At 40.1% G+C, this 144,179-nt stretch overlaps 4 protein-coding genes across 10 annotated transcripts in view; 1 reads left to right on the top strand and 3 right to left on the bottom strand.

Annotated features, from left to right (window-relative positions):
• The window catches only part of insra (insulin receptor a), a 54,787-nt gene extending 6,698 nt beyond the window's left edge, over nucleotides 1-48,089 (bottom strand). Inside the window, exons 1-13 of the mRNA XM_085139514.1 lie at nucleotides 46,784-48,089; nucleotides 35,983-36,531; nucleotides 15,459-15,795; nucleotides 12,312-12,451; nucleotides 11,624-11,768; nucleotides 11,064-11,278; nucleotides 9,645-9,771; nucleotides 8,769-9,022; nucleotides 5,711-5,878; nucleotides 3,930-4,128; nucleotides 3,473-3,753; nucleotides 2,781-2,920; nucleotides 2,099-2,258 (exon numbers count right to left, since the gene is read on the bottom strand). Of these exons, the coding sequence (XP_084995640.1) occupies nucleotides 2,099-2,258; nucleotides 2,781-2,920; nucleotides 3,473-3,753; nucleotides 3,930-4,128; nucleotides 5,711-5,878; nucleotides 8,769-9,022; nucleotides 9,645-9,771; nucleotides 11,064-11,278; nucleotides 11,624-11,768; nucleotides 12,312-12,451; nucleotides 15,459-15,795; nucleotides 35,983-36,531; nucleotides 46,784-46,877 (2,809 nt within the window). The 5' untranslated portion in view covers nucleotides 46,878-48,089. The remainder of the gene's footprint in view (nucleotides 1-2,098; nucleotides 2,259-2,780; nucleotides 2,921-3,472; nucleotides 3,754-3,929; nucleotides 4,129-5,710; nucleotides 5,879-8,768; nucleotides 9,023-9,644; nucleotides 9,772-11,063; nucleotides 11,279-11,623; nucleotides 11,769-12,311; nucleotides 12,452-15,458; nucleotides 15,796-35,982; nucleotides 36,532-46,783) is intronic.
• Nucleotides 48,090-59,423: 11,334 nt separating this feature from the next.
• slc71a1-2 (solute carrier family 71 member 1-2) lies at nucleotides 59,424-79,829 on the bottom strand. The gene is made up of 12 exons (XM_085140373.1): nucleotides 79,564-79,829; nucleotides 76,671-76,766; nucleotides 72,830-72,892; nucleotides 70,804-70,931; nucleotides 70,555-70,669; nucleotides 70,250-70,468; nucleotides 67,614-67,727; nucleotides 66,652-66,723; nucleotides 65,695-65,807; nucleotides 63,870-63,967; nucleotides 62,611-62,768; nucleotides 59,424-62,502 (listed from the first exon to the last, which is right to left on the bottom strand). The coding sequence occupies exons 1-12, from the start codon at nucleotides 79,648-79,650 to the stop codon at nucleotides 62,290-62,292; spliced, it is 1,476 nt and encodes a 491-aa protein (XP_084996499.1). The 5' UTR covers nucleotides 79,651-79,829; the 3' UTR covers nucleotides 59,424-62,289.
• A 1,057-nt stretch (nucleotides 79,830-80,886) lies between these two features.
• Nucleotides 80,887-113,727, bottom strand: myo9b (myosin IXb). 5 transcript variants are annotated; one of them, XM_085140368.1, is made up of 41 exons: nucleotides 113,206-113,725; nucleotides 112,192-113,032; nucleotides 104,355-104,449; nucleotides 104,129-104,191; nucleotides 103,848-103,947; nucleotides 101,227-101,327; nucleotides 100,200-100,323; nucleotides 99,890-99,979; nucleotides 98,926-99,042; nucleotides 98,538-98,672; nucleotides 98,031-98,152; nucleotides 96,127-96,268; nucleotides 95,709-95,898; nucleotides 95,434-95,503; nucleotides 95,096-95,218; nucleotides 94,979-95,018; nucleotides 94,748-94,870; nucleotides 94,490-94,570; nucleotides 94,278-94,388; nucleotides 94,037-94,159; nucleotides 93,635-93,784; nucleotides 93,378-93,508; nucleotides 92,540-92,863; nucleotides 90,513-90,591; nucleotides 90,111-90,302; nucleotides 88,171-88,256; nucleotides 87,982-88,061; nucleotides 87,068-87,252; nucleotides 86,618-86,722; nucleotides 86,285-86,455; nucleotides 86,161-86,193; nucleotides 85,963-86,074; nucleotides 85,802-85,875; nucleotides 85,507-85,699; nucleotides 85,205-85,333; nucleotides 84,247-84,352; nucleotides 84,042-84,173; nucleotides 83,816-83,939; nucleotides 83,165-83,262; nucleotides 82,955-83,076; nucleotides 80,889-82,378 (listed from the first exon to the last, which is right to left on the bottom strand). In XM_085140368.1, exons 2-41 carry the CDS (start codon nucleotides 112,969-112,971, stop codon nucleotides 82,110-82,112), a joined length of 5,625 nt encoding a protein of 1,874 aa, XP_084996494.1. In that variant the 5' UTR covers nucleotides 112,972-113,032; nucleotides 113,206-113,725; the 3' UTR covers nucleotides 80,889-82,109. The 5 variants fall into 5 exon arrangements, with proteins under 5 accessions (XP_084996497.1, XP_084996494.1, XP_084996498.1 ...); XM_085140370.1 differs by having other exon boundaries at nucleotides 82,252-82,378; nucleotides 82,943-83,076; nucleotides 113,206-113,724; XM_085140371.1 differs by lacking the exon at nucleotides 92,540-92,863 and having other exon boundaries at nucleotides 80,887-82,378; nucleotides 113,206-113,727.
• Nucleotides 113,728-141,596: 27,869 nt separating this feature from the next.
• LOC146497472 (uncharacterized) overlaps nucleotides 141,597-144,179 on the top strand; it is a 9,416-nt gene continuing 6,833 nt past the window's right edge. For 2 of the 3 annotated variants that reach the window (XR_014870939.1, XM_085141868.1), the window contains exon 1: nucleotides 141,597-143,502. Coding sequence is in view for 1 of the 3 variants with exons in the window: in XM_085141868.1 (XP_084997994.1) it covers nucleotides 142,513-143,502 (990 nt within the window). In the remaining 2 variants the exon portion in view is untranslated. The remainder of the gene's footprint in view (nucleotides 143,503-144,179) is intronic. The other variant, XR_014870938.1, reaches the window with a different exon arrangement.

Raw genomic sequence — 144,179 nt, 5'->3', positions numbered from 1 at the left:
AAGGTTTTATAATTTTGTGTGCACAGCAGGCCAATTAGATTATTTTTGTGTGTCTAAAATAGACAACTGATTTAGCAGGATTTGGTCAGACAAAGTCACCATGCTGAAACTTATATTTACTTATATTTGTAAATTAATATCCAAACACTCCATAAAGCTAAGTTCAAAATCTTTGTTTTAATTTTGCTGGCACATTAGAGTGCCAAGGTTTATAGAAGAGAGATTACTTTTTTTCTTATTAGCGCATAAATCAAAATATACTGATAGCCGAGAAGAAAACATACATTTCATCATATTTTACAAAGAACGTGATATAGATCAGACTGTAATAAATGGACAAACCCGTCTACACACGCCTTCAGAAAACAGAAGGTGTCCGTAGACAGACTTTACATCCTGTTGTTGTATAAACAGACTTTAAATCCTGAAAAAGTAATCCTTGATTACTTAAAAGACGACTATTTCACAAGTTTTCCGATGTTAGATATTTAAATATATAAAACTGAAGTATTAAGTGTCAGTTATGCAGTAGTTTGAGTAAAATTTCATTATAAAAAGGTCAAGAAATAGTGAACAGTGACTAAAGATGCTCACACTAAAAAACAACTACAACAAAAGAAAAAAAAAAGAGGTTAGAGATAGTTTGGTTAAAAGTATGCAATCACGCAAAAATGATTCTCAAATTTCAACAAATATACCATAGGTGGAACGAAAACTAATTTTATTCTCTGCTGTCATGATTTGTGTCAAACATTTTCTTATGAGAATATGTATAAATTTTTTATAAAGCGTGGAAGAATAAGAGCCTAAAATAAACAAAAGCATGACCATAAACAGGTTTTTATTTCTGTATAATAAGCTGTTAGATGGTGGCTAGTAGGGATGGGTATCGAAAACCGGTTCTTGTTGAGAACCGGTTCCCACTGTTTCAATTCCTTGGAATTGTTTGCCATTTTTGCAAACGATTCCCTTATCGATTCCAGTCGCCCCGAATGACGTCACCACGTTGCGGAGCGTCATTTACCTGGCAGGAAACATGGCGGCTCAAAGGCTAAAAAGTTTGGTTATACTTTACGAGAATGGATGACAACAGGGCAACTTGCAATACTTGCAAAGTAGATATTTCATCAAAGGGAGGAAACACTACGAATATGCAAAAGCATTTGCTCACAAAACACGTGATGACCTTAAATGAATGTCGTGTTTTTAATTCCGCTCCGGACTCGTGAATCTCAACCCAGCAGCAGCGGTAACGTTTGCACGTCCTCTCCCGTTAATGCGGCAGGTAAATAATCAACTAACAGTGCATATTATGTTAGCGCGATCTGCCTTATTACAAAACCTGCCATTACTGTGCATTTAGGTGACCATGATGAGAGAGACAGTCTGGCTCAGATGCTGGCAGTTCTCGCTGCAGTCTACCGGTAGCGTCTCCTTTCAGGCCAGGATAGATGAATGTCACCGAGCAGTGACTAAGTTTGCGGTCAAAGGCTTGCACCCATTTGCCACAGCAGATGGTAAGTGAAGGGGGTTAGTGTTTAATTGTAGGCAGGAACATTACTGGATATTCTTGTGTAATTGCTACAGAATAATTTATGTTATACTTTGTTATTGCTACAGAAGAATATTTATTTTATTATTTTACATTTACAATTTTTTTCCCCGGGGACCTTGTGACACCCCATTGAAGAGCCGTAGGCTGTGGATCTCTTAAGATCTCACTGTTGGGTTTGTAAGGCCATGTTACTCCTAAATTTCTATCTCGTTCAAAGAGAAGATATAAAACAAAGTTCTAAGCTATTCGACCTGTGTGTTCTCCTTTTTTTAAAAAAAGAATCGATAAGAGAATCGAAAATGGAATCGGAATCGTGAAAATCTTATCAATACCCATCCCTAGTGGCTAGTGTAAAATGAATGAATGTATTGAGTAAATGGCCAAGAATGAAAATTAATGGATTTATCTTTCCTTTAAAAGCAGATTTTAAACTAATGTAATTTAGTACCAACACTGTTCAACAACATTTTGAAAATCAGTTTTTACTACAAATTACTATTAAAAAACCCTAAAACCATGTCTGAACTCATTCTGTCTACTTACTTGGATCCTCGACGTAGAAGTACGTGGGCTCGGTCCATGATCCGTTCCCAGCCAGTGAGGTGGCCCGGATTCTCACCGTGTAATTCCCAGGATGCATCACTTTCAGTCTGCAGCCGCGGCTCGCTTTGTACATGTTCCTCGACACGCAGTAGTGCAACTCCTGCGGAGGAACAACGCGGCCGTTCAGGTTTGGAAAGTTTAAAACTTAATTTAGACTCATTTTGTTTCATATCTGTGCGTTAAAAACAAGTTTGTTATTCTTTTGGTTTGTTTTGCACTACAAATAAAATCACCAGCATCAACAAGATGTTCTGACTAACTGATCTCTATAGCAACTAAAACATGGTGCACCGTTAAAATTACTCCTCCATTAAGGTTATCTCCCAAATGACATTAGTGAGACCAACAGACCAAATAATAAGCATTGCTTTTAGCCGTCTGTGCTGCGTGGTGAGCTTTAAGATCAACAATTTGTTTCTTCTATATTGTTTTCCATTGAAAGCCAAAGTCATTATGTTTAATGAGAAAGAGGAATATAAAAATTGCTTGGTCTAAGAACCATTTGCATTGGCATGAACTTGCAATGAACTCTGCCATCCAAGATTCAAACTATTACATATACTAAGGCAATAAAGCCATGACAAATGTGCATGCAGATGTGGAAGCCTGTGGACATGTTCACCTCAGAGTCACCCAGCTTCTTGTAGTTGATCTCATACAGGATGATCATCCCATTCGGGGCTTGCGGTTCCATCCAGGTGATGTGTACTGTTTTCTCTGTCACCTCACATTTGATGAGACCCAAGATGTCATCGGCTTTGTCTGTGGCGAACAAAACGACATGAGTCATATTTGTGTGAAGAGTTGGGCGTGTTTGGAGTAAATAAAAGATGGGCTGCAGGGGCGTCCTTGCTTTGATAGAGGCTGCAGACATTTACTGCACGTCAGTATCTCCCTTTATCCTGCTGTTCAAGAAATGATCAGTTTGGAAAAGACAGACAGGTTTTTTGTGACTTTATTGTTCAAGTGACCAATTTATGGGGTCTCTAAACCAACAGGGGACCTACTATACTTTTCTGTCATATACACACACAGATTATTACAACATGTATGCTCATATTAAAAACTGTTTCCTGTGAGCCAAAAGCTCAGGGGTTCATTCTGTGCTAAACACTCTGTTATACACAGGTTTTTACTACTTTTGGCTCCGTATGAGGTCCCAGAGAGGGGAAATACCAAATATGGTCATTTCTTTTCAAACTTTCTGTTTGCAACAAGGAGCGAGTCAGAAGAAGGTTAGCTAAAAGAGATCTGGGTTTATTACACAGACCGACATAACCAAGCTCCTTGGTAACGTTAGCAATGCCTCTTTACCTTCAGGCATTGTGCGGGCGCTGACATACGCCGCCATGCTGCAGCGCGCCGGGTCGGTTGGGTGGTTACAGGCATGGACCTCGATCTGGTAGCTGGTGAAGTGGCGCAGGCCGGAGATAATGGTGGACTCCTTGGCATGGACGGTGACCACGGTCTTGGTGCTTTCAAAGGCTTCCTCATCCTCGGGGATGCTCGTACCCGCGCGAGGGCTTGGTGCAGTGGTTAGGAAGGAAAATGTTCGGTTGGCGATGCCATTCAGATCACGCCGGTCTCTCGAGCGTCTAGATGACAGAGGTCAAATTTAAAGTTATTCAAACACAGAAACCACATTACTTGTTATCTGCATTTAAAAAATTATTTAAAAAATTCAGGCCAATAAAACAAACAAACAAACAAACACAGAACATTTTTAGTGACTGTTATTGTTCTTGTGCAGGTTTGTTGTCAGGAGTCTTACTTGATCTCAAAGACTTCATTGTGTAGGTAATTCTCAAAGGTTTTGCGGTACTCTGAGTCCTCTTTTTCCTTCTTGAGCTCCTTTTCGGTTTTGGGGCAGGCGCAACATCGTGTCCCCTGGCCCTGCTCCTCTGTCTGGTTCCACTTCTGTTCCTCGTCACTGTCCACCTGAGTGGGCAGTCGTGATGGCACCTTCATCCCTAGTGACACGTAGTCAGGAGAGAATAAAAATGCATTTCAGCCAGGCAGTTTGGGATGACAGGTGCGATAAACACAGATACACAACACAGTCTTATGCACACACCCCCGCACCCCCCATGCCCCGGTGGCATGTCTGTCACTGTCATCCCCAGGTCCTCATTCTCTCTGCTGGAGATAAATTACGAGTGACATGACCTCCCCGCAGACTCCCATCTCTGTATGAGCGAGCGTTATGGGAGTTTAAAAAAGGAGCGATTGCGTTGACACAGACGGGCAGTGATGGAAAGGCACACACGCAGGCTGGGCTACGACCAAAATAAATCAACTAAGATATGAAGTCTTCCTGAATTGGAGTTAAAGTGGATGAAGAATATGGCTGTTTTAGTACCACGTTTCATTTAGTTTCAGTTATGCACTGCAGCCCTAACAAAAGACACAACTTTACTCAATTTCATTTCCTTGTTTAGTGACTTTTAGAAAAAAACAGGCCAGTGTTTTGGTTTGGGTGACTCATTTCCTTTGGGAACATCATTTAAAATATATTTTAAGCAGTGGGTTTTCTTTTTGATTGATTTAGTTTGTCTTCCATCCACTGGTCCCTTCCATCCTTTGCCTTCACCACAGGAGGTCCAAAGGTGCCGATGGAGGAAGCAGTGGCTTCCTGAGATAATGAACCCGTGGAGAGGGAATGAGTCCCAAGTCATCAGCTAACAAACAGCTCTGGTGCATAGAGCCTGCACTGGACTGAGGGAGAGACCCCAAGTGTCAGACACAAATGAAAGGGTAGTACAACAACCATTAATGATGTTTATACAGGTTCACCTACGGAAACCTGTTAAGACTCCCTCACACGGCTGTAAAGACAAAAGCTGGATTTTCAATACCAGAACAGCAATGACGTAGTAGCTCATCTGGGTCAGAGTGCATTCAAATTCAGAGGTTATTGGCTTTGAACCTATCGTGGAGACCTATTATTATGTGCAAGTCTTATCAAATTCTTACCAAAACTGTAGGGGAATTAGTGATTCTAGTGAAATGTGGATATACGTTTCACCATGACCCAAGGTCACTGGTCCTTTGGCTAATGAGACAAAACAAGAGCATTATTCTGAAAATAGATTCAGCAAATCTATTAGTTATTTGTTTTCAGGTCCTGAAAGTGAAGCCATTGTGTTCTCACTGGTCGGGCTACTTGCACAGGAGTTATCTGTAGAGACCGGCACAATAAAACAGAGAGGTACCTGCCAGTTAAGATGGTGACAAGATAGATGTCTGTTTTCAAATTAACTGAAAAGCAGAACAACAACTATAGATAAAATTCAGTTAATTGCCCTGTCATGATAAATACACTTTAGGTTAAATAAAACTATCAGAGCACTTTCCTTTCTTCAAGGTAACAAAAGCCATCAAGAAGAATTACATCACAAAATATTTACTGTGTCATACGAGTAGACTGCAGCAGCTTGTAGTAGTCAAGAGCCTTAAACTGAGACGAGCTCCCGAGCTAATGAAAAGCATTCAGCGTGTCGGACACAGAAGCAGACGCACAAACACAAAATGACCACAAACAATGTGGCTAACCCTTCTGGCAGTAGTCAAACTTGTAAAGCTCGCTGGCCTCGGGCTGACGCTGGCAAAAGACCAGGTAGTGAGTGATGTTGCCGTTGGGGTCATTGGGAGGTTTCCACTTGAGGATGATCTGGGAGGAGGAGTTGGAGGAAGAAATGGGGTCCAGCGGTACCGACGGTTCTGGGGGGAAAATCACAGAAGTAGCCGATTAAAATGAAGCAACACGTATATTAAGCACACCGAGTAATAAATCGCCTTATTTATCCCAAGAGTGCAGTTCAGAAATACACAGAAGACTTAATAAATACTTAAATTATGACTTTACATTAAAAGAACAATCCTGAGATTGTTACTCATTGTTAGTGATGTGTTCAATTAGTCATTCATGATCTCCCTAGATAGTCAGACTCCCAAATTTGGGAAATCTTTGGTTTTTGCCCAGAGTGTTTTATCAACACATGGATGGCTGTTTGCGGGACGTGAATACTCTGACCTGTTACCAGAATTGCTGCCAAAAAAAATTACTTTTCTATATTTACTTTCTTCCAGTATTTGTGAATTCTCTGAAATTTTCTAGGAGGAAATTAGTCTTTCCACTATTTTAGCATCACATAGATGCATAATAGAATGAATAAATAAGACAGACAACATACAACATGTTCTTCCATATATTGGTGCATAGATTAAAGAGCTGGATCCAGGCCGTGTCACCACCTAGCACTGCTATCTGCAGGACCATAACTCAGCTGCGTTTAAGCTCCTGAGACCCTGCATACTTATGGGGACATTACATTTGGCTTTTCTGCACCCTGTACTTCACTCTGCTCAACACAGGCCTGCTGCATCCCAAACAGCAGCTCCCGTTTCAGCAGATTAAAACACAGTTTCGAAGTTATTGAAGATTGTGGTTATCTGCTGCAAAGGACTGTTTGGTTAATGTCTAAACTCAGTTTTGACTATTTTCACTGTAATTTTCTACTGATTATTCATTTGTTTTCCCCTCACTCACATTTAATGAACTAGGAACATCTCGCTTCAATGTACACATATTAAAAGCACCAGGAATCTGAATTTACATAAAATAGACTCTCTACGAGTCTATATTGAGACTCTCTAGTCTCTTTGAGATGAAAACTTGCACTGTTCCACAGATCGGGCTGCGGTTTGATCATCTGCATTTGTTGTTATTGCAGGACGAGAAGTCCTCTTTCTATCCAATTTGCATTTCATACTGAAACACGCTTACTGACACAGTTTGGCTCTGTGACCAGCAGCTGCCTGCTCAGGGTATTCCCCGTCAGTTTTGTTATTTGTTATTACAGTTTGATGCTTGTAATGTGCTTTACAGAGCCTCTCACAGAGCCCAGCGTTTCAGGTTACGGGGAATGAAGATCGAACTTTTCATGGGTGCTTTAGGCAGTAGCTTTTACTTTTTCATTCAGCTGCAATTTGATGACAGTTTTACTGAAACAACCAGCTATTGCTTTGCTTCTAGTTTACTGTAATTACCCCGGTGATTATTTTGTGGTGTCACATGCACTGATGTTGACACTGAGTTAACTGCTGGGGGTGTGTAATTTATACAAGTGTGTGTTGTTGGTGAGGTTTAGTAAATATGTGGGGGGGGAAAATCTGACAGCTTTGCAAGTTTGTTTTTCTTTAAAATCTGGTTTCATGATCTTGAATCTGTATCAGTTGTGGTCAGCTGATAACAAAAAGCCCTGCAGATCAGAAAAAATAGGTTGCTAGCTTGTGGGTTGATCAGTGACTGGCATCGCCCTGTATTTGATCGCTGACACATGGCCTTCTTTCTGAGTGTGACGTAGATTTTTCGAGTAGGAGGAAGAACAAGAGACACTTCAGATCTCAAAAGTGTTCTGGCCTGAGATGGAGTATCGTTCTGACGCTGCCGAGCTTCCAGTGTTTGATCAGGAGAGTGTACGTGAGAAAAGTGGGGTGCCAGACTGAACCCTTGGGAGCTGCAGAGACCTGAGCTTTGTTGTCACACTGTGATTATGTTGTCCTTGTTTCTTGCCACACACTGGTCAGACCACATTGTCTGACAAAGATTCACCAGCAACAGCTTATTTGTAATGACAGCTTTGCCCTGTTGGTTAGATCTGACACAGGCCAGGAACCCGGAGCGCCTGCCAGACGGGTAAAAAAACAAAACAAAAAACAAAACAAAACCCTGCTTGACATGGCTGTCTGTGTGAGTGATGCGCCTCTGCTGGAAGCCTATTTCATGTGAGTGAGAGATGTCATGTTTCATGCGGTTCATCTGGAAGGAAACGTATATTGTCTAAAAGGAAGCTAGCTAGACAGGCCATCACCATGGTGCACACAGCGAGATCTGTGGGTGGCAAGGTACAATTAAGCAGTGGGGAAGAGCACGGCGATTGCTGCTTGAGTGACTGATACGGACACCTTGCACGCGGTAAGGCCCTGCAGGTCTGTGGCACCGTAAGCAAATCGTGCCGTCTGTCTTCCTCCTCCTTGTTCTTGTGCCAAGGACATTTTGGCAACAGCAACACACACAACACTGACTCCACCAGTCAATGATAGTAACACCGCGGGATGAGCCTAAAAATAGCTGAATTCTAGTACAGGACAAGATATTGACCTTTTCCACTGTGAGAATTTCACAGCCGATGACCTGCTTTTGAAGAAGCTGATACATATTTAGCTTTAGGTTTGCAGTGGTTTCCATGTTTAGATTACACGGAGCAATTTTTATGCCTGGTTTGGTAGGACAGTCCTGAGATTCAGGTCCAGAACAGGCTTGACGATGCAACATCATTGATGTCTGAGTAGTGCTGTGGTTGGTAGTAATACCTTGACAAGTTGCTTCTGTCATAAAGTTAAGGTAGAGTCACAAAAAAAATTTTGGTATTAAAAAAACAAAACAAAAACAAACTAGTGGAAAACAGTCGCAGGTAGTAAAGTTCCTGCATGAGGACAAATTCTCCTAAATCAACTCCAAAGTCTTCAATCAAAATATACTTCACAATTCAACTACATCAAAGCAATACTCAGGTGGAAGAAGCCGCGATCGACTCATCACACTTACTTGTGGCATTGGTGCGGACGTAGATGATCTCACTCTTGGCTCCGTGGACCTGGTTCTCGTCAGAGGCCGAGAGCTGGGTTTTCACCATAATGGCGTATTGCGTCCACGGCTTTAGGGGGAAGATTAGATGACCCGGTTCGATCTGTTCTTTTTCTCCGTCTGTGGCTCGGCGTGGAGGGTCCACGTCAGCGATCACCCAGCTGTTGGAGCCGCAAGCGTCCTGCCCATCAAACTCTGTTACGTTCTGAAACGGTCTGTTTTAGGAAAAATAATTTATCGATTTATTTCAACAGCCTACAGAGGAAAATCTGCTCATAAAAGATTACTGAGGGTAGAGTGACGCTCACAGCGCTTCTGGTTAGAAAGGAGGGTCTTCCAGGATGTTATCTTGAGATTTTATCGGTCTATAGGGATGTAAATTATGTTCTATCCATTTTCTGCTGCTTATCCAGGTTCAGGTCATGGGTCACTCCCTCTGGAGTAGTAACTCTGAACTTTCTATAATTTCTAAAGTTAAAAAATGTCTATTTTACTTTTTAGTCTATGGTGTCTAATGAAGAAACTGTTTAAGGAAAATTACACCCAAAACACTTTGGGTGTAATTTGGGTGTAAAATTACACCCAAAACACTTTGGGTGTAATTTGGGCCAGTAAACACTGGTGAGCATGTATCTGATGTGTGAGTACAGACAAACAATAACGTTCTTTAAAACTAATCTGGTCGCTTTAAAACATACTTTTCAGAAGTTACTGTATCTCTGCTGTCCTCTGCAGAGTATCTGAGCAGCTTAGAACAATATTGGTTTGGCAGAGAGCCGAGTCAGATTCTGAGTCTGTTTGTGAGTGTGGCTGACTATTGACTCGAGATGAACTCACGCTTCTTTGTACAGCACCATGAAGCCCAGCAGGTCTCTGAAGTCTTTCGGCCAGAAAGGTTGCCACTTGATCATTATCTTATCGCTCATGGTTCGAATCTGGGTAAAATTGAGCACGTGGTTCTCACCTGAGAGCACATAAGACAGAAATAGTGAAGGTTAAAGATAATGAGTAATTATGCAGGTTTTTAAATCTCTGTTGACTGGAGAAGACTAAGGAATCATATCTGCTTTTGTTCATTTGTGAGAACATCTTCATGTACTCCACTTGTTCAGCCAATTGTACTTTTCACTCTAAACTTAAATTCTTCTTCAGCTTACAAACTAAATCCTTTTTCATTTGCTTTGCTGAACATGTGTAAAAGCACATCTCTTGCTTACAAAGAACTAACAAAGCTGGGTTAACAATTCAAAAGCACAGCAGACATACAATTAAAGTCTTCCAGCACACAACAAAAAGGTCTCCTCAGCGCTGCTGTCTGCAGCCTCACTCCTACATGTTTACCAAATTTATCAAGGTCTTCGATAAAGAAAAAATCGGGCTTTTAACATGTCAGTAAAGAAAGATGACCATGGCCTTGTGCATCTCTGTGGCTCAATTTACGAAGACGCACTGCTCTGGCATTCAAATGTTTTCTGTGGCCTTTGCAGCAGAAGTAAAACACGGATGACAGAAAATCTACCTGAACTCAAAGAGTTATCAAAAACCCTGATGGCCGCCAGTCTTACCCCATCACCCTCCTATTAGATCCACCTATGACATCAATTTGAAAGTCTCACATTGTCTATTTGTAGAGATATTCTATTCACAAAGTGAGGGTGACACAACACTCCATCAGCCTTTTACAGCTGAGGGGTAAAAAAGAGACTCAGGGCCAATCAGAAGCTGATCATCAAGATCCCAACTATATAAACACAAGTCCAAGTTACACAGATCTGTGGGTACAGAATGGACCCCATTTAGGAAATGTAAAACTTGAAAACTGACTATGGAGATTTTTATTTATTTTTTTGACGAAACTGAGATAAAATTCCCAGGTTGATGAGAAATCATGAATTTCTTCAGTCAAACCTTTGGTCCAGCAATGTCGAGGTACCATGCTGGTGCCAGGTTTCATAACATCCTGTTAACCAGCTCATACACATATGAATTAGGATGGAAAGGACACAATCAGAGCAACGCCTAGATCACCAAGTTATCATGCATAGCGGTTATGAGTGCTTTGCTTTGTTGGTTGTTCCTACACAAGTTACACAATGTCGGTAAAAGGTCTGCAGGAAGACTTCTGCAAACACAGGACAGGAAATGACCATCATAACAATAACTAAGAGTATGTTTGCATGTACCAAGCCCGACTCGGTGTTTTTCGTTGCTATAATAACATCCTGCAAAAGCCGACTCGAGGGCCGAGGGTCTTACATGAAGCCTGGTCTCCGTTGGTCTTGGAGGCGATGTCGTTCTTGACCTGCCGATCTTTGGTTCCCGTCACCTCCTCCATTTTGCGGATCTCAGACATGCAGAGTTTGGAGTTGTAGTGGAAAAACATGCGCCCTTGCTGGATGGTCAGCTTGTGTTTGGACCAGTCCCAGAGCTGCCGCAGGTTCTGGTTGTCCAGTGCATAGAAGGAATAATTCCTGGAAAAGAAGAGTGAAGACAGCATGAACATACTTTAATGATACATGACATTTGGCTGAGGGTACAAAAAGCTCCTGTGAGTAACATGAGCAGGAGGTTATCTGAGCATGGCTAGTCTTCAATTTATATCATGTCTGTCCTTTGCTATTTCTTCTGTAAGTGCAGCTCATTGTGCTGCAGGCGTCTTCCACTTCGTCTCAACGAAGCCTCATGTATGATTTGGGAAAGTCTAACCAGAAACGGCTACCACAAAAAGACATTTTGAAAAGGTCAGTCCTTCCGCTTTTAACTCATAATTACAGGACATGGCAAGGATGAGAACAGCTAAGAAGAAAGAGTCTCACCCGATTTCCTGCTCCTCTCCACGAATAACACGGAGTTTACGGAAAAACGAAAGGGACACGAGGGCGTAGGAACGTCGCACTGTCAGGTAGCCAGTGATCTCCTCCAGCTGGCCCAGACTGGCCTCCAGTTCAGCAGCTATGTTGTCTACAGAAATCCCCCAAAAAACAAAAAAACCATGAGCTTTAAAAACTGACTACCGATTCTGCAGCATGACTCATAAAAGACACACAACAAACTGTCCTCATTCATTTGTGTTTCCCATTTTCTTTTCATCTTTTTTCCATTAAATCGCAGGCTTACTTTGTAAATAATATAACTGGATTGATTTCAGCACAGCTTTTATATTTTAATGACTGCATTAAATATTCACATCCATTAACTTTCAAATGAAGAGGAACTTATGCACCACTGTACATCAAATCTAAATGAAACTATGAGCTTGCTGTTTGTTCCTATTAAAATTTATTTTAGCTTTTAAAATGTTCAAAAATCATCACACATCTATGTTTTCCAGAGTTCCCATAGCTTTTATTTTCTCATTAATTAACTTTGCTGGTTGTTTGATTGTACATTCTGTAGTATCTTTCTGGTTTCGTGCAATGTCAACATCTCTGTGTTTGTTGTTCTGCTGTGCTGATCTGCTGCACGATGTAATCTGATTCAGCCAAACAAACCGCACACACTCACTTCCTCCACGCAGGTTGATGACCAGGCTCCCGTTGAGGATGGTGCAGCCTCTTAACTCCTGGGCAGCAGTGACTGAGTCCACGACTTTCAGACCCAGACACACCTTGGGGCACAGCCCTGCGCAGGGAGTGCAGTTGAGCCTAAAGAACAGGAAGGAACAAGATGAGTTTTGAATTATATTCTGCTCTCTCTCACACACACACACATGCAAATACTAAAACCTTAAACCTGCGATGAGTGATTTTTGGACAGCAGATAAGTGATATGACAACCCTGCAAGTAAACATGTCTATTTACACATCCAGTAGAGGAGGAGTGGCATTGACAAGGGTTTCTCCTGGCTCAAAATCAGCCTTTTGTTGTGAGGCTATGCACGTAAGCATGACTGATCCAAATATAGTCAATGCACAGAATCTGTTACCATACCGTTTTTCTGTCCCTCTTTCTTTCTTCAGTGGAAAAAGGCCAAAACATCTTTCATAGGTAAACACAAACAGAGTACATCTGTGCACGTTTTTCTCTCCCTCTCAGCTTACTGAACAGACATCCTACAGCCGACACACATTTGCTGTGGAAAATGTTTTTGAATGTTTCAAATTGAAGGGATTAAAGTGGAGGATTAGAAGATGGCGGTCTGTTTGCTCCAGGTCATTGTCCTGGTTTATGAGGTGAGAATGGCCTTTGTTTAGTAACAGCTGATTAAGCAGGCAGGACAATTAGAGAAAAATGGCAAATAATGGATTCTTCTGGTACGCTTTTAATGGTAATCGCTCATTTACAGACTATAAATACTTAATATTTCAAAAATGAAGTACGCACTGTGAGCTTTGGCACTGATATAGTTGTATATGAAATTAACAACAGCTTTCAACAAAACAAACCCGGCCACATGACAACAGTTTAAAAGCCAGAATGACTAAAAAATAAATAAAATAGAAGTTTACTCATGCCGGTGAGTAAAGGAAGGTTTGTTCTCTTTTACTATCTAATCTGGCTCAAAACCCGCCTTGAACTACCCTTGACCCTTTTCCCTCCCGAGTGCCACATCTGCACTTTCAGCCCAGACACTCATCACACCTTTGAGTACACTGCTTATCCTTCAAAGCACTTTCATTTCCACAGCTTAGTTTAAAGCCAACAACAGCAGGAGGACGCCATTGAGAAGGAGGAACCAAAAAAGGGAACAGAAAGGAAGTCAAAGTGAAAAGGATTAAATGGGAGTTCAGCTGAATCGCCACAGGTCAGCTGCAGCTGGAAAATGCGCCATCTCTTTAAAACCTTTATACACAAAACTAAAGGTATATTAAATATTATATTCAGTATTTTTGCTAAAGGTTTTTGGTGATAATAATATAAATTATCATCCACATACTTACACACTCACCCTTTTTCTGACTTCAAGGGGACCTATTATTCGTATTTCCAGCTCCAAGTTTTTAATCCCTAGATTTTAGGGTGTCTTTGCATGATTTGCAAATCAAAATAATCTCTGCTTATCTTGTGATGAGTGCCTCGGTTCCTTTTCCGTCTGGAAGAAGCTGCTTAGCTCCTCTGCATTTAAGGTAGACCACCAATTAAGCCCACTTTCATTTGATTGGCATGACCTTTGAACAGCATGTAGATCTGGCTTCTGTGCTTAGAGCCAAAGATGGGATGATGTGTGTCTGAGATGACACTAACTCACATAATATAAAGCAGAATAGAAAACTGCCTGAAAATGAAAGCTTAAAGCTGTCTGAAGCCCGAGGCTGTAACACTGGTGTTTTCAAACAAAGCACCTCATCTGCTCCACTAGAGATGGATCTGCTTTCAGATGACCTGTCAGGTGTGAATGTACCGCATGCAACTCCATGAATGTGAAAGCATTCATGGAGTTGCAAGCACAAGATTATGTGCTTGGCAAATCCTCTGTGGATTAATAAAGGTGAAATACACGTAACGCCGTACACCCGGCAGCAGTGGCACTGCCACCTTTCCTGTCATCACTGACAGACTGCATGGACTTTGTTGCTGCGTGTTGCTTGCCAGACATGCCCTCTATCTCTCCGCAGCCAGCCAGAGGAGTCAAGGCCAAGCACCCCGGGGTGCTGACAGCCTGTCCCCTGATGTTTCACCACTGGCCAGTGGTTCTGTAACAGACGACTACGTGTCCTGAAAGACCGAGCTGCATTTTCAGCCTTTGCCCAAGCAGAAAGACTTCGGCTGTCTGGAGTGTTTGTGCTTACAGGCACACCCACCCTTGTGGACAGCCCAGTCACAGTAAGCGGAGGTGTCACAGGGACACAGCGAAGGTCACTGGCAGGTCAGCACAAGCACAACACCTATTTGAGGTAACTGCAGAGCTAGAGATAAGGGAAAACACAGTTCACTCACAAGTGTCTGCATTTACATAAAGATCACACGCTGCAGTGCAGACACAAGCGTCTGGCTGGTACACAGCGAGCGAGTGAGCAACACAGAAATGAAGGATACTGAGTCAAATTCAGAAATGCAGACGTGCCCGGCTCCCTGCTGTGCCGTACCACTTTGACCTAGCTGTCTGCGGTGTCTGACAAACACACAAATACACACACAGAAAGAAAAAGAGGTCTCTGTGTCTGTGTGTGCGCACACACAGACACAGAGCAACGTCTGAGCTCAGCAAGAAGACCAATTCCTGCACCGTCATGGTGTGCTACAAACACACACAGTGGCAGCAACACGACCGACTATTTTTAATTCCACATTGAATTTGTTGAATATTTTCTGTTTTTGTTTTTTCATGTTACTGCAGGATGAAGGATCTTTCTGATTGATTGCCTCTAACTAAAAAGAAAAAAAAAGCTCCCTGAAGCAATCTCGCATTTTGTGCCAAAAAAAACCATCATAACAAAATTCCTGCGATGTCTGCTCACTAACAATAGTCAGCCTGCAGTTATTATAAATGCACTGGTAAATGAAAGTATCGCAGCATTTTTAGCAACATGCAACCCAATTTAGACTAATTTAGACGTGTTTGTAGGGAAAATTATGCATCGTGTAACAAAACCATTGAGTAGGTAAATGTATATCGTTGGGGTCTGTGTGTTTATGTTTGCAGCCTCATTGATCCAGTGGCTCTTCTATGGGCCATTAAGAGCCTCTCAGCCTGACGGCGTGTGCACTTACGAGGAGGAGTTGACGGTCGTGTAACCAGAGGGACACTCGGGGATGCAGGCGCCGTTGTGGATGACGTATTCGCGGCAGTCCGTGCTCTTGCTGTGCTCCTTCTCCCGCTTGCATGTGTTGTGCAGATTCTGACAGAATTCGAATGAGACACAGCGCCAGCCCTTGTAGGTGAAGTGGTTTTCTGGGCAGCGCTGCACGCAGGTACCTTCGTGCTGGAGGCCGCGGCAGGCCACGCAGTGACTGGCTGAGTTGGGCTCCAGGCAGCCGCCCAGGCACTGGCTGTGGCAGCACTGGTCATCTTTGGTGCAGGCCCGATGTTTGCACTGAACAGGACACACTGAGGATTGGAGAAAAAGGATGAGGTTAGAAAGAGTGTGCTGCAGGTGAAACGAAGATGACACGAGTTAAAGAAAGGACAGGAAAAGGAGCTTATCAAAAATCAAACACCTACATGTTTTGATTAGTCCCCACTGACACTGAACTTTTACCTCTTGGAGAAACCTCATGTGATCAGATCTCTCTGTCAGAAGGAGTGAAATCCCTCCCTATTCCACAAGCCAGCAGCCCCGAGGACCATCTGCCATTGGCCAAGGAGCATACTAAATACAAATAGCAGGGATCCAATACCAAGTCGACCAAAGAAAAATACTTCTCCAGAAGGCTTGGTGAAAGTGAGACAAAGGGTAGAAACTGGCATTTAAAGTATGCAAGTATTTTGCACGTGAGGGCTGGTTAAAATGAGTTTATTTGCAATCCCTTTTATTGTCATTTAAGCTTTGCAGTATCCAAGCTCATGACGTTAAGTAAGAAAACAATGACTAAGCAACTGAAGTGCTTGGGAGACATGATATGATAATCTCCACAAGTAACCAGGGATACTTGTACACTGGGTGGTACTTATCCGTTTTCCAAGCAGTACATGGAAAGATTAAGTTAATCAGTCAAGGAAAAATTTCATGTTTTTTGTGAACTTTTATGTTTGCTCTCTGATTAAATCTAATCTTTCACTGTTCTGCTTATGCCTGTAGGTTAAAAGGACCGTTTTTAAAGGTGCTATATAAAAAAAAATGTTTATTATGTAACTGTAATAGTTGTTATAATGAAAAGGGCAGCGGTGGCCAATGAAAACTAATTAGCAAACAGCTGAGAAGATTAAATAGTCTTTAAGTTACTGGAAAATAACAAAGAAGCTGAAAATGATGGATTAAAGGGTTAAAAAGATTTGTTTTTTTTACTAATTAATACATTTTAATAGCAATATTTGCTATTTATTTGCAATACAATTATGCTTAAAAATACTTACATATTTAGTTAAATAGATTAAATGTCCACCTCATATAGTTAGTATGAATTTAAGATTTACCAAACAGACCTAAATGCTGACTTCACGTGTTTAAAATTTATCTGAACAGCTTGCAAGGCAGTAAAATCAAATGAAACCTGCTGTTGATTAAGAAGTACTGGAGCTCGTCTGACAAAGACTGGAAATCAGTGATAGAGCTCCAAACTTCTGTCCAAATGTTTTAAAATCTCAGCAGCCCTTTATGAAGATTTCTTTAATCGCACCCCTCCATTGTATATCCCACATGTCTGATCTCAGTGTTACAGACCAGTGTGTGTCATAATTTTGTGCACCTGCAAAACGGTTTTAAAAGAAAATATAAAATGCAGACAATCCATCTTTAAGATGTGGCAAATAATAAATCAAACCGTCTGGCTCATTAGAACATACAAAAGTGTCTTTTTAATTAATGCTGGGAGAATTATTTCAGAGTTTATTTATGAGGGTTAATAAGTAATTTATGTTTTAATCTAAATGTCAGTTACTAGTTTAGCTCGTCATTCGGGTCCTGGATGTTTTGTAAAGGCATTTTTATGCTTGTGTTGCTGCAGCTTTATCCTCCTCAGGCTGTGAGAAACCTTGTCCTGTTTCAATGAAAATAATATTTAGCTGAAGCCTTAATGTTGATAAAACTGCCACACACCACAAAGTGTTGGAATGTATGATATGATATAACCTAAAAACATATTAATTATGGCCTGTGTTTAATATCCATGTATTTCTAAGCTCTTGGCCGAAACAGCTACGGAATAAACAAATGATCTAAAGCGGCTGCAGAAAATGTATCCACGGGCCTCTCTTTGGGAGAATAGAGAGCTCTGCAAGAGAAATGAAAACACTGAAAGATCGCAGTGTCCTGACGGTTACAAAAAATATGCGACTAAATGTCTCCTGGGCGTAAACAAGCTCAACTAAAGACTCAAGTCTGCAGATCAGCTGTTTACACATATGTTTGCTTGTGTGCATGCGTGTAAATCAGTCATTACGTAACAGGAGGCTGTGTGGATTGGCAGGTGTGTGAATGTGCCACACTGTGTTGTCGATGAGTCCAAGGGGAGATGTAGGACTCTCAGAGGTAAATACAGCAGACTGACCTGCCCGCTGAGATTAGCTCCTCATCCACGATAGTCAGATTAAAACCGCTCAGCAGCAGGGCTGATAATGAGGGTACGTTACAGGTGAGGCCATATAGATGTGAGCATGTGCGTCTTTATGAGGCTGAACTGACATTAAATGCAAGGGGAATGTGTGCGAAAGGAAACAATGAATCTGAGTAACGTGCAGCAGTTGTTGTAGCAGTTTCCTCTGCTGGGCAGCGATCGCCGAGCACCATTCGAATTCAGTGTGCATGTGTTGAAACGGCTTGTCTTCATTAGTGTCACGAGGTCTGCCATTAAATGAACAAAACAACATGTACCCCCCTGTCCTCTTTTATTAACAGAGGTAAGCTGCTGAGGTGCACGAGGAGTGTGTTTGGCGAGGGCAGCAGCAATATGAGAATGTGAGAGGGAAGCTAAAGGGGGGCACCGAGCTAGAAAAACAAATGATATAATCGCCCCTTATCAACGTCAGTCAGTCAGGATTTACAGACAGTAGAAAAATAAAATAAACTGCTTCTTGCTTTGACCTTTTGCCTCCATCGCCAAAGTTCATTTAAAAGCTGAATTTCTGCTTTTTCTCCCCACTCACATACAAACACAAAGAGACACACATACACAAAAGCTTTACTGTGTGTACTGACTGACTCCTGATCCTCCAGTGTGCTCCATGTCGCAGCACAGACCCAACAGATCCACCCTCAGCCTTAGCCAATGTGTTGGCTGGCTGTAGAAGCTAGCCATTCAAGTAGCCTCTCCCCTTTCCAAGGAAGACAAGCAGACGGTTTAACCCTTTGTGTCCCACTCAAACAGTCATACGCGAACCGACACGAGAGCCACACAGAAACAGGCTGAAGCTGAGGGAAAGCAAGGAGCATGGCTCCACTCTTTCCATCTCCTCACTGCTATGAATCAGCTGCCTTTACGCTGATCTAAACCACAAGCTGCTCCCATTAAGAGCGCCTGGAGTATATTTTAGCATGCATATGGATCTCTGGCATTCAAAAGAAAAGTGCCAGTTGAGAAGAACATGGTTTCCTTCTGCAACAAACTCATGCTAAGACAATCTTGATTGTGCACTGAACAGCTCGGCGCCGCAGGACGATGATCGTGCCTCATCATGTCTACAACCCGTTACAAGTTCTTACAGATTTCAACAGCTTTGGAAACTTTTCCACCCAGACTGAAATATCGCTTTCAGCAACTGACAGCTCCTCCCTCAGTTGCAACTGCAGTTAGTTAAATGTTAAAGTCCAAGGAAATCCATAAACATGGTGAAAGATGGCGATGATGTTTTTCCTTCCTTATGCTTTCAGTGAGAATTTTTAAATGCTGAACCATTATAATTAAAGAGCCGATTACAACCTCCTATGCAGCAAAACCACACAGATGTGCTAAGATTTTAAACTGAGCAACAAACAAAGCTGAAGTAACACTTTACAGAAAGTTAAAAAAAAAAAAAAATTTAGTCAGTTTTGCCATTAACTCCCAATAAAGTCTTTTCATTTAAGGTTTGGACTGCTGGTCTAAGAAATACTTAAAAGATTCATTTTGTCCACTCGGAACATCATGTAGGCCTTTTTCACATACAATAATAAATAACACAAATTAAATTTTAGTTGATGCCATACACTGCTACTTATTGCAATACAAATTAAAAGTTACGTTTAGCTGCTCCCTTTCTTACAAGCGGTCACTACTGTGGAAACGGATACACTTCCTGACACTATCCCAAAGGGATTTCTCACCCCCTCAGGATTAAACCGCAGCTCTCTAATTTGTTTGATGAAGGTGTAAACCACTACAATATAAAGCTACTATCTCAATATAAATGAGAGATTTTGAAAATGCGAAAAACTGCCACTTTTTGCAGGGTAGCCTCATATAATTACAGTTTGAAAGTTATCAGAAAGGAAATAAATTACACTGTCCAGACAATCAAGCAAAAAGACGGGACTTTAAATTGTGCTGGATGTCTAGGTTTTACGGTGATAAATAAAGAAGAAAAAGAAGAAGAAGAAGTAGAAGTGTTATATATATATATATATATATACATATTCTGTGACACATAAGCTTGGTGAAACGATCCTGAGGCAAATACCTACTAATCAAAGGGCCCAATATACATGCCACATAAATGTCACCAGCAATGTCACCATTTATACTCATGCTCAGGCTCGCTAAAGTATTTTCCTGAATGACAGCCTCAGACAAATCCGTCGTATCACCGTTGGTACAGAAGTAAAAGTCCAAAGACGAAACAAAACGATCGATGAGTACTGCACTGATACAATGAGGGGAGTATTTGATCCCCGTTGAATATGTAAGTTTACTCACAAAGTAATGAACATTTTCTAATTTTTATGGTAGTTTCATTTTAATGGAGACAGAATATTAACCAAAAATCCAGAAACCAAACACTTTACATGAAAGTTCTAAATTGATTTGCACAAATAGTGAAATAACTATTTTATCCCGTTAACCATCCAGATTGTGGCTCCCATAGATTGGCTGTTTACCCATGTGGCACAGATTACAATCAATCAATTACAGATACTCCTTATCTCAACTCTTTATATGTTTAAAGCACAGCTGACAAAAGATTCAATTTCTTCCATTTCAACCTCTACCAAAGAGCTGTCAAAGGACAGGACATCAAGAAACATGAGCAAGAAGCTGACAAAGAAGATGACACTGTTGGTGTGATTATTGGGTCATGGATGGGTCTTCCAGTATGACAATGACCTAAAATATATTGCCAAGGCAACAAAGGAGTGGCTAAAGAAGAAGCACATTAAGGTCATGGAGTGGTCTAGCCAGCCTCCAGACCTTAATCTGTGGAGTGAGCTGAAGGTTTGAGTTTCCAAGCAAACTTGGCAACAAGGGTTCCTCCACCAAGTAACAATTCAATGCTTGTGGAATGAACACTTGTATCACTCAACGATGTGCAAATCAATTTATAACTTTTGTTTTTTGATATTCTGTCTCTCTCCATTAACATGAAACTACCATAAAAGTGAGACGGTCCATTTCTTTGTAAGTGAGCAAACTTACAAATCAAAAGTCACTTGTTCACTGTCCAAATGACTTACACCGCACTCTGCCATATCTGCGAAGCTGCTCAATGATCCTAAATGACTCATTATCACAAGTATCCCCTATCACAATCCATGCAGGCTTAAATAATAATAACGAACGACCACACTGAAGGAGATAGACTCATTTCTTGTGCGGTTGTCAGAAATGTTTCATCGAGACCCTGATGACCTGTGAGAGCGACGCCACACCAAGCTACCTTTGATCTTCCAGAGCGGGGAGGGATCCCGAGGAGGCTGTTTGGAGGGGTTTGCTATTCTTTCCTTAAATACATGCAAATCCCTAAATACATGGCTGCTTTCTTTCTTCTTCTTTTTGTTGTCAACACCGACGCTGGCAGTTTTTGACGAGCAGAGGTTCCTTCTCAGTTTGATCTGTACCAATTAGACACACTGAGCTTGAGTTCTCCATCTCTAATCTTCTGTTTGTACAATCACCTGGTCACATTATATCGATATATTAACACTTCACTTTCCCTCTCTGTCTTTTCTCTTTACAGATGCATGCAAAAATAAAAAAAAGTCTCCTGGTTCTTATTGCTTTATTCCACTGGCACGTTGGTCAATTTCTGTCTTTTCCGTGCAAAGTACAGCAGGATTGCATGAAGGCTGGGGAATAAGCCTGCAGAAATGTCTGGCACGTTATCTCATAAGCTGAGGTTTCATTTGGATGAGGCGGCAGCGCTGCACAATAAGGCGCTCAATCTCCCGCGGCCCAAAAGGGACAGCAACAACCAACACCGCATCAGGTCTCCGTCAGCCTATCAAGTCAGTGCCAACTTGGAAAAAGGGGGTGAAGAAAAAAAAGATTTGCATTGTCCAGCTGCAGCAATGTGGGGTGTCAGAAAGACAGAAAAAGTGACGCACTCAAGTTTTCAACAGGTCCACTGTTCTGGACCGCTGAGCAATTAAAACACAAACTGCATAAAGAGGTTCTTATTGTGTTGTTTCAAGCAGTTAAAGCGCTATAAACTGTAAAGAGTTTCTACATGTTTTCATTAACCACAATCCTCCCTGAAATAATTTAGTGATATATATATATTTTTTTTTAGCTTTTTCCTCTTTTGGCGGTGATGAAACAACGACCTATTCAAACCTTTTTTGCATTGAGATCACATGAGAGTTGAGAAAATGCCAAACAGGAACGTGGTGGTGCAGTGGCTGGCAATTAAAATTCCACAGCTATGACAAGGGTAGTATTTAGTTTCTATGAAAGAAGGTTTTTGCTGAAGGCCCAGAAGAAGAAAAAAATGAAGAAAAAATACATTTCTGTTTGTAGATGCTAAACTCAAGGACCGTGCTGAAAAAAAAGCTAGCAGAGAAAGACCTAGAGTATAGAATAATCTGCCCTAATGTAACAGATTAAAGACAGATTGAACTTTAATGTGGGAGTACGAGTTTGGGTGTATTTGCTTTGCACAACAACCGTGGGAAGGTGGACTCAAAGAAAGTGCAGCATCGTGTACGAAAGGTTGGGATATTTTTGCTAACAGTTTATTTTCTGTTACTCTTTCACAGCAGTATATCCAGTCTCTGACTCCAGTTTCTTCTAAACTCCAACTTGTTACTGGCTGATCTGATGTTACTCTGGACACTGCTGTTAATAACATCGGCTGTGTTGACAGAGAATCACATGTGAGCTGCCTGATATATGGCTCTGATGACTGATCTGACAGGTGTTCTTCAGTGAGACAGGTAAAAGTCCAAAGAACAATCTGCAAATTTCTTTCTGTACAGACTCTGCATTTGCCCTATAAACTTCTGTTTCTATGCATGCTTGAAATGCATCAATAAATCACTGCACCTATTTCCTGTTTTCCTGCAGCATATAAAAGAAATAAGGGGTGACTCAAGACTTATGCCTGTGTCTGACACAGGTGTTAGCTGTTTGCCACCCAGGGCTGGTGTTTCATTCTGACTGATAGTGTGTTGGTGACACACTCTGATCAAGACTTGGAGTTGATATACACTGGTCTGTTTTTTTTCTGCCAATATGCTGAAAGAGTAATTTTAGAAGACAGAGTGGCTGAGTCATTTTCTATAGAAGACATATGCAAGACATATGCAAGACATAATATTTACAGAGTTATCCAGGATTTTATCCTTTCCATCATTTTACTACCATAGCACTGCCTGTCGGAAACAGATGTGATATTAGTCCCTACCCCTCCCCTCTATACATGACAAATGAAAGTGGAAAGGTGGCAATTAATCAAGTGGGTGACATTTAAGACCTGATGCTGATTTGACCAAAGTCTTACAGAGAAAGGAAAATTCAAAAAACAATCCACTGGTGATGACCAGCGACACCACTGCTAATAACATCTCACATTTCTTCTTTTATGTGTATTTATTTATTTGAAACGTTGACATTTTGCTTAAAAATTATTTTGTCTGCACTAGTTAACTGAAAAGTTGAGGGGTAGATACATTTAAAAATATTTTAAATAAAATTTGTATCTGTCAGAGGGGAAAACTTCTGAAACAGGTGTTATATATTCAGACAGTGAACAAATATAAACTCAAGTGTCATGAATGAGGCATCAGTTTGTGTTATTTTCTCTGGTCTTTGTTTTGGTGAAATCTGGTTATAAAAATGTCGACATTTTGAATGAAAAGGGTAGGTGCAATAAGGTGAACTCGTTTGTGTTTTCCCATTTAATTCAATAGGTTTTTTTTGTCAACATTCATTTTATTGTTAGGTGGCCATATTTGCTGCTTTTCTATAACCGTCAGACAGAGTAATGGTACTGTGAAATTAATGGTACTGTATTAAGAATAACCACGATCATTAAGAATGCTGATATGTTATTTATCATTTGTATTCATTTTTATTTTATGCTTTTGTGCACATATGGTTCCAAACTCTCTCACCACCTTCAAACACAGAGTTTAATTCACTTTTTCAATTTCCAAATAAAAGACAAAACATAGTAAACTAATTAGATGAGTGGTAGCTCTGATCAATAAACATTGTTCTAATAAACTTATTTCAAATTACTGTGGCCACTGTAATCATCTAGAAAGAGTCTGATATTGTGAAAGCTATACATTAGACCAAACCAAAACTCTGATGGGTTTGACATAATGTGTTGCTATAACGATCAAAGCATATGTATGCATGTATCGTATCTGGGCCAATCTCATCAAAACCTTACACAAACATCGTCAAGCATACGGCGATTTTTTTAATTTTTTTTAAACATTTATTACAAATTCCAACTTTTTCCATTTTCGTATTCATGTTCCTCCTACAAATGTCATGATCTCCAGCTTTAATTTGAGGATGTCATTTAAGTTAGGATCTGGATATTTTACACTCCAACATTACCGACGGGTGTTGTTGTTTTGCCCCGCCAAAAAATGTAAACGAAAAAAAAAACCCCAAACAAAAAAACACTATTAATAATTAAAAAATCCTAAAACAAAAACACAGCAGAATCTGAGTGTCAGCTATTCTGAACTTGAGTCTTCTTCTGAGCTTGAATTTATTTCAATGATTTTGCCGAACAGAAAGAACTCAAAGTAGTCAATAATGTGTCTTGAATTTATTAAAACTACCTGCATCCAATCTTATTCAAACTAAAGCCACTTATGCTACAGGAGACAAAAAAAAAAGAGCTGTTGTGTCATTGGGACTTTTCAAAGAGCAACGGTTAACGAGCCAGGTTTATTTGTCTCATTTAAAAACTTGTCAGCTGATCTGACTCAGCAGCAGCAGCAGCAGGGCTCGGTTAAGACGACTCTGAGAGCAACAGGAACCGTAAACAATTTCATTAACTGCCTCCGGCCTCAGTTAATAGAACAAAAACACATAAACAACATGGAAAAGCACTTTTTGTTTTTAATGTTGCTCCGCCATCTCTGTCATCTGAAGGCAGGATATCCACTCTGTCCGTGACTGGAATAGAAATGATAAACACAGCGCGCTCATTGATGGGTAATTGCGCTTCCTGCTGGACAGGCAAATGACGCACGCCACAGCCTTGAATCTTAATTTCCCGCCAGGGTTCAATGCCAGGGTCAAATAACGACTACCTGTTATGACATCAAAAGCATGTATGTTATTAATGCAACGTCACAACATCTTTAATAATCTTCTTACTGGTGATTAACGCTGTCAAAGGGCATCCAAACCGATCACCATCAGTTTTTTCCTTTTTTTGTTAAGCAGATAACATCTTATTTGACTTGTTTAGAAAGGAAACCAAGGTTACTGTTGCTGTTATATAAAATTCTTTTTTACTTATGATTCCTAAATCTTTGAAAGTGCATATGTTTTAGGTTTCCAGCAGAACCAAGAACAGACTTTGTGGAACGAGAAGAAAATCTCTGAAAACCATAAAGAGAGTTAGGGATTTTCTGAGCACGCAAATAATGAACATCTGCTTGGAAAAACACCCGATATCACAAAGGAAGATAAAACAAAACACCCACTTTAAGGAGTTCTTATTATTTCGCAAGGAGCAGCCATTATTCAAGCAAATGAGAAGCTTTACTTATTCACCACCTTTAAGGCACCAGGATTCCAAAATTAATTATAACCGAGCCTCTAAATCGGCTTCCTTTCACCGAAGACCGTTTTCAAGAGCACTCTTTACGTGGCATTTTGTTATTTTGTGATTTATTTGTAGCCCCGGGTACAAAACAAAACATAACAGGGCTCGGCTCTGACGCATCAGTGCCATTTTATGGAGTGAGGTGTTATGGATTTATACAACAGTGATACTTTTTGCTCCACCGCTCATTGAAGATCACACACATACCTCACACTCGGCTCAAGAACAAAAACAATCTGGCACAGGAACAAAATATCACCACGGCAACGCAAATGTTATCCACCCTGATCACGCGGCGCTTGAACGACAAGGAACTGCTAAAACATCTGGATCGAAGCTGCATGTAACTAGGAGATAAAAAGAAACATATTATTCAATAAGCTGTAAAACTGTGGCGAGTTGTTTCAAATCCACTATGGCGATGGTGAGCGTGCACACCGCTGAAGAAACGCCTGTCGGCCCTGCTTTAACAGATGCCTGAGATGTCTGGGATTCCATGGGAAAGGCTCCAGTAGCTGAACGGAGAGGGTTTGCAGGGTGCAGCTCCACAACACTGAGTGCCAGAGCACTTAAGTCAGCTCAAAGAAATAGACTTGTGGTGCGTGTATTGGGGGTTCTGAGGCTAGCTTTATGCTGGTGAAATAGTACTCTGCGACCATGAAGAGCATAGTTGTAGCTAAGGGGGGAAGAAAAAAAGAGGAACAAGTTTTAATGACTGGCGCATTTGTCCCATCTTTTCTGCCCTCCCTCCCCACTTCCTGCCCGATTACAAATTGAACTTCTGTGATACCAATAAGGTCAAAGGAGTCAGAATTTATACACAATTTATCAGCTAACTGGGGTTTAAGGTCCTCATACATCACTGCACAGCTCAACTACTGTATTGTGAACCGAGCTGGTGTTTGCCATGGCCAACTTAAATAAACAGCAACCTCAGCTCAGCAGCTTTGCTCACTTATTTTACTTCAAAGCAACTTTGAGCATTTTATCGATCCTTCCTCGGATAGATGTGCTCTCATTCTTGCATAACTTTTCCAAAATGCACCGCTTTGTTGCACTGGTTCTGGAAGGCGCTTCTTAAATGTAGTTTTGGTTATTTCTAAGTAAAAAGACAACTCCATCTGTGGTACGATAAAAAAGAAAGAAAGAAAGAAAACCAAATAGCTCACAGATGAGATGCACACTGGCAAAGAAGCACAGCGGAAACATAAATAAAAGAAAGGGAATTCAGACATAAAATTGGGGTTGTGCTGCTTCTTTTGGATGGAAAAAAAAACAGCTTCTGGTCCAAATTTGTGACGTCACTAAACAGCAGTTTCAATCCTTTAATAAAGCCACAGCAGCCTGTATTAAGGAGGTGTGATACATTGTGCACAGTGTAAGTGAGTCAGCTTGTGGTAGCTTGTGTTTAAAGGTAGAAAAGCTGTTTAGGCTCATCAAGGACACGCCGTCTTTCACACACATGGATCTGGATTTTCTACCTTTGTTTTAGTTTGAATACCATTTAATTTATGTCTTGCAGCTGGGGTGTGCAGAAAGCTACAGATTTAAGCTTTCAGGATTAATATTATATAAATCACAGGAAATCAGCGTGAACGAGTGCTGTGTGTGAGAAAAAATGATTCATGGGATGAGTGGAGGAAAAATACCAGTTTAGCTCTCAAGTTTCATGACAAAGATGGCAACACCTGCGGAGTCATAGTTTAAAATAAAAATATTAGCGATGAGTCATTTAAGACACTTTGATGAAGCTTTTTTTAAAAGATTTTCTCAGAGGTGACTCAATTTTCCCAATAATAAACTTGGTCAGAAAATCCTTCATTTCCCTACAAACAGCTTACGAGCAGCGAAGTTTGTCTTTTTTTTCTCCGAGCTAAACTCTCCACAGGTCAGCCTTCAGTATTTTGGTCTCATAAAAGTGTCTGCCGCTACCGAGGCGACACTCTAGGCCTCAACGTCCATTCATAACCTCGGAGAGGAAGCGGACCAACAAAGACAGGAACAATTGGGAAGACACTCCGTGAACTTCTACAACCACCATTGTTTAGAATGGAAAGGGATTATGGCGCCAGCGCTGACTGCTGCGTGATGGACCTGCGACAAGGTCGACACAGAGGACTGGCTTGAGGTCAACGGCGAGGTGGGGCCCATTCCCTTACCCCCATGGTGGCTTTGCTTTTCCTTCCGATACGGCCTGCATGAATAACTGATGCGTTCATATCCACGATTACACCACAATGTTACTCCCGTGTTTCCTAGCAGCAAGACTAAACAATGGCCGCCCGCTCTGTCTGCACATACACACTGGCAGAGGTTATGTCCCCGTGTGATTTATAGTCCGTCTGTTACACAGACACACTGACCCTGACAAATCTCCCAGTTCATCTCATGATTGGAGCGCAGATATACACGGCATGAGCCCAGGGTTATTTTGGGTGCTCCATTTCAAGCGAGGTCCGGCACACGATCGTCACCTGACCCGCTCGGGCTGTTTCGCAACAATTCCCCGATTGTCAGATGAATCAGCCTGCACACGCGCTTAGTTTGAGGCAGGCTGTGTCTCTGCAGAGAGCCGTACTCCACCTCATGGATGCTTATTAAATATGTAGCAGACACAGGTGAAAGTTGCTGTGGTGGCAGGGGAGGATGGTACCCGCTGAGTGTCTCATCTCTGGCAGAGACTAGAATTCAACATGTGTGTAAAAAACAAGCCACCTGGGGTCTCAAAGCACATTTAAAGTGCAATTAAAGTGAACTGGTGAAGGGCTTGCAACAGAGAGCTTTTCGGAGCAGATTTGATTACAGCAACAACAAAGCCACAGAAAAATCTGCTCGAATGATTGAGGAGTGATGCTTAAAAACCCCCACTTTACTTCAGCTGACACAGTCATAAATATATCGATCAGTTCCACCCATGAACTCCTAAAACATTGTTTCTCCAGCGTCCTTCAAGCAGTATTTAGCAGTCTAATATAAAGATCTTTGATACCAAACACAGCAATTTAATGCTCGCCTAAGTAGTGTATGATGGAAAGCTATATCACATTTCTGTTGAGACTTTGCAATAAGTCTGACAACTTTTTATGTAATCAATTAATTAAACAGGAACGGTTGGACCCAGATACCCTGTAGAACACAGATGGCTGGAATATCCAATGACAATTTAATGTTTGCCCTTTATGAGCCTCTGCAGGGAGCAGTGGTGACAGCGTTAGTTTCAAATCTCAAAGCTCTGAAACCGTCAACTGACTGGCAATCACACTTTCTGTTTGCGCCAAGCAGCCTGCGCAAGTATATTCACACATTTTTGTAGCCAGTGCGGCGAAAGACACACTTAAAGCCCGCCCAGCTCTGCTTCTCTTTTATATCACTGATAAAACAGTGGATGCTCATACTGAAGTCTGCACGTGAGCAAGAGTTGAGACAGCTTTTTTTCTACTCTCGGCTCTGTATGATGAGCTCAGCATTTTGTTTGTAAGAGCCAGCCAATCAGAAGGAAAAGACTGAGGCACTAAAACAGCTTGTTTCAGACAAAAGGCGCCGAGTCCAGTGTAAGAGAAATAAGGATTATTTTGAACTATGAAAAAAAATGCTAAATGAGCATTATAGGTCTACTTTTTATGACTTTTTAGCCTCTCAATGACAGATAATGCCTCAATACACCTTCATTTCAGTAAATGTGATTCTTCATATGTTCCTCAAATCAGAGCTAAACTGTTAGTTGTTAAGTGAAACACTGCGCACTAATCCAATTTGTTTGTTATTTCTTCTGGCACATTCGCCTTACAAATTAAAAGACTACTAGATAAGAAAGACTAGGGGACAGTGAAGAAGCAACGCTGCATTTAATTCCTCATCCCTCTCTCTCACGTATAAAAGGACAAATCTGACAGACACATTGGAGAAATGTCCGTCAGCAGAGTTAAACAGTGGAAAATATTAGGATCATCAGTGGAAGCCCTGGATTTCTGATTGAAGCACATCCAATATTTTCAGCTGCCAGCCCCTTTAAGGACTCAGGCTTAGCTGACTTCTTAACAGCCAAACGAGCCGTACCACATAACAGCCATTACCAAACCATAATCAAATGCCCATTATCTTCAGTTGAGCGTTGGCAAGAGACAGCACTTCATTAAAAAGAAAACAGACTCAAGTACAACATTCCCCCTCGTCCCAGCTCACAAGTTCAGTTTTTAAAAGGAAAATAAAGGCCTGGTTTGTTTTCGCCTCTCAGACAAAAAGCCAGAAGACTTCAGATATTAACAAAAATATGCACAGAAGAAGGAGTATTGTAACCATCGACTGTTAGTGGCGACCATGTCTTTCAAAGTAGGTGTCGATATTTTCTTTGGCATAAAGGCGCTGATTTGGTTTGCGCCACATTAGATGTCTCTTTAAAAAGACGTGCACGTATTCAGCTTGTGGAGACCATGTGGCCATAGAAGCACGTTCACACAGACCCTTGTGAGGTTCAGCTGATCTCAGTGTGCATGGATGGTTTAATTACAGGACAAAGCAGTTGCATTTAATAAGAAATTTTACAGCTAAATTACAGCCTACACACGAACTATACGTAGTGCCATTCACATAATCTACCAATGACACCAAACGATGAGGTGAGAGGACAGTACACTTATTGCACCATTATTCAACTGGCTTCATTTATTTCAGGGTCACTTGTTGCAGATTTGAAGGAAACTGTTCTGTAAATTACTTTCCTGGTCACAAAAAGAAAAATATGTGCGTCTGTGGATTATAACCGGCTGCTTTGATCAATTAACAATGATCACATTTTTAAAAATACATTCTATAAGCTTAATATTTGTCTATAATAGTGAATTAAGCCTGTCCCGTAGCCAAAACATGCCTTTTTAAAAAAGGCCTGCAAGTTTGTTTCTGAATGACCAGACTGGTTGGCTTGCCTGTTGAAGCGTCTGCTCCTGATTGGTTGTTTTGTAACAGCTTACTGTTTAAAACCTTGTAACTCTGGTGCTGATAGAAACTGACAGCATCATCATCATCATCTCGGTCCTGTCACTGGTCTCCAGACTCTTTCTATTCCTTCTATATTTGTCGAGTACGTTTCTTTTACTCCTCCTGTTCTGTGTGTATTCTAGAGAGTTATGGCCAGTACATGTCTTGTGTCTTGTTTGTTCACTTAGGGTTAGGCAGCATTCCTTTCTGCAACAACATCTCTGTTCTGTTTGTTCACTTTGGCTTTAATGCACCACGGAGTGCGCTGCTTTCGGTTTAATGTCATGTTTTCTCTTATATGAATAAATAAATCACTCTTCGCTGATAAACCTGTGGTTACCCTCGGTTACACTGCAACTCCCTTTATTCTTTTATACTAACCTACTTTACAGAAAAATGGGGAAAATACAAACAAGCACTTCATTTGACAGTACAGTTCTGTTGTACCGTGTCATGAATGATGCTGTAAGCAAGTCTAACAAGTGTCTAACGAGTGTCTAGCGGTGACGATACAGCTCCAGTGTCCTGGCACATTTCCCCGGGCTAATTTTAGGTGAATATTTGGTTACTGGTGTTGAATAGTGACGTGGCATGTCTTAACCTGTACAGAAGTGGAGCACCGATGGAGTTCGGCCTTAAACCTCCAAACAACATCCAGGCTACAAGAGAGTGGGATTTTAGTAAATGACTTAGTTAAAAAGAGCTAAAATAAAATACATATAATTGACTTTTCTTTAACATTATTTACCTTTTATGTTTATGTGTTATTATTCAGGTTATTTGATATAATAACTTCAAAGCATAGTCTGTTTTGGGCCTAAGTAAATACAGTTACTAATTAATCCACAACTTAGCTGTCTAATTGGGGGGTGAGTGTGTCATTTTCTGTAAAAATGAAAAAATAAACAAAAACAATCTTTGTATCTTGGAATGACTAAACTACAGAAACACCAGTGGACTGTACGTGGATTTTCTGTCTGGTTATTTAGTTTTAATGAAACTTCATAACAAACAGAATTGAAGCTGAAATTGGACATTTCAAAGAGCAAATTGTAAATATAAGAAGGGAGCAGGGCGGTGTCTCATTTTTGCCACTATTACGGCTGTTTACATGGTGTTTTTTGCGCGTCTGTAGCTAAATCTAATTCAAATTTGGTAATGAGCATCTCCGGTAACTGTGCTTTGCCACTATGCTGAACGGAAGCTTCCAATTTGGGGTAAAAAGGAGGGGGAATCTGCAGTGGCTGCTCGCCGAGAGGCTCAAATTACCCCTGATATAGAAGCAGGAAGAGAAATGGGTTGTTACTCCAAACATGGGAGCCAAGCCAAGCCTCGTGGTTGCGCAGCTTTGTTTCGTGCTGTTGTACAGACTGCAGAAAGAATGTGTGTGTGTGTGTGTGTGTTTAAGAGACCCACAGTCACCCCTGGCACTTAACCACTGTCTATCCAAAGCTTCCTTTAAAAATAACAGTATCACAGTATGATAAATTTTAGTTCTTCTTTTACAACAAAATAAAAAAGCAAAAAGCAGTAAAAGTGATTAATTATTATGCATTAGAAAGAGGTTACATTACATTTTTCTTTTATTATCAGGTGTATTCCTGTGTTTATATTTAACATGCATGCATGTTCCTTTGTGTAAATCATCATGGAAATAAATGCAGCAAGTTTTTGGAAAGCCTCTAACTTGAAGCGCTCCTGTAGGTCTATAAAAGCAGTGACAGGTTACATCAGAAGAGGACACCGAATGCAACACTGTGCCCTGTGGTTCTAGCTGGAGCTTAACGGGTCTTTTCATGCTTTAGTGAAAGTAGGCAAAAAAAACCCGCAAGTCACAGACCACAATACCGCAGGCCCATGACTGGAGATCAGTGCTTGCCAGCCAACATCTGGCCTTGATTCATTGTCTCGATTAGGAAATCATCGGTGAGACTTTTTATTTAAACACTTCCGGATTAGATTTACTTCACCGCCACCGCAAACTGACAACAGGTCTTCTGAGCCGATTCTGCAGATACTTCAGACGGACTTCAGATGACTGTGAACCGAGTGGCCACAAGCAAAAAAGTCATTAGTGGAAAAACTATAAACACACTTCTCAGTGGCAAAGGCGCTGCAGAGCGTAATAATGGGGTCCCGCTCAGCGCAACAGAAACTACCGCTGCTGCAAACAAACACTGGTTCAGTGGACTTGTTACACTAATCTAGGCAGTCCCAGTTTTTCAGTGGGAGCCGAAACTCACACCAGTGCCAAACAATCAGCCACAACCTTAGTTTCATGACTGTTAATATTCAAACTGTCACTGCCATTGATCAGTGGCCATGAGTATTATTCACTGGTGGAGGATCCACTCTTAAGGCACCTCCTCAGTTCAGCGTCACTACTCCCTGTCCAGGATATCCATCCTCATCACCGAAGGAGGGACCACTGGCATGTAGGTGTAAACAGACAGTATAGTAACGAGGTAGCTCTTCTGTGTTGTGCCATCAACTTAGCTAGAGGTTGTTTGGTTTTCCTGATACTCTTCATCCTCTCTGGTTGTTTATACACTACTACTGTATTTTGTGGTCTCTTCTCTTTCCCCTCTTTCCCAACCAGTCACAACAGATGGCTGCCCCTCCCCGAGCCCAGGTTTCTTCCTGTTAAGTGGGAATTTTTCCTTCCCAGTGTCGCCAAGTGCTTGCTTATGGAGATCAAGTGATTTGGGGGGGTTTCTTTTTAATATCGTAGGTTCTTTACTTACAATATGAAGCCCCTTGAGTTCAGTTTTTGGTGTAGTGTGTTATTTGGGGGTTGAAAGGCACAGAGATGCTGTGTTTGGAGCTGTTCCGATAATCTTGACACATATGGGATCTCCAGTGGCTTCAACTGAAACTTTACGGTTCATAAACCTGAGACTGAAGAAGACACTCAGATGAGTGATGAAACGTTTCTCCCACTGAAAGCGCCGCATGCAGATGAACAGAATCAACTTTCTGGGATTTCCTTACCTGGATTATTGAGCATGCATCAGGACATAATGTAGGCAGTGTTGTGTAATGATATGGGCTGAGGTGTTCAGGCGACACCCATGTGTAAAACTTTTCTCAGCACTTGAACTCTTTATGTGTAAATTGGTGGGCTTGTTGTTGTACAGTAAAAGGAACGATAAGTGCACTTACGAGGGTAATGAACAATGATGTCTAACGTCTTCTATACAACGTCCCCACAACATAAGAAATGACGACACTACAGTTTATTGAGAGTAAACATTCACAGACTAACTGGAAAGGTGTTGCATCACATTAGAGTACAGTTCAGGCAACATTGACACAGAGCTTGGCCTACTTAACTTACCCTAGCACATGACAGAGGGCTGACATTTCAACATCAAGAAGGAGCGACATGCCCATTTTTGTTTTGTTATGTTTCTGTATTTTATATTTATGAGATTTACTCTGACACAAAGACATGTTTTGTTTCTAACAAATACCCTCATCAGCTCTTATTTAAGTTGAACTGAACTCTGTAAAAGCTAGACGGGTTAGACGTGTGGCAAAAGCCAATGGAAATAATGATGTACCAATGAAAGAAGCTGAGAAGGGCTCTGCAAAGCTGCCACTAATCGCTGGCAGAAATCATAACAAACTAAAAGGCAAATCTAATTTTTAATGTTAGACACAGTTTCTTATATAATCATGGAGAAAAAAAAACAAAAAACATGATTTTTTTGACTGCTGCAAACACTAAATGGTGACATAAAGGGGAGAAAAACTAAGCCGAGTTTATCTCCAGATAAAAATGGTGGCTCGTAAATAGATCTCAACTTGAGATAGAGAAATCTGGACATTATTTAACAATAATCATTATAAAAAGATCTGAACATTTCAATAACTCCCTTGATTAAAATTGTTGAAGGAAACAAATGCATTGAAACCAAATAGCCCTCACTTGGTTTTATGTTTCGATGGAATTTCATTTTATTATGACTTTAAATCCTCAATTACACTGAAAAATCAAGCTATGAGGGAGATTTTGCTGCATTACATTTTGTACTGAAGCCCTTGTTTTGTGTTGTGCTATGTGTAATCCAGGGCACAATTTTCCTTTACATCGCTGACCTTTCAGCTGTCACTCCCCATTAGGCTCAGCTCGAGCCAAAAAGAGAGCCTTTGGTCAACAACAGAAGCAAAAGCGATTCACCTGTGTGGAAATAACAAATATCTTTCAACAAAATGAGCACAGCTTGGGCTCTGGCAGCCCACAAGTCAAGCTCGACCAGCAATCAGTGCCACAACACATCAGCCGATGCTTCAGCTGAGTTCCTTCTGCACATCCTATTGGCAAAGATCATATGCAATGCCAGTTAAGATGCTTTAGCCTGCATACAAAAACCTACTTTAACTGCTTTAAGCCATTTTACAATCAGTCTGCTGTCATTAATGCCTGCTATGTCACGAGGAGCTCCTGTGGTGCCCTCCATGCCCTTTCATGGTATCCACACGGCCATGCTATCCATACAGGTAGCCATGTTCTTTTGTTCATATTAATATCAATAAGGGTATAAGCAAAGAATCGAAACGGGTCAATGTCAAACTGCATCATTCAGAAATGATCACACAGCCGAATACACACAACCTCAAACATTGTTAGTGAAAACTGGACATTATCCTCCTCGTGAAGGCCAGATTTATTGCAGGACTGTTTTTTTGAGACCTTTTAAGTTTTATCTTTGTATATCTAGCGCTGCATTTGATACCGAGATACATCTTCTCAAAAGCCCTTTTTTCTATTTCATATGCTCCGCCTTGCTCATTTAAAAAACTTTTATTTATTATTATTTATTACTTATTATTTATTTTTGCGTTTCACTTATATGCAGATGATTTGAAGATTTACGTGCCACTCAAACATCAATTCTTCTGAAGGTCCTGCTGCACTGTTTCGGGAGATATTTGGACATGGATGGCTTTAAATGTTCTTAACTTAAATGAACAGAGAGCAGAGGTCAATGTGTTCGGTGCTCCTGACTTTGACCTCAGCCCTTTAAAAATGTTTTTAAAAAAATCCTTTGCAAGGAATCTAGAAGTGTGTAACAACAATCCAAGTTTTGACAAACCTTTGCAGTTGCTTCACCAAAACTGTGAATCAAACTGGCCAACATTGGTACTTCTCTGAAATTAGACACCTGAAAACCATTTTTAATGTTTGGCTTCTAAATGTTTGAGTTCAGAGTTCCTTTTATTTGTGTTGTTTCCTTTCTTAAAGGTTATCATTTTGTCCTTTGTTTTATGTTATTTGATTTTATTTATTTTTTGTTTTTAATACAGCACTTTAGTCAACAGGTGCTGATTTTTAAATGTGGTATATAAACAAACTTGACTTGACATGGATGAATGGATATGTTAATAGGTGATTGCATCACAGAAAGCACACGTTTTAGTTTTAGTAGATAATCTTAATAAAAAGCTGCTTACTTCTCTGACAGTGGTTGTGGGTCCAGCATCGTTCACTGAAGTGCCCATTGAGGGTGGTCGTCTGGCAGGTGGTCTTTCCGACTGCCGCCCCTGGACACACATCGCCACACTCTCTGTCATTCTTGTTGGCCACGATGTAGTTGTCCTCCACCGAGTCCAGGATCTTGGACCAGTCCAGGGTGGAGAGATAGCAGAGATCAGGGTTCTTCTCAATTCTCACAGCTCCTCTGGTGATGTTCATCAAACTATGAAGGCCGATCTCGCGCAACTGGAGCATCTCAAACACAACCAGGGCATAGTTGAAGAAGAGGTTGTTGCCTCTGATGACCGTCAGGTTGGGGAAGAGTTCGCTAAGGCTCTCTAGCCCGTAAACTCTGAAGAGCAACAGATAGTCGGTGATGACTGTCAGCTTGGGGAAACTTATGCCTCTGAAATCCTCAGGCCTGGTCCTGAACATGAGTAGGATCTTCAGGTGGCCTTCAATCACAGTACAATTCTCGAGCGTCCGCAGGTTGGTCACATTGTTGCGGATGTCCTTGCTTGGACAAACTGAAAAGAGAATCAGAAAGACAGAAACATATTCTTTAGAAACTAGTTCTAGTGTCACATACAGAATAATAAACGGTAAATTGGTGGAGAGGTTCAAATGTACAGTACGCCATTAAGAGTGACGAAACTGTGATGCATTTCAGAAAAATGTTTTGGCTCTTGGGTGTGAAGACAAAAAAATTTCTAAGGACAATTAATCTTATGTGTTGTCTGCTCTTCTCAGTGCCGAACGTGCATTACACAAGATGTCTGCTCTGTGCACAGGAAAAACAAGGTCGAAGAAGTAAGACGTGACAGATAGGGGGAAAAATAGATCTCTTGATAATTAGGAGATATTTCTTTCCTGAAGAAAATATGTGGCTATGTCCCTAACTTTGATAAAGACCAGACCATCTTCCTTGACATTTTGTTTAGCAACCACATATCTGTCTGTGAGCCTCTGTCAAATATGGAGCGCTGTCATCAACGTGAGGCTATGCTCATCCTTGGTTATGCCGAGTTGATTTGTGGAGTTGCTTCTGCAACTCAAGACCATAAAAAACATTAGCTAATGCATTAAAAATATTTGTCCTTGGTAATGGCCATGTATTGCACCAGTAGCAGATTTGTGGCTTTGTCAGTGCTCACCCAGACACATGATCCTGTTCGATGAGAAATTCCTCAACTATGCCACCCCGCAGACGGGTTACATGTTTTTCTGTCTACTGTATTGCTGTGACGCAACACGTGAGATTAATGTTAGCCAGAAACTATCATTCGTCTGTCAAGTGTTATTTTGACACCACTGCTTATGTTTAGTCCAAAACTCAACAATATTACAGCTAACCCTAAGAACCACAGCAGTTTCTGGGTATTTTTTTTTGAAATCCTGTCACATTTTTACTCACCCTGAACTAATTTTCCTGACCTGCATATTTATGTAAACAGAACATGCCCAGCTCGAAATAGAAAGAATTCAAAAATAAGGCACGAATTAAACATTTTTGGACTTTTGATGACTCTGCCAGATGTAAGAGTCATGCAGACATAAAATTACTTTTATTAATTGCAGCAGAAATTAATAAATATTAATAAATAAATTGATTTCTACAGCTTTAGATGAATGTCCAATGTGTTGTAAGAGCTACAAAGAAAAATACACACAGGGAGTTGAGTATAAAGAAAACTAAAGGAAATTTCCTAAAATGCCTTTTTTCAAATCAGCCAAACTCTTAACCTCATGGAAGTGCTATATGGGTCACCCCAGCCTTAGTCATGCTGGAGGTGTGCGGCCTGCTGAGAGTGGACTGCATTTGTTTACCAAAGGGCCAACCGCTGAGCCGGGGACATCAACCAGTCAACCGGTCAGCCGTGTGGAGACGAATGTAACCACTAGGTGTACTTGTCTTTATGGCCGCAGCTCATTTTACACCTTCTGTTGCATAACAGTACAAGACAAGCAGAGCACAAACACAGAGTCCAATCACCGGGAGACTGAACAACAAGCGTTTCACTTTGTAACCTTAACCAGGAAGCTAATTCTCCAGCACTTATCTGGAGTTGAGCTTACAACTCGGAGGCGTGTTTAAAACGGAGCGTAAAATGTTCAAATGTGGGTTTCAGCCGCTGCCCATTAAAAGCAGCTCAGTTTGTTAAAAGGCACATTTCTCTTTTTAAACTACACAAAGATCAGCAGCTCTCCTTGGAGGCACTGCTAAGTTGTAAGCACATATGACGGGCCACAATCCTTTTACTTTCAGCACATCTACTTCAAATTTAAACTTTTCTCATCAAACTGACTGACAAACTGCCAGCAGCCTACTGTAGATCCATTAGGAAACACATTTACAACTACAAGCTTCTCTCTGTATCATACAAGGCCCCACACACAGTCGAGCAACGCCATTAAAAAGAACAAACAACAGCCGAAGTTTACAATACGAAGGGTCAGTGGCTGTGTAGTCACAGCTAAGGCAGAAAGCAGAGGACTAAAATGAGAAGGGGAATAATCACAGGGCGGCGAGTGCAAGTTCCTATCAGTGTACACTTTCAGCCAGGCCAGTATTTTTAGCACCACATTCCCAATAGAGAATCTAATACACTCCAGTCCTACTGATAGTGGCTCACATTGGAAAGTGGAACATAGCAGCCCTGGTGTGTAAGTGAGGAATTTTGGAGCAGCGGCAGAGAAAGAAACTGTCCGAGCACTCTTCTCTACCTGCGAACAGCAAGTTCAAAAACAAAACTTTGGCAGACAAAAACTAAGGCGGCTTAAATTTAGCTCATGACAACATGTCATGACTGAAACAAGACAAACTGGGACCGCTGATGAATTTACATGCTCCCCGTATTGTGGAGAAACAGAGAAACTGGGAGATTTCACAAAGGTTTCTATTGTCAATAGGCCAGCTCCCACTCTCCATACATCCCTTACTCTGAACCAGAGACTGAAAAGACTGCTTTGAGTCATCAATTAGAGCCGTTAGAGGGGCACATTTCTATTCACCACAGCCATCATGTCTCTTGCTGCCTACACCTTTGAGAGAGATGAACTTTATAATTAATCGAATAGGAGCACTATGATAGACAAAAAAAAACAGGCATAAATGTATTAATAATAACTATAATAATCACAGTGTAAATGTTTTCCCTAAATGAAATTTATAATGAGCAACAAATCGCACGAAAAGACGAAATAGAATTCTTTTGAGCAACATATTCTTTTATTATGAAAAACTGGGTCTTTTAACACCATTTATCAGCAGGATAAATAGTTGGTTTTGGCCTCTTTGGGCATTTTATTAATTATCGCTCAAATAACCCAGCCTCCATTTACACGTCCACAATATAATACCGTGTCTGGATTATCTTATCTGGATGAGGGGAAAATGCAGATCATTAGCACTGAAACAACATTCTGATAAGCAGTTAGTTAAATAATCAGCTTCTCAGAGCTGGAGGAGATTTGCTGCTTTCAATGTAAATTATTCACTGTAAGGTGAATATGTCTGAGTTCTGAACATTTGGTACATCAAACGATGAAGAAATATAAAGAACGATTGGAGATTGCGGCTATGTTTCCTTTTTTTTTGCGCCACGGACCAGTTTATGTCCGACAATATTTTCACGGGCCGGCCTTTAAGGTGTCGTGGATAAATACAACAAAATAAAACCAGTACTGGTACCAAAAAAATACGATTTATTCATAACACATGGGAAAAGACCCAGGGAAACTGAGTTAACGATGAAAACGATTAAAAAAAGAAACTCTAAAAACCATACATTTCACACCCGACCCTTAACTCTTGTGGCCTGGTACCAAACGACTCACGGACCGGTACGTTGTCCGTGGCCCGCTGGTCAACGGTACTCTCTCCAATCCCAAAATGCAAAGAAAAGCTGGCGCCTGGAAGGGACTTAACTTACAGTGTACACTTAACAGTTAGGTTGGTTCGAGGTCTGAACACCTTCTCGTGATACATGAACGACTCTTGAGTTCATCTGGAAAAAAACGAGACCAGCTCCTCTAAAGGGTCCTGGTGCAGTTGTTTTGGGCTGCACCCAAATGCAATTACATCTTCAGAAATGAAGATGTAATTGCATTTGCATTTGCAATTGCATTTGCAATTGTTTTCCTGCTTGTTTTCACCAAGCAGGAAAACAACCCAGAGTTCGGTTTAAATGACTAAACAGTGCAGACATGAAATGATGTCTGTGAATTTCAGATGACCACAAGAGATGGTGTAAAATAGCCGTGTGTCCTTTACGTTGCATGCGCAGAGGTCGAGACACAATACCAATAAAGTCACACTTGTGACCTTGGCGACGCAAGCAACCTGACAAATGGACGTGGTGCCCAGCTGAAGTTTGGAAAGAAGATGAAAGTGAGATGCTTGCTGGGTGCCTGGCCCCTTTATTAAGAATGAAATACAAACACGCTTACATCCGGACGTCTGCTCGGGTCCGCATGAGGTCAATTTTATCATGGTGAGCACAAGGATCCGTGCCGATGTCCATGTGCTTGCATGTTATTTGTGACCATGTGGACTAGCGTACAGAAAACTTACATAACAATGCACAAATTACACATCTCCAGCTTCCTGTCTGTGTCTGCAACCATATATATACATGGCCCTAAGTGAGCGTGCTGCCTAGGATGAACACGTAGGTAGGAATGTCTATAACGATACCGGCAGAATTAAGCAATTCTCGATACCCAATTCAATACGTCCATTTCAGAATAACAAAAGAAACGTGATACTTTGGATGTTTTTGAAATTAACTCAACTTAAATATATTTTGGTTTTGGTGACATCCCTATATTTAGGAGGCAGCACATATAACTCACAACTCCAGTGACTAGCTGTGAATTAACTGGACTCCACTACTCTCGCACAAACCAGTGCAATCCGACGTCACAGACTTTGTACTAATGTCCAACACAACTTGTGCACCACCAGGTAGAAAATGGCTGCAGTGCATGTGTGAAGGGGGGCTATAGACCATATGATAAGTTGCAGCCCAACAATTATTTTCAAAGCTGATAATTAAGCAGATTATTATTTGTCATTGTTTAATAATTTTATACAAAAAAACTTTTTTTTTTAAAGCCAACTGGTCTGGAACTCTACCTTATATCAATATAACCCAGTTTTCCAGACATGGATTCATGCAGCGTTCCTTTTACCCCTTTTACCTCAGAATCTGGATATTGGAGCTGGGAGTGACGTCATTCCCAAGTTGACTGCATTCCAGTAGTAGCAGATGGAAAAGCAGCCTTTGTTGTGCTCCCTAGCAAGGTAAAGCCATTCATCCATCATTAGCAATACAGCACAATGCCTGGTTTTATTGCGCTTAAAAACATCGCTGCAGCACATCCGCGTGCGTGTGTATAGCTTATATAGGGAGTGCTGGATCGCTGCCTGCTAGTGAGTTGCAAATACACAGCAGCGGCAATACAAATGACAAGTTTTACAGTTTTACTTGTGTTTAAGAAGTCAGGGTTGGTGGGGCTTTTCTGACTTTCAAAGTGCGCAATCCAACTTAAGGGTTGGACAATGTGAAAGAAATCTCACATCAGAACACAAGCAGATTAATTCTCCTTTAACCAGCTCATCGACTAATCGCTCTAAAAGCTCTACGGCACATTATTGCACTCAGATTCATTGGGTGATGTTTGAAGGTGGTCTGCTTCACGATGTAATCAGTCTGTAATAAAAGTCAATCAGGCAAAAAGGAAATCCATAGAGGTTGATCACATTTGAGAGAAAAACAAAATCTACCCACAAGCTCCAACAGTGTGACCCAATTCTATATAATAATGAAGCCATAAAGCAAACAAGACCACACAATTAATTTCATGAGTAAGTGCAGACACAGTTATGATGTTACCGTCCTCATAATTAATCCACACAGTTAGCAGATTGTGAATGCCTCGTGTAAATCCCGCCTAGGTCACAAGTTGCACTTTAATTTGAATCAACATGCACTAATCTATAGCTCACTGAAGCTTTAATGCAGAACACAAATTGTGTGCATATGTGAACCAAAAGGAGTCAATGCTGCACAGTCTGAGCGCCACAATCTGTCCACTTTGTGCTCAGTGGCACTACGTACAAAACCGCAATCCTTTCACTACAGCTGCAAGCATCAACAGGCACAGACGGCTTCTGATGTAGAGAAGGAAGTGGATGGGGGGGTTCGGGCTGTTAGGCTGATGGTGTATATTATCACTGAGCCTCAATAAGCATGCAGGAGCGCAAGCACTCAGTGATTGCAACACTTCCCTTTTCTAAGTTTCACTGTTGTGTTGTTTTCTCAAACAGGGCTACAACTAACTGAAGATTCACAAACTGGCACGTGATGTGATCCTCTTTAAGATGGGTGTTAAAACCTCAAAGTGAAAATAAAAAAATTGTAAATTAATTGTAAAAATAAGGTTTCATTTATCTAACATCGTGCTCAAACTATTCTAAGAATTATTTCAACTAAATGTTGTATTTATTAAAAAAAAATCCAACTATCTGCTATGGAGAGCTCCTGAGCACCAATTACAGCTAAGAAGTTTATCATTTTTCTATTGTGCAAGGTCAGATATTACAACAGCCAGAAAGTGACATTACTACGACTCTGAAGAGATGCAACTTTCTTCAGAAATTGGTCAAGAGTCAAAATCATCCTTCGCAGTGTAGAATCTCTTACAAGAGTCCAGAAAGCAGGCGTGGGTTGAGAGTTTAATCATCAAATATGTCAGCAACTGGGAACCACAGCACATTAACAATACAGTGCCAAAAACAAGGAAAACGTTAAAAACCAAAGAAATCAGGCCTCAGTCTTTAAATAGAGTGAAACTGAGTAAAACAGAGAGCCCGACCACACCACAAAGTTCCCCCTTGGGATTGTGTGATTTGTATACTGTGGCTGTGGACCAAAGATCATTTAGTACCCACTCAGCTGCACTCAAACATTATTCTCTCTGCTGGTTAGCAATACAACCCCCTTTTTATGTAAAAATATAAATCACAACCCTATTATTTGTCCTTCATTTTAAATTTGGGGCGCCTGTTACTTTGCAAAACTGCTGACACAGTGCAGTAGCAGCCAAAACAGCTAATGTCACTACTGGCTTTAACCACCGGGATTCATAAGAGCCTTTAAAAAAAACAAAAAACACACAGAGTTCATACAAACAGCACGAGCACCAAGGTAATTATTACCTCTGAAGTGTGACAGCACGCTAACAAGCATATTTTCTTTAAACAAGGCCACAGTGTCAAGGGTAAAGATCAGAAACTACAAGGTTTCACCGTCAGCATGAGTGGATAAAACGAATGAGTGCAGGTGTGTCAGATCACCGTTTTCAAGCAGTGCATAAATTTCAAACCTGAACGTGCCAACAAGGATTAGAGAGCCATTGTTTCGGGTGACAAATGCAAAAATCACACTATTGTATACATGTCAACTGCACTTGTGACTTTGGTACTTGAGGGCACAGTGGCAGCTTGTGTGTAGTGTTTTTGAAGAGGTGGCGGGGGGAAGGGACAGTTTCATCGCCCTACAATTGCTCTTCTTGTCGGGTGGCGTAAATCAAGGGCGCCAGGTTGCTGGATCGCTGCCTGATTTTTTGACCAAAGTGATGCTTGACAACAGGGTGCTGGTGGCTTCATGGCGAGCCCCGGCTGTTTAACGCTCTTAAGGTGATATGTTATCATGGCACAACAATAACACGACTCGACCACCTGAGCCCTTGAAGCGCGACGTAAGGGGAAATAAGATAGAAGCAGCTCATGCTTTTATATATTTTATATTTAATAATATATTTTTAAATTTAACCCCATCTATTAGTTTGCTCTGATAAGACCTTGAATATTTATATAGTGATTTATTTGTACTCCAAGAGCTGGAACAGACTGATGTAAGGCCTTATTTTTTCGCACTCTTTTTTGTTCCCTTTGCTTTGATTGATGTCGTCTTTACTAAAACCAAAGTAGCGTCCAAATAACAGCAAAAAAACCCCATTTTTATTTGGTACAAACTGCGCAGTTGGCTCAGTGTTTGACATTTCCTCCATGATGTTTTCATGTCACAGACGGGGGAGTCACAGAACAGTCATGTGACAGCACACACAGTATATTTTAAAGGTGACAGTACATAATTTGGGGAAGTACTAACAGAATTTAACAACAGAGCAAGATTACACATATTAGAGGTTCTGAAAGTCGGTTGCTTTTTTAAATTAGAATTAACTAGTCTGTTTTTCCCCCTGACGTTAAAACAAATGTTAAGTTAGTCAGCAGGAACATCTCTAATCCCTCACAACCCCAAACTAAGCACCTGTTTCTGTTGCCCTCATTTGGAGAAAAAATTATTCAGTGAAGTAAACTATGTTAACAAACAATTTTGCATAAATTTCTACCTGCAGGCTTATTTTGTTTGAATTTGTGGGGTTTTTTCTACATTATTTGCTTTCGGAATCGTAAACTTCTGGCACTTCAAGTCATATTTCCAGTTTCTTGGATGTATGTACTGGCAATTACTCTTCTTGGTGACTTGCACTGTCACATCAGTAAAAAAGATGACACTTATAAATGACTTAAGCTGATGTTTATCACATCAGTTCTGCGGTCGCCAAATGTTCGAAGTGTGAATGTAAAAAAAAACCAAAAACAAAATCTTTCTAATCGATCTGTGGTACTTTTTACAGGGTCCAGCTAAAAGCATAAAATACACAATATTTACCAAAAATGGTGACGGCTTCAACATTTTCAATTGATGTTTAGTAAATGAAATCAATTCACGGTGAATATGAAGTTTCCATTATTAAGTGAATTTTTCCATCAAGCTGAGCTGGGCAGCGAAAAACAAGTAGCTCAAAAGATTTTCTGACTTCAACACTGGTCAGTGCAGCTTATGAAATCGAGCAGTGTGGGGCCCAGGTTCCACTCTTCCCGTCTGTGGTTCACCCTTAAGTCTGAGAGGAGCGAGAGGGGGGCTGCACGGCAATTACACAACTTGCTTCAGATTTATATCTTAAAATTCTCGCTCAGCCTGACTTGATGGCATCGCTCCAAACGCTCCTCATTTAAATCTGATGAAAGGCAAGAGACTGCGCTTTTTCTTTTTATCTGATTGCCTCTTACGTCAAACCAATGCCATACAGTGAAGCAGTATGAGTGTCAAAGCTACCTGGGGCTGTGCACACACTGTACAAATCTCATAATGTACATACACGGGAGGGGCTTCTGTTTATCTGTTCATCTGAAAATGTGTTTGTGTGCTTGTGTCACAGAACTGTACCAAAAAGCAGAGCATTTTCTCTTAGATATTACAGTAATTAAACAGGATTAAAAGCGATGAGTACAAAATCGTTTTTACTTTGCAACCGCGCACAAAATTGACCATCAAATGAACCTACAGGCAAACATTTTTGTAAACAAACAACTTGAGGAAAAATAGTTAGTTTACCAGTTTACATCGGACTTTTGAAGATCATATAAAAAAGGCATTTACACCACATTTAAAGTCTGATTTTAATATTAAAGTCATTTTAAAAATCCACACTTTGGGAGTAATTTCACAGTAATTTCGGGAGTAATTTCACTCACTAATTTCATAAAACTCAGAAAGTATTGACAGATGCACCAAACACGAGCCAATATTCTTCCACCAAAGGCTGTGACAAGCATTATTTCAACAAGTTATTCTGGCTGGAAAATAAGGAAACAACCCAAGAGTTATTTGCAGATTTAAAAAAAGGTTTTAAAATTTTTCTTCTGACCTATAAATCAAAGATAACCTGGAATGAATCATCTGCTCTGATAAAAACTGAACTTCCTGGTATATGGGGCAATGACTGATCTCTGCCATATCACTGATCTGCTGTGCAGACATCTTTAAAAATGTCCCACACCTTTTCTTAGTAATATTTCCCTTATAATAAAGATTCCCACAGTGGAAAACTGTCAGTTTGCAGAGTCACTGCAAATGCCGTTCATTCATTCTTATCACCAGGGTGTAGAAGGGATTGTGAGGGGCTTTAAAGAGGGCTTATTGTCACATTCCTGCACAGAGCAGAGCAACAAGCCAAGCTTAAGCATCTACAATAACAACCAATTAATTCTACTAAATTCTCAGACTACTTACTTAATTTGTTTACAGTTAGTGCAGACTCACACAGCCGATAACTGCTAACCTTTGTCCCTTCAATGCAGGGGCTGTCTACAGCACTGCTGCTGCAGCCTGCGTGCTTTTTATCAACTCACCATCACTAACAAAACAAGAGAAAAAAAACAGTATGGCAATATTGCAGCAGGGTATCCGACTAATCAGCGGGATGTTTGCTTCATTTAAGAGTAAAACCGTAATAATAATAATAGTGATTTACTGTTTTTTTGGATGTTCATATAATAACTACAGCAGCTACTACGTGGGTGTAAATATCTGTAGATAAAGAAAACCTGATAAGTCACTTATGAAATCGATCAACCATTATCTTGGCACTATTAAAATATGTGTAAAGATTTGTTTGATTGCTTTCGTTAACCCAATCACTGCAACTGAGGGGCATTTTCGCAACACTTGGCTGTCATTTTTTAATTTTTTAATCAAGCGTAATTTCAATCTGTGCGTTTTCCGCTCTTTTTTCGCAAAAAACTTCTGCTTTCTCTCAGGGTAGAAAACTGGCATCTGCACAGCACAAACAGCTACTTACTCTAAGTTTCACACAGTTTTTAAAAAGAGCTTAACAGGAAATGTGAAAATTGGTGTTACTTACTCTCTGCACTCGCTTGGTGACAGCTCATCATAAAGCAGACTGCGGTCAAAACAAACCCCAAACGCAAAGTCCGGAGCCACATATCTGACACCATGCAGCGCTTACTCCCGGTCGAAAATCAGAAAAATATAAAAAGAAAAACCTCCCGACGAGCAGGACAGCTCGGACTTGAGAGAGAGAGAAGTACCTTCAGGAAACTGGTTTTGTTTTGCGGCGTGGGCCAACAGGTAAACAAAAATAAATAAAAGACATCCCGGAAGATGGGCGGAGGAACGACTCCAACGTGTTCAGTCAAACACAAGCTAGCAGTACTGCTGCTGCTAAAGTTAGCCACCTCACTGTGGGGTGGGGGGCGCCACCATCAACAAACGCCAACACAGGGCGTGGGTGCTCTTTTATGGCTTTAAGTGCTTTTTGGTTGTTATTCTGGCCCAGCTGTGTGTCAGTGTCGGTGAAAAAAAAAGTGCAAAAACGGACTCGCTAGCCGAGAAGAAGCTGGTTAGCGCTGGTGCTACAGTTGAGCTAGCTAGCCTGGCTCCTGCTCCACTCCAGCTCAGGCCACAAGCGAAGTTTGCGCCGCTTTTCAGCAGCCCACTCAGTTAATTTTAACTTCACCAAATGCGACGCGTGGCCACTCGGCTGCAATGCATTTCATCCTCAAAAAATAGAAATGATGCATGCACGAAAATCTTAATAAAAGCGAGCTTTAGTGTGATTAAGAGGGATTTTTTTTTTTTTTAAAGGAGTCGTTTGCTGCTGACTCGATGGTTGTGGCATGCGTGGCGTAACGTTAGCGTGAAAAAAAGAGGGAGCGAGATAGAGAGACAGAAAAAAAGAAGAAAAATCCCATCAAGTCCCACAGCGAGCAAAAAACAGCCCAGTTTTCATGTTTGTGTTGTGAATTTTGTCGGCTTGGCTGGAAAACTTCCTCCACAGTCCGTGCAGATATTTCAGCAACACTCCGCTCTCCGAAAGGCTGACAGCGCAGACTTCGTCGCAGCTCAGAAGCAGAAGCACCACTCTCCTTTTTTGTTTTTGTTTGGGAATTTAAAAAAAGAAAAGAAATTCACATACACGCTCCAACTTGTGCTCCGTGCACTGCACGGCGGCCCGCTACGGTCAAAAGTGTGTATCTAAACGAGAGGAAACTAGGTTTATCGGAGTTTATAGTTGTTTTTTCCTTTTCTTCTTCTTCCACACACAGAGGTAGGTTGTAGAGTCTCCCTGGTCCTGTAGGATCCCCTTCTTCCCAGCCCCTCCGCCAGTAAACAAACCCTGCCAGTGAGCCAGATGGGCTTGAGGGGAAATACGGACTGGAGCTTATTGGATTACACAACAAACTGATCCTACTGTGAGCCGGTAACGCGTTAGAAAGTAACACAGTTACTCCTGCGATTAATTTGCAACAAGGAGAAGTTTACATCGAAGACTGCTTTAGATTTACTGCCGCGTCACTCGATTTGAAACGTACTTAGAACTTTAAATGTACGACTACAGACGAAATAATCGGTCAAATGATCGATATAAAATTCATCAAAAACTCCCAATTAATCTTTTTTTAAATTATTGTTTTTTGCATGTTTGTGGTTGTTGTGAATTTGAAAACAATAATCATTTACACTTTATGAAATTTAAAGACCTAAATATTAATGATTAGCTAAAAAAATAATCATTCAAGTTGCTGCCTAAATAAATTACTTTACCATTTTACCATTTAGAGTTATTCCTTAAATATCACTATTACTAACTCCTAATACTAATACTATTACTAATAATAATAACAGTAATAATACATATTTATATATTTAATTTAATAATACATTTTTCTTTTCAGGTTTAATTTAATTTTATTTGAGTAGACAGGGTAGTTTGTAATTCTAAAAAGAAATTATTATTATTATTATTATTATTATTAGAGCCTTGTGAAAATTAATTAAAGGAAAAACAACAGTTTTGCCAGTAAGCATAATCACTTTGCACTTTTATGTGCATCTCACAATTAAAAATATTTAAATAAGCAATATTTACTAGTTAACTATATTTATACATATTATTTATTTATATATATATTCATATATATGTATTCTGACTTGAAGGAATCCACATTTTATGGGTTTATTACACACACATAAAAAAAAGAAAGACAATAAACCAAAGAGCATTTGTTTTCCTTAACAGACGTCACACAGGAAACACCCAAATAAGGAACAGAGAGCTCCAAAAAAGGCCAGATAACCTCCGGAAGTAAACATTATTCAATTCACGAGGTTACTGATCACATACAGTGAAACATAAAGTTCTGAAATCTCCTGATTTGACTATATTAGGTGCACGCTGTGTGTACAGACCCACATTCTTTGTAAATTTATGAACCGAACAAGCAATATTGTTGTGTATTAGCAGACAAAGTGTTCCTTTAAAATGACACTGATGTGATTATGGGTTAGTGGTGAAATGAGATGGATATTTACTAAAGTTGTAAACACTGCTGCCAGTAAAAACCCAAAGAAGTCAGTCAAACGTGAGGCGAATTATCAGGTAGATAAAAGAGTAGTAATGTGATTATCATAAAACAAGGCAATGCCCATGAACTTTATCAAATGCATCATTTAGAATTTTTGTTTATTGTTTTTTAATCACTGTTTTTATCAGGTTATTTAAAACATTGAAGTGAACTCAAATTGTGCATTTTCCACCAACTTCAATCCTCTGTTAAAAAGAGGATATCTGGACTTCCTTTTCCCGTCATGAAGTTTAACTTGTTTAACTTGTTTTGCGCAATTTTACTGCTATAGTTATTAATTCAAACTGTAAACCACCGTTTACAAAAAGATCAGCTGACATGGGCGTATTCAGAATGAGCTGCAGAACCTTTTAAAATGATAATAAGCATTCCAACATCTTAAGGTGGGTGCATTTTCACAGCTGAGCCTGTGATTTGGGATGTTGGACTTTGTATGTAATCACAGATCCCCAGTTTGAGCCCGGAAGGACACACAACACCAGTCGGGCTCAAACCCAGATAAATGGGAGGGTTGCGTGAGGAAGAGCATCCGGCATTAAAAATAAATAAATAAATTTGCGCCTAATCATGAAGATCTATCGTCTGTGGCAGGTCACTGGGAAATAAGGAAGCAGCTGAAAGTACCTGTCATGTAATCACAGTGTGTTACGTTTAAAATGAATTGACGGGCACACAGTGGCTCCTCAATTAAAATATTTTCAGATAAAAAGTCGAGATTTCCACGTTCACATAATCTATACACGGGAGAAAAACTAATTTGGAGGATTTGTGCATTAATTAATTTAGTTGTTTCCTTCCCTCCAGTTTAATCCAGGATCACATGCTGTTAAGGAAAGAGCCAATCACAAAAAACCTTCTTTAATTTTCTTCCTGCTGGTAACTGTCTGGCACTTCTCGAAATAGACTAAGATTCTCTGTTATTTAGGAAACCGAGGGAGAAACAGTGAGGAAGGAAAATCTGTTTGCAATCCAGCCATTGTTTGAAAACAGAACTTGATTCTCCCTTTGATCCTGCGATGTTCTCACACTCGCAAAAACACCAGGATTACATATTTCACACCGTCTTCACAACTCAGCTCTCACGGGCTGAAAATATCCGAGACTGTTCTTCCTGAAAACTTTTTTTTTTTTTTTAAAAACCCACAATGCCATCTTAATCGTCACCGCCAATTCACTACCTGTTTACATCCTCCATCAAAGCTTGTTTGTTGCAAGATAATCATATCCTGTTGTTTGTCTAGCTAAAATAAACCTTACTGGAATAATCAGAGCTGCTCCTACAGGATTTCTGTTTGTCCCATGTCTCATGTCCCATACGCTGGGTTTACTCTGAAATACCCTCTGGTTGGCATTTATCTGTAAATCACTGCAGGCCGTAGGAATGACCACCAACACCATCTCCTGTTGATGTAGGCATTGATTCAGTGGGAAAGTGACCACTTATGGGAAAAACAGGAGGTATCTGCCACAGCGTGTAATGAAAGGTAAACTCAGAGTGTCTCATGTGCACAACAACATGCCTGAAATGGCGAAAGGAAAGCCGAAGCTGCGGGGTCAAGAGGTGATGGTCGCCGTCGCTTTCCCACAAGCACAAGTGAGAGAAAGCTTACCAGTAATTTGTCTGCTGGATTTTTATGCAATGCAGGGATGTGCAGGATTGCAAATGAAATAGAAGAGAATTGCAGCAGTGTGAATTTTATATCCTGAGCCTAATCCCATGTGGAGTGTGCAGCTCGTAAGAGTGAGATGTCCTGATGAGATTAGAAAGTATAGTAAGTGGTTGGATAAATCCATGTCCCACTTCCCATTCATGAGCTACCCTCTGGTTTATTTGCTTTATTTTCTCATAACGTAGGAAGAAAAGGTTAGATTTTCACTTTTCCTCATATATTGTGCTTCTAGTGGGGCAGAAGAAGACACATCCTAAACGTTTGTCAAATCAAGCAACATTAAAAAATACTTTTATCAATCTTTTAAAATTCTTTAAGGGTCTTACAGTAAAGCGTAGTGGTTAGATTATTAATGTTAGCATGAGTGGCTGTCTCCACGTGTTAGCCCAGCAACAGACTGAGAGCTGGGATAGTCTTCAGCCCCTCCGTGACCCTGGATTGGTTAAGCACCAGAAAAGAGATGGATGGATGAATAACAAAACAATAAAAGGAGATAATAATCGCAAATTAAAAGCAAAAAAAACAAACATATTATAAATGTTCTTATATCTTACTTGTGTTACTTATTGTTGAAAAGCTATCCACCTCCATCATTACTGAATGTCTCCTGAATTTCAATGTGATAAACTGCAAAGTTTAAAATACCTTCCTGATGAAGAACTAGAACCTGACTGATGTGAGATCTTTAAGACCAATATTTGATGAGCTGAAAATCCGATGTAGCAGACAATACTTTTTTCCTTTCAGACACATGAACAATGTATAGATTTTCTAAACAGTTATTGTATGTTATTGTATGAGTCTTTATTCAGATATTACCTACTAAGATTGTCACAACTAGTCATGGATTTCCAAACACGTGTTTCTAAGAGGGACACTGCGGGACTACCCTCTAGTGATTAAACTATGAAACATCTACACTTTTAATGTGGCTGAAGGGTGTTTCTCCTGTCTCGTCTTTACTTTTTACATTTACATTTGTCAGCCGATACCAATAAATCAATAAATCTCCAAGATGTATTAGTCAGGCTCTATGTAGGGCATTTTGTCTCTAGTTTAACCATTTTGATCAAAGCAGATTATGTACCCTACTCTGCTACTTTGACCAGATTAGGGTCATTATGTCTCAGAACTATTGATGTGTAATTAAGGCCAAGAAACAATGACCCAAGCACATGATTTGAATGCTGCTGCTGGGGACCAAAATGTTTGTTTTTGTGCCCCAAGCATTCTGACAGGCTCCTTAATCATGACCTCTGTTGTCATGTCAGTATACTGACAGTGGGTCAGTGTACCTGAAACTCTTTCAGGTTGACAGTGGGACAAGGTGGGAAACAGTCTTTTAACAGGGCGGAGTTTAGACCCAAATAGACTTTAAGAACTGATATCTGATTGAGGATTGATGCTAACACATAAAGGAGAAGAATACTAATATGTTGCAGCAACAACTGCAATCAAAGGTTTGCAATAATTGGCACAAAGTCTTTCACATCACTGTGGATGATTTTAGCCCTCTCTTTGTTTTATTTAAGCCACATTGGATAGTTTTCAATCATAAACTGTTTAAGGTCATGTCAAAGAATCTGATTTAAGTCCAAAATCTGACCGGACACTTCCAAAAACTTCATTTAATGTAATTTTAATTTCATTAGGGGGGACTTGATGGTGTATTTTGGATCACTGTCCACCTCAAACTGTGTAATCTTGAGCTTCAGGGCACCAGCTAATAACTCCTTCAGGATTTTTGGTAAAGAGCAGAATTCACAGTTCCTCAATTATAACAAGCTGTCTTGGTTCTGGAGCAGCAAAGCCGCCCAGGACCATCACACCACCACCACCCTGTTTCAGTGTGTATGGCTTTCTTTTAATGAAACGCTGTGTTAGTCTTATGCCAGATGTGACGAGACTCAAGCCTTCAAAAAGGTTCAGCTTCTGTGTCATCAGTCCACAGAATATTTTCCCAGAACTCTTTTGGATCATCAGGATGTTTTTCTGGTAAATGTGAGACGAGCCTTTGTGTTCTTTTTCGGTCAGCAGTGTTTTTCGTGCTTTTCTCCTTGAAACTCTCCTATAGATGACATTTTTGCCCAGTCTCGTTCTTATTGTTGAACTCTGACCTTAACTGAGACAAGTGAGGCCTGCAGTTCTTTAGATGTTGTTCTGGCTTCTTTTCCGACCTCCTGCACGAGTCGTCCATGCGCTCTTGGAGTACTTTTGGTGTGCTGGTCACTCCTCGGAAGGTTCTCTACAGTTCCAAGTTTTCTCCATGTGCGCTTATGGACTCTCATTGTGGTTCATTGGAGTCCCAAAATCTTAGAAATGGTTTTGCAACCCTTTCCAGACTGAGAAATGTCAATGACTTTATTTCTCATCTGTTATTGAGGGTTTTTTTTTTTTTTTAGACAAAGCCAAAAATATAAAGTGTGATTCATTTTTTTTCCAAGTTATAAGAAAATCCTCTGATCTGACATCTTAAAGAAAAAAAAATGCATGATGCTGAACCTTTCCAACAAGCCTGCACAAACATTTTCATGGGTTTTCCCTGTGGTTACCTTTCCTTTCTTAGGGTTATGTAAATCTATTAGCTGAGAGTTGTAAACAAGTCTGCTTAAAGTCCATTACTGTGCAAAAATAATCAAACAGGCTAACAGATAGTGACCAAGCAAGTGTCAGCAAGCTTAAAATAATACTGTTCACAAATTAATGGAAGCAAATCGCTGCATTAAAAATTGTGAAAATCTAATTAAAGCACCACTGAGTCCATCAAGATACTGCAATTATTTCACAAAGACACGAGTTTTACTCCAATTTTTTTTTAACAATAATATTTATATAAAAGTAATTTTGCTGAGACTCTTGAACAGTTGCAGGGTGGTAATCCCAACTGTGGCAGGAACTTTTCTTTTTGTGGCATCTTTTAAGGAAACTTCAGCATCCGATATTTACATGCTGGCTGTCGAAAAGCATGGCTTTCACAGGCTTTCATTGTCTGCAAATCAGACACGGAAGACAAAACAATAAGCAAACACGTATTACTGGAAAGGACGGTGAGTTTGGCACATGCTTCAAAAAAGGCTGCTGATTGGGCGTAAGAACAGACACAGGACACAGAACACAATAAGAATCTGAACACTTAATGTTCTCTCTAAGTAATTATCTAAAATAAAAACCACTATGAGAAAAATAAAGCATTTATACACCCAACAAGCACAGATTGGTGTCCCACTTACTACTGGCTCTGTTATGGGATTAAAAAAGGGACTGATTATCTTCACCAGCTAGTTTTTCTGACTGGTGGGGGTTGATCAGATATTTATTTATTATTTGCTAGCTTATTTTTTATTTGCCAGCCACCTGCTGGAGCTTCCTCATTATGCCGGGGTTGCAACATGGGACTAAATCGTACAGTAAACAGTAAACACTTACTACCCTCAGGACTGGACTTCTTTCTGCCTAATTAACCGTTATTGGAACCGACTACAGCCAGCCCAAGTAATTAAAATGTAATTATGTCAGCCCGATGCTGTGTGTGCTTGAACATTTTGTTTTGCTTCCTGTGATGTTTGTAAAGTTGTGACTCCTGCTGTGTCTGTATTTTGTTAATCTGTGTGTCTGATCAGTCATTAAAAGCAAAAAACTGTCCACATCAAATAACTGACATTTAAATTATATTTGTTTATATATATATATTTTTTAAACTTTTGCTCAATTGACTCTTTGAACTAACCTTGGTCTTAATGATAACTGCTAAATATGAATTCATTATTCAGAATTTGACTTTGAAAATACCAGCAGATTAACATAATGCAACTGTTTATGAAAGAAAACACACAAAATATTTTTTACTGTGTGCAGAGTACACTAACAGTAAACAGAAATCCATGTAAAAGTCCAGTAGAAGTATATAATGTATTATTTTAAATTTTTACTCCTCACCCATCATGTGTCTCTGATTCATACAGATGTTAAGCATCTTTGTGCGGAGACTGATTCAAACTCCATATTTATATTCTTGGACTCTGCTAGAGTGACTTTGCATGGATCGCAGTTCAAAATAATCTTTATTTATCTTATATTCATCCCCAGAGCCTTGGAGGAGCCCTCAGTTCATACTCTGTAACAAACTGTTTTAGGTCCTCTGACTTTAAGGCTGCCTTTCTCCTTCTGGCTCCCTCTTAAAGATGTAAACAACAGGTGGGCGGAGCTTCTGTGCTCACAGCAAGGACTATGTGTGTCTGAGACGACCACATCAGTGATGTCCTCTCTCTCTATCACATCATTCAGAGCCAAGTAGAAAAAAAACCTACCAGATGCTAATCGCCTGAAACCTGAAAATCAGTGCAAATAGATAAAGACCGAGAGCAAAATACAAAAGCAACCAGTGAGCAAGCAGTCAGTGACAAAGGCTTTTCCTGCAAAAATTCATTTTAATATAATTAGCGGCAAATCACAGCAACAGTTGCTGCAAGGTACTTTGTATTGTAAAGTCAAGACCATACAACAATACAGAGAACACCCCAACAATCAGACAACGCCCCTATAAGCAAGCACTTGGCGACAGTGGGAAGGAAAAACTCAGTTTCAACAGGAAGAAACCTGCTGCAGAGCCAGGCTCAGGGAGGGGCGGTCACAGAACAACAGAAGAATAAAAAAGAAGAATAAAAATAACGCGTGTATTTATAAACCTCTCAAATTAAAGCTCATAATCTGCATTTCAATCACATCTTGATTCTTTGGCTTAAAATCAACTGCAGTGGCGTAAAGAGGCAAAAGTAGAAAAATTATGTTTTTGTCCAACAAATTATGGAGCTAACTGTAACAGGCCCATTTTAATCACTTTTAGTTGGGGGCTGAAAATGTTCAGCTAAAGATGAAGGCACTTGGTCTAATCGTTTGTTGTGCTGTGGAAAACAGCAGGATGCAATGCAACAGGCATGTGGTTAAAAGCCTCACAGATGCGAAAGCCACCGCTGTGGTACTTTGAGCTGCCACTCACAGCACAGGTGCATTGGTGTGTGCCGTCTCCCTCTCAGTAATGACATAAATCTGTCTGAAATGATCAGCTCACTGCTGAGAGGGATTAAAGTGCTCTTACATAAAAGCTGAAGCTGCACTTTCTGCCACTTTACCTTATTCCAACATATGGTTATATGTAGGTAACACCCTGTTTGAATGTGACAGCAAAAACAACAGGGTCAGGGTTCAGAGTGATAAGGCCGACTCTCTCTCTGAATATCACGTACTTGGGTTCCTTTTTTCAATCCGTGCGATCTGTGCGAGGTGCTGGAGATGCAGTACCGGTGTGGAAAATCCAGTTTAAAGTTAGTAAAGTATATTTTTAAAGTATAGACTTAGAGGAAAAAGTCAGAGCTGTGATGTTAAACCTTGTTTAGGCCCACGCCTATCCCCAAGTTAATCGTCAACCACAAGTGCCAGGAAGTCATGTGAGAACGCATCGGTGGTCTGCTTATAGAACATGGGAAAGGAGTCAGCGAGGGAGAGGTTAGCGAAAACCCCACCTGCTTGACTGGAGGGAACAATAAGGTTCACATATGATTCATCTCAGTGCTCTTCCTAGACGCCAGTGTTCTACACTTTTTCACTGCAGGAAAGCTGCTCCCGTGTGTGAGGACGTCGTAGGACATCCACCAACTCGGTCCGTTTCCCCTTTCCAGGGCGTCCTCGGGGCACACGAGATGTACGACTCCAGAGAAGGATTTCTTCCTTCCGGTGCTTGCAAAGATAATACTTTGATGGGTGCCTCTCTGAGGTTAATGGACACTCACATTTTTAGCAGTGGTGCTGTGGACTGGCCTCCAGCCAAGTGCAGGAGGCCCGTTTTCAAACATGTAAGCGCTCTTTCACTCGTGCACCTTACAGAGGCCTGGAAAGTAAATGCGACATGACAGCTACTCTGCATCACAATGCATTCCAGCAGCTCCTCCAAACAGTCACACGGCCTCGTTTCATCCAAAAACACGAGCGCAAATAAACGACAGGGGAAACACTAGATGGGCTCCTGCACTCACACTTACATCTTGGAAGTCATCTGAGTAGCTTTTGCAAAGCGCTCAGTAAAGTTGCTTGTTAAAACATGCCCAATCCTTTCCCTGCCAGAGAGCTGTTAATCCCGACAAGACTGTGTGGCCCTAATTCTCGGAAAGCTGGAACCTGCTATTTGTTGACTTGCTGAGGCACTACAAGCAGTGGCGGCTGCAAAGTTAAAGCATCTCCTCTTGTTTCTTTTTTAAAACCAAATGTGTTTATGGGATATGTAAAGGAAGCCAAAATCATTGTGCCATGTAACCACAGCAGCACAGTGCTTGTTTCTCACGCTGCACATTTGTTTACTGAAGTATGCGTGTCTGTGATTTACTGAGGACTGATAGAGTCCACACTGTCCTGATAAAGCTGTCGTAACTAAATCAAGCGAAGCTTCCAGTGCTGTTAGAGTGCTCGTCGGGAAACAATGGGCACGGATTATGGTTAAGAGCCTTATTATTATCTCTTTTATCCCAGGTTAAGACCACGTAACACCTGCTGCTCCACTTGGGCACTTTTGCGGACATCATCATATTACTGCTGACACAAGGAAACACTGGAGAGGAACTCTGCACAGACATGCAAAGATTTCTCTTTAAGTGCAAATGTTTCCTTAAGCATAGAGTGGCTGGAAGTTCCCCCAGTTTGTCATCTTTCCAATGCAAGAAAAAAAGTGATGAAAAAACAGTCTTAACGAAACAGCAACATGTCAGCATGTGTGAAGAGTGTGATGACAAGAAGCTGTCACGTGTCAACACTCTCTTAACAATCCCACAGACTTATTATTTTGTAGGACAAAAGTTTTCTGTCACGTACAGTCGTTCATGTCATATCTCCATCAGGAAATGGGCACACTAAGGTCATAAAGGTCTGGACATGGCCAGTACAATACTCGGTTATCACGGTGTGTTTAAATGATGCCCCCAAAGTGTGGTGAAATCATTACATTGATCCACACTTTCATATTGTTTATTCCAAATTCTGATTCCATCCGAATATCAAAGCGTAAATCGAGACTTATCAGACCAGGAAGTGTTTTTCCAATTATTTATTGTCCAACTTTGGTGAGCTCATGGCACTGGGTGTGGTCTTCTGCTGCTGTAGCCCTTTCTTCCTCCAAGATGCACTTTGAGTGTACTTTGAGTGTAACCAGTGATTGTGTTTTCTTCCCATCAGACCAAGGGATTTATCCACTAGATAGTATCTCTTTTTCATACCCTTCAATGTAAACCCGAGAGACTTTTAACATGGGAAAATTCCAGCAGATCAGCCCATCTGATACCACCAACCACATTCAAAGTCGCTTAAAATGACCTGTTTTTCCCTGTTCTGATGGCCTGTTTGAACTTCAGCAGTCTACGTCAACTTGCTATCATTGATTGGCCAAGTAAATGTTTGCATCAATAAGCAATTAAACAGGTGTGCCTAACAGAATGTATGTCTAAGTAATGCCTGTGACCAAAAAGGTCAATTTCAGACAGGTTAATGGGAGTACACATCGTGAGATATGGCAGGCAGCGCTGGCTGTACTTCCATCAACTCTAACCACCTGTTGTTCAAACCTACTGTTTAAATCTAGAACCAATCAGAAGAAAGCTGGGGTAGTTAGGCTGGCTTTATGGAAGAATTAATGAATCTAATAATTCTCCTTTCGAACAATTTTATCCACAAGAGCTTTTCAAAAGAAAACAGTAATTACAAATACTACAAGTAAGGCTTCAAACAGGAAACATTGCTTTATATTATGCAAATACTCATTAATCACATTAAGATTTGAGCATTGACCCAGTAAAACTTCGTCATTCACACAGTAATTCAACAAAATGATGGGCAAGTTATTAGCTGCTAATTGTAAGACATTAAATTCCCCTACATTGCATTAATAACAAAAATAAATTATTCTGGCCACTTTATCACATTCTTTTATTTTGGATTAATATCACATTTTTTTTGACATCCCCCGCTTTGCATTCACTGTTATTCAGGGAGAAGACTCTAAAGTTTCTGCCAAATGTAACTACCGCCTCCATGTGGATTTAATTACAAATCCACCACCCATAAATAAGCTCAGGTCAATGCATGACTATATACACTATGTAGGTGGAGGAGGCATTAGTGGTACCATTAAGCTTCAAAGGGCAGGTTTACTAAACCAACAGCCAGCAAACTCAGAGCATTACATTACAAAACAGGGAGGGGGCAGTAATAAAACAGCAAATAAAGCCCAACAGGAATGCTACTAATTTATAGTGAGATTCACTGGGATTTAGCAGCCGTTAACTATTGGATCATCGCCTTAAACGAAACGACCAAATATTTATCGCTGCTCAGACTCTCACTCACTGCCACATTAACACGATTTCACCTGTGTTACCCACCCAGAAAACAGAGGCAACCTGAAACGTTTCATTGTACAATAAACCTTTAATAAATAGTTTATCATTAGTTTCCCATATTTACATTAATAACCACCATTTTACTTACTTAGGTTGCCATACTCATTTCTTGGCTAATTTTAGGCACACAAAGAGGGGGGGTTCAGGCCACAAACCACATTGTACTAAAAACAGGAGTGGCTAGCAGGTAATTCTGGAGAAATATATAGTAATTATAATAATAATTGCACCATACAACCAAATTGACCAAGAGGTGGCCATCTCCTTGAGGAATAAATATATACATTTTTCTCTAGGTACAGGTGATTTTTGTACATTTACAGTCGTCTGCTTGGAGGCTGTAGGTGTGCACGTGGGTGGTGGTGGGGGGCTGGTGCAGAATCTTACCAATTTATGCAGGATCTGATTTTCTGTTTTTCAATTACATGATTTAAAAAAAAAAAAAAAAAAAAAAAAGGAATAATGGCCTCCTGTGTAGTAACAACCCCTCTTAAATGACAAAAAACCCTTGAGGGTATTGTGTGGTCAACATGTTCAGTTTCATTCGAAACATTCGGAGAAATCTGGGAAAAAATATGAGCTTAACAAACCATGGTGAAATGCTTATTATTAAATGAAGACCGAGGCTGGAAAAAAAAAATCCAAAACAAACATAACAAAAGGGACAGAAGGACATTTGATAATTTCCCATCCAATTTTGACAATTAATCCTAAAAAATGACTGAAGTTTTAAAAAGCTATTAAAAAAAATAGCATTAAAACTTAAATCTTCAGTCAAAGAAATGAAGACAAGAGAAAATAAAAAGAACAATAACACTCAAATCACACAAGTGTACATTCACACACACACACACAGTACAAAAGAAAAAAGCAAATCAAGAAGATATGGCACTAAATACGTGTTCATACAGATGTTAAACAGCATGAAACCAGTTGTTAGCTACGAGAGGCATTCACAAATCAAAGTTACAATGTGGAAAGGTGGCGACGTAGTATGTGAACGAAGGGAACGCATTGTTCCTGATCCAAATGACCGAAAAAAGAAAAAAAACCACACAAGCACCTCACAGGCATACCAGGTACAGACAGCGCCACCTGTTGACAGGGGAAAATAAAACATAAAAATAAAAACGTGGCAGCAGCGGTTCAGACCTGCAGAACAACCCAGAGACATCTGCAGGCATTGGCGATAATAAAAATTCAGGGCTTACACTTTTAAGTGGATTTTCTTCTTCTTTTCTTTTTTCAAACTAATGAAATCTGGGATGACTGCAGATTTCTCAATACTCTCCACATCGACACAACCTCCAGATTTTACTTTGCTTCACTGTTTGAGGATGACATCAACATTTTCAGCCATCTAATCCACTACTGCTATTTGTTTCTGCCTCTTAGGTGGCGCAGGCTGGCATCTGCAGAGCTTCTACATAAGTTGGCAGACACGTCTGTGAGGTGCTTCATGTCAGACATTTGGAGAAGCGTGGCCTGCCTCTTTGAGTGTACACATGTCAGGTTAAACGTCAGGGACTATATGACACAGTTATGATTCTTATCCACCACTTTACGCCACACTGATTAGCCTTTGTATTTACTACTGCAGCAGCGTGGCTGATATTCTGCTGAACCTAATGATATCAATTCAAACAGTCAGTGCCGACACCGACATCCTGATAGCAATGCTCCAGCTCCAAATGGTCCAGAGGCTTTTTAAAAATAAAACCGTGTCTCTGTAAGCCTCAACTTGATGGTGATAAACGTCAGGAAACAAAGTAACAGGAAGGGCATGAATACAAAGGAATAAAAAGTGTGTAACGGCTCCGATGGGAGCAATAGCACAAGATTACAGAGCCTTCTCAGACCTCGGTCTTCATACAGGTTACGTAATGTCTCCATATATATCTTAAGTGACTTCAAGGCAACATTTGTTTCTTGAATAAAAACTTGAAGCACAACTAGCCTTCAGTTTGAACAGAGAAAAATATACAACCCAAACTGTACTACTAATCTAGAGAATGGCAAGTAAACATTGAAAAAACATTTTGAGCTAATAAAGTGGTCTCTTCTAGTCATCTCTCTGTAAGAAATTTGATATTTGAACAAAACCTGGTCCTAAGAAAGCTTTTTGTATCTGAACTGGTTGCCAACCCTGACTGCAATTAGGCAGCGCCTCTCCAATACTGGTTTGCAGGCTCCTTTCACAGGTTTAACAGCTGCTGCGCTCCCACAGAAGAACAACTAGAAGAAGAAGAACTATGTTTCCTTCTGGGATGCCTAAACAGAGCTGTAGTCATAAAGACAAGCATCAGAACAGAAGTTAGCTTGTGAAAGGGCGTTCGTTACGCTCTTCTCGGACAAACGAAGGTGCCACTTGGCTAACTAAAGAGGAATAATCAAGAGTCACACAGGTATTTAGTAACGTATCAGAGATATATCCCCACTCGCACTTTAAACCAAAGTCACTTCAGTTTTGTTTCGCGCCAGGAGGGGGACAAGCTGTTGTGTGCTCCACTGTTACAACTTCAGACAAACCAAAGATTGGAGTCCAGCTCAGCCACACACACACACACACACACACACACACACACACACACAGTCTTCCACTGCAGCCCTGATAATGCTCGACACACTTTCTTCACACAGGGTCTTTAGAAAGTCCTCACAATAACCCAGCTATTAGAAAGAAAAGGGCTGCTAAGGAAGGAGCGCCCAACTTTGTGCTGTGGACAGCAAAACAGACAAACATCTCTTTGCGGCACTCGAGTGTGACATGTGCCTGAGGTGTGTGTGTGTCCTTGTGATAAATTATGTGTATCTGTCCATGTGTGCAGGGCATTTTGAGGTGGAGCGAGGGAGTCTGCCCCCCCTGAGCTGAGGTTATACGCTGCTGTCCTCCAGCAGCGGCTCCTTGCCCTCTGCCCCGCTGCCTTGCGGGCTGTGGGAGTGACTCTGTGCCCCGTTGCTGTGCTTCTTGTAGGAGCCAGGCCTCATACCGGGACCAGTGTGCTCCGGGATGAACAGCGCCACCAGCAGAGACAGCAGCACTGAGCATGCACCAAAGAGGAAGGGAGGACCTGGGATGATGGCACTCTAAGAAGGAGAAGACAACACTTTGGTCATTATGGAGCACATGAATAAGGAAATTCTGTATACACGTCCTTGCAGATGGCTTTAATGTCATCTCTGATTCAAGCTCACCTCGTCAGTGGGGTTGGCCATGTTCAGTTTGGCACCTTTCTCAGAGCCGTCCGTGTCGGTCAGCTCCACGTGGAATAAGTAGAAGACGAAGCCATAAAGAGCAGGACCCAAACCGTTACAGAGGCCTCGAATTCCAGTGATCATGCCCTGAACAACACCTGAACAAGATGCATATGGAAAAACCTTCAGTAGATCCCCCCACAAAAAATCGGAAAGTGAAACACACAACATTGAATCAATAACATTTAAATGGACACAAGGTTCTGAACGGGTTATCTAATGCATTAAAACCACTGACAGATGAAGGGAATTATGTTGATCATTTATTACAATGATATGTTCTCTCCTGGCCCTTGAAAAATATCAACCGCCGATCTATATACTGTAGACGAGCCACTATGTGGAGCATAGCTACCCCTCTAATAACACAAGTACACAGCTGCTCCCTTATTCACAAGGGGTTGCCACAGAGGGCTGCAAGTTTGATTTGGCCGACTTTCCACACCGGATGCCCTTCCTGATACGACTCCAACAGGATTTGTATCTCCTCCTGGGATTGTACTGGAGGATCAGTACTGGTGATAAACTGGGCCTCCAGCTGCATCTGAGCAGTTTACAGTGTCCAGGACCTCAGGTGAGGAAGAAGATCAGGGTCATGATTGTTTTTTTGTTTTTTTCCCCCCCACAACAGTCACAGGGTTGAGCTCTACTGTATCGCCATGTGGCAGAACATCCTGTGGAAACAACCCGGACTGTGGTGGGCCGAGGCAGCAGTTTCAGGCCATAATAATACATTGCTTTGCTCAACACTTGCCTTGATCCCCACACCTTCTCAAAAATGAGAAGCGAGTTGAAAGGTCACCACTTTTGACAGTACACACATTAACTTAAGTGCAAGTGGTCAGAACAGCATTCCCACAGAGATCTAAAACTGGTCTTTTCCTGTAACCTTCGATCATACTTAATATTTAATCTTTATTTTTAAGTTTATCTGGCAAAGTTTTCATTGTTTTCACATGTCACCAGTCTGTAATAAAGAGACAACTATTCATGCTCATATTCACATCTACGACCAATACAGAATCACCAATTAACCTAAAATAGATGTGTTTGCACTGTGGGAGGAAGCTGAGTGCCCACAGAGAACCCACACAGACACGGGAAAACATGCAGACTTCAGGAAAGGCCACAGTTGGCCGACATTTGGCAACAGGCATGTTTTTGTGCATCTTTGACCCCTGTTCCGATGACACTCTCACCTTGCTGGTCAGGGTCCGCATTACGGGACACAATGGCGCTGATGGCGGGAAATGTGATGCTGGACATGGCAGCAACGGCTCCAGCTGCCCACATCATCCTACAGTCACCAAACACAACACAAAGATTTTACTTGCCTAATACTTCAAGGAATAAATTGTGAAATATGCACATCTGATGACAAAGCTAGTTTTAGATGAAGCTGCACTTCCTGTTTTATTTGAAAATCTAAACTTCAACAGTGTGTCAACGTGCATTTCATCAGAATGTGATTTCTATCCTAATTTTAAAGGCAGATTTTTTACCCTTCTGTGAGCAACATGATGATTCTCCCCTTAATATATGACACAGCCAGTCTAACCTTTCTTTAACCCAATTTAAAGAGTATTGACCAAAGCTCAGAGGAGCAGCAGAGAGACATGCTGAATGTTTTCTTTCAGAATCAATAGATATTATAGTCGCCCGTCTTCTCCTTCAGGCCAAAACAACAAGAGAAACTGAAGCTGCTATGACCACACTTGAAGAGAAATGAAACAGAGCGTGATCAATGTGTCGGGGTGGTCGTTTATCGAGTTCTTCATATCAGCAGGTTTAAAGCAAGTAAAGCTTGAAATATTATTTTTCATTCATCTGACTTAAAATAAATCGATTAATTGTTTTTAAAGAGACTGAGAGTCAAGTGCAAGTTTGATAGGGTTAAATATCTACACTTTTGTTTTAACTTCTCACAATCAATCATTTATGTGTTTAAAAGAGTCACATAAAAAAATATTACATCTTATGTTAAATTCTAATAGTAGGATAAGGTAAGCCTCTGCTTCCCTCTAGTGGTCTCTCAGGGTAGTGAAATAGGAGTGCCAATAGATAATTAGCTGTAGTACAAAGTTGTTTTTTTCTAATTTATCTGCAAAAATAAAAGCTTTTAGTATTAATGGAGAAACAGTCCTGATATGCAGATGCTGGTTTTAACGATACTAAATGTAATTGTGCTGATTGATGAGTAAATAATAGTGTTTCTGATGATTTCTTATTATTTTAAAGTTAAATAAAGACATAAATGTTGTTAAGTTGTCTCAGACATTGAATACTTTTTTTTTTTTTTTTTTAATTTTTTAACGTTTTTAACCCTGAAGGATTAGAATCATTGTCACAAAAAGGGCAGGAAATGATTTGTCAAGATAAACTTCCTTCCCCAATTCTTTGAAATCATAGGCACAACAGTTATTGTATTTCATTTTGTGTTGAAGGGGTACGCCAGGTATTTGCATGTTTTCAGATTGTGGCTGTTTTATAGTCCAACTGTCTGTGTTAGAAAATTAAAAAATGACCACGCCCAACAACTGAGGCAACTGTGTTTACGAGTTATAAAGAAATTCAACCCACATGGATTTATTACAAAGGGGCTATAAGTATGCTTTTAATACTATGAAGTTGGACATTTTAGCACTGGAGTCTACGGGAACCGACTGGCGTTTGTAGCAAGCATTAGGTGGCCACTAGAGGAGCCGCAGTGCTTTTGCACTCAGGCGTTGGCTTCATTTCTTTAACTCTCCTCCGTCGCATTTGTAGCCCTGCTGTTCTGCACACAATCAGCATTACAGCGGCTGGATGGTGTTACAACATTTAACCGCAGTCACCAGAGAAACCATGCTACACTTCTCAACCCGGGCTCCATGAATACACACATTACACATGAAGGAAGTGAAAACAGAAATATGAAATACAACTACACGTTCTAATTTTCAACCAGTAGGATCTTGGTGACCTCAAGTTCTGCTGATGCGAATAAATGAAGAAATGTGAGTGTTTGCATTAGGAAATACTAACCAGGGCTGAGATCCAAAGCCATACCAGGCCAGCTGGAGGATCTGAAAGCCGAGGCCAAGCAGGATTGTGTTCTTATTTCCTATAGAGCGCATCAGGATCCCCAACACAACCGTCTAAGGGAACACAAAACATAAAGACCCAAATTATACCAGGCACTGATCAACAACAATCAAAACCCACATTAAACTTAAACAGCTTCTCATCCAAGTCCTGAAACGCAGCTGAAATAATTATGCATGAATTCAAATGACAGAAAATTTTTGTTTTGTCTTCTTTTACATAACACTCCCCCATGTTTTTCTTGACGGCACAGCTTTAAAAGTAATGTAGGGAGCAAATTTTATGCCTGCAGCATGCTGTACAGACAATGTGGGTCCACAGAGTCACCATGTCAACCAACAAAAAAAAAAAAAAAAAAAGTGTCAGAGACCCCAAAAATGATGTTTTAACAACTCTAACCAAATGGCTTTTAATGCCTAACCCATCTATGATTTCAACTTGGGTCTCAGGAGTAAAATCATCATTGCCACAACAAATGCCTCCAACCCCCAAATGAGGTATTTTTTTGTGTGGAAAAGATTAATTTGGTGGACATCGACAGCAAAATGAGACCGCAGACGGATTGTGTTCAGCAACATGAAAATAATGCTGGAAAACTTGTGTTCGGGAACACAAATCAACAAAATAGAGACTATAAGAGATAGAAAGAATAGTAAGACAGCGCTGCATTAAAATAAAAGCATAAATGAGAGAAAAAGAAATCTGATCAAAATAGACCAATGAAAGTGGGGCAACATGATCCAAAAGCCAGTCTATAAAGTTTACAAAGACAGCATTTTGACTGAGAAAATAAATCAGCCAGTAAAAAACAAAAAAAAAAAACCAAAACACCATCATGCTTAATGGAAGTAAAGTAGAATGATTGATTCAGATGTAAATTTAAATAAACAGGAATACCTGAGCTAATATTGAGAGGATTCCCACAACAGCAATGAAGGCAGCCACTGTCTCTGAGGAGAAGCCTATGACCTGAGGGTGAGAGAGAGCGCTGAGCTATTGCAGGTTAGGACATGAACATTAGAGCACAGATCTTAACATAAAACCTTCACTTGTGTGCACATTGGAAGAACAGGGTTTGGTTGGAGTCTTCAGTAACACAGGCTGTCTACTACTTTTTCCTCAGAGAAAATGCGTTCTTTACATTCCTGTTGTATTTATGCTAAGTACACCAGGAATGCTCCCTTTTTTTTCCATCAATGCAGACAGCAGAGAGGGGACAAGGGGTGTGGTAGCCCTGGTGCCCCAAAACGACAGCGTCGCTTCTTCCCCCCACAAAATGAGCCTGCGTGTGAAGGACCTGCCTAACTGGTTCACCCGTCACCATTTACACAAACTAAACAATCCCCCACTCGAAACTTTCAGTTAAACAGAAACAATCCCACAGCTGCACCCGTATGCTCCTGCAGCATAATGAATGAAGCCGTCCACTTATTGCTGTTAGGGTGTAAAGCAATGATTTTCCTGTGATAGCATTTTGTGGAGAAACCTAATGAATCTGCTCTAGTTTTCCAGAAACGTTAGGCTCAGCAAACCTGTTCGGCCAGTCTTGGAGCAGTGGAAGTGGAAGTGTGTGGTCAGCAGGTTTCCCATGTCCCTGAGCTTTTCAGCCTTTAATTACCCAAAATGTAAAATAATAAATTTTATTGTCCTCAATAAAAAAAACAAAACACCCCCCCCCCCCGCAGTATACTAGTATTTTACATTTTTATAGCATCTCCTTTATGCTCCAGTAATGCCATTTTTATTTAGCAGCTCAGTCCCATCAAGTGTGTGTGCTGTGTCTAAATTTTGCTTCGGTGTATATTTCAGGCATTTGTGGTCTTTCTGGAAATGTGTGAGGAAGAAAGTTTGGCGTTCACCTGTCTGAGATAGAGGAAGAAGCTGGAGTACTGGCCGGCCTCAGGGAGGTAGGAGAGGAACACTGTGATACAGATGAGGAGCACCGTAGAGTCCTGGCCCACTTTACGCAGAGACTGACCAAGAGAGCAACAAGAAGAGTTAACATGAGCAAGAATTCAAAACAGGAGTGGTCTGACATGCTCGCTTAATCAAATATACTTTTTTATTAAGCCATAAGCTGCAAAGGCACCTCTGTTGTCCAGCGTGCTGCCATAATGAATATTTAAGCTGTGAGGGCGATAAGGGTGAAGTGTTCAAATTAAAGCTTTACTTTCACATGTGCTACATATATATGCTAACATAACTTTATCTTAATCTGCAAACCATCAGCAACAATGATAATGACTCTAATAAAAGGACTTTTTGAAGACGCTGTGTGAAAATGAGAGAAGTCCATAATCTGTACATTTACACAGATTGTTCTGTTAAACAGAGGAAATGTATTCCTTCTGTTCTTAATGGACATCGAAATATTTCATCTGAACATGTTTTCACTGGAAAACTCTCAAGAGATGGGAAGAAAAACTCCACAGCGCAGTACCTTAGAGCAAAAACAAAGTTTGCATTCAGTTTGACACTTTGCAAGTTTTTGCTGGTGGGAATGAGGTTCTAGGAATAATTGGACAGATTTGCATTAAAATGCTAACAGACATGCAGCTTGACCAGCGGTTATTGGACTGTACTGACTAAAGTCAGAGTGTCTTTTTAGCATTGTGAAAAAGCTCAAAATTGGACATCCACATTGTATTTTCACAAATACATATTGAACTGAGAAAAGTAAAACTGGGAGACGTCACCTAGATGTTAAAGAAAATATCACAAGCTAATCGAGATCCAGATAATCCTCTTGGATCCAGGGATGCAGCTCATGCATGTTGTCAATGCTGGAATTATCAGCCTTGGTATGAAACCTCAGACTGCTCTTGTTTACTACAAATTCCTCCCAGTGTTATGTGTTCACAGCAGCTCAGCAAAGTACTTACAGAGTAAATTTGATACTGAAAAGATTAAGTTTGGAAGAGACATGATTCCAATAATCCAGACTTCGAAAGTATCAAGGAATACATAACGCCACAACAGTGGATTTAAGCTTTCATAACTACACTGTGAAGTAATGCTTTAAATTAGAGCTGGGCGATATATCGAGTTTTTAAAAAATATCGATATATTTTTATACGAGATATAAGATGTGACAATATCCTTTATATCGATATAGTCTATGTTACGTTATAACTATACTTTGTGGAGCCGCAAGTTTGCCTCTCTTTCGTCCACTTTTGTCTTTACGCAACATTACTCGGCCTCGCCCCTCCTTCACTGAACACAACTCCCCCTCCTCCCCCATCGCTTCACCTGCAGGAAGCGACAAGATGGACACAGCAAACCTCCGTTAACGAGTTACTGCGCATCGCCCCGTGCGTGGGGCTGGACGCCGTCAACGTGTTAGCTAGCTAACCACGCTAACGAGCTAACACCATGCAGCCCAGAGGCGCTGCACAGCCTAAAATCCTTTCATTTTCTCAAAAGTTGACAGCGCGCCTTATGTATAAATTCTGGTTGTGCTTGATGGCCGCGAACCGATTTTATGTGGAACATGGCGCTCAGCAATCTGTCAAAAATGTTTTAGTACGACTTTGGTAAGCTACGGAGCAGCACCGCTTGATGGATTGTCAGAGCATTACGGCTACCGAGGAGCCCCGCGGAGTGATACGTACTGTGCTTCAACGTAATATTACCCTACTGTGTATAAGGACCATAAATGGCACCTGTTAAGAGACGTGGTTACGACGAGGATTTCAAACTCAATGCTGTCAGTCACACAGTAGAAGTTGGGAACAGAGCAGCTGTGAAATCTGTCTTTGTTACTATGCTCAGCGTCTTTTAGTTTACATTTTGACTGCACAATTGTGAGCTTTTTGTTATGCACAAAAACAACATTGTTTTTTTTTTTTATTTATGGAGCATTATTATTTAATAAATGCTCATAATTTATTTTTGAGTAAATTTTATGTACAGCTATGCTCTATGTTAATAAAAGTGCCTGTGTGACATCTGGGACACAGCTTTGACTAAGAACACTCTTTTTGTTCTTACTTTATGGCTTTAAAAAAAAATATCGAGATATATATCTTATATCGCCGTCCAGGTAAAAAATATCGTGATATAAATTTTGGGTCATATCGCCCAGCCCTACTTTAAATAGTTTAACAACTTCAGGTAAATCATTTGTTTTCTTGTCAGCAGCACCAAGATCTGAGAAGTGCGCAACCAGCAGCTAAATGATTAAATGCATAATTTGGATTTTTAAAAATGATTATTAATGATTCATTAAAAAAATTTTTTGTGCTTTTTGTGTTGTGCTTTGAACGTAAAGGGTAGTTGCTTTTCTCATTATTATTTCAATTAATTTATCACTGGTTATGAATCACAGTGTTAAGTGTTCTTTCAGTTTAAGGCTCTTAGTGTCTCTAAGTGTTCACACAATGTTTTGTGTCTTTCTTTAAGCCAGAGACTAACAGATAATAAATCACACTGCTGTTGTGTTGGCCCAGCCTGTACACTGAAATTTATCAGTAAAGATTACTGTATTACTCACAGCGAAGGGGTCTGCCTGTTCCCAGGAGATGGGCGCTCCCCATGATGCTGGCCTCATCTTCTCCGGCAGCGACTCTGGTACAGCCACCAGGATGAAGCAGATGTCGAGCAGAGCGATGGCTGTGGCCAGGATCACAACTAAGGTGTCACTGTAAGCCTCAGACAAGTAGGCTCCAATGGCTGGGCTGGTAACCAGGCTTGCTGCAAAGGTAGCTGATACCTGAAGGAAAGAGGGAAAGAGGAATGAAATAATTGACAGATTCTTAACTGACACCTTTGAAAGGCTTTTGAAATGTGCCTCCTTACCAAACCATAAGCAGTGCTCCTCTCATGCTCTTGTGTGATGTCTGCCACATAGGCAAAGATCACAGAGAAGGTGACGGCAAAGACACCGGACATCGAGATGACTGCAAAGTACCACCTGAATAAAAGACAAAAGCTTCACCTGTGAGCATACACAACGGCTGAAACTACAGATTGTTTTGGTTAATGTTGATCAGTGACATGCTGGCATTTCAAAGCTTCAGCACTGAGCCGTCAGTATTCTGCACTCACCATGGACTGATCTTCATCAGCGGAATGGGTGCGCAAGTGAAGAAGACTGTTAGCAGCAGGAAGGACTTGCGTCCCCATACGTCTGACAACGCTCCAATTAGCGGAGCACTCAGAAATGATAACAGGCCCTGAAAAGATAGAGGGGAACAGAGGAATAAGATACTGCCGGATGTGTCAGTAATGTTACTAATGGGTAACCTTCACTTTCGTTCAAGAACACGCTGTGAACAAGAATTCAAACTCAGAGTTTCAAAACTGTAAAATAAGTCTCGATGACTGACACTTGTGCAGATAAGTTAGGACGAGTCAGCAAATATTCAAATATGCTGTACTGGATGAGAAATTTTACTACAGAGACTCCAGCTTGGCTCCAAATTGAGTCATTGAATTGTGTCAAAACGTGCCTATCAGCTTTGTTGAGTTGAAGCAGTGAAGCAGCTCCTGAAGCAGTTTAATGTTCCCCAGCAACACTTTTTCCTGCTATTTACAAATTCGCCACTTTGTAAAGAGTCTATTTTTCTTCATTTCTGGAATTACTTGAGGAAACTTCTTTGGATTATTATTAATATAAACATTCATAAGAGAGGGGCAATTAAAGAAATCGATGCTATATTGTTATCTCTTGGGGTATTGTAAATACTGAACAGCAAAGTACTGAATGTTCAAAGTTTTGCTATTAACATGCTGCTGTGACTGATAATAAAATTATATAAAACTTTTTCCAGCTGTCTGTGAGTCATCCTAAGTCCCTACTTACTCCTAATGGAAACTTTAAACCAGAGCAAACAAAATAATAACAGAGCGCTTATAGCTAGCTGGCTGGCATGCTAAATCTAGAATAAATAAAGACTTACAGGCCAACACACGCTGAGAACAGAGACCATCTTTAAAATGCTGTGACCTGTCATAGAGGAACTTTGCTTAGGATTGAATTTAGTAAGCTTTGCAGTTTTGCAAGGAAAAATGATTGGGCCACAATTCTTAAATCCTAGTAACCAAAAATTTGAAATGATTACAAGCATGTCCTTAACCAATCTGTAGATAATCTTAAGCCACATCACCTTTGAAGGAGCTTCATTTATTCTTAGTCCATCTTGGGAACCTGCTACAGTTACTGGACAGCTTGCAGTCATATTTCAACATGGAAATACACTGATGGCAAACATGATGATGGACACTGATTGGGTTTTTACGGGAACTGGCCACTTGGTGCAGTAACAATAATGGAAAGATTTTAATGGGGTCATTTAAGAACCCTGTTTGTTTTTCTCTTTTTTTGGTACTTTTAAATTGGCTTTGGTTTTTATTTCCACTCATATATCACTTTATTGTTTTGCACGGCTGCTGCAGAAGCCTTGAGATATATTGACAGTGATGAAATTAAAGTGAGATTAAAGCCTGCTTTAAAAAAAGAAAAAGAAAAAAAAGAACCATAATTGATTACACTCAATTTAATTTTGTGAGATATAATGTGAAGGACAGATGACCCTTGTGGTGGTTGTAAAATCATTGTGAACTACAAAGTCTTTGTAAAATGGTTACTGCACAAATCTCACTAAACTTGCGTAATGTACACAATGAGCAAAAACAAAAATTCTTCACCTTTGGCTAAGCAATGACATATGAAGGGGAAACTTATCAGCAAACACACACAAAAACCAAAGCATGCTTAAAGACTGAGGATACTCTTTATCTGATTAGTGGCATTAACTGTGCGATTGTTATCATTCCTCAAGTGCCTTCTATATTTGCAGATTTAGAAATCCAATAAATTCACTAGTACTTTTTCTTGATACGAACACTGATAAGATGATTAAAGGGTGTTTCTCCCATTTCCTTATTTATTTCAAAACAAAACCCTCTGGTGCAATAATTCTGATGTAACACAGTCATAGACGTCTGAGCATTTTCCAACAGCTTTGAACATCACACAACCAATCAGAAGGAAGGACAAGAACTAGCTGTCTTATAGTGAGACACATAAATCGGACCAGTTATTGTATTGTCTTGTTGTGCTGTCTCTTACCTTCACACCATGAATGAGCCCATTCATCAGGAATGTGTGCTGGGGGAATGTCTGGTGTAATACCTGCAGAGCAAACACATATAAAAGTAAATTAAACCACTTTATTAACACTGAATTCAGCCTGCAGAATTATGGCAAGAAACATGATCACAATTATTTAGGGGAACACTGCAAATTTTATTATTTAATAAGATTACTCATTAACACACAGATGGATATTTAAAAACAAAACAAAACCCCAACAACCAACCAAGGCACAGATTTAAAACAAACAAGCAAAAAAAAAAAAAAAAAAAAAAGCCAAAACGTATTTTTCCATGATACCACAAACCGTTGTCTCCCTGCTACACTGGTTACAGCAGATGTAGTTTTACAAATTGCTGTCACATATAATTCTGTAACATTAATTTTTCTGCTTGCCATTTCATTCAATAAAAAGTTTTGATGCAGATCTTCAAGAAGGGCCATTTGAAATATTTTATTTCTTTTTTACTATGAATGCTGTAAATGTCCATTTAGAAAAGGGATCATTTTGAAAGGTCCTAATTTCATGTTTTGTTATTGTGCTGGAAAAAATCCTCCACAAAAGGTCAAGAGCTGCTGATAGGGGGAGGAAAACCAAACAAAAAACCCAGCCACCGCAAAAACGTCTGCACTACAACGTCCTTTCCTGTCAACAGTGCAATCTTGTTTGATATAAAAGGTTAACCCGGGCAGAATGAAAGAACCATCTGGGCAGTCGCCCTTGGAAAATGCTTGGATAAGGGCACACTTGGTTGATTGGATGAACAATGTAGCTGCTTTGCATGTTTAAAACAAACAGAAAAAAGATCCCAGAGACTTCATTGTCACTGAAAAAGGTTAAAACTTGCACAAAAAAGGAGGGAAAAAAAGACTAAAGAGTTTGGCACCTGGCTTTTTCCCCTCCTTTTTTTGTTTATTTATTTTTTAATGGCTTATTACAACATGATTCAATGCTCACATTGAATCACACAAAAGACAAACTTGTCTTCCCATCCACCTGTGAGCACTAAACACAATCGAACTGCAAATGCGCAAAGATCATAAAGGCTCCAGACAACATGCTCCCGGTGGTCCCTAGTAAATCTGAGTTTTCCTTTCCACAACAACTAACCCGAACATGTTGGCGTGCCAACATTTTATGTTGGGAAGATAAACTCACAGGCTCATTTGTTTGAGCAGTCAAATGACCTGCAAAGTTTACTAAACTAATAAAGCTTCCAGGGTTGGTAAGCCCTATGCTGACTACAGTACAGTGTATTTTTCTTTAGTTTTTGTTTAGAATTAATTTCAAATGTGTGTTTTTAAGTTTCACTTTTAGTAACCACGATGGGTTAGACTCCTTGAGTTTAGTTTTTATTGGTCAGAAATGTTGAGTTTCACTTCAGTTTTTGTTAGTTTCACAATCACTGTTTGTTGTACTAACAGAAATTTTACAAACCAAATGGCCAAATGTCATAAAACACTGCCATCTCAATAAATTCAAAGGCATCTCAGGTTGATGCTGCTGATATATTAAAAAGAATTTGTCAGTTGAATCTAAACTAAACTTTTAATTTATTTTGGTTAACCTAAACATAATATTGTCTTAGTTTTTACATTTTTCATTGTTCATTTATATTCCAGCTAACTAAAATGACATCAACTACTTGTTTGGTTTAATTTTAGTTAACTATAAATAACCTTTGTCCTCGGTGTTATCATCTCCGGAGTGGAGTGGTTAGAGACTGATCAACAAAATGATTATTTCTGTTTTATAGCATATTTGTTTCACTCTGCTCTGTTAAGAGTAAATGTTTACCAATTTGCTAAAAACCAAGAAGCTGCAAATAAAGCTGAAAAAAGTGGGAACTGTCAGTCTCAAGTGTTCAATATTTTTGACATTAAAGGTTTGCTGAAACACTTTTCTGTAAAAAATAAATAAAATAAATATTATTGTACAGCATAAAGATAATCTGTGTATTTATTATTATTCTTGACTTAATGAGGAAGCAACACTCTTTAGATTAAGAAATTCTTTTGCAGGGACTTAAAGGGCTTAACAAAATTAGTAGACTCCACCCAGTGTAATGGTCGAATATAATAATTCTTGTTATCCATGAATTTTTGAATTTTTTAAACAACAACAAAAAGAGAAATGGCAAATTATAGTCATTGACTTGCATTCCTGAAATCTGTTAATTTCTAAATTCTCAGAGAAATCTGGTTTTCTAGCTCAAATCTGAGTGTAAAGACACAACTTCAGTTGAGTTAATTTAGTCATTTTCAGTTTTAAACAAGTTTCTGACTTATTTCTCTCTGGCATTTAATTTACGACAGATGATCTAACAAATTTGTTAAGGACTGTACCTAGCGTGTCTTTTGATGGCAGGAAAAATCCACTATTTTTTTCTGCAAGTCCGAGAGTAACCCTGTTAAATAAACATGATCTCAGTATTAACCAAATTAAATGCAATTCTGATTTTTGCCATAGTCAAGCAGCTTTATTAGTGGGTGCAGAACAGAAACAGGCATTCAGATAGATGAAATTCACAGGTTTAAAGTCCACGGCAGATATGGTTCATTGACACTGGCGCAGGAACAAGCAGTTTAGGACACGATGAGCACAACTGGGACAACAACAGGATCTGATTATTGTTGGGGGTACTGAGGGAAAGCTGATGGCAAAGCTAAGAATCCCCTGTTTTCCTCTGGGAGTCAGTTACCCAACACACACACTCTGAATGCTCTGTGAAGACTGTTGCTGCTGGATACTAATGAAGCAGTGCACTCACTGGGAGCAGTGAAGCAGTGGCTCTCATCTTCAGGCGTCCTCTGATTAGTCTAAAATGCAAATCCTGCCTCTGTCCAGGGATTGTGAAGGCAACAGCCCTCCCAATCCACCCCACCCATCCAACCAGTAATTAATGCTAAACAGTTACACATACAACAAGCTCCTCAAACAGGAGACTGCTGTGAAGCCCGCGTTGCGTAAGCCTGTCTGCTTTACATCATGTGGCTCACAGATGTTTACTCATCATTTGTTTGAGATACCAGTTTCTCCTCACAGACATTTACACGAGAAGGAAAAGGAATGTGCACAAAAAAAAAAAAACCCAGGGAGAAACCAGAAAGGAAAGAATTCAGTAAATGCCGAGTTTGGCTGAAATGTGAAAAGGCAGGGTGAGAAGAATGAAAACTATTAACACACAATCTCCCGTTGGCGTGGTGTTGTTGCAGCCCTATGCTTCACCAGGAGTCTACAGGCTTGATGAACACACAATCCCTGCTGGTATCAAATACAGTACTTCATTAGTCTCAGTCATCTTAGCCCCTTATTTATTTAAAGAGATATGAAATTGTGCAAAATACTTCTTGATTGAGACGTTTTAGAGAGAAGTTCCTCTAAATGACGCTGTTCAAACTGTCTGAGTCAAATACTTGGAACCACCCCACCCCATGCTGCTGTGTGGTGCAGCGAGGTGATTGTATGGTGTGGTTTTCCGGGCTGACGGCACCAACCAGCGACCCCCTGATAAGCCTTTTAGACAAAGAACTAGTGCTCAGACAATACAACACTTTGGTGGCCTTTTCATATTTTTCAGTTCATTAGCTGCTGGCAAAACATCTGCCAATGCACATTCACAAAAATCAAAACCACGCCACCCAGGGTCTTGCTCAATCGATTGGAGATTCAATTATTCATAGACACCAATGGTCTGAGAAATGCCACTCGCTGGCTGGGGTTTTAAAGGAGGAAAGGTGGGTGTGTTAGACTATAAACAGTTATGTCGGTATACATAACAGAGTGTGTATGTGCATGCGTACACTCTAGGCTTACCGTGAGCATCGGGGTAGTGAGTAGACCCCATGCAAAAAACTCCAGGAAGATGACCACCACGGCATGGTAAACACTGGGCTCCCCGATTCCCTGGGGCTGAATGGAGACAAACACAGACATACAGGTAGAAAGGCGGTTAGATGACAAGCAACAGAGACCGTAACATGCATTTAAGTGCCTGTTTGTGGGAAGACATTAACAAATCAAACCTAGAGCTGGAATCTGCTAAATGATACAGACTCCACATCGCCTGATTCTGTGGAACAACCCACACATAGGTACAAGAGTGAAATTCACTCCATACCCTGTATTTGAATAAATGTCCAAATTACGGGATTTTTTCTTTTTGACTTGACAGATACACTGCTAAATAATCATATTTCATATGCTTTTTCTGCATAAAACGACTACATTTACTCAACTAGACAATGATTAGGAGATTAACATGCACATAAATTATGTGAAAACTATAAATAAAATAGACTGAAGGACACTTACTAAATGTTTCTTTTGTATTTTAGCCTGCAGATAAGTAAATGCCTTACAGATAACCTCAGATTGCTTCTACTTAAACTAGCATTTGTTTTCACTAGCAATAGCCAAGTTATGAGCAATATTTTGTTACCAACACACTTCTCTAAACGCACTTTACAACAGGAAGTTGCAGTAAATGATGCAGCATCCAAATCTAAATTGCACAAGCTGACATGAGCAAAAGAAGCACAGCGGTTACATTAATGCATTACATACTTACAACATTAAGACACATCTATACTGCTTTGCTCTCATTATGAATTGCACTAAGTCCAAGACAATGACCAGAATGTAAATCAAGAGGATTCGTTTTTACCAAGAGATGCGAGGTTTGTCTGGAGCCTAGTAAATAGGTTATGACATTCTCGCAAAGTAAAAATCTCCAGAATCGTTTTCTTTGAAGTGGAGTTTCATTTCCTGAAGCTTAAAATTGATTTTTCATTATCAAACAGACAAAAATACAAGAAATGAACAATTAAGGCAACTCTTAGTAATATTCAAACCAATCATGTTAACCACCCAAAATTCCATTGTAAACCAGGGGAAAACCCAAGTTTACTCAATCATAATTTACTAAATTCATAAAAAATTAAATTATACAGTTTGATTTAACAGATGACATAGTACAACAGTTAGTATTTTAGCTTACTGGGTCACTCTTAAAATAAAGGCCTAGATCTGTAATGAGTAACACGCAAATAGAAATCCCCTTTGCCTTTTATAAAAACCACACCGTGGGGAGGAAGTCACTATATTCCAGCTCAATTTAATCTTTGCAAAGGTGAAGATGTTGCATGATGCCGTGTATGTGGACACTGAGAACAAAGTATGGCAGGAAACAACTTTGTGTGATAATTGTAGAAACTATAAAATACGCCAGCCTAAACCGAAAGACTCTCTTGTGCGGTTTGTAATTTCCCAGCATACCACACTAGCCTGCAGGCCTGACAGGGGCGTAAATCAAATAAACTCCCACCCTTTTTGCTCCATCACAACTGTATCCCTGGGATGCCTGCTTCTCTGAGAAAATGAAGAACAACATCTAACTGTGTCACTGAATGGATGCAGCAACTTCTCCATTTAAATGACACCCTACCTCGCATTCAGAGCTTAATGCACTGCCATTGACTAGGGAGTCTAATGCTATCATTCACTCCTGCTCAATGTTCATAAATGAAATCTTAATAGCTGAGTGGTCAGAACCAGTCACAGCCACAGTAAAGACTGATTACAAACATGGAGCCTGAGTGGAAAAGAGCCCCATCAAGTAAGGTGATCATCTGAAGTGGTTCTCCTCATTATGATCACAATTGTTAGTCTTCATATGGATTTTCAGTATGTTTGGCATTACTGTCCCACTGATTACGTAACCGGTACAGATGCCTCACTGAGTTTATAACAGCTCCACCATACTCACACTCCCAGCAGCCTAATTTAGGAGAATCACCACCATCTACAGTCAACAGTCAAAACAAATTTAAATGAATCCCCTATATAATCCCTTGTATGGGAGTTGCCCTTTAGTCAAGGAAACTTTATACAAATATCCAAAATAAAAAAATGTCACAACATTACAGCTTTACAGGTGTCAATAAACCAGAGACAGGAGAAAAAACATGGCAATAGGGCCTGACTCACCAAACTCTGGACAGCTAACGTACACTTATCCTACCTTACATCAGATCGGGATTGGCTCTAAATCCGGAAGCTAATACCAATGTTTTTAGTTGTCCGATGTTGTGTTCTGCTTGTTTTTAACCAACATGACAAACCCCATGTTTAAATATACTGCCCTCACCTACTTATAAGATTAACTAAGTAACTGCACATTAGCTTTGTACCGCATACAGCACCTTAAAACTACCCAGATGTAACTATTCAGCTAGTAAGGGCAAATAAAAAATAAGCCCAATTAAACACATATGCTTGTAAGCTAACGTTGAGCTAGTCCCAGCTGGTGCTTTTAGTGCCACATAATTTATAGAAACGTGAGTTCCTATTAGCATTAACGTAGAGTGAAAAAGCTAAAAGTAAAGGTAACTGAATGTCTGCGGTATCAATAAAAGAAACAGAGCTAACAACGGTATCAACGACCTACCGTTACCTGAGCTGACGTGTTAACAAGCAGCTAACGCAGGCCGCTAATACTGGAAATGCTAGCCCACAGCTAGCAGTGTTACCCCTCCCAACACCCAGCCTCCGTTAACGGTCAACGTTGCCCGCTACCACCGACAGCCGCAACAAAAGCTGCATTACCTCGCGTATTTTCACGAAATAAACACACCAGTACAGGCGGCCGAGAGCCCGTTTAACTCAATGGCAGGCTAACTTACGGGAGATAAATAAATATTTAACTCACACTTCCTCCATCTTTTATTATAATTTTCTTTGCAAGAAGAATGCTGCGGTTCAGCCGCTTCTTCTTCTTCTTCTCCCCCGTCATCATTAACTTATGTCCATTCTTGGGGTCAGAGGGTCATCGTTGCGCCAATCAAAACCAAAAAAACCCACTAATTTCGCCTCCTGGGCTCATCGCACTTCGGGCAAATCGGCTCCAGGAGGCAGCTAGCAGCGAGCTAACTATTTTGTGATCTCTCCTCCCCACCTCACCTCAGCCTGGCTTCCTGTACTAGACGTCAACCCACCCCTTCTGGCACAGTGACGTCCAGCGATTGGCTGTCTAATACAAGGGCGAAGCAGAACAGGGCGTTGGATTGGCTTAGATGATGTCAACGCTATCGATTCTCACACGGTGATTTGTGAGCATCACATCGCGGGTAACAAAGAGGAAATGCTTTATTTGGAGAGTGACTGTGTTTACGAAGAAACGTAAACCGTGTACTTCTTCGAACCCAGTGAAGAAAATTCCTTTGGAGGAAATACGTATTCAAGCTCAACATCATAGTCTAAAGATGGCTATTTTATTAAACCTAGGATTAAGATTGTGTAGTATGCATACTAAGTTAGCGATTGTGCGTGTGTGTAAGAGAATCCATAAGTACATATGTAGCCTTAAAATAAAAGTTTGCATGACATTAAAAAAGTCAATACAGTGGGAGAGAAAATATGTAAACACCAATTGATAAAAACAAATAAGAGATGTGAAAAAGTTATACGAAAATTATGATTTAAAATATCAGCAAAAACGGTCTAGTTATATATAAACATAAAATTTACTATGTAAAGCAAATAGGGACTGGTGCCTCTTTTTGCTTGTGTAGTAGAAAAAGAAAAAAGAAATTAAAACAAATGAAAGTTTTAGACTTCTGGGTAATGGAAACGCAAAACCACCACAGGATGTGTGCAGATGTAACATTCACAGCGAGCCACAAATAAAACAAAACAAAACATGTACCTACAAGTTTGGCCCTCTGTAGAGCGGAATCAATTAAGACAAAATTCAATTAATATCATTTTTGAACTCACATTTTTGTGACTGAAATCTCATTTAGAATTAAACAGAGTAAAAACTTTATGGCTGTTATACAAGAACATTGAAATTTAGAACTGTATTTCTCCAACGGGCATAACATAAGAATCTCACAATTTCAACTTACCAACTCAAATCTCCCAGTAAATAACTAGTAATTTAAAGTTTTTAAGTAAAGATTTTGAGATAACTTGATATTTTAACATATGATGTGATTTTTTCCAGTGTCACAAACAGTTTTTCAAAACCACCTCATATGACAATATCCGCATACATTTTAAATTTAAGCTCCAATTGTCTGACATTTAGATTTTAATGTGGTCAGCGCTTCACTTTTTTCTATTCTAGTGTCATTTCATACCTTTACTTCATTCTCCGATGTTGTGTTTGTTTTACTGAGTTGTGTTTCACTGTTGACTGCTGTAACACTGTAATTTCCCAGCTATTGGAATAAATAAAAAATGCTCTAACACTTATTCCAATTAAATACTCACTTATTAAATTTGCCGCAAATATGAGTTTGAATGTCAACAGCATTACATTTAAATTCAACTTATGATTTGACCCGATTTCCAGCTTCATTTTTTTTTATTTTTGACTTGAGTAATAAAATAATCAAAAAAATTTTTTTCCTATTAACCTTTGTTTAACACATGACAGAAAATAAGTACATTAGTGACTAGAGGATGTTGCAGCATACTGAGCCTTGATAACATTTGGTTTATTTCAGTCGGTGATATTGGCAAAACTTGGATGATGTCCTAAAATAAAAAAGAAAACGAAATTATAAACAGATGCTGACTTGGTGAAGTTGCACAGCTTTGCAATAGCAAATAAAGTCAGTCAGGTAAACTTAATCAGTCACAGTAGTGTAGAATTAAATCAATATATAACTAGAAATACAACTAAAGGAATGTCTTTGTGAGCAGGATGAGAACACAAAATGCAGCGCTGAAGTCTTTAGGAGACAGAATCACTTTATGTACAAGGTCAGAAGTTTTCTGGTACAAGCACAAGCTATTTATTCCCCAATAACACACAAGGCATTCATTAGTAACACAGTGATTGAGCTCAGAGTTAATTAGTAAAAGACACTCTTGTGTACTTGAGTGCTCTTTATCACGTTCTATATTTCTCGACAGAGCTCGTCACAAAGAACACGTCAAAAATATCTGCCTTTTATTAAAATCAGAGCTGTACAATTCTGAAATAGGTTAAAAAAAATTACACGCAGTATACTGATACAAAGAGAAGTACTAATCCAGATCTGCCATAATAATAATAATAAAACCTCCCCGAAAGAACAGTCAGCATCATCTCCCATTAAATACATATACAGTTATATATATATATATAAAGCAGTTAATTTCCATACCAGCATGAACAAATCGAAACGTCTACAAAACAAAGTGCACATTTTTTTGTTTCCATTAATACACATTTGGGAATTTTTCAAATTATAACAATTTATGGTGTTATTCTCCGTTTAAATCTTCATCCTCGTCAATGTAAGGGATGTCCAGGTTGTCAGAGCTCCCGTTAAACTTCTTACTGGCTATCTGGGGCATGCTGGCTGGGGAGGGAGTGTCTTTTCGAGGCTGGATAACATCTGCTTTTTCTCCAGATGTGAACTCTTTCTGTTCATGATTGCGTTGAACCATTAGATGTCCTTTTCTCTGTGTTAGGTCAGCAGGTTTGGGAGGGAGGTCAGGTTCCTGGGTTTTCACATGTGTGATTGATTTTCCTGAGAAAACAAACATTACTAAACACACTTGGTATGGCAGATGTAGTACACAAGAGAAGCTCCAGTTTAGGTCATAATTTGGATTAATTGTTAGGGAATTACTGCGATTTATACATAATTCCTCATTTACATGTGTTTCATGGCCAGGCGAGGCCTGTTCTTTTGTAATTTCATTAGAGATGCGGCAGATATAACACCTGAAGTTGGTTCAAAGTGTTGAATATGTACTTTAAAGCTTTGCACTGTAATTTTAAATATGAGGCCCAAAAAGAGATCAGTGCAAATGAAAGAGACTATCATATCAAAACAAACAAACAAACAAAAAAAAACAACCCCTCCCCCCTCCCCAAAAAACAAAAATAAACACACTCTCAGAGTGAGGGAGGGAGAGAGAGAGAGCAAAAACTTTAAAGTGGCCAAAATAGACCCCGGACCAGCTCAGTGACATCAAAAAACACAGAACACAGCTTAAGTGAATGGTGGTTTGTGAAAAACAACTTTACAATGTTTAACCAAGTGACAAACTCTCATTGTTACACCCAGAGGAAGGCCAAAGTACCATACCTCTTTACTGACCTTCCAAGTCCAGTGTCCCTAGTAGGTCCAGGCTGTCGGTGCTCAACCATGATGAGGAGTCTAAGTTTTCAATGTCAGATTCTTCCTGATCCAGCTCAGGCAACCTGGAGACCAAGTCCAACCTGTAAACAAAAAAAGATATTAACATTCAAATGAGAGAAATAAGAGGAATAAAAGGAGTGCAACTAGAAGTAAACATTACTAGCTCACTTTTCTTGCTTGATGGACTTGATCCTTTCAATGAGGGTCTTCACCGCTTCATCAGGCTGTGTTTCCTGTGGAACCTTGAGCTCGGACTGTTCAACAACCTGCACAGAGGCCAGAGCAGCATTATTGTGAGCTATCTGTGGGTTTATCTCTCTCTTGTATTTGTTAGTGCTCCCGAACTTTTATAACTTCTACTTAATCATTTACCTACTTTACTTTTTTTGTGCTCAGAACTGTTTGCTAAGGACCATTTGCGCCTACTATTTTGGAAAATGTCGAAAAATAGGAAGAAAGAGGAACAAGAACGTGATGAGTCGGCGAGCCTTGCTAGCACAATCACAGCTCCGCTAACCGAGAAGCTAGCAGAGCACAAAGCTGAACCTTTGGCAGAAATAAGAGACCCCTACAAGAAGTATGAGACCAAATTTCAAGCTGTGCGGGAAGCGGTGGAAGACCACAAACAACGCATCTTGAGCTTGGAGCAGTCACTGAACCCCAGAAAGGCCAGTTCCAATATGTGTTTCTGGGATAGTTTACTTTTTCTCTTTAGCAGGGTCTGTCTTAATGCAAAACATCACCCGGGCTGATGCAGTTAAAACAGACGCTGTTTGGTGTTGGCATTTGTTCTGCCCTTCTTTTGTAGCGTCCTCTCACCGTGGCTTGTCTTCTGAGTCTGAGTTGATTGACAGCCATGGCCTCTGCGTGTTCCAGCTCCTGGATATTTTGCATCTTTTCCTTGTAGCGCCTGAACTGCTCAGTGATCAGGATCTCCACACAACTGTGCAAAACAGTCAATTAATATTATTATTATTTTAGAAATACAGAGAGTGTCTAACAAGGACTGTGTAAAGTTGCAGTAGTGCACAATATGATCACTCACAGTGTAGTCCTGGGCACGTCCTTCATACAGAGGAGGGGGTCATCAGAATCAGGTGAACGCAGGATGCAGGGGGCAAACACAATAGCAAGTGCACTTGGTGACATCTTATTGTGCTCTTCTTCCTTTGCAACTCTGAGAGAAACAAATGGGTCAAAATCTCACTGGACTTTCACCACATGACTGAAGAAAAGTCGACTCTGCCTACCTGACAAGGTGAAAGATCAGCCGCTCTAACGTGCTGAAATTAGCAGGAGGAAGTTCTTCGAGCTTTTGGTACACGGCCTTTATTCTCTCTTCTTCCTCGGGTAATTCTGGGGATGAATTAACAGGGGAAATTTTAAATATCTGCACTCACATTTGTTTATATTTGAAAATACCGAAAATCTTAAAGTCACCATTGAAACACAGAGTCAACATGTACATAGTGTCGGTCAATATTATGCAGAATAGTCACAGTTATAACTGCTATGTTTCTTTTTAAGCAATGACATATACACATAGCAGGCCACATTATTAGTTACACATGTTCAACTGTTTATTAACACAAATATCTAATTAACCAAATGCATGACAACAAGTCAATGCATTTAAACATATAGACATGGTAAAAATAGCAAGCTTAAATTCAAACTGAGCATCAGAATGCAGAAGAAAGTAGACTTTGTGGTGTGATGTGGTTGTTTGTACCAGACAGGCTGGTCTGATTATTTCAGAAAGTGCTTATCTACTGGGATTTCTTACACAACGTTTACAGAGAATGATCATAAACCGAATGAACAGGAGTTCTCTGGCCGAAAATGCCCTGATAAGCATCTCAGAATGCCACACCTACCTGCATATTGTTACCAACTTTGCCAAACGAAGATCACATTGTCTCATTGCTCTTGTGTCAAAAAGCTCAAATCATCTCAAACTGGTTTCTTGAACAGTTAGTTCACTGTACTTAAATGACCTCCACAGTCTCCAGATCTCAATAAAGTGGAGGACCTTTGGGACGTGGCTGAGCAGGTAATTAAAAATGTGGAGAAGCTGTGTGACACTAACATGTAAACATGGAACCAAAGTCTAAGAGGATGTTTTTAGGACTTTGCCAAATCTGTGTCATAGAGAATTAAGGCATTTCTGAAAAAAACAAAGTGCTCAAAGTTTAAACAGTTCCTCACCCACAGCATGCAGAAAGTCGTGGTAGAGGGAAAATGTCATGAGGGGGTCAGGCAGCTCTCTGAGCCAGCGTTTAATGAGGCCTGTGATGGTGTGGATCGGGTAGTTATCCAAACATACCGTCTCAGGATCTGAAGGTAAAAAACAGATCACACACACACAAAAAATTATAAAAAGAGGTTATTTTAAATGGCTTTTTTTGCCATTAGGTTCTGGAGATTTGATGACTTTTTTGCGAATTTACACTCTTGTAAAACAGTTTTTCTGGAAACTTCGTGCATTTCAACTTTCATTAATTTCTTACTTTTCTGCAGAACCTGGTGAAGCTCCTTCGCTCGGCAGGCCGAGCCCGACTTGCGGTAAATCCCTTCGGTGTAGAGGCCGTTTAGCTCCACGTGCATCAGCAACGTCTCCATCACTATGGGCACAGGGTTGGCTTTACTGGTGAGGGCGCACACCTGCACGCCAAAGTGAGCTGAGGGTCGTAAATTGCCATCCTATCACAAGATAAGAAGAGTAGACATGAGTCTCAAGCAATAAGAGGGAACGTTTTTATACTTATTCTTTCATACTACGATATTTGATTGAAAAATACCTACCTGCCTGGCACACCGTGTCGAGCAGTCCGTGATGATTTTGCTCAGGCATTTCTTGTGACATATCAACTTACACGCTAAAATAAAAACAGGAGGAAAACACAGTCAAATTGAACTGTCTATTGTTTCTTGAAATGCTCATACAAATTGTTTTCTTAACTCACCACTGCACATATAGGCTTTCTCCATCCCCCAGATGTAGGAGCCACACAAGTCACATGACTGCATAATGTTCACCTGGTATGTGCTGAACAGGTGATCCAGAGGACTGTCAAGCTGTAGACACAAGAAATAAAGCAAGATCCCTCATGAGACTCAGCAAGATTCACGAGAAGTAAATTCAATTATAATATTTCACTTACACTTTTATCCTTTTTCCTTCTCTTCTTCAACGTCTAGAACCCAGAAGGGAAATATACATATATATGAGCTGTACTCTTAAAGTATTTTAGCAACTGAGGATCGACCGAATGCAATAAAATTTACCTTTGCAGGTTCAGACGCTGCTCGTTTCTTTGTAACCCTGATAAAGCCGTCCAGCACAGACTGGAAGAGGTTTACCACCATTGGAACTTCTCCCTTTTCAGTGGGTCCTGCTAGCGTGTTCACCTTGTTATGGAAGCCTTTCATCAGATCTTTGTAGTGAATCTGGGGCTTCTGATGGTGCCAACAGAAAGTGCAGTTATTCAGCATTTTATTTTCAAGCTATTTGGTCAGTAAAAGTGTAAAAAAAATGAAGATTTTCACAAGGAAAACATGAAAAAGCTGCCTTCCATATTCCTCTGTCATTTGAGCCAACAAGTTAAAACACTGACTGACCTGGACAGAGTACATGCCTTTGATGTTCTCTCTGAACTGCATCGTGGCTGTGAGAAAAATCGTCTCAGCTGGCGACCGATCCTTTCTAGTTTGCAGCTCATTCACCTGATGACAAAGGTGAGGAAAGTGTGAACAACTAGAAGTTTTTCTAAACGTGGATAGCTGATATTGAAGCTGAAGACAGGAAATAATGTGCTAAATATGGACAATATTTACTGCTAAAAAAGGCATTTTTTAAATAACTTGTAAATCTGGTTTTAAGGTTGTGTAAAATAACTGGGCTGGCTATAACTGAGACCCATTTCATGTTGCCCATCTATGTGTACAATGATAATCTACCTAAGAAGTAAGTCCTGAAAATAGCACATTTATGGTATAAACGAGAGAGTCGTGTGGGTTTAAACTCAAGTTAGAAACCTGCTCCATCTCCCTCTTAAGTTGTGATCTCACCTGATTCCCAAGGAACTCATCCAGGTTTCGTAGCTCCTTGCTGTCAGTAACCTCTTGGTCCAGAGAGGAGTCCCACTGCAACCCCCGTGTGGCACGGCTGATTCGAATGGTGGGGTTACGCTTTGTTTTCGCACTGTTTTGGTTTGTCGTTTGGTTAGAATGTGAAGTGTGCTTGGAGAAGGTGACTGTTGGCAGCAAAAGGACAGATAGCAATATTAGTAATGACATTACAATAAGATTTGACTTAACTGAAGGTTAAATCCTGTAATTTTAATGAAATGCTCATTTTTAAAAAGAAACTGATATTATCTAGTGGGGCCTTTTATGCAAACTTTAAGAGAGGAAACAAACTTATTTTACATCGAGGGGCACATACACCTCTCTTTAAGTTTGCGTTAATTCACTGAAAACAAAAAACAAAACTTCTATAGTAAATCATGAAAAACATTTAACAGTTTATCTGTTACTTAACTATGTTGGTGTAGTAGGAATGGCCATGGAGGAGGTCTTTATCCAACAGTTAAAGCTATAAAACTTATCAAATACAGTTCCAAATCCAACATCTTTTGACCTCCTTCACATTTTCCAAAGCCTTCCAAAGGGCCAGACTGGAGTTTTTGTCAGACAGATTTTGGCCCTCTGGGCTTTTGTGTGACACCGCTGCTTTTACGGCTATTACACTAAACATAACAAGTGTGTCAAACAGTGGTATGACAATACACAAGGTAAACCATGATAGGGAAGACACAACATTTACTTCCCTTTCTTCTCCATTTCCACACAAAAAAATGACTTTAAATATCTTTAAATATCTCCTGCAGCCCTTTAAAGTTTACTACATGTCTGTCATTAAAGTGTCAGCACTGTTGCATTATATAAATACACCGAATCTGCATTTCCAGACTTGTGGTTACCTGCTTTATCTGTTGGAGATTCATTGCTGGGGGATATTCTGGGTGCCATTTTCCTCAGGAATTTACCGAGAGACCAAGCCCTGCAAAAAAGACAACCTGCATAAATTTCATGTAGCAGAATATCAAATTATCTCAGAACGTTAATGTTGGATTTTGAATTTTTATAAATTAACTGAGTGAGGGCTTCACCTATCAGGGGTGCTGGTGTCGTGATGTCCTATGCTGTCCTCATTGGTGTTGTGGATTGGAAGGGAGAACGTTGAGCCATCAGTTATCTGAAACAAAGATTTTAAAAACTAGAGCACAAATTGTGTAAAGAAGCCAACAACAACAAAACAAATCACGTTCTGATCCAAAGTGACAGTCGCTCCTTTCCCCCCAACCGTGCTCCCCTGCTGCGCAAGCACCAATATCATCTTAAAGGCTTCCATTTAAATTTACAAGTGCCTCCACCAAACCACACCCAATGCACATGATATAACTGCAGCACAATAGTGACAGTCCATCACCAGCTTCAGTTAAACGCCAAAGAAGAAGAACCAGTCTCCGGTATCTTAGCTGTGTCCAAGTTCAGAGGTGTCTTTTGCATCTTTCGTAAGCCGCATTTGTAGGTCGATTACGCAACAGCGACGCGACGAAGGATGTCCATATTCAAAGACTCCTCTAAATGCTGCGACAAATGCGTCCTCCTTTTTACCATATTTGTGTCGGGTGTCTTTTTGGGTCACAAAATAAACTTTTAAGATATTTTTAGGCGAGAATGTAGCTGTGTAAACTTCAAATATTTGCCCAATTTATCAAGACATCACATATTTGCATAAGTGCCCTGACGTTTTCAGAGACGTCTGTTACCCACCAGCTCAATAGCTAGCCGGGTGGTCAAGGCTCACTAGAGCCGGTGTTCCAGATTAACTGGCGTCGCAGATCAACTGGCGTTGGTCGAATAGATGTGTGGTAGACTTGCTTTTAAAGGGCCGCTACCGACAAGCCAGCAAATAAACACCAAATATTAAATCTGTGACATTTGTGATATTACCTCAAACACAGTCCGTCAGTCTTGTTGCTGCTGAACAACAAAATGTTTAAAAATGTTGCGAGTTTACTTGGTGATTTTCTCATACACGAGGCGATCGCGAAAACGGCAAACAATTAACATCATGCTGATGCTGTTCACAGGACAGCCAGATTAAACAATCAGGAGGATCTTGTATTCGTTATCGTTCCGCTCGTAAGTTTTATCACTCCGATTTCAGCATTTTCGCTTCACAACTAAAGCATGCAGTTTACTTTGTGTACACTCAAATGGAGTCGAGTCAACTATCGCCACCTGTGGCCAAGTGCCTTAGCCTATAGCCAGATTAATTTGTGACACACACATCTGCACCATGTCTGAATTTGTTTCATGCATATTTGTAACTTTCAATTTTGTCTGTTTTGGCATCTTGCAAATAAATCTTTACACTGAATGAAATGATATTAAGTATTTACTCCAGTGTCCTGTTATATTTGATGGAGCAAAGGGCAGACGACTGAGTTTATTAAACCCCACTGAGACAATCTGCAAATTTCATTAAAAGTTTAATAAACTATCATCTTGTCTTTCTTTTTAGTTAGCACATACCGTAAACACTTCAAGCTGTAAGCTAATGATAGTTATATAAGAGCACATGCATGCTGGTGCAATAAGCTGGACGTTTTACGTCCAAAGGATGCATGATCTGATTAGTCAACTAATTGCAAAAATAATCTGTTACTAACAAAAAAATCTTTTTTGTGGTAGCCCTAATGTTAAGCAGTCATTAATAGACCAGGATGGCTCTGTAAAGAGGAAATCAACAAGTCATATTTGCATATATGCATTATCAGGGTCAAGAGGAACATATGTTACTTTAATATGTACAATTCCTTATGGGTGGAAAGACAAGAAAGATCAGAAATTAGCTTTAAAAACGGGCTTTAATATTTCCCTTCTGCTTGAAAGCAACAGCCCATTTTTCACTGTCCTGGCCTGCACAGCAGAAATCAGAAGGCCCAGAACAATCCAAGCTATCCAACCATTTGGTACATACACATGCAAGAGTTGCATGCAGAGAAGAGATCTGGTTGGCAAAAAAATCCCTATATCCAACCTTGGATTTGAGGTCCCGGACATCGGTGCTACTGATCAAGCCCGTCAGACTGGCCACACAGGGACTTACGGGCGGCAGCGGAAAGCTCCAGTACTCGCTCTCCTTGGAGCCACCAAAGTTACACATCAAACCACTGCGGGCGTAGGCTAACCGCCGCTTGTGTTTCTTGCGCTTGCGGACCCGGACCTTGACCTAATTGGGCCAGGGAAAGTGATGAGGTACGAGGTCTGCGAGACCTTTCATGTGTTTTTCACTGTAACATTAGCTCACAGTATACAAAGCTACAACACTATCATACTTGCAGCAAGGACACTAACAATCACTCAATAAGAGCACAAAAATAATAAAGACAGGTTAAATTAAACTTTTTAGGTCAATCACTGATACAGGAGCTGATGTTACCTCATTGACTGAAGATGAGCTGTCAGAGCCTGATGAGCTGATCTTGGAAAGTTCATCTGCAGACATGGACTTTTTGGTGCTGTTTGTAGAGGGAAATAAAAGCAATGAGTGATTGTTTGACTAAATATAAAACACTTTCCAATCATTATTAATAGCATGAGAATATATACTTTAGGATCTTAAGGCAGAAATACTTATTCAAGATGCTTAAACAGAAAGCATGTCATACAGTTAGACCCATAACTATTTGGACAATGGTATCATCTTTGTAGTTTTGTCTTTTTAGTTTTGAGTTTGAGACTGTGCAGACTTGCAGCTTTAAGTCAAGGGTTGTACCAGTACTATTGTACAGGGTTTAGGAATTACAGCCTTTAAAAAAAACCCAAAAAACACAAACAGTCCCCTATTTTCAGAGGCTCAAGGGTAATTGGACAAACTGACATAATTTCAGGTGATTTCATCTGTCCAAAATTCTTTTTTGTCTTCTTTTCCAGAACTGTGCTAGCCCAATCAAGTTTAATGCCTTTCTTTGCCTCAGTGTAAACCCTCTGCTTTTATTACGCCATTCATTGGAAGCAAGTGGCAGAACCTGCTGCTGTTGTGCTTTTTGTTCATTTTACTAACTTTATCTCCATCTAACGTTGTTTTTTTTGGCTCACATTCAAGCAAATGAAGTGGCTGTCTTTTGTTTTCCCCAGTCTTTCAAAGTCAAGATCTAAAAGCCTACTACTTGTCTTCCTTTGCAGTCTCAACGACAGAGAATTTCCAACACCTGATCATCAATGATGATGTGACTGCCCAGAGCAAAGTCTGAAATCCCAGCTGGGATTTGAAATCTGGAGCTGTTCTAACGATCATCGGGGAGCATGTGATCTTTGTGGAATATAAGATGGACCAGCTCTGGTGAGCCGATTAACACCAGAGGGAACAAAGAGTGCAGTTTGATGCGCTTTACATGAAGACACACTCTCACTTCCCGGACCACAGTGCGACCTTCAATGGCATCAGGACTTTTCAGGCAGACTGGGATGTTGATTGCGTAATAATTTCCTTCAGAAATGCATCCGTATTACTCACTAAGGGAATTTGTCATTGCTACTGGTGTTTGGATCTAGTGTGAATCCACACACTGTTTGGATTCCTCTGTCAGCTGATGCAGAGGTCATCCAAATAACTGTGGCTGTGGATAATGACCATCCTCTGCACCACATAGTGGAGATGCAGCTGATCACTTTCTCAAACATCTGTTTGCACTGTGCTGCCACAAAGACCGACTCAGAAAACCTTGGTCATACCGCGCGCCCTACATTCATTTTGGGTTTAAGCTTCTTGCTGAATCATTTAGATTTGGACTCTCTGAGCTCTTTGCTGTTTAACTGAACTCCTTCTTTAGTGTAACTTTCAACTTTCTGAGCAAAGTTGTTTTGTTTTTTTTAAAAGCTGCAGTAACAGACATTTTCCCAGCTATTGTCTCATCTTCACCCTATTCACATTCATCTCTTGATTGCAGACCTTGACAATGATATGCCTACCTGCTAAAGAATGTTTTGGACTTGCTGGGAGAGGCTTTTCTTAGCTAAGGAAAAAATGTGTCTCCCATTTTGGGCATTTTGGTGTGCTTAGCACTCCCTAGTCTTTAAAAATTTATTGGATTTGTTAATGTGGCCACACCTAAAGTTTCAACAATCTCTTGGTGGGTTTCTTTTCAGCCTAACAATGGCCTCCTTCACCTACATCATCGTCTCACTGAGCCACACGATCAGATTTTCAGTGAAAATCTACAAAATACCAGTTAAACACTTATCTGCTTAATTGGTCACCAAAGAATGAAGAAACAGGCTTCAACATCCTATTAAACTTTGAGCTCACAAAGACTCAAAAGTAAAAGTCTTCACTTCAAAAACATCAATAATAAAATGTGCTGTGGTGGTTGCCCATATTTGGACCTTGGATCTAACACTGTATTCAAAACATTTTTCTGAGGCCATATTAGCAGAACCACTGACTGTAGAAGTTGAAAAACTTACTGAAATTTATTTCTCCTATAATTTCTGTGCCAGAGTGCTTCAGAACCTGAATCTCCTTCACTATGTCTGTTGTCCTTCCACTTATCGGCCTTCTCCTTGAATCCTCCAATATTTTTGTAGCGCTGAAGTGTGTTTCCCTTAGTGTGGCTGGTGGAGTCATTGTTAATGGAAACTAGATCTACAGGGACGGAGAAGGGTCTGGTGAGTGATGGAGGGGATTTGCCTTGACGTTTCTCATTGCTTCTGTCCCGCTGTACAGCATGACTATTGACTGGGTCAGGCTGCTCCATTTTTTCCTGCCTCTTCAACTCCCTTTTTCCCAAGCTGTTATTAAAAAAAAAAAAAAGAAAAAGAAAAAAAAAGAGAAATGAATACGAATCCTAACAGTTTTTAACTGCTAAATTCTCATTTTACCTGAAATTATTAAACCAGGGACCATCTTGCTGCCGTAAAGCTATCACAGATTAGTACATATCCTATTTTGTCCTACTATTATTTAGCCACCAGAGGGCACTGAAGCGGCATATTTTTCAAATGGTGCATTTCAGCGTACATACCCAGATAAATGCATGCCTTTAAAAATAGATAAACTTGATTTTCAAGGGCACGTGTTTGTGAGCAAACACATATTTCCTTATAGTATTAATCGGAAATCATCTACTGCTTGCTTGCATGCAGCACTCTGCGCCAGATAAATGAGCCTAATGCACTGAGTGTGGGATACATCATCAATTCAAAGAGATTAATCAGTGTAATGTTCATGATCTGAGTAATGACATATCTGAATAATAACTACAAGAGCTGTTACTTCTGTAATGCACTTCAGCCATGTCAGTACCTTTCCCGTCTGTCCCGGTCTTTGGAGCCGCCATCATCCTGCTTCCACTCCGTGTGTTTGGACGTCCTCCATGCTGCCTGCATCAATGTAGCGGTTCGATTTTGGGTCAGAGAAAACTGACGCCATCTCCTCTGTAAGAGCAGAAATACTATTTTAGCCCTAATCAAGTATGTTTTTGACTTTGACGAACATTTTCAGTTACTGGCGTCAGTGTTTTTTGTTTTTGTTTAGCAGTGAGTTAAACAAAAGTGCTGCACCTGTATGATCATTGTAGCATCTCTTTTGTGCAGAAAGTGGAACCTTATGAGGCACGTGCGGAACCAGCGCTGCAGGGTGATGATGCGGCGCATCACTTCTTTGTTGAGTGTGTCTTGAAGCAGTTGCCGTTCTTTTTCCTTAAGGAAAACCTGAGTAGATAAGAAGATGCCATACATACAATAAATGCAGACACATTTGTGCAGTTAACTCTTCTCTAGATTTTAGCACACACACACCCTGCTTCTCTGACATTTATGTGTGTTTATTAGTTTACTTGCGTCAGAATTCTAAATTGTATTATTGGAATCTGAAATTGTAGTTATTAACGAACGCTTTTAAAGGGAGACCAGAGGCAATTTAATATGGGGCTGATTGGTTTGAAAAGTGATATTGTGATCTACCTTTGTTTTTCCTATTTGGTAAGTCTTCTTATCCAAAGCCATCCACTCAAACAGTGCAGTGATGTGCGCTGGAGTTGCAGCAGTTCCTTGTGGAAACAAAATCCTAAACTTCTCAACAAATTCCTGCCATTGAGAGAAAAACAGCATCAGAAGATGAAAATGAATGAATCAGTTGTTCCTTTCCCGAGGATGATTATTTATATACATTTATAAGTAGAATCACATTAAAACGAGTGCCCACCTGAAATGTGTATTTGGCACTGTAGCCAGACTTCTGGATGTGAACCATCTTCAGTAAGCCTGTATACCTGATTTGGTTTAGGACAAGTTTATCATCAAAGCACAGCTCCTTCTGTTTAAATAAACAAAAAAACAAAAAAAAAAATGATGAAGTTTCTTATCCAGTGAAACATATAAACTTCATAATGATGATGCCACAGATTCACAGATTACCTTTTCAGCATTGGCGCGCACACAGAAAATGAAGAAAGGCTCGGCTTTTGCAATTCTGTCCATCAGAGTTGTGAGTGATGTCTGCAAGAAGCATACAAACAGTGAGCAAGTTTTCATTAAAGTTCTTCATCTTAAACGGCAACAGAGTTTTTAAGCCTTTCTGATAGGGTGTCACTTGAGGATATCCCCGTTAAGAATGACATAGTATTAAAATGTTTCCACACCAGGGATATTTTAGACGTTATGCTGAAGACAAACCTGGAACTGAGAGCCTACTGTAGAAGGATTTGATTTTCGGTGAGGATGGAAGATGGATTTGCTGGTTAGGTCGTGCCCCGTGAGACCAATAATGTGTCGGAGAGAACGCAAATCAACAAGGTTCTGTTTGATAAAACATAAATATAACTGTGAGCTTCCTGACTCTAAAACAAAATCAAAGACTATTGATAAAGAATCAGTTAACATCCATGAGTTATAGTGAGGCTTTACCTTTGGAATAATCTGCTTCTGTCGACCGCTTTTAGTTCTCCTGCAGAAAACAGACAGAAAGAGGATTATGAAAAACTGCTATATATAATATAACTGTTTAACCAAAAGGAAACTCACCTTTTCTGCACAGTACAGCAGACGGGCTGGCTGGTTTGGTCGTGACCCATGGCCAAAAAATCAAATACATCAACTGGTCGTTCATCAGAGCCTTCAAAGGAGAAATCCAGACTCGTGCTGGTACTGCAAGAATGAGAGAACCTCTTTAACTTTATCAGCACAGAACTATTCTTATGCTATGTTTTGTTTTTTTGCTTATATGACCATGTGAATCTTAACTCACTGGATGTTAAGCTTTTTATTCATGTTCCAGTGCTAAACGACATATGTCTTGTTGGTGTCTGCATCGAGACTAATTTCCAATATGTGCCATTCATGTACTTGTGTCTTATATTTACCTGGATAGTTGACTCAAAGTACTCTGGCGCTTATCTTGTATCTCTTTAAAAGACTTCCGCCTTGCAGCAGCTGTGGTGACAGTAAAGCAAGCTAGTTGTACATTATAACAAAAATGAGAAACATTTCACATAAAGAAACTCGACTGTCGGGATAAAGGCTGACAAACACATTAAGGAAAAAAGTCAAACAAAGGTGCCAATGTTGTCCTACAAAGGAAATTCACTTTTCTCTTCTTTTTTTTTAGATAACTGTCAACCATAACTAAACTACCCACTTAATTTTTCCCGCCGACGTCCCAGGTTCTTGAATACTGTGAGGATGCGGATGGCTGCTCGGAGGACACCCCATCTGAACTGTGCTTCTGGGCTGGAAGCAACCAAGTGATGGATGAAGGAGCGCTCACTGCTCCGCAGAAGTGATATGACATCAGGACGCATGTGCTCTGTGTTTTTCTTTCTGAAGTCCTAATGAACGAGAAATAGTAATGATCAGTACACCACCGTGTGTGGTTCACAGCCTTCGCAGTGTTTACACATGTGTCTGACACTAAAAACTAACAATGCTTCCACAGTTTTCTCTGTGGAGGGAATTAATGATTCACTTGGCTGCAAAGAGTTTTTTCCCCCACACTTCCTTATCAAACAAGGTTACTGCAAAGCCAAAAAAAAAAAAAGAGAAGAATTTTACTCCACCTTGATGTGATATTTAACCCTCCCAGCAAAGTGTTGAATCACAAAAGTTGGCTCTGTGTGTGGAGATGGTTTGTAGTATGGGTTGTCCTGATGCTGCTTCTTTATCTTTTCCAGCAGACTCTTGTCTGTGGCCTCGGTGAGGCTGAAGAAACACAGTGAGAAAGAAAAATACATGACATAAGGCAGCGGTCACCAGCCTTTTTTGGGCCACGGACCAGTTTATGTCCAACAGTATTTTTACGGACCAGCCTTTAAGGTGTCGCAGATAAATACAACAAAAAAAAAAAAAAACCAAAAAAGAAGATTTATTGATAACACCCAGGAAAAGACCCAGGAAAACGGAGTTAACAATAAAAAACGCAAAAAAAAAAAAAAAAAAAAAATAAAATAAAATAAAATAAAAAAAACGCTAAAAAAAAAAAAAAAAAAAAAAGATAAAAACCAATAAAAACCCTGAAGACCTGAAAGCCTCAACTCTCGCAGCCCAGCACCAAATGACTCCTGGGGGTTGGGGACCGCTGACATATGGAATAAATGTACAACTAAACAATGTTAAGACGAGATAAAGGCAACCGCAAAAATAAAAAAAAGTAATTTCATCCCATAGTGTTTTTTTTTTTTAAACTGACGTTACATAGAGAAATAATTACATTTTAAAAAGAAAAGTTGGCTTTGGCATATTTACTAGACTGACAATACAGAAAGTATACAGTGATGAACTGAATCATCTCTACCTGTTATTAGCTGTGATTTGCCCGAAAAACAATTCAAACTGAATTTTTATTCAACTCTTTTTTAATTTAAGCGTTCAGAAAAGATTAATTACAGTCTGTTCTAATGCCGGTGTACTTGATTTTTTTTCTCATTACAGTAACGGGTTACAATCATTTAAATATATAACCATTTGAATACGTGTACAACATGTTTTAAACAAAAACAAACTTCAATTAATATTAATTACTGAACACTTGAATGAATTTTACTACAATTAAATGAACGCCACACATGAACTACAGCCGCATTAATAAAAACAATGATTACACACAGAATTATGTCACGTATATCAATGTGTCTTTTACCAGGTCAAATAAAAGCCCGTCTGAACTTGTTTTTACTGCACTAAAAACTTCTTAAAGTGTGAAGAAAAACAAAAATGAAACAAAACAATCTGAATATGTGCAAAATAAAATTAAAACTGCCCAGAATGTGAGCTGCCTCGCTGGAGGTTTGTGCTCTCGGACACATCTTTTATTTCAGTATATTTTTGGTAACAAATAAACTGATGCAAAAGGCAAAAAGTTTAACTCATCTGCTAATACATAACTGAAGTATAAAGTATGTCCTCACCGAAGTGATGATTGTCATTATATGTCATTAACCCAAAATTTCTATTTTAACTACATTACCTTGTAATTAAACAATTAAATAGTTTCAATAATGTAAATTGTATTTGTTTCTTTAACCCCCCCCCCCCCCATCACCAATATTAACAAAAACTAAACTAAGATTTCCCACTAGTTTTAAAAAAAACATTTTAGCAAAAGTAAAAAATAAAAAAAAAATTAGGGTTGATTAAAAAAAAATACAATCAAATTAACAATAATATTTTTATTTTATTTATTTTTATTTATATTTTACTTATAAAGCAAATTAAAATATAGTAAAAACATGTCATAGTTTTTTCCCTACACAGCCAGCCTGAGGTGGCTTTAAGTACTGAAACATTTTCTGTGTCTTGAGAGTCTAATTAGTGTAAAACGAACACCTGAACTAATCAGACATTTTTATGTAACAAAACAATAATTTCAACAAGCAAATGAACTATGGAAACTGAATTTTAAAAAAAAATAAAATATAGATGAAAATTAAATTAATAAGGTCTACAGTAGTATGAGTTCACTTACCTGCTCTCCTTCTCCAGCAGGTCGAAGAGTCCGATCGACTTCTTGTCGAACAGCTGAACGCAGTCGGTGTTGTCGCTGAACTCGATGTTTTTCCAGACAATGCTGTCTTCCACAAACTCCTCCTGGCATTTATCATAACACATTTACGCAATCATGTCATGTGTTACTGTGAATCAGTCTTCCAAGCTCAGGAATGCCGTTAGTAACACAGTGTTGCAATGATAGTAAATTGAAATTTACCATCCGCAAATTTCAATTTATTGCACATATTCAATTTGTTGTCTGACTGCTCAATATTCTTTGATTTGAAAGTAAAGAAAACAGAAAAAAATGTTTAAAAAAATGTGGCCATTGAGTGTATGTTGTAAGACATGCCAATATGTGTGTGAAATGCTGTGAAGAAGAACGTATTTCAGAACTTGTCAGTTAAGCGCACGTGTATGGTGTGTCCAGTTATAATAATGAAAAGAACTTTTTCTTGTTGTAAATGTGTATAAGTAAACCTACTTGCTCAAGCCTGAAGATGTTCTGGTTGATGTAACATTGCAGTGTCTCGTTGGCGTAGTTGATGCACAGCTGCTCAAAACTGTTTGACTGGAGGTTTTCAAACCCAAACATATCCAGGACACCGATGGACAAACACTAAAAACAAAACAGCAATCCAGACAAATTCAAAGGCACCATACTCAAAAGTGTTAATTTATGAGCTAATATTACACAGACCTGTTCCATTTTAAAAAAAGCAAACATATATTAATGGATTTATTTGAATCTAATCGTATAAAAATTGAATCTAAAGTGAAGCAGCCTGGCAGGAATGAATTTGGATATGGAAAAGTAAGGAAAGGCTTTTCATCTCAATTATATCGTTATTATATTGAATCATGCGACTCACTGAGACAGACTCCTCCATGTCTCGTCTGTTCATGGTCGCATGGTTGATGTGAAGGATGATCCAGTCAAACAGAGCGCCGTATAAAGATTGGGCCATGGAGTCTCGCATTGCGACGGCCTGAAAGCACAGGAGCATAACATTACAGTCACATAATATTAGCATCACGAGTGTCAAAACTCGTTTTTCAGTATAAAAAGGGAGTGTTTCCTTTCTACCCTGATGTGCTTACATGCCTCTTCTGTACGGCTTTAACTTGCCTGCTTCTTCCCAGAGTTTGGGAAAAAGCCTCCCCTGATTGCGGTGACAGTAACCAACAGCAAATGATTGCTCATCGGGGAATTGCTGAATCACTAATGTTGCGGTGTCTATACCTTGTTATGGAATGTGGTTGAGGCGTGTTTTCAACTGGTACTATGGACGCTGCTAATAAAGTTACACAATTACACACTGAATTTGCGTTTATTATTATATTTACAAAACACCACAGTTTTTGTCTTGGTCGTATTGTTGTATTTATCTGCTACACATTAAAGGACGGTCCATGAAAATATTGTCTGACATTAAACCGGTCAGTGGTGCAAAAAAAACGCTGTGGACCGCTGTTTTAGGGGTTTAATTCTATAAAAGTCTATGAGAGAAACATGGCTCAAACCCCTTGATCTATAATCTTAGCAACACTTTTCCTCATGAGTTTTGTTTTGGTTCCTGTAAGAGTCAGAATGGAGACTAATTTTGGATTTATTTTTTTGCAGCTTCATACACTAGTCTAGTCATCTTGATGATGACGCTGAACATGCTGAGGCTTGAGGCTTCCTAAAAAGAAACTAACCAACTACTGGGTGACATCAGGGTGACATCATCTCTCTCTTCTATATAGCTGATGATTAAAATGTGACGTTAATGTAGGAAGAAGGGAATAAAAGTTGACTTGTAAAATTAAAGATCAAGTTAACATTTAAACTACCTCATCTAGTGTGTACGGTAAAGCTATGGTGAAGCTGGCAGTTATCATTTTTCTCTTGATCAAAGTATTCACCAGTGATTCCTCTTCCACCTGGAAATAAAAAGAAATACATAAGTATTGAGGCATTTCTTCAATCTTCTGCAAATGCCACTAAAATTACAGGCTGAGACATGTTTATTTACAAACCACACTGATGCAGTTTAGTTTTCATTTTCTCTGGAACTTAACTGGACAATTTCAAGTGACCATTACAAATGTAGCAGTATGCAGTACACTGCAGTAACACTAAGTCGGCTGTTTCTGATCATACCTTCAACAGGTCTGACAGTATAGACAAGACTTCAGGAGGTCCAACCTCCAAACGCGGAGGGTCCTCTGACTGAGTGAATGTGACGTTACCCAAGTGGAGGATGGCGGAGAGGATGGAAAATATGCTGTACATTGGACACAAACACAGTCAGTTAATCTTATCAAATGTAAGAACCAAATGTTCACTTTGTCATATAGTATCACAGAATTTAAATTTCAATATAATCTGTATCCGTAATATAATCTGTCTATTCAACCTCGTCTGCTTCCTCCCACAGTCCAAAGACCTGAATGGATTGTGGGAGGAGGCTGGAGCACCTGGAGAGAACATGCAAAGTCCACACAGATGGATTCAAACCCAAGGGCCTGTCTTGGGGCAGGCACCAGGCCTCTGCCCCTTTAATTAAATAAGTAGAAGAAAATTGATGGATTTTTACTTTTTAAGTGTTCATATTAAAGCCTCAGATTGCTCTAAATGACACTGGCAACATCTTCAATGTAGTCATCTCAGCAAAACCCACAAAACAAACATATGAGCTAAATACGGATTACTTAAAACTGTGAACCATGCAAAGTTAATCTAGTTGTGCCCAAAACTGGTGGCATATTTAACATTGTTTTGTTGCTCTAAATATATCAGTGCTGCCTTTTGGGACATCCAGTGCTACTGATACTTCACATTATCTTAAAAGAAAAAAGCTTAAACGCAAGCTGCATGTGTAAGTCTGCACCTCCTTCAATATAAAAAGAGAGTTAATCATGACCAAATCTATGAAACCCTTTATTACTACTTTTGTTTTTTTAAACTTCCCACCTTTTCAAACTATGAATTGCTGTGGGTGGTTTTTTGTCAGGGAAACCAACCTGAACAGCATGCAAACTATGTTGTTTTTGCTTTTCTGCACATGCCTTGTCCCGAGGCTGCCAGGTGCTTTCGTACAAGCTCTGACCTGTTACCGATACTAGTATAGTATAACTTTTATTCTAGTCTGTAGCATTTTAGCTCTTACTATCATTATCATACATACTGTTTCTTAGTGGAGGGCAGGAACCCAACCATCTCCATAGCTTGATGGAGCCTCCTGTACTCTTGCCCAAGTTTCTCCTCATCGTCTAAAAGCAGGTCTTCCTGTAGAGCATGCAGAACAGAAATACATGTTAAGCAAAGACCGATGTTTATGGATGTAGTTATATAAGAATCCACACACTGCATCATGCAAGTACATGCAAACTGAGGAATGCACAAACCTGTATGTTGGGTTTAACTCAGTAACGCTGAGATCAAATGCTTTCTCTGTGGTTTTTTTGTGTGCATGCACCGGTATGGAGTCTGTATTGCAGTGGGTATTGCTGCTGTTTCCATGCATACTTGTGCACTGGCACGTCTTCATGAGTGAAACTGAGCTGATCATGTTGGACTTGAAATACTGAGCAAAAGTTGCTTTTTCTGAAACGTACAAGACTTCAGCAGTGATCGCGTCTTCACAGTGAATGAACTATTAGAGGAAAGTACACGAGAGCAGTGGCAGATGTATACACTGGCAGAATACAAGCTGCTGCACTATGGGCTCAAATTGTGGTAATAAATAATTTGTACTTCTAAATCAAATGCGTATTTGTGAACTGAGTTTTGTAATCTTGTAAACCGAAATATCTGAAAATTTGATGTTTGTGCATCTTTAGATGAGAATTTGTGTGCGTGTAAAAAAGATTTTTGTTCGTAAAAAATATTTACAAGTTACAAATTTTTTCGTTAAGGTCGCACAGGTTGCACACACAAAGCAAAAAACTACGTATAAAACTCTGCGCTCAAGTCCCTTTGCTTGTGTGCAAATTTAAAGTTACAAGTACAAATTTTGACCCGATTTTTCTTCCTTTCATCTCATTGGTCAATGTCATATCATGGGTTTGGCTGTTGGAGAGGTCCTTTACTAAGCTTCAGGTCCTGGAAGAATAAATACCCTTTTACATGCCAGCCCAGCATTTCCCTTCATCACCACGAAAGAAAACAGTCTGCGCATGTCCGAGTGTACAAGCACTCTTTTCAGGTGGTTAAACTGTAATTTCAGTTAAATCTACATCTATAAACAGGGAGACAAGGGTAAAAGAGTCAGTGAAAAATAAACAAACATGCCAGACTTGTCATGCATTTAATAATGTAATTTAGTGGAGAAGCACGGGCAGTGTTTCAGTTAAAAGTGCAGTTTTTCAGCTTTACGTGAACAGATGTTTATTTCCTGTACATCAGCTGCATAATACACTACGGCTAGTGTCTCTAGCTTAACATGTCTCAAAACAGAATCGCCATTACCCAGCGTTTGTTCCTCAGCGGGTGTGTCACCACGAGAGGAAAAACAATTAGAGACATGAACAGGTTGGTGGTGTACCAGGGGCTCTTTTTAGGGTTATGGTGCCTCTTCATCCTCACATAGAAGGCATATTTTCAGCCCCTACAGATAGCTATTGCTGTTGTTGCTATAGAAATGAAACTGAATTGTATTTACTCCAGTTTGTAGCATTTCAGTTACTGTTGCATTGTGTGGTGACATAGTCAATGTTGCCACAAAATCCAGTCACCTTCCTTTGAAGGTATGGGCTGCTGGCTATGACACACAACTATCTCTACTTTTAAGATTAGGCTTAAAACTTTCCTTTTTGCTAAAGCATATAGTTAGGGCTGGACCAGGTGACCCTGAATCCTCCCTTAGTTATGCTGCAATAGATGTAGGCTGCCGGGGGATTCCCATGATGCATTGAGTTTTTCCTTTCCAGTCACCTTTCTCGCTCTCTATGTATTAACAGACCTCTCTGTGTTGAATCATATCTGTTATTAACCTCTGTCTCTCTTCCACAGCATGTCTTTTATCCTGTCTTCCTTCTCTCACCCCAACCGGTCGCAGCAGATGGCCGCCCCTCCCTGAGCCTGGTTCTGCCGGAGGTTTCTTCCTGTTAAAAGGGAGTTTTTCCTTCCCACTGTCGCCAAAGTGCTGCTCATAGGGGGTCATATGATTGTTGGGTTTTTCTCTGTATCTATGAAGCGCCTTGAGGCGACTTTTGTTGTGATTTGGCGCTATATAAATAAAATTGAATTGAATTGAATTGAACAGATGAATGTCACATGACTATAACAAGGAAAACATATACATACGAATGTTTACCATCATTAAAATATAAAAGCTACTAAAAAAATTTAAAAACATAAATGGGAATATCAATTTTCCCTGGTTGATGCAATAAACAGGAGACACTCCTATCAGGTGGTTAAACTGTAATTTCAGTTAAATCTACATCTATAAACAGGGAGACAAGGGTAAAAGAGTCAGTGAGAAAAGTAACGAACATGTCAGACACGTTCTTAGGTCCTCCATATAGTAATATTATTTGGAGGAAAAGCATGTGTGGTGTTAAGTGCAATTAAAGTGTAGTTTTTTTTTAGCTTCATGTGAATATCTGTTTATTAATTATACTGCAGCTGCTTTCACAGGCTTCTCTTTACTTCCAAGAAGTCTCAAGACCCTGTAGGTCTGTTTCCATAAAACATATCTCGCTGGTTTTCACCTATTTGATAACGTTATATATGGCATGTATTTAAAGCTGGTCTTCCACTTTCTCTCTCACTGCTGCTATAAAGCCTGTGGATCAAAGGTACCTGTTTGAGGTAGAGATAATCCTGTGGCTTTAGAAGATGTAGCTCCTCCTGCTCGTCTTTGGACGCGCCCATCAGCAGATAGTAGAACACATGGAAGTTTCTGCAGGAGAAGCAATTTTCACTTCAACTTTCCTAATGACTCAGCCCCTTTATTGGGCTATGGTAGACATGAGGTTTCTTGTACAAACTGGGGAGTGGTGTGAACATGATTAGTGCCAGAAGAGATTTTCTAAAAATTGCACATGTTTGAATCTTGTATTCTATTTGAGTCTTATTTATACCTCTCACTCTTATCTCTGGTCACCACGCGGCATTTTTCCAGTAGGTACTTTTCAATAACGGCCCTGAAAGAGAGACAAAGGAAGAGAACGTCAACAAAACCCGTGAAGCTGCCATTGTTCTTTTGTGACACTGGAAGAAAAACTACTATGAAGCAAACGGTTAACTTTGAAGAGACACGACTCAATCAGAGGTGGTCCATGAGAAAAACAATAAAGGGCGCTTTACCCTCTGATGACACCACTTTCCAGGTAGTTGAGCTGGATGAACTTCCCAAAGCGACTGGAGTTGTTATTCTTTGTGGTCTTGGCGTTGCCAAAGGCCTGTTTAAAACATAAAGAACATCAGTTTTTAGTAAAATAAACAGACTAATTTATTTGGCATGTTTTCCACAAACACTGGCACCCAAACACAGTAAATGTAGGTTTGTGGATGGCAGATTACTGTTACCATTAGCCGGCTTTATGTAATGACATGGATAGAGTTGGTGTAAATGAGTTGTGCTTTAGTGCCCTTCTTATAAATCAGGAGTGAACACAAAAAGGAAAGCAAAAAAGCACCTTCACTTTATAAACTGTTTTTGTGTTTTCTGCAGATTAACCTGTTTTGCTCAGAGAAGTCGCTAACAGCTGTTCATCTCTATTACAAGCAGGAGCACTGAGAACAGAAGCTCATTGAAATTGTGTTTTGCTCATGAGTTCATGAAAACAAAAACAAAAAAGAGAAACAAAAGAGATTTGCTGTCATTTAAGGCCTAGTTCCTTCTTTGTTGGCTGGTATTTTCTGCCTGCTGTTGCTCAACCTCACAAATGTTTATTCAAAAACTAAAACCTATCAGCTAAGCGCTGATTAATGCATCCTTTTAAAATTCTCAACATCAGCTGGTTCTTATAACACCGGCTTTTTGTCTTTTATATTTGTTATCAATTAAACTAATATTTATTTCCCTTCCTTGAAGGAATTTTATGACTACTGTCACGGTTATCAGGTCTCTTCTTAGTCCCGCTATTAAAAGTCTCAGATAAAGGCCCATAATTGTTTGTCACTTAATAGATGCTGCTGACTCATCCATGCCAACCATCTAAAGCTTGCATGCATGTGCGACAGAGTGAGACGCACATGGATTCTGTCTACCAAACGGTCCAATTTGTCCCCCCAGATTATTTGAAAACTTTCTAAAAAGGAAAGCAAAGTTTTGGGGGCTGCTCATTTAAGCCAAATCAGAGCACTTAGGTCAGTTTGACTGTTTTAAAGACAAAGTCACCACCCTGTCACTGAAGTAAGGATGATAAATTGTCTGTGACTGTATTTTTAGCATGATGACTCAATGCGGAAAACCCGGGCGCTGTACCTTGCTCTTTCTTAGGAACCTCAGGCTGTTCAGGTTTTGTTGTAATGGGCGATGTTTACGGGAATTAATTACGCTTCTTCACACTCAAAGACAGCTAATCATCTGCATTTTTTTGGGTAGTGATTAAATAGTTTTTCCTAATCAGGCCCAGGTGAAAACAGTTTGGGATGTCTGAGGGACACAAACTAAACTAACAATAATAATGGATTGCATTTATATAGCGCTTTTCGGGACCCCCCCAAAGCGCTTTACAATACCACTATTCATTCACTCTCACACACTGGTGAAGGCAAACTACAGTTGTAGCCACAGCTGCTCTGGGGCAGACTGACAGAGGCGAGGCTGCCATATCGTGAAATCGGCCCCTCTGGCAATCACCAGTAGGCGGTAGGTGAAGTGCCTTGCCCAAGGACACAATGACCGAGACTGTCCGAGCCGGGCTCGAACCGGCAACCTTCCGATTACAAGACGAACACCCAACTCTTGAGCCACGATCGCCCCAACATCCGTTCTCTGAAGATATCCTTACACTTCTTTCCATTATATGCTCGGCTGACGGTCATGTCCTAACAGGTCAGAGCAGCGGTGCAGACAGTGAGCTAGATACACACACAGCTCTGATCACATGCCAGGAGGAACAACTTTAAAAATCACTGAAAAGTTCTCAAAATTACACCCATGTAACTTTCGACAGACTATCAAATTGCCTTTTAAATTTCATATGAATCAATTTCACATAAAGAACAAAGGCAACTAAATAATGTTGGTGGATGGAGCTGGGAAAAAATGAAAGGTATGTGGAGAGACAAAAAGATAGCTGGTATGCAGTATAAAGAGGAAAGACTTTATACTGGGATCAAGACTCTGCTTGCTGCTCTCTCTAACACGGGTAACAATTTTAACTTAACCATCACAACACTGACAAATGCAGATGGTGTAAAGAAACGCCAGAACAAAAATCACAGTCATCACAGTAAACCACCAATCTGTGAACATAACAAAGACCAGGTATTCTTTCTCTCCCATCCACAATCACATGCTGGAAATGTGCACTCACTCATCAAAACTCAGAGAACCCGTGATATGCAGAAAAAAGATGGAGGTCCTTTATAGACCCAAAGATAATGGAGGTACTAATTCAGGTAGATATGTAGATGCTTGTAAGGTTGGTCTCTATGAACTAGCCTTGAGAAAAAGCAATTACCATAGTGGGAAATACTAGAAGTGAGAGAAGTTATAATGGGGAACTTTTTTCACATTGAGGACCTGCAAATGTAAAAAATAAGCTGTTTTCTATTCTTCATGAAAGAAGAAGAAATTTCAGTGATAAATTTTAATATATTTTATAGTTTATTATTTTTCAAGCAGTGCTAAGATTATGAAACAGGTTTTAAATGCCGTGTCGTGTTATCTGTTCTGGTCCTTTTCAAAGAAAGTTCATGGTAAATTGAGCTGGCTCACTGTTGGACCGACTACCAGCCCATTCACAATTTAAAGCAGTATTACCAAAACCAGCAACTGTAATTAAAGTTATCTGAATATAGAAGACAGTTGATGGAGACAGGATGTATATGTGCTGTGTGAATATGAGTGCAAAGTATAAATATGTAAATGGGACATGCAGTGATATAATGAAATAGAAATTATACTGGAGAATACGTTATGTCTGTAGAGTGATTATGTATTGACTCTAATGCAGGTGTTTTTTTTAATAATTTCTTATTGTTCTGTCTATGAAACTCAATGCTGCCTGTGTAAGAGGAACCTGCTTCTTTCATGTTTATGTGCCGTGGCTGTTGGATGGTGTGTGTACAGATCCCAGGTAGATCAGCTTAGACTGAAGCTGATAGAGATCCTGATTAAAAACAAAAAAAATTGGAAATGAAATTATAATTGATGACAATAAAAATAAAGTTGCTAATACACAAAAAAAACGTGGCATTAATTATGTTTATCGTTGGCAAGCAGTAGTTGTTTTATTCTTTCATTAAATTTTGTGGTTCTCCAGCTTGTGTGCAGACAGTCTGCGACACCTTTCACCGCTGATTTGAATATGAATATTATATCAACAGCAGCAATGTTCTGTCTTGTTTTATTTGAATAATGCATTTGCATAATACAGTACTGTTTGACTTATTTGTTCTGTTAGCAGACTATACTTAATCACACTGACTAAAGCAAAAAAAAAAAAGAAAAGTGTGGTAGAGGATGGTTATATGTAAAAGAATAAAAAAAAAATCACCTAGCACATTGCTTTAAGCTTGTATGATTTGGCTTTTGACAGTACAGGTGAGAGGTTACTGTCATGACAATAAAAAAAATGGTTTGGTGCTTTTATTGCTAGGTGCATAAATGCTATCATGCTGCTAATATAATCATAATGCTAGGTGATTGCTGGGCAACACAATGACATGATAATGTTTGATATAGTAAATAACCTTCAGGGGCCTGAGATTTTTGTCACGTTTGATTGCCCAACTCTTGGTCTAGGACAAAGAAACAAACACTGAGACAGACAGACACGTACATCATGTAAAATGTATCAAGCACATCATCTAAACGCTCTCGAAATCCTGCTCATTTAACTTCTCCTTTTTTGGGGGCCAATTCCCACACTAAGAATGGTTGGCCTAGCTCATGTTTACCAGTGAACACCTAAATGTTGCAGTTGCTGACTTGCAAATCAAAATAAGTAATGGAACTGGTGCCAAATGGACTGTGGAATACTAAAGGCGGAAAAGGGGAAAATGGGACAGAACAGCTTCAAATAATCTGTAATCTCCTTCGATATGTGGACTTGTGAAAATCCATGATCCATGGATTAAACTAACCAGGGGAATTGATTGAAAGAGTGCCTTTATGAGAGAGCAGAGGGATACAGAGAGAGAGAAAAGTGATTTATACTTTGTTCTTTATGTTTAGCAGCAGGCCTGCCCAAGCATGTTCTGACACGTTCCTGTTTCTTTTCTCTACTCTGTTTCATTCAAGACAACACCCAGCAAATTCTCCCAGTGGAGCTCAGCAATCTCATTCCTGATCACCAATACCTACCCAATCAATCATTCACCATTTCTGGATAATGCAAGGTGTCGTCATCTGCGGACTAAAGACTGCAGATTTTAATGACACATGACAAATAGTCTGAAGTCAGTAGCCGTTTCCTAGCATCAGGAAGATCAAAGCTAGGTGTACTTTCCACTACGTGCCAACAACAGTTGAGATAACACTGAAAGTTACAGGGAAAAAACAGAAGGCCCAATATTTTCAGATTTTAGATAAAAAGGAACAAGTCTTGAGGCGTGACTCATGCATACAAGGAAATCCCAGTGGCTTAACTACACAACAATAAACCCCCCCCGAAAGAGATTAATGTCAACTGATCCTGATTGCTACAAGAGTGCCTTTTTCCTGCTGCAAGGCCAGACTTTCTGTGGTAAACACTGTGGCGTGACAACTCAGACGTCAGTAAAGATTTTTTTTTTTAAACTAGCAAAATGTTGAACAAAGAAATAAAATACAACAGATAAACCACAGTAAACACAAATAAAGATATACTAAATAAACCACACAGCTAAATCGGCGATTCCCCATAAGCTTTTTGGGAACAGAGCACAACACACTATAAAAGGAGGTAAAGCTCAGCTAACAGGAAAAATATTTATGCTGCAACCTGTTGGAAGGAGAAACTCGCTCAACTTGTTTAGAGCGAAGAAGAATCCATTTTAGCAACTGTCCAGTGAAAAGCTAGACCTTTGGGATTGTGTTTGCAAGTGGGTGTGTGAATGTATGTGTGCGTGCATAATCGGAAACAAAGTGGGATGATATCCTTTGTGTAAGAGGTTAGTTGCTGTACCAACAAAGAGATAAAGCCTGTACATAAACTCAAACAGAGCATTCTTACACATTTTGGTAGCTGGGAGAGATTTAAGCGAATCTCTGTCACCAAGTCAACGAACCCCTCTCAGTCCTTGAGCAAATACAACACACACTTGGATACGTTTGAAAGAGGAAAAGCATCTGGCCTAGTTTCATGTCTGCTCTCTGTCATGCATTGTGCAATTGTGCAACAGGTAAATGAAACAGAAAGCAAGTGGGAAATGTGTTGTTACTCATTTACACGGACACTGTAGCATAACGCTGGTGTGATAGAAACAACACAGACTACAGTGAAACTACAGCGGTGGGTTAAAAAAAAGAAGAAGTGGGAATTCCCAGCCAGCAGACTTTGCTTTACTTTCTGGTGCCTTCACATTTTGGGAAATTGTTTGAGCTTCATGTAAATCCTGATGTGAGACATGTTTGCAAAACACATAGATCACAAACAAAAACAGCAATGCTCATTTGTTTTCCTATTCTAATGTGATGGTATTAATAGCTCTTCAGAGCTTTTCACTAGTAAAGGATTACAGGAGCTTCCTTTAGAGCTGAATTTGTTTGTGGTTTATCTTGATTAAGCTGAGGTTTCTGCTGCAGGAAGTTACTAGTCAGTGGTTTCACTATTTGGAACATTTTGTATTTCATTTGCATGTCTAAAAAAGGATAAGAAAACAAAAATCACCCTCATCCATCAGAAAACTCAGCACAAGTCAGACCTCAGCTTGAAGCAATCTTTCCGCTTTAGTCATGTCACTCACTGCAGCAGAATCAAATGATCAGCATTAGTCCGCTAGTGAGATGACATAATCACTCTCTAAAAACAAAAAGTGTCAAACTCGCGGGCCTGCAAATGCTTGTTTATGCTGCGAGCTGAGGTGAAACTTGAACAAATAGCACAAAAACTGACAAGTCGACATCTATTGGTGCCTGCGATAGTCTGCTGGCTACCAAACCAATCACAGAAGTTTTCAGTGAAGCACCCCTTTGTCCTCCAATTTCACTTTGCAACTGCCAGGAACCACTCCCCAACTGTTTACAAACTAGGCACTTTTCCCTAGAGACCTGTGGTTACCACGGGGGTCCCCTATTATGGATTTTGCTGCCACAATTAGTCGACTAGTCACAACTACGTCGACTATCAAAATCATTGACGACCAATTATTTTAATAGTCGACGCGTCGTTTGAAGCTTTGTAAGATCCCGAAAGCAGTAGGATAAACGTCAAACAGACAACTGATTAAACAGAAGTGTGAGATGATCGAGAATTTACTCCAATGTCCTGTTATATTTTGGATAGCAAGGAGTAGCTGGCTGAGTTTATTAAACTCCACCAAGACAATCTGCTAATTTCATGAAAAGTTTAATAAACGATCATCTTGTCTTTATTTTTAGTTAGCACATACCTTAAACACTTAAAGCTGTAAGCTAATGATAGTTATATAAGAGAAGATGCATGCTGGTGCAATAAGCTGTATGTTTTGCGTCCAATGGATGCATGATCTGATTAGTCGACTAATCGCAAAATTGATCGGTGACTAGTCGACTATCAAAATAATCGTGTGTGGCAGCCCTACTCCACAGTGTAGCAGCTAACACATTCAGATAATATACAAGAAATCTTGGTTTGAGACCGGGAGAAAACACAAATCCCTGTATCGTGGACATGTTAGAAAGGGCACCCAGTGTGAAAATCTGTGCCAAATAACACCTGGTGAATGAGGGCATTTAGTTACACGTGAAACATGAAAGAGCACGCGGACTCCACACAGAGGAATCAAGAACCCCAGGTAAACCACGCTGAGCCACTCTCTTTGGTGACAGTGCTAACTACTACACCACCATAAATGGCAAAAATGCCATTGATCTGAAGGTTTTATGACTTTACAGTTTGCAAACCACAGTGGAATGTAATCTAATGAAAGTAGTGTCAAGATGTATAGATTTAAGTGTTTCACCACATTTGTTAAGACATTCCATTCTGTTAAGCCGTCTGATGTCTGGTGTATAGCTGCAGCTTTCTAAGGGCTTGGCCTTGGCCCAGGTGGAAGTTTTGAATGTACTTTTTTTTGCACTTCTTTTATTTTTTTAATTTAGTGTATGTTACAGTGGTTTTACTGGTTTGCCCCACTGTACCGTCAGCTCAAGCAATGTGTGACCCATAAACTAAAACAAGTTTGACACACCTGCTCTAAAATTAACCAAAACTAATATGTTTCAACGAAAAATGTTATTTGGGGTTTGCAGTATGTGCTGGTGAAGAAAAAAAAGAGAGGGAGAGAGAGAGAAAATTGGGGTTACAGGTAGAAATACTGAAAATATGTTTTCAGTAAAAGAAAAAAAAAAAAAACCCCGGAGAGGTAGATGGGTGTGCTGCTATCTGCAAGATCTAAAATCTAAAGTGATAATTTCTCATGCCAGGAAATCACCTCTCTTTTAAAGAAAAGGTTGACTGTTTTGTCAAATGTCACAAAGCAAGGACTGATTTTTTCCAATCGTGGGTTTTGCTCATCGAGTTTGGAGTGATATTTAACAGATAATAGAGACGCTGTGAAAAATGTTTGTGGCAGTTGGAATCAGTCAACTTGGTGAACTGTTTTGGTGAATCAGGAGGCAACAATGTGAATTCTTCAGTGTTTCTACACCTAAATGATAACAATTGAAGGTGATTTTTATCAGATGTTGTGCTATGTGAGAAGCTCTGGTATCTTGTTGCCTCTGCCTCTTTTTTTTTGGGGGGGGGGGGGGGGGGGGGGGGGGCAAACTCTGGACTGCTCCAACTTTTATTTTAAATTTTTTCTATATCAGTGGTTTGAGCTGCATCACATAACAGTGACCTACCTCCAACACTGGCCCGGACCCGAGGATGGTCCTTTCCAGCCCGCTGGAGTACATGTTCTGGCTGAGTGAAGTCAAGCAATGAATGAGATAACTGCTGCTTTCAGTCTTCCCTGAGCCACTCTCACCAGTTATCACAATACACTGGTTAGCCTGCCTGTTCAGCATAGCGCGGAAGGTCACGTCGGCGATGGCAAAAATGTGAGGACTCAGTTTTCCCAGTGGCTGGTTCTCGTACATTTTGACGTACATGGGGTTGTAGTAAACAGGCAGGAACTTATTGGGATTGATGGCGATGAGGATCTTGTTGGCGTAGGTGTAGATTTTGTGCTTGTAGAAGCGTTGGCGTAAAACCTCCAGAACATTCTCCTCAGTCAGTGTGGAGAGGCTGCAGAGGTCATCACACTCCCCTGTGCAGATCTCTGCTCTGCACCCTCCTTTGTTGACCTGCTGCTGCTGCAGGATGAAGTAGTACCCTTTGCTCTGAGGGTGCCACTTCTGCACCTCTGTGGGCCACAGCAGGACTCGCTCCAAAGGGGAGTCCCCTGCCTCCAGCGGCCTCTCCTTTCCCCCGCTCTTCCTCACCTCCAGCAGGTCGTATGCCTGGTTGGGGTCCAGGTCCAGAGTAACCACAGCATTGTGGATGACCAACGCCACGGTGTCCCCAACACTGATCTGCAGGGGACAGTAGGCAGCTGTGTCATACGACACCCTGGGGTAGATCTGCACAACACGGGCCTCTTCATCATACTCTTGGGCCCCAGATCCATCTGTAGTGCTCATCCTGACAGTCAGAGACAGTCCTCAGCATAACTCACTGCTCCAAAACCTCAGCAGGGGTCCGCTGTGTAAGCGCACACACACACACACACACACACACACACACACACACACACAATCAGGAAAAGAAGGACAAACAGCAGTGTTTAAGTTCCCACTATTCCCATCTAAATTCCCAAGTGAACACCCACACAGGTAAACAGCACTAAAGAATTAAAATGCCAAAACGAGCCTCACCTTTTGAGCAAAACCTCTCATTTCATCTTTAAAAGCAGAAAAGACAGCCGCGGGGAAGACGAAGATCTCTGCACCTCCGTTTGGCGCTAACCGACTCCTATCGCAATACTTTTAAGGAGGAATAAATAAACACACAAAAAACGACCTTCACCTGATTGTTAAAGTAAAAGCGAGCCAAGAAACTGTTAAGAGAGACTTTCAAATGAAGACAGAATAATTTCCCAGCAGGTCGGCGTCGTCTTTACTCCTAGAAATCACAACTTCGTTCAGAAACTCAGGATTTACGTCTCCGCGTCGTCCTGGTCCGAAAGTTAGGTTAACGTTACTTCCTACATTTCTACACACACACACACACACACACGAACAGCAACACGCCCGTCGACGACGTTTTCGTACGTCACTGACCTGTAAAATATTTCTCTTTGAATAACAGCAAAAAACAAAAGCATCACCAAATAAAGAAATAAAGAAAACCAGAGAAGAAGAAGTTACGATAACAGACTGAATGAGAAGTTTAATTGCCCCAATTTGTGTGCACAGGTGAGCGTGGGGTTTCAGCTCCACCTAGTGGAGAATTGGAGTATTACAACCAACTCACACCACTTTTTAAATGTATTTTTAAAACCAGTAACCAATCATATCTACTGTATTTACACTCCTTATTGTCTTTTGATAAATATTTCTGTTTTCATTTGGATTAGGAAATCACTAACACATTTCATTAATGCTGTCTGTACATGTCTAGTCCTAAAATCCTTTAAATTTTCTTTTCACATTAAATAAAATAAATAAATAAACTAGCTGACTATGCAGAGTTTGTGGTACTCAGTCACTGATTAAATGAAGGATGTCTTAGGTGTCCCTTGAGAACTAATGCCGTAGTTTGGTAGTAAACCAAAGATTTTTTTTCAGCCTTTTGAATCAGGCAATTTTACGCATAAGTTAGAAATAAAAACATATGCAGAAGTGGAAGAACGCACACCATGTACTAACAATAAAAGTCAAAGGAATAATGTCACAATATTTCATTAGAAATAATGAAACCTGTTAGAAAAAGCTAAACTTTATATGATACTTTATTTCATTTTACTGACCGAGCAGTGAGTAAGGAGTGTTTTATTGTTTGTATATATAGTACTGTGAAAAAGTCTTGAGTGACCTCTCATTTCTTCATATTTTCCTGTGAAAATGAGAAATAGGTGCGCTGATTTATTGTAACATGAGCAAACATACATGGAAATACAGTGTATATAAGGCAAAAACAGCTTTAGCTGCCAACAACAGGGTTTAGGCCTCCCCAGAAATTTTCTCTCCTCAAATGTGTCCATTTATTACAAAATACTGCTGATTGCATCTGTGTGGGTTTTAAAGATATTTGAACAATTTCAGAAGTACTGTCTGAGAACTTTCAGGCGAGTTTTCTTTCATCAACTCACCACAAAACACTGCATTATGTCACGAAAATGTAAAATTATGAATTAAGAAGTAACAAGGCTATATTTTTAAATCACCTTCTTTGTTTTTTTTTCTTTTACACCGTATATAAAGTTGCTGCTTAGGATGGCAAAGATGTTGAAATCCATACATTAAAAAAATGCTTGGTGGGTGAAAAAGGAGTTTTATATAAGATGATTTAAAATTACATGTCTTTTTTAAGGTCTGCTGAAGCCGTTTGTGTGCTTGTAAATAACCCTACAGTGCTTATAGTTCTCAATATGGAGACTCAACGTGTAACAAGCAATAAAAAGCAACACATGTGCATTATTATGCAAATCAATACAAACCTGAAGCAGCCTTTGTTTAATCATGAAGCCCACTGTGGAGGTTTGTACATTTGTACGAACAGTGTAATAATAAAGGGTGTGACATCCAAATGCATGCATAATAATGTCTGCACAAAGTTCTTGGGGGAAACATAAAATCTGACTTTTTACAGTTAAACATAAGTTAATGAATCACTACTTCAAATAAACTGGAGTACGTTTTCTGTCACCTGCTCAAACAGGCTCCAGTGTATTTGACTCCCCTGCTGTTATAACCAGTTTCATTGAAAGAGAAAGCAAAGGGCGCGCCCCCACCTTTTTTTAAAAAAATGCACCGTACACCCTCTTTAATGCTCTCTTGTTGTTCACAGTAGCACTGTGCTCACCTACAGTGAATTAATGAAAATCTATATGAAATTCCATTGCATTTTTGAGTAGGCTCTTCTCATTTTTGCACATCTCTGCAGATTTTTTTTAATGCATGAGTCCACAGGCTGATGGCCCAAGGTGAAAAGCAATTGTTCACACGGCACCTCAACAACTGAGGACGTCCAGAATCAATAGCATGTCTTATGATGATCAGTTTTGCTTATGCTAACGCAGGGCCTGTCCATTCAGGTATATAATGACTGCAGAGGTGTTGGAGCCGGTGTATCCCAATTTGGTGAAGACGCTTGGAGACACGCTGACAGCTTATTATCGTGTGAGGAATGAAGAGAGGCGACGCAAAGTGTTACTCAGCACAAATCAGCTGCTGTTGGTAGCGACTCCCTGCAGAGGCAGCCAGATTCACCCACACAGGGAGACAAATTAGGACACACACACACACACACACACACACACACACACACACACACACACACACACACACACACACACACACACACACACACACACACACAAACCCGTTCAGCTATCTCAGTGAGGACCCTCATTGACATAATGCCTTCCCTAGCCCTTTACCCTAACCATTACAAATGAATGCCTGACCCTAACCCTTACCCTAAACCTAACCATAACCTAATTGTAACCCTGACACTAAAACCCCATTTTGAGCCTCGAAAATGCCTTTAAATGCCTTCAAAAATGTGAAGACCGGGTTGTGTGTCCTCACAAGTGACTGCTGGGTCTCACAAGTATAGTAGAATGCAGATTTCAGTCCTCACAAAGATAGCTAGACAGGAACACACACACACACACACACACACACTGGATGGATGAATGAGGACACATAATCTCTCTATGTCATCATTTCTCCTGAAATCATGCTGCCGAGTGTGGTGATAAACATGTTTGTGGTCATTTTTTGCCACATTGTGATCATTTTGAGGGGATATTGATGGCATCCTTGGTTATGCTGATGATCATTAGGTGTCACTCTTGTTCCTGCTGGACTGAGCCAGTTCTGCAAAGACACACTGAATCCAGTTCAGTAGGCACATGAGTACACACCCTGGAAAATGATTCATTATTTCACTCCCCAAAGCACCAACTTTGACAAGATGTGGTTCTATTTTTAAGCTCTGCAAAAATAAGAAAAAGAAAAGTGCAAATTTGACACACCAGTATTCTTGTGACTCAAATCATGAATAATAACCCCATCAAAAAGTGAGATGTAGTGCTGAAAATCCTCTGAGAATTAGGGCTGTGCAAATTCACACTGATTCAACCTGCTGTTATCTATCGTTGCCCCTTTTCTTCTTCTTCAAACCCCCCCTTAAATCATAAGGACCTAAACTACCTTCCAATTTGTCTGGAAATGCAAAGTCTTTTACAGCATTCCTCTTTGTTTTATGGTGCAGACGCTTTTTGTTCATCCCATGCGTCCGTTCTCTCCACTCGGCTCTCAGTTTGAGGAAAGCTAAGACTCTCAGGTATGCAGGAGTTCATTCTTTCATGTTGGACACTGAACTTAGCCACTGTGAACAATTTCCTTTTTTGTGTAATGCTCACTAATGAGCTAAGTTCTGCATCTTCAGAAAACTCAGCCCGGTGCGTGCCGCTTGCAGCAGGAAATCTGAGCTCGGTGAAGCTCATTCTGCAAGAAAAATAACCTTTATACAACTTATTATAGTGTGGAGATTTTTTTTCTTTAATGGAGCTCACAGATGAATAGTGTCTGCTGCAGAAAACAATCAGCTGCTTTCATGTGGTGATTCATTCCAAATGAGAACTCCAGGCTTGCTATAAAAAACCCCCCCACATAATTCACTCATCAAAACAGGCTGTATCAGTCTAATCGGCCACAAACATGACATAAGATGAGGGGGTGGCCAAAGAGTTAGAGCACATTTTCACTTTCAAATACAATAAATGACTAGCTCTTTTCATGACCTGCGTTTTTAATAACGCTTTCAATCCCTGAAGCGATGTAACAAAATACTCTTCTACACATAAAGGTATTTAGGTCTCGCTAAAGTAAGGCACAGATGACTAAAAGTAAATTGTGTTCATGATATGAAAAGTGCAAGTTATTTAATCGCTGTGCTCTGATAAGCTAGAGTTTAACTTCACAGATTAAAAGCTTCATATGGTGAGTTTTAGTGTCTAATACTTTAATACAGATACACACTGAATGTAGTATTTTTCCTGTGAAACACAGAAAATGTTAAAACCCAAAGCACTGAACTAAAGACTGCCTCAGTACTTGAGCATACTACTAATCGAATATCACCACAAAAGAAGATAAGCTGGCCTCTCACATTCATGATCCATCTTTGTGCAGGAAAAACTAAAAGGATTTACTGAAGAACATGTGAACATTCACGATGCCTTTGTGCCCCAGAATCTTCAAACCCAAATATCAGCTTTCTCTTATTTCTTACCTTATTCTTTCCCCTGGCGAGCGTGCTCTGTTTTCGTCGTGTGGACGCATATAGTTTGTCTGAGCCTCGGGACACGGGCTCAGTTTTCAGAATAAACTGTTAGTCCGCTCGAACGGCGGTGTCATGACATCACCGCTCAGTGGAAAACAACTTGCTCTCAGGTTTGTGTGGCCTCGCTCAGGAGCCTGCACACATCAGCTCTGATGCTCTACACTTTGCTCTTTTCTACCAGTTAAAACGTCCGAATGTGTTGCCTCTTAACTGCTCTCAGATTTACGAGTTCAGTCCTAGTAAATGCACAAAAAAAAGTACAAAACCCCTCCCAAACTCTAAGCTTTTCAAATTTATAAATTATTCCTATAATAACTTGTAGACTCGGCTCTCAAAATGAGTTGGATTTCACTCTCTCACAATGGCACAAATCTCATAAACACATCCCAATAGATGGTTTAGTTTCAAGGGTATCGGTGTCCAAGTGAAGTTACCTGAGCTTGATGGCCATTATGTCATTTTCACCCAGCTTTCGGAGAAGAAAAGGCAGCTGCAGCCTTTGTCATCCCACCACATCCTCCTCCTTCTCCACCTCTCCTGTGGAGAAAAAGTGTGATGATCCCTCTCAGAATCAAATAAGCAGGATAAAAATAAGTCTCCGCTATCAACTTCACACATAATCGTAATCAGGTTCTCTGGATTTCTTCTACTCAGGGTAATGTTATCTCCAACAAAGGTTAGCCGAGCAATGCATTTAAAACTTGTTATTGTAGAAATGAGCAAAAGAGAAGGATACAGTGGCACAGGCAAAAGAAAAGAAAATAGTTGCAGCACCAAATTCTGCTAAAATACTCCCAGAATAAGAAAATGCACTTAGGATGATCATTCCATTGCACCTTGCATGCAAAGCAAAGCACCAACTGATCTCAAAAAAGCACCTGTTAAAGATGTGAATCCAAACTTACCTGTGTGCAGGGGGGTGGAAAGCAGAATGATGAGACAGAGCGAGGCCCTCTGTGTGTTCAAACCCTTCTCTGCTTTGTTGTTGCATGTTCTTAGCAAGACAGCGCTGCTATCTGCTCTTCAAGCTGTTCGGTGTGAGGTGTGGAGTGAATGAGGGGGGGGAGCATGTGTGAAAAGAGAGAAGGCACAAAAGAGGAAAGGAAGGGGAGGGAAGGGGAGAGGGCCGAGGGGAGGGAGGGGGAGAGGATGATGGGACAGGTGTGGAATTTACACACCCCGCCGGTAGCGCATACTATTGGCATACGTGCTTTAGTGTGATGAGTCACCCTTGTTATGGTGAAAGTGAGGGAAAATGTGGCTTTTTGTGAGTAGTCTGCAGGCCAATCTGTTGAGTTTTAAGCTGTCACATTTTTTACATTTCAAGTGACCCCGAAAACAACTCTGCAGCTTCTTTAATGAGCATTTTGCAACAGGCAGATTGTAGAAAAGCACAGAAAACTGCTAGTTTTCATTTTGACATCTGTGGAGCACTTTGCACTGTGATTTCCCTTTTTTTGCCCCAAAAAGCATCGTTTATATAACCTCTACCTACTTGCTTACTTACTTATGAACATAACACCCTGAACCTATAGTCAAGGTACTCAAACATTTAATATCAACTGCTAGGGTCACACTTAAAACAATGTCAAGGTGATTCTGATTTCTGGCTGTTTTGTTATGGCTCCATGTAAAAACTGTGAACTACAATGACATAAAAATGTAAAGTAAAATAGTGAAAAATCATTTACAGAAGTACCATATCTCAGGGTTTGGCGGAGGATTGTGAGGACTGGGGTTGAAGCAGGGATCAGAAATCATAAGTAGAGCCCTTGTTGTTTTTAACTTTAAAGTTCAGTATTTTAGCATTTATTAAAGAGTGCAACGTTGATGTGAATTATAAAACTGATTAAGGTAGAATTGCAATAGGTAGTTATGTAGGTAGTGAATAAATTACCCAAATAGCTTATTCATTCTGTTTGTTTAACTGACACACATTATAATAAGGACTTACAGTAAATGTCTATATTTTTATTATATATATTTTATTATAAAATGTGAGCCCCAAAATTAGAAACTTTCAGTCTCTTTTATGCAGAATGTTATGTAATTAAAATAAATATATATAAAAGACACTCATTTAATTACAGTGACCACATCCACTGTAGTTTACAGTTTATTTAACGAGTTAGCAAAGCACATTTAAACCACAGCTATAACCAATGTCCCCAACACAGATACCTGATTTACTCCTCATATGATAACGTTTACCCAAATGTACCTGAACAAAGGCATTGTTTGGCCTTGTACATCCCAGCAGAATATTAAGCCCACCTTCATTAGAAACACATATGCGTGGGACTGAGCTCCAGGTAGGAAAGTTAGAAAACACCGAGATATGGATTAACAAATGGCAAATGATTTTGGTTTGTTGACTAAAAATGGGAGAAATTATTGATTTTGCAACATGTGATTTTGCTTCCTCTTGCATCTGAATATGAATATCTTGTATCAACATATCGATATTAAAACATGGAGGCACTCTAAACTGTTTGATTTACCAGAGTCGTTACTCCACGAGTGTTTGTGGGTGTTTATGAGACTGAAAGTTAACCAACTTGCAGCAAAGGAGAAGAAAGACACCAGGAGACACATTTACAGTATTTACACTGACTAATGACATCACAGTGCAGCGAGACAATGCATGCTTTCTCCGATGAGATGAATAATATTATATATTATATTATATTATTCCAGATGAATAGTTATTCATCTGGAATTGTATAACTCTAATCCTGTGTCACACAGTCATGTGTGACACAGTGAGACACAGTGTCACACTGTGCCCTCAGTCATCAAACCCTCCCTGTACATTCCTGCCGTCACTCCATCAGGATCATTGTTTTGATTGGACAGCTGCAACCTGATATGTGGCGCTTCTCTACACGGCTGCTACATGTCACTGTCCCTCCGCAGCGAGGCTGAAAAAGCAGGGAGGCTGCTTTAAGTTGTTTTTCTCTGCTCGCCTTTTAAGAGCACTCTGCAGAGAGCTCCTCCCTGGCCCCTAATGCACCCGGTCCATTTAGCAAGGCAGAGCTGTGAAACCCAAGATCACAGGCATGGTCAAAAACAATTTCACCCTCTGATTGAGCCAATATCCACTTTACATTTTGAGGAGAAACAGGAATTTGATATGTGCTACTGTATGACTTCTTCATCTCACAATTTGCTGTGGTGAACATTTCAGAGTGCAGGTTAAACTTGTGAAGCCCTTTTCGCCTGTAACAACCCTGAAAATGTGTAAATGTACCAGTTCTTAACAGCCTTGTAAGACCTTTTTATCTTCTAAAGACAGAAACTGTATTTGTATGAGGTAGAGAAAAAAGGGCACCATTCTCTGTGCCGCATCCAGCAGCAACTCTTCCATGATCTGCTCTGTCCGGTTTCTCAGAGGTCATTGTTTTGGAGCGAGAGTTGCCCCGAGCACAAAGAGATGAGGCGGCTCCTGTGTGAAACCAGATCCAGTCTGGAGTGATGGGCAGCGCATGGCGGGGAGTCCTGGACGCATTAGCCCAGGCTAATGGGCTAGCTGGCTCCGAGAGGCCTGACTGTCCATTATGTGCTGCTACGGCTAGAGGAGTTTAAAGGTAAATGGCTCTCTGACTGCTTTGATAGCCAGCAAGTCCCTGAAGTCTCATACCATTATGTGATGCTGATTTTTAAAAACCTGTCTAAAATTGTGCTGGACAACCAGTTTGTTTATTGGCATTTTACTGCACGGCAGATTTTTGCTTTTAAAAAAACATAAACTGATGATTTCTGTCTGGCTTTTCTCTCTTTCAATCACAGTAATGGACGTAGAGATGGCAATGTTGCCTGAAATATCTCAGCAATAAATACTGTGCAGTCATCCATGCTGCACCTATTGCACGTTTCTGATCCCCTCCACTATTCATCTAGCACCACCAGCAGGTCATTGTTTTCACTTCACCAGGTAAGAACATTTTAAAGGCCCGCTCAGTGGATTCATTCAGTCATACTGAAGTGGTCGATCCTGTGTCATTTCTGTAATTTCAGCCTCTGTTTTGATAACTATTAGATGAAATTCTGTACTGCTATCAGCTGAAATTAATGACGACGTTTCTGCAAACAAGATGATATTACCACCAGCCACAGCAGCACTGGTATTTAGTGCAAAATACCACTAAATACCAGATGATCAGATTACCTTATTTGAACCTGTGAGTAGATGTGGTTTGCAGTAGGTGAGTCATCAGTCCTCACATCCACATTTTCAAAACATAAGCATATTGAAACACAACGAAGAAGAATAAAGAGTTCACACAGCAGGACATCAACAGCTACACTTTATTCATTTGAGTGATGGCTGCTTGAACAAAACTGTTTTGCTGCTGATGTGTTCTGCACCTTTGGACTACAAGCATCCGCCCACAAGGACGAAACTGAAACTCACTATGCAAAGAAAAGAGCAAGTCATCGGGTAAAATCTGACCGGCAAATCGCTGTAATGGGAATGCTGGGTTAAGCTGTGACTTGCAGGTGTCGGCATGGTAACGATGTTAAACATGGTAAACATACCAACGGTCGAGCTGTCCTTTTATAGTATTGTGGTAATGTAGGCAAGAAATCTGAACGCTTGAGTCCCATAATGACAGGATCAGGTGGTTCTGATACATCAAAGGTCATTTTGCAGACATATTTGGGGGTCCATACATTTTAGGTTGACTGGTGATTTTAAATTGTTTGTAGGTATGAAACTGAGCATGAACTGTTGTCTGTCTCTTTGACAGACTGACGTCCTCTATGCTGTACCCCGCAATATGAGCTGGGATGGGCCTGAGTCCCCCTTGTGACACTAAAATGATTGAGAAAATGATTTTTGCATTACCTTTGGAAAAACAAAAAAAGGCTTACAAAAAAGAAGGTGTTTTTTTCCTTTGTTTCATTTCTATAATTTCATAAATGCACAATTGTTATTGTGATGGAAATACAAAGTTGAAGTACTGAATTATCTTAAACAGCCAAGAACAGATGGGTCACAGTGGTAAAAATTCTAAATATTTATACACATCACTAATGTTGACAGGCTTATCTGTACTTAACAAGCTGTGTCACCTTAATCAGATTGTTTGTGGCTCCACCAATATTGGTTTGGTTTAAAGAGAAGTCTCGTTAGATTGTAAAGGTTACTGTTACAGTCCCTACATTTATGGCTCAAGGGAACCTGACATATAAAATATATAAGTCATGTTATTTTCAGTAAGATTTTAATAATAAATTTATAGTTACTTACAAAGGAGAACCAGTCAAAACAATCAGAGAAAGAAGGCCTTGAGCTAAGTCCTGGAAAATGTAACTATCAGAAACAAAACTGGGGAAAAAAAGGCCTGCTGGTAACTCCCAACTCAATTCATACCTAATAATCTAATCTGTGAAACCAACAGGAATATAAAGCTAGTGCTGATGGAGGTGAAGGAGGAGAAGGGAAGTGGCTGACTACCGCTCTCTGTGTTTATACTCAAGCAGTGAGCAGCTAAGAATAAATCAGAGCAGTGAGAAAGCAGGCCAACAAGGGCGACAGTAAGAACACAACAAGTTGACTGGACCAACACGCTCTGCCTCTGCCCTGACAATGCTTCCATCTTTAGGATATTTTGGGTCATAACCCATAGTTTTCTATACCTAAGCACTTTGTCAAACATTCACACACACACACACACACACACACTTAAACTCCAATGGATGAATCAAGTGCAAATTGGGGTTCAGTGTCTTGCCCCAAGATGACCAACTCTTTCTGAGTCACAGCCACCCCAAAGATGAGCTACAGGTGGGATATCCCACACCTACAAAACATTTTAGACCAACCTATTAGACAGAGTTTTTTTTTTATCACCGTAAACCCCAAATGAGCAATTATGTATAGGACGAATGGTGCTCCATCCTATCAGAGACATAGAATAAATGCCAAAGTGCACCAACAAGTGCACCCCCCTAATTTATTGCTCATATCCACCTTGAAAGAAACAGCCATGAAAGTGAATGAAAGTGCAGCCTGTCATTTTCATTTGACCTGACATTAACAAAAACGTCTGGATAAATGAGAAAAGAACTTGGGATTGTTGATGTTATTTCACTAAAGTCAAATGGAGGACTCTGCTTTTGTCCTTAAGGTGACTTCGGGATTTTGGCACAGCCCTGAAGGAATGCGTGTGGTAGTTAAAAAGGCCACAGAGGTTGAACAGCTCTTTATGCAGAGAGAAGTAGATTGATCTGCATGCTTTGCTGCATGTGTAGCCAACGGGAAATGTGGAGGGAGTGAGTAATGTAATAGAGCAGGAGAGAGAGAGAGCACTTAGGCAGCAGCCAGGTTGTTGGATGCACTGCAGGTCTTTAGAGGATGTGCCATAGAGGGTGCTGTTGCATTAATCAGCTCTGGAGGTGATAAATGCCTGAATAAGAGCTTCAGCTGCCAAGAACGAGCATTAAAATGAAAGACAGAGACAGTCTGTGTTTTGTGGACAAAAAAGGTTGTTTCACTCGGTGGGTTTATTCAGAAAAACATAAAGCAGATGAACATAATTTTACTGCGATCAAAGCTATACTGTTTGGGGATGTAACAGGCATATAAAAAACATTTTTCTTCATCAAACAGGACTAAAAATGTTACATCTTCAGGGGAAGAAATGGATTTGTTGCCGACTCACAGTCTGAAGGAAATTTATTCCCGAAAACAGATGACCTTGCAAAACTGTCAAGGATCATGAGTGCCACCTATTGATCATGATGAGAATGTATTTCAGAGGCATAAGAGATCATTTCAATCAATTTCATGCTTGCCTGGTTAAAAATTGGATGAAAATGTGACAAATTTCACATTATACAAGTGGGATCATTTACTTAGAAGCAGCTTAGGTGATATCCTTGACTTACTGCAGGATCAGCAGAGACCCAGTTGCCTTTAAGAGCAAAAGAACACCTGTGAAAACAACTTGACAGCTGACCTTTGACCCTCCCTGTGGTTACTGGGACTTAGTAACACTTGTGCATACCGAGCTGTCAGCTCAGCTGCAGAGCTCCTCTCTGTGGTCCACGTGGTATCACATGTGGTAATTATAGTGAGTAAATTTTAAGTTGAGCTCCTAAATAAGTGTTTCAGTTTTAAGCTAAAAAACAGAGCAATGACCCAGAAATAGCGGCGTGAACAAACAGTGCATATTTCATTGGTTGAAGGAAAGTTGGAGCTGATATGAACTCTGAACTCAGCTTCCTGTGAGTTTCACTGGATTCTCTGTAAGAGATATAAATATCTTCAGTCTGTTTTATAAACCTTTTTTGTTGCCTTAACATAAAGAGACGGTGAATTTTCATATCTGAGAAACTGGGACTTCTGCTGCTTCAAAAAAATATTAAAATTGTTAACAACATTCAATTTTCTGTCAGTCAGCTTGCCATTGCCTCGTCACTTACAGTTATTGTCAAACACTTGACCTCGGTTTAGCTCAAAGGCAGTTGACTAGTATGTGAAACTCTTCATGTTACTATTTCTCAGTCTTGCAGATGTTTGAGCACATTTAGGGAAATGACTAAGCACAGTTATCTACAGTCATGCTGAGCAGTCCCTACAGGCCTCAGTGAGCTTGTTAAATGCTAAAGTTCATGACCGTACAATAAAAAAAAAAAAAAGACTGAACAAGTATGGCTTGTTTGAAAGGTGTGTCTGAAAAAATACTCTTCTCTCTGAAAAGACCATGGCTGTACAACTAAGGTTTGGAAATTTACACCTAATGAACACCCCTTATCTACAACAGAATGAGTGAAAAAGAAAAGACTAAGGGCTCTTGCGGCCCTTTACCGCATGTCTGTCCCCGCTTTCCTGTCCTTTCTTTACTGTTTCTATCAAAGTTGAAAAAGGCCTCCCTCCAAAAAAGTTAATGCTACTTAAGGTGGCTCTACAGGCTATTGAACAGGGCGTACTTAGTTCTTACAATCTGAACAGTTCCTTGATGCATGTACTAGAGATGGACCGATCCGATATTACGTATCGGTCCGATACTGACCCAAATTACTGGATCGGATATCGGCGAGAAATAAAAAATGTAATCCGATCCATTAAATATCAAAAAAGCACCTCACAAAACTTGCTACGCGGCGTAACTCGGCTCATAACCGCAGCACGTAGCAGCAGTGTGCATCACGTGATAGAGCGGCTGTGTGTATTTGTAGCCTTGCTAGCAAACCAGCATTTCATCTATGAGGAAGTTTTCCCAGAGAGAAGTAAAGCAAGTGTGTAAGTTCATCTCTGAATGTCTGTAAAGCGTTCCCACGTTAAGCTTAACAACCATACCTGGAGCGACTGCCTCTCTCTCTCTCTCTCTCTCTCCTGCTGCTTCAATCGTGAAACAGCTTAATGATCAGCTGATCGGCTTTTCTGTCGCGAGTCCGTCTCTCTTCTTAGTTTTTGGCCCACTTCTCACCAGAAAGAGGAAACCAGCGGCTGAACAACAGCAGCACGTTTAAGCTTGATAAGCTGTTGTTAGAATTTATTTAATATTACTTTCTACACCAGGATCTTTTTCTACGTAGCTGACGGCTGGTAATTGTGCAGGGGCGGATCTAGCAAAGTTTAGCCAGGGGGGCCGATAGGGCATGAACAGGGAAAAGGGGGCACAAAGACATACTTTTCTTTCTTATTCTCATTTAAAATGTCAAGTTTTTAATAAATAATTATCTGACTCTTACACCCAAAGTTTTAATCTTGTGTAAAATATATAGAAGTCCATTACTGTATATAGTAACTGTTAAGTCTAATATACCCTAGTAAGCTATAGTACTTTTTCCTTTGGGAAGATACCATCTGTGCAGTCTGCAATTCTGTTGAAGAAAGATGTTGAATCTATTTAATTATTCTTGAAAAACAATTTATTTTTGTGCATTTTCCCCCTGCATCAAATTAAATTTGATTACATCGATTAAGCATCATGAGGTGGAGGGTGGTTCCCTATTTTTTTTTTTTTTTTTGCTGGGAGTTTGCAACCCTATTAGTTAGGTTGCTTAAAATTTCTTCTAAGTACTCTTTAAAATACCAGAATAGGGAGGATGGAGCAGGTTTAACTTTATTAGATTGATCAGTGTTGCTGAACTATGACATATTTTGGACGCAGTGTATTTTTTACATACAGGTATAACAGAGTAGCTTTAGTGTTGTTATTTATTTAAACTTGAGTATAAACTTATACAAAATGCAGCAAGATATTAAAAAAACGTTTTGTTGATTAAAAAACACACTATATCGGATTCATATCGGTATCGGCAGCTATCCAAATTTATGATATCGGTATCGGTATCGGACATAAAAAAGTGGTATCGTGCCATCTCTAGCATGTACAGTATATTTCTGATCAAAATAGACACAGACAGCTGGAGACATGAAAGCCAAGTTGTCGTTCCTATTACACTTTGAAGTCCACTTGCATGTGCAGTTGCTGCATTGTAATGTAAATTCTCTGTGGACGATTCCAAGTGGTCACAAAAGCAGGCATACATGCAGACATTCACACGGACCCTCGTGCTCATCGTGTAATGATGACATTTTCATCACTCGGACTCAAAATAGGATCAAGGCTTTACTCTGTCTAACAGGTTAGAGTTTTAGTCATTAAACACACAATAGTCTATCTATACTGATCAAAAATATAAAATAAACAAATTTTAAATTTTTTTTTCCTGTTCACTATATTGTACTGGGTTCTGTGACCACTGCAGGAAAAATAAAATTGCTTTTTTTAATGGAAAGAAAACAGAGACATGAGGAACGCCCTTTGAGCCCAGATCAAAACACTTTATCCACACAGAGATACAGTGTCAAAGCAACTTGTTGTTTTGATAGCAGTAACCAATTTACAACTTTTTAAACACATGGATTAAAGGTTTTGTGAGAGTTACAACTAACAATTCAGGCAGGAAGAGGGTGGGGAGGAAAAATCAGCTGAAAAGTTATACATGATAAAAAACAAAAACACAGATGGAAATATAAAAAAACTTTACCTTTAAGGAATCTGCCAACTGTTCAAGATAAGTGGAATGCACAAAAATAGAGGTTTTAAAAATCAAAGACTTAAACGACAGAAACAAAATCCATGAATACTGTATATTTGCATGCTAATCTTGATGGATTTACCCAGTTTGTGTATAAGATACCAACAGGAACTGAACTGGAAATTCATAATTGCAGAATTCTTGTTTTCGGAGATCCTTCAGCAGCTGCCTCGACACTACTTTATTTTAATTCTTCGCAGGTGTGACCACCACTCCAGTACCCACAGTGCATACATGGCATTCAGCGCTCTCACGCATCAAGCATTTTTAGTATGCAGCCCCATGTTTTAAAGCACACTTAATTTTGTTGTCTTTTTCTGCAAGAGCACACTATGTCTTAGACTAGCTGTGACCTAAATGTCCACACCCAGAGTCCTCTTTTCGAAGAGGCGAACATCTGAGGAAGAAATAATCAGAAAATGTCTCTAAAACGTTTCTGTAAATCATGCAGAAAATGTTGCATGACTGCAAGCTTCTGTCTACCAATCAATCTGATGCCCGCCGTCCAAAAGCTCTTTCAGGGAAAACATTGTTGTGACTGAGGCCAGCTGCTGAGGGACATTTCATTTATCTGAAGTGGCGCGCTCAGACGGCTCATGAGCTCACGCTGTTGCTTTCAGCATTTCGCTTCCTTTTCTTCTGCATGAAAGCAGAAGGAGTTTCAAAGTTCTATTTTTGAAAGTTTGTGAACAGCTCCTTTACTGTCTCACTATATCCAGTGATATAATGAAGATCAAAAGAATAACACCATAAATTAAAACACATGCCTGTGTGTTCATACATGAGCGAAGCGAACAAGCGCCGCAGGCTAGTAAATTTAAATAATCATGAGTATAAACTGGAATAATTCACATTTTAAATGACTGATCTTTAGTTTTAGCCAATAACTTAATCCTTCTTTAAACCTTTTAATACTAAACTTCAGAATATGGGCTTGAATTGGACTGAACATTTCCTCATATGATCTTCCCCACAGTTCAGACAGTGAGTTACAGGACAAAGAAGCCTCGGCTCCTGTAGACAATGCTAGATGAGTGCTGCAGCACTACTGCCACTTAAGAAAATAAAAGAGGTTGCGAAGCCAAGATTGAAGATTGAACAGCACAGCGTGTTAAACCATGTTCCCAAACCTGGCTCTTCCTGGAACCGGTTCAGCCATGGTCTTTCAGGACTGCCCGTCTCTCTTTAATGGGTGTTTATGAAGCTTAAAAGACCTCTCAACACCTCCACTGACCATCAGTAGCTCTTCTAACTCAGAGGATAGATGAAGTAATCTTCGCAAACTTTCTGGAAATGAGGTCAGCGGCCGTTTTAATGAGGCTCGATCTATGTTGGCACGCTTCTCCTCAGATTAGACATGAACCAAGTAATAGACTCACCACCAAGAGGCTATTGCTCTCAAGTGGCTCGACAGTACATCAGACAGCGATTTTTATTTACCCACCTCCTCATAATAAAAGCCCCGGACATCCATATAAAGATGTATATAAAGTTATTTTTAATATATTTTGTCACTGCACCTTAATATGTCTCTTTTCTTCTATGTGTTTAAAGTCACTGTTTGAAGATTATGTGAAATGGTGAGAAGCAAAGGATGTTCTGACATTACCTTGTTATCTTGGTGGATCTCATCGCATTATCGTAGCTGATGTGAATTTTAACACAATAGAAAGTGAGGGCCTGCCAAGTTGAGTACAGCTTTGATTTCTCCCTCGGTGCTCTACTTTAAGTGCATCATTTCAAAAGGGAAAATGATGAAGGCCGGCTGCTTCACCGTTTGTGTTAAAAGTCTTCTCTTTCCACACTTACCTCTTTTTCGCGTCCCTCAGTTTGCTGAAATTCCTGAAAGTTTTCAGATGCAAATCTTTAAATGGCATTGAATAAAATATTCAACTTGTGTATGTGGGCAAACATGAGAGATAAGTCTGAATAAAGCGATGATGACCCAAAAATTCCCTTGGCTGTAATGCAAAATGTCTTAAGGTGGTGGTTCTAATATGTTTGCCTGCCACTGGCGGTTGGATTTTTGCAATAAGGTTTTAAAAACTTAGAAAATGACAGAAAACTAATTTTGGCAAAAAAATATATACGTGTTTTATGTATAGTCAGCATAATGTCAAGTGGTCAGACCATTATTTTACTTCAAAAGGAAGTATCTCAACAGTTATTGGGTTGATTTTCATAGGATGAAGAGCTTCCACTTAACTTCACCCAGTTACCTCTGTTCTCAAATGTCAAAGTGTTATTGTCCCATCTTCCTAAGATCAAAACCTCTTAAAGGCTTAAAACCTAAATGGTCATGAAAACATGAAAGTGTTCAAGGAGAATTTATGATCAGAATTTCATAATTAAAGGATGCTGAAAAGCATCCAAGCTGAAAAATTTAGAAATAAATATTATTTCTCTCTTAGAGGGAGGGAACACCTTGGGAGAGAATTGATTTCTATACTCTTTCTGCATTCATTGGATTACAGTGATCTGCTCTATATGGTTGCACATGTCTGATATTTAAGGGAGTAGGATATGCTTTACGTTATATCCTACTTAGCAGCTGGTAAGCTCTAAATTACCGGCTGCTAAGTGACCATATAAATCCCTCTTTTCTCTGTACATACATGTGTAAAAACCAGAATGGTCTTCGCCAACACAATATTTGGAAAGTGTTTGCTTTCAGAGCTACAACAGAACTTGGCAAGAAAGCTTTTAAATAGAGTGCTCCTTTTTTATGGAACAATTGACTGCTTCAACCTGCTAGGAAGGCAACAGTAACCCCATCGGGAACCACTTTGGTCAGCTAAGAACAGGAAACTGAAGCTGCAATTCACCAAAGTTGCCTGCACTCATGACTCTATATTTCTGCTGTGACATTTGGATGGTAGAGCCAAAATTAGGTATGAATGCACAAAGCCATCCTGCCTTTTATTAGCAGTTCAGGCTGCTGGTGTTGTAACGATGTAGGAGATATTTTCTGGGCACACTTTGGAGCCCTTAGTACCGAGAGTTGTTTAAACACCACAGGCTACCTTACTCTAACCTCTGAAGAATGTATTCATATCATGAACAATCAGCACTCAAGGTGACCTGATTTTCAAAAAAAATTATATCAGCTCTAGCAGCAATTAGTATCTAATGTCACACAAAATTTGAACATAATATCTTGAAAACTGTGCATGCTAGATTGCTAACAAACAGACAAACAAACTGAAACGATTAGATACTCCCTCCCTTTGGAGCTTAGTTATAAAGGTAAAAAAGGGTCCAAACCGGTACCATCAAGGTGTACCGAACAAAGTGTTCAGTCTGTGTTCATATTTCACATATATATCATAAAGTCCATTGCTCTGATATGCTAACATGCTATAAGAAAAGAACCCTTAGCATGTTAGCATGCTCGTTAGCCTTTAGCGGTTTTGTTCCAAGTTTCAGTGTGATGGCACAGAGAAATTGTTAAGAAAGCTCTAAATAGCTTTCAGTTGTCCTGAAATACAAAATGATAAACCACTTTGGCTGATTTATAGCTGACAGCACTCTATGCTGCAGGTAAAGACAGACTGGGTGAGTAGATGAATTTCTTTCTTTCTTTGCTGTTTCCAAGAGCCTGCTGTCAACGCAACACAGAACAAACTCCTTCCACTTACTGTACATGCAGACAAAATGTAGCATCTTCACAGAACATTTGTGCTTTGTTCCCTATTCATGATTTTTCTCGTCAGCAGTTGGATCGTTGAAAGCCAGTCTGTAACACGCTGAGCTTCTGTTGCCTCAAATATGCCTCCTCCTGCCAGTCCTACAAAATGTTTAGAGATGCACCAAATGTTTCATTCAGATTAAATTTATCCACGGGACACTGACACTAATTATTGCTTTGTCTAATTCTTAACTTCAGCTTTTCACCAGTGCATTTTTCATCATGATGAATACTTTAAACACATACTTTTACCTTCCAGGACTTGTAATTAAGTATGTAAAAGCTCTGAGTACTTCTTATTCTATTGAAAAATACATACAGTGCATGTAGTCGATAGAGTTTGGCAGTGGTCATTTCAAATTTTCAGCGCCAGCCTAATGACCAAAGGCACTTGCACTGCTTAATGAAGATAGCTGTGTGGACTTATCTGGGTCAGTATATGTTATTGCTGCAGGTCAGATCTGAGTGAAAAGCAGTCTGACTTTTTGCTTCTCTTTCAGGCGCAGAGTCAAAGCTGAGAGACGTCGAGGGGCCAGGCTTTCATGTCCGTGACTCACGTGTCACACTGTTTACTTCGAAGATGAAATACTGTACGGGTAGCAGCCAGACTCTTCAGTGAGATGTTTTTAAGTTGTGCTTTAGCTTGTAGCAATGCTGTAGTTTTTGAGTCAGAAGTAACGCCTTCTTGACATACTGAACTTCTGTCTGTCAGAGACGGTCGTGACCATTGGAGTCTTGAAATTACTTTTTTTAGCATACAGCAGCTCTCTTTATGACTAGACTGAATAGACTGCAGTGAAGTCTTGGTTATGAATGTTCTCCAGGGGATAAATACATTTAATTCTTCGTCTTTAGAAGTAAAATACATGGACTGTATATACAATATGGGCATAACCTCTGTGACATTACCCATTGCTTGTTGAAGTCTCGTTGTGAAGCCTCTAGCTGAGCATTATTACTGTCATTATTTTGGTGTTTTGAAATGTGAAATGTTCTCAAAGTTTTAAAGTGACTGAGGGAGCCTTGGACACTGCAAATGAGTCTGTAAATTCATAAGGAGAGTGTTTGCTAAGGCCAAAATATAAAGGCACTGAGTATAGACGGAAGCAAAGACCTCCCATTGTTTTTTGATTCCACAATTTGGAGCTTTAGTCTTTGTGTTCTGGCTACACTATGTTATGAGCTTAGCCTTGAGAGACTTTGTTCTTGGGAAGTTTTATTTTCTCCAGTTATTTTTTCATGTTTAAGTTATTTTCTCAGACGTTTGAGCTGGTAAGTTGAAATTTGGAGAAACATAATCCAAATGTTTTGATTTGGCAAAAAGTTTTGTTTGCAGTGATGGAAACAAACTTCCACAGTTTTTTCCACACATTTTCTTGTTGCACCCTGGGGGTTCGGCCCCCTGCTGACAGTTTGAAAGAATGCACGTTTGAATATATTTGGAGATGGGAGAAAAATTCATGTCCCTCTCAAGATAAATTTGTTCAGTTCTGTGCCCATGTTTCTTTTCCCCGAGCCTCACAATAAGATCAGCATTTTAAATTGTAAAGAAACCTTCAGATAACAGATATTTAATGCTGATTGGCTAATACTAACGCTGATACATTAAACTGAGCAGGTAAACATGGCAAACATAAACACTCACTACACTAAAATGCAACTTCAACAATATCCTAACATTGCTTTAACAACGCTTTAAACTCTAATGACTGATCTGTATCCCACCCTAAACAATTTCACATCAGAAACAATACAAATAGAGGGTTTAATCCTGAAGAAGAAGACAAAAATTGCACTCCTTTCTGTCTTGGCGTGGGCTCATGAAAAAAAATTTCTCTTCAATATTTCACACATAGATGTGGTCTTAGAATTGCCTTGATCTGAGGAGGCCTTAACTGCAGCCCTGCACCTGCATTTGCTGTAATGTGTCCTTTTGTGCTGTCAGTGCAGAGCTGATAAAACTGGGCTCCTGTGCCCACCATCTATCTCTTCTCCTTCCCTCTTGTCATCATTCAGGAGCCGCGTAAACACAAGCTGTTTTTTGTTCTCTTCTCTGCACTTTGTCCCCATGGCAAGTGCAATCCTATGCTAACAGGGAAAAATGAATCATTTCATTCCCATTTTCTTACTGTTAGCCATGGCAACAGCTTTCTGTGAGCCATCTCAGCTGTGCTTCTCAAGGCAACACTCTCTCTCCTGTCATTATGCTGTCCATTAGTGCTTTTTGCCATTGTCATTTGGATTTCAGGCCTTTTCTTAACAGCTGGCTGCCACGTGGTGTCCTTGGTGCTGGTCATATAAAGACGAATTAACAACAGCGCCCTGAGGTCATTGGAGGTCTTTGCAGATTCACTCTCTGCATGTATTGTGAAAGGAGTCGCATGTGATGATTCACCACGTTAACTCATGTCAAGAACTTAATGCAATAAATTTGATTTGAATTCATGTAAAGTACATTTAAATGCATGAATATTTTCTGTCTTCTGAAGAATGGTTTTTAAAAGCCTTGCACAAAGAGTTATAAAATAAACCTTTTTTTTAATGTGCTTTTGAGACCTTTAAAACAAAAGCACAGCGTCTCTGAGCTCCCAACCAAGAATAACTTGTGAATGAAATGCATGACGCAGCATTTTCTGTGGCACTATGATGCAATTGAGTTTCCTGGCTTGGAAATGGGAATTGTTTTGTAAATCCTCTTTGGAACAACCTAACCATTGTGCTCCCTTAAAGCAGGACATGCACAAGCACATTGAACCCTGATAGAAGATAAGACCTCCCTGTGCGTTTGATCTAACGCGGTCCTTTATCAGTGAGGCTTGACACAAGTCACTATCCCACACAGGAGATATTGCTTCTGTCTGCAGCTTTTTCTTTCTTTTTTTTTATTTTTTAGCCCATCTCTTTTGTCGGAGTAAGTTAAATCCTGCTTCAAAGCCTTTCAAACACCTCTAGTAAGCAGAAATCTGCATGATTAAGTATGAATCTTGTCAGTTTTTGATGTTTCACACACAGAGTTGTTCACGTATTATTAAAGAAATGTAATCTCATTTCAAGAGTAGATGAAATTTTTTTGCTTCCTTTTTTACCGTGATGGGGGCTTCTCATGAAATCCAATAATCTCCTCTCAATGGGAGATCAGTTTGGAGTGAAATTACATTGACCTCATCTACAGATACAGGAGCTCTTCATCCTCATTAAAGCAGTCGGAGGGCTCACCCTGTTGTGTACTCGACAAATAACATGAAAACAGGTAAAGTCCTTTTTTTTGTCCCAGATTTATTAACACTGTGATGTCTGAATACCTTTAAGCCCTATTGTATCAGAATATGTGATATTTAGGTTTTGAAAAATTGTTCTCCCGTGTCAATACAATCATAGGAAATATAATAAAATAAAAATTATTTTGCCTTACGTAGGTTTAGGGCTATTTCTCGGTCATGTCAGAGTTAGAAAACTTCTCTCTGTAAAACGTGTAGCACTTTAAAGAGAAGTTTGACAGAAAAAAAACAACAAACTGTGAAAACTCCCCAGAGAGATCTATATCCGCATAACATGACAAAGCCAATCCTCCTGTTACGCCACATCCCAAAAGTGCTCACCTGGATTGAGCCCCTGTGACTGTAGAGGCCGTTTGAGTAAAGAGAACTCAGTGTCGTGAGTTTGAGAAAGCAGTTCGCAATGATGTGAACTTTATAACATGGTCCCTTCTTCTACTGGAAGCAGCCATTAGCCAGTAGTGTTGGACATAGTCAGCAACAACAGCCCATTCTCACTCCCGAGGCGTAACGTGACGATTTGTCACGTGCCGCGGCGTTCCTGAGGGACTCGAAAGGTGCCATAACCATAACCTTACCCCTAACCTTAACCAGCACCTTAATGACGTTAAATAGTGTTTTCCAAAGCGATTTAAGTAAAATGAACGAACATGTGTAGATTGATTCCACACAGTTCTCATGTTTCTCAATTTTTCCGATCTCTTCATTTAGGGACGTGTTGGGTGCCCGGAAGCGTAATATGTTGACAATTTGTCACCTAGCGTAAAATATTACGCTTTGGGAGTGAGAACGTGTTGGCAACAATGTTCAGGTAGGCTGTGGTGTTTAAATGATGTTCAACTGCCACTACCCTGAACCACTGAACCAAGGCAGGATAAGCCCATACTTTCTTGTTGTTTACACCAAACGTGGCCATAATATCTGAATGTTGCGACAGAAATTGAGATTCATCGAACCAGACAGTGTTTTTCTTCTGTTGTCCAACTTTGGTGATTTGTTTGAATTGTAGCCTTGGTTTTTACTGCTCTTAGCTGACAAGAGTGGCAACAGGTGTGGATTCTTGGAGCCCATCTTCTTCAAGGTTTGACATGTAAGTTCAGAGTTGCTCTCCTGAATACGTTTGTTTTAATGCTGGTTATTTGAGTTACTGTTGCCATCCTACCAGCTTAAAGCAGTGTGGCCATTCTCATTTGACCTTTGAATTGATAAGACTTTTTCATCCAGAGAACTCACTGGATATCTCCTCTTTGTCAAAGCATTTTCTGCAAAGCTCAGAGAGTTAAGTAGTTTTGCAAATACCCAGATCAGCCTGTCTAGCTTCAACAATCATGCCACATTCATATTATTGTATCATTGTAGGGTCCTTACTTTACAATACAAAGTGCCTTGAGGCAAGTGTTGTTGTGATTTGGCACAATGTAAAATAAAATTCTCCTTTCTGTTTTGATAGTCTGTTTGATGTTTAGGAGGACGTCTTCAGCATGTCTACATGCCTAAATGCACTGAGTTACTGCCACATGAATGGCTGTTTCAATATTAGTGCTAATAACCCATTGAACAGGTGTACCTAATAAGGTTATATTATAGAAGACAAATTCTTGCGAATAACTAATTAAAATAGTAGTCAGCTGTTGCTGTAGCCACTTTCACACCGTGTAAGATCCATACTGTACGGAGATCGTGTGCTCTGATCTGTGTGCCGTCAAGATACCAGCACAGTACGATGTGGGAGTCATGTTTTTACATTTTGTTGTCAAAGTCTCACAACTCTCTTCTTTTTTCAAGAGTTTTACTATTACTTTATTTTTTTTGAATTATGACAACTGCTGAACATCAGAAGCTTTAACTGAAGCTTTTTCTTACATGTAGTTTGATCACATTTCTGCTTGAAGACATAGTTTGCCCATCTTATAGTGTTTTGTTTACTATAATGCTTGCCTGACAGCATGTGTTTTGAAAACACTTGAGAACTATGGCTTTTCTTTGCTGTATAGTAGAAAAAATATTTGTTTTATTGGAGTATGAAGTGGAAAGAAGATAGTTCATTCGTGACTGTGGAACCTGGAGTCGAGAAGACAATATCACCACATGGCCCGTCGACTTGCATCTGAAGCTTGAGCAGATGGAGTTTGCCCCCTTCTCGTGGAATTGAGGATGTTCGCATTTCCATTTCCCTCTGTAATCTAAATTTTTGTGATAACAACAACTGGGGAAACTACATCTGCTCGTGATGACCATGTGATGTGATCCAGAAATTCTCCCAAATAGAGTGGTCATCATTAACAGTGAACAATTTCAAACAATGCCTAGACACATTGAGGATATGCATTTTTGTTTTTATTGTGGTTGGTCGCTCAGTCATGCAGTCTGACATTTTCTTTGTTTTTATCCAAGTCTGGACTAATAGTATACTACATTCATGTTGTGTACTTGATTTTATATTATGTTACAGTTACAGTAGGGATAAACAGGAAATATGGGCAGAAAGCACAGGGGTTGAGTTGTGAAGAAGGAATTAAACTGTGGATTTTGAATAATAAGTGACTTTTAAGTCAGAAATGCTGAATACTTACAATGAATGGCACATTTCAAAGATTGTGCAAAGGCACAGAAACCTTAAGGACCACTGCAGATTAAAATCAGTACTTTAACTTTTGGAAAAATGTGTTTTTTTATATGCTGGATTACATATCACAAGGATAATCATCAGTCAGATGTTTCTTGTTGTGTTTGCATGGAGTGGTGAAACTGATACACATGCACACGGTGAAACAGGAGAGGACAACAGAAGGTCTACCAGCAATATAAATGACAGGAAAAACAATGGGACTCGCACTACGCTGAAATGAAACGAGTGCACTTAAAGTATTAGAGAAGCCCTGTGATACTAATTAGACAGCATAATAAAAGAACGCAGCTACCCTGACATCCATTTGTTTCTGAAGGCTCAACATTAGCATTTTCACCGCCGCCATTTGAGGGTTGGGACAGACTGTGAAACCGCTTACACACCAAGGATAATCTGCAATATTTAAACATGGTATGACCAAGATAAAAAAAAATAGGCTTAAACGAGTGGCTGAACCCATAAACTCTGCAATGGAGGTAAAGTCAAAAAAGTTGTTTCTTCAAGGACCACTTGAAGCAACTACAGCTATCACCGTCTTGTGGACTTCAGATGAAGGTTTTCAGGCATTTCCACATTGGCTAATTTTGTTCGACGTGAAGGCAACGCCCATGTTTTATAGTTTCTGAGTTAGCTAACAAAAATTTATGTTACTGTAATTTAATTTCCGAGGCCCAGGAAGCATTAATCTGTGTAAATGTGTTGTTTTTGATGACAGTTTTGTTTAATAGATGCAGTCACTGGATATTTCGAGCCGACCCCCCTGACATGCTAGAATAATGACCTTTCCCCCTTGGACGCCTGCTTGGGGTGACCCTTGTTTTTCTTTTCTGGACTGAGCGGGTTTTGTCATGTTTCAGGTCTGCCTCCAGATCACTGCCTTTTCTAGAGCTACCCATGGAAAAATCCAGAAGCTATTGTAATTGTATTGTATCATCATTAATGATACAGGAAAGGCCGTTAAACGTTGTCTTTATGGGGGAAACAGTGAAGGAATGTGTTTTCCTCCTTTTGCTGAACTAAACGCACAAGTGGGAACCTAGCAAGAGAAGTTGTGAGCAGCTGGGGCCAAGCTTGCCCACAATTGCACACTAAGAGTGGAAGATTGAAATGGAGGGAGTGCATACCAGTCTACAGATCCACACATTTGAAATATGCTGTGAAGCAGACTTACATACACTCTATTTCAATCCATAAAGAGGTTATTTCTAATGGAGACAACTTTGGTATATTTAATTGTGATGAAAAGGGATGAGTGTTTAGGGGATAAATCAATAAACATAGAGTAACAAGAACAAAGGAGGATATAGGTATTCTACAGAAGATTTCAAAATAAAAGGGCAAAACTCAGGGCCCATAAACTCAGGAATGGATTTAGAGGTCAAGTTAGAAAGCTTTTTTCTTTTTATTATAAGGCTCATGATAAAAGGACTAAGCTCTCTTCTCTTTCTTTCTTTCTTTCTTTCTTTCTTTCTTTCTTTCTTTCTTTCTTTCTTTCTTTCTTTCATTTTGTAGCATGAGAAGAGTCTGTAAATTTGAATTCAGCAACAGAAAAGGGTCAAACTGATTCTAATTTGTTGGAGCAGATTTACAAAAGCCCTTCTGTTTCACATTTAGGTTCAGTCACTGGGTTAGTTGGAGTATTTGATCATATTCTGATGCTTGCAGACTTATTGAGGGACAACATGACTTGAAATATTCAGCAGTGTATTCTGAGGTAATAAAAATAAACCTATATATTTATACAAGTTAGTAGCTAGTTCAGAGAGGCTAAAACTAGCCTATATATTATGACAATAAACAGTATAATACAGACAAAACATACTCAAACACTACATATTGAATTATCCACAGTAAGTCTGTACATCTGCAGGTGGGTAAATAGGCCACATGCCATCCAGGACATTCCAGACACCATATTGAGCTCTTGTTAAGGACTCAGTTCGAAATATCCATATGTGCTAATTAGGTCATCTTGACCATGGCGAGGAATAAAAGAGTTCAGAGTGGTGAAGTGTGGCTCCTATTTTCTACTCGGTGCTTCCCCTCCAGTCGTGCAGTGAAGCGGGCCGGCTGACAAAAAAACAGTGTGATGTAAGAACTGCACAAGCTGGGAACTTTCTGAGGCAACATGCACACATATACTGCACCCATCTATATGTATGGGCACAGACCGTGTGATAATGATAACCTTTGATATTCCTTTTACCTCGCAGACAAGGATCTGGCTCAGAAAACCCTCCTGAGAATCACCGAGAACCCGATGACAGGCTGAGGTGTTGCTCTGTCTTCTCTTATCGACTTTCTCGTCTGTCTGTCTGGATTGAATGAATTTATATGTATGAGAGCGAGATGGCTGGAGCGCAGGACTTATATTCATGGGTTTAAAATGGCACAGAGAAAGTGTTCAAATGTGACTGATGACTGCTTTTTCCCCTCCCTCTCAGCTAACTGACTCTTTAGTATCGGCAGGATTGTGCTAATAAAAGCAGTCAAAATGTACTCAGTCTGGTTTGTTGTTCTCTATAGACAGATAACAATGGGGCATTTTGTCATAACATTTAAATAAGGCATCTATCCCTTTAATATCTCTGGCTGGAAATGGGGATCAATCACTCCTGTCAGGATTGCTAACAGTCATGTGACTAGAAGCAAGCCTAAAATGGCTGCTCATAGAGATTAACCCAAACAAAATTCAAACCACTTGTTGGTTCCCTTTAGGGATATAGAGCCTCACGGCTTCCTTCAGATCTTTGTTTAGCTTTCAGTGCAGCAGTTCTACCTTTTAGGTCCACCCTCACTGCTTTAAAAAACCCAGCTGTAGCTGCTTGCATACTAAATAATGTACACAGTTATTTGCTACTGTAGCCGACAAATACCCTGACAGAAATTATTCTTTAAAGCAGCTGTAATTAATATTTTTACTTTATCAGGGTCATATGACTCCTAGGTTGTGTAAATGGCGTTTCATGGTGATTAACCCACAGAAATTTTAAACCGTCAGTTTCCTTCAGCACTATAGAGTCTTTGACATTCTTCAGATCTTTTTTTAGCTGTCTGTTTTGCAGCTTTGCTGTCTGAGTTTAACCTCACTGCTTTCAAAAAGCTTTAAATGCCGACTGTAGCCACCTGCATACCAAATAAAAAAAGTTATCAACTAGTGAAGCTGCTAAAGCATTCAGCATCTACAGTGGCAGATATTTCCCCCAGGAGATGGTGGAGACTAAAACACGGCTAGGAGAGGAATTATTATTGGACTTATGGTCATCTAGTGACCAGACACATGTTGCTCTGTAACATCTGAATGTGTCAACAGGTCGTGTTGGTGCATGTTCAGCATTGGAAGTTTCTACTTAATTTATATACCGATGACCGATCACAGCTTGTTCCCACAGAATGCAAGTGGATGAAAATTGAGTTATTGCAGATTTTAAGAATCACCACACACTCAATCTGAACAACTTTACCTTTGTATATTTAAATATGCATATCTGTGCCCACATACATAAACTGCACACAGATATATAAATTCCTCCGGCTGTGTTACACCAATCTTTTCCAGCGGCTGCAGCTGCACTGCTCATCCTCATGCTGCGATGGATGAATCCCCTTCATCTTCCTCTGCTGTTATTCTCAGTAGTTCTTTTTTACAACCCATTGTTTTCAAAGCTCCAGTTATTTTCTTTGAAAATAAACGCCTTGCCGTCCTCAGCCGCTGTGGACAAAGAGCTGCAATACTGACGCACTGTGCTATTTTGGAGGGAGAGAAAAAGAGAGAGACAGAGAGCGATCTTGATTACTCATCATGCTTATCTAATTCTGTTTTTTTTTTTTTTGCTCCATTCATCTGGAGATTATCTTATCTGAAGAGAGAAGAAACCCAATCAAACAGATGATGAAATTAACATGGCTTGCAAACATTTAACAGTGTGTTGTTTAAGTGGCATTCAAATCCCAATGTATGGATTTGAGGGAGCAAAGGTATCCTGCCTGTGCTTGCCTCAGGAGAAGGAAGTTTTGCACAACTGTTGAGGTGAAGTCACTTTAACTGAGACAGTGACAGAGTGCAGATGATAGGAGAGGCAAAGGACGAGGAGGAAAAGAAATTGGTGTGGAGAGAGGTAGAAAAAAGTGAAAAATGCTCCCCTTGTACAAAGGCAGTGGCTCTGTCTCCTTGACTCAGAGAGCTGTCTACTCCCTTGTGTGTATATGTTAGAAACCCCACCTCCCCCAAGTGCTTCTCTCCACCCCTCCCCTTCTCTCTCAGTCTCTGGCCGAGGAATCCCAGGCAGCGTTTAATTGCAGAGTGCAAAGGCTTTAGTTGGTCTAATGAGCTCAGCACCGGAGCTGGGACTTTTTCACGCGCTTCTCTCAGAGACAGAGATCCATGGAGTCCTTTAACGGAGGAGCCTCGCAAAGCTGCAGGATTTCAGGTGGTGGGTGAAGAAGAAATTCTCAAATTCAGGTACAGCCGACGAAGTGAGAGAATATACCAGAGGCAAGAGACGGAGTAAGAGGTGGAGAAAGAGAAGAGAGCGGGAGAGGGGAGGAAACGGGAAATACACTGCCAGAGTGAGAGAGAGAGAGAGAGAGAGAGAGACTGAAAGCCTGCAGCAGCAAATGAGACAGAACAACGAGGCGGGAGAGGTAGAACGAGAGACAGAGAGAGAGGGAGGGAGGTGGAGAGGGGCCCCGTGCAGGAGAGAGGGCTACAGGGTGAGGAAGAAGAAGGAGTAAGAAAAAGTTACGAGAAGTAGGAGAAAGAGGGTATAGGGAAAGTACCTACTCAAAGATTACTAACTACAGAAGTGAAGACGAAAGGAAACAACAGGCAGGAAGGAAGGGGAGGGAGTCTTGGGTAGAGAGTTGAAAAAAAAGAGCTGGTGAAAAGTTTTCTTGTGGGAAGACGCAGATGAGGAAAACAGAGCGAGTGAATGACTGGGCTGGAGAGAGCTGGGAGGGGAGGAAACCAGTTGTTTTCTAAGTCGTTTTCAACGCAAGTCTTTGGACTTCTTCGGACATGTACACAGAAGGCGCACAAGCAACGGGACACCAACGATTTCTTCAGCACAGCAACAATCCTGCCCCATGCCCCTGCCAGCACTGCATCCACTATGAGCCGTACGGCCATCACGGTGGACTGGGATATCAACCAGCATCACCCAGACAGACAGACCACCCATCGCTGGACTTCAGGAGAGACACCCGGGCTCCTCGGGTTAAAGATGTAGGAGGTAGAGCTTTCGTGGTGGACAGAGTTGAGAAAAGTGGTCATCACAGCCCACAGAGGAGGACTGTGTTTGCAGGGCAGGGCCCTTATAGCCAGTCAGATGACTTGAGCCAAGTCTTCCCCTGGGAGTTGAACGCTGCCCAGTGGAACTACCCACTGGAGCCTGGGGTGAGACACTATTCATCTGTCAGAGAACAGTGTGGCTGTGTGGTGCGCAGCAACAGCAGGGCACACCCCTTTAACGCTGGGATACCACATCCTCTCCCTCATCTTCAGGTCAAAGGTCAGGGGTACAGACACAGGAGGACTGTCAGGTACGTCTCTGTGGATGAGGAGGAAAGTGATGGATGCAACTTTGAGAACCATCATTTGGACCTATACAATCCCCAACTGGGCCATTTGCACATGCCAAATGGCCACTGTAGACCGAGGCCTGTGTTCACCGAGGGAGGGGAGGAAGGAGATAGCCATCAGGACCCAGGGAGACTGAAGGGTGGATCAGAGGAGGGTTTGAATGGATGTGGTGGCTTTTTCCCCACTGAGGTCCCACAAAAGAATTTGAACCAAAGCAGACGGAAGGGGTCCTACATCCCTCCCTCCGACATCCCCAGTCCAGAAACCTCAAAATCACCATCCGGAAACAACCACCAGCTCCAGGGTTTGGAGGTGACAAAGCAAAAGAGACGGCAGGATTTGGTGAGGGATCAAATTCGACAAGTGGTGACAGATCTGGAGGATGTGTTGGGGGGTTTGAAGCAAGTTCACGTCGAGATGAAAGAGGTAGGAGGGTCTATTATTATAACTGTATAATCCTTACGTGTACATCAGGTGTCTAATATAGAAAAACCTGCGTCTGGTGCAGATGACCCAGTCTTTCATCAATTCTCTCCTGGAAACTGTGACATTTAAAAGGATTAACACAAAGCTCAGATGCTGACATAACAATCCACTGTGCAGAACAGATTGACACAGGTCGTGTATCTCTGAGTGCACGTTCATGAAGAGCATGTCATTATATGTGTCCTTGTGTATACGTGTGTATGTGTGTGTGTGTATGCATGCTGACTGCATTGTTTGCAACTCAGTCATCATCTCCTACCGAAGCAGTGATTGAGAACGATTTGCTCTGACCTTTTGAAAAATGCTGCCGAAATTGGCAGCATTCCGGGCAGCACATTAAAAAGCCTGGCTTGAGACAGTTACTAAATTATGCCCTGCTCTTACAGTATCCATTTTGCATGCAGCTGTAAAATGGCATTGATTCACAGCTGACTGCGTTGGTGCAAGGTCTGGCATTTTGCTGTTACAAATAAAAACCGCCATAATAGTGAACTGAGACAGTTGTAAACAAAAGAGATCCAGAGACAAAAAAGAGCTTTAATTTGACTAATTGGTTAAATTGTCTCAGTCTGTTGTAGTTAGAAATAGAGTTTGGCAGCGGAGGAAGAAGCTTTCAG

The sequence above is a fragment of the Neolamprologus multifasciatus genome, chromosome 18 (genome assembly GCF_963576455.1).
Source record: "Neolamprologus multifasciatus chromosome 18, fNeoMul1.2, whole genome shotgun sequence".
NCBI classification, from domain to species: domain Eukaryota; kingdom Metazoa; phylum Chordata; class Actinopteri; order Cichliformes; family Cichlidae; genus Neolamprologus; species Neolamprologus multifasciatus.
The sequence above is the reverse complement of the archived record's forward strand: the minus strand, read 5'-3'. Positions and strand labels throughout refer to the sequence as shown.

Coding starts and splice junctions, on each gene's coding strand:
- myo9b (XM_085140368.1), bottom strand. CDS start 112,971: ATGAGCACTACAGATGGATCTGGGGCCCAAGAGTATGATGAAGAGGCC. Junction 104,192..104,354: donor GAAAGTGGTGTCATCAGAGG/GTAAAGCGCCCT, acceptor TCTCTCTTTCAG/GGCCGTTATTGAAAAGTACC. Junction 94,571..94,747: donor CAGTAGGCTCTCAGTTCCAG/GTTTGTCTTCAG, acceptor TGCTTCTTGCAG/ACATCACTCACAACTCTGAT.
- slc71a1-2 (XM_085140373.1), bottom strand. CDS start 79,650: ATGATGACGGGGGAGAAGAAGAAGAAGAAGCGGCTGAACCGCAGCATT. Junction 70,932..72,829: donor GGCTCATTCATGGTGTGAAG/GTAAGAGACAGC, acceptor CTATCTTTTCAG/GGCCTGTTATCATTTCTGAG. Junction 65,808..66,651: donor TCCTCTCAATATTAGCTCAG/GTATTCCTGTTT, acceptor GTGTTCCCTTAG/ACGGTTGTGTTGGGGATCCT.